Source organism: Oncorhynchus gorbuscha, linkage group LG25, assembly GCF_021184085.1.
Source record: "Oncorhynchus gorbuscha isolate QuinsamMale2020 ecotype Even-year linkage group LG25, OgorEven_v1.0, whole genome shotgun sequence".
In the NCBI taxonomy this organism is placed as follows: domain Eukaryota; kingdom Metazoa; phylum Chordata; class Actinopteri; order Salmoniformes; family Salmonidae; genus Oncorhynchus; species Oncorhynchus gorbuscha.
Window position 1 is genome coordinate 8,031,342 of NC_060197.1, and position 142,832 is coordinate 8,174,173.

The 142,832-nt window shown below is 43.9% G+C and overlaps 8 protein-coding genes, 2 non-coding genes and 1 pseudogene across 13 annotated transcripts; 9 read left to right on the forward strand and 2 right to left on the reverse strand.

Annotated features, from left to right (window-relative positions):
• The first annotated feature begins 759 nt into the window (after nt 1-759).
• LOC124014053 (protein ADM2-like) lies at nt 760-17,146 on the forward strand. The gene is made up of 3 exons (XM_046328734.1): nt 760-854; nt 1,233-1,490; nt 13,591-17,146. Exons 2-3 carry the CDS (start codon nt 1,393-1,395, stop codon nt 14,024-14,026), a joined length of 534 nt encoding a protein of 177 aa, XP_046184690.1. The 5' UTR covers nt 760-854; nt 1,233-1,392; the 3' UTR covers nt 14,027-17,146.
• Nucleotides 17,147-39,923: 22,777 nt separating this feature from the next.
• Nucleotides 39,924-45,645, forward strand: LOC124013908 (transcription termination factor 1-like). 3 transcript variants are annotated; one of them, XM_046328464.1, is made up of 11 exons: nt 39,924-40,084; nt 40,362-41,509; nt 42,119-42,246; nt 42,433-42,618; nt 42,778-42,856; nt 43,097-43,221; nt 43,614-43,809; nt 43,933-44,025; nt 44,238-44,303; nt 44,582-44,667; nt 45,169-45,645. In XM_046328464.1, the coding sequence occupies exons 1-11, from the start codon at nt 40,028-40,030 to the stop codon at nt 45,339-45,341; spliced, it is 2,337 nt and encodes a 778-aa protein (XP_046184420.1). In that variant the 5' UTR covers nt 39,924-40,027; the 3' UTR covers nt 45,342-45,645. The 3 variants fall into 3 exon arrangements, with proteins under 3 accessions (XP_046184420.1, XP_046184422.1, XP_046184421.1); XM_046328465.1 differs by having other exon boundaries at nt 40,067-40,200; XM_046328466.1 differs by lacking the exon at nt 44,582-44,667 and having other exon boundaries at nt 45,169-45,336.
• On the reverse strand, nt 45,553-54,194 carry LOC124013909 (gelsolin-like). Of its 2 annotated transcripts, none has more exons than XM_046328468.1 (16): nt 54,040-54,194; nt 51,512-51,705; nt 51,199-51,353; nt 50,623-50,784; nt 50,133-50,282; nt 49,877-49,966; nt 49,635-49,767; nt 49,160-49,464; nt 48,746-48,879; nt 48,415-48,505; nt 47,972-48,142; nt 47,456-47,630; nt 47,181-47,302; nt 46,882-46,959; nt 46,554-46,614; nt 45,553-46,415 (listed from the first exon to the last, which is right to left on the reverse strand). In XM_046328468.1, the coding sequence occupies exons 2-16, from the start codon at nt 51,702-51,704 to the stop codon at nt 46,246-46,248; spliced, it is 2,190 nt and encodes a 729-aa protein (XP_046184424.1). In that variant the 5' UTR covers nt 51,705; nt 54,040-54,194; the 3' UTR covers nt 45,553-46,245. The 2 variants fall into 2 exon arrangements, with proteins under 2 accessions (XP_046184424.1, XP_046184423.1); XM_046328467.1 differs by lacking the exon at nt 54,040-54,194 and adding an exon at nt 53,041-53,190 and having other exon boundaries at nt 45,554-46,415.
• A 12,439-nt stretch (nt 54,195-66,633) lies between these two features.
• On the forward strand, nt 66,634-74,772 carry LOC124013813 (endoplasmin-like). Its single transcript, XM_046328362.1, has 17 exons — nt 66,634-66,808; nt 68,126-68,228; nt 68,669-68,810; nt 69,314-69,430; nt 69,827-70,158; nt 70,662-70,884; nt 71,014-71,130; nt 71,388-71,525; nt 71,642-71,719; nt 72,251-72,316; nt 72,420-72,689; nt 73,062-73,307; nt 73,434-73,570; nt 73,724-73,802; nt 73,921-74,076; nt 74,332-74,409; nt 74,501-74,772. Exons 1-17 carry the CDS (start codon nt 66,754-66,756, stop codon nt 74,525-74,527), a joined length of 2,364 nt encoding a protein of 787 aa, XP_046184318.1. The 5' UTR covers nt 66,634-66,753; the 3' UTR covers nt 74,528-74,772.
• A 41-nt stretch (nt 74,773-74,813) lies between these two features.
• Nucleotides 74,814-81,162, reverse strand: glt8d2 (glycosyltransferase 8 domain containing 2). Its single transcript, XM_046328363.1, has 10 exons — nt 81,044-81,162; nt 78,566-78,608; nt 77,488-77,586; nt 76,817-77,018; nt 76,517-76,634; nt 76,337-76,421; nt 76,128-76,240; nt 75,720-75,886; nt 75,410-75,522; nt 74,814-75,247 (listed from the first exon to the last, which is right to left on the reverse strand). The coding sequence occupies exons 2-10, from the start codon at nt 78,582-78,584 to the stop codon at nt 75,069-75,071; spliced, it is 1,095 nt and encodes a 364-aa protein (XP_046184319.1). The 5' UTR covers nt 78,585-78,608; nt 81,044-81,162; the 3' UTR covers nt 74,814-75,068.
• A 354-nt stretch (nt 81,163-81,516) lies between these two features.
• Nucleotides 81,517-86,855, forward strand: LOC124013565 (ankyrin repeat domain-containing protein 16-like). The gene is made up of 7 exons (XM_046327888.1): nt 81,517-81,572; nt 82,635-82,855; nt 83,078-83,120; nt 83,443-83,551; nt 83,749-83,910; nt 84,012-84,057; nt 86,466-86,855. The coding sequence occupies exons 1-7, from the start codon at nt 81,517-81,519 to the stop codon at nt 86,630-86,632; spliced, it is 804 nt and encodes a 267-aa protein (XP_046183844.1). The 3' UTR covers nt 86,633-86,855.
• Nucleotides 81,767-81,854, forward strand: trnay-gua. The gene is given in 2 exon segments: nt 81,767-81,803; nt 81,819-81,854. It is a non-coding gene; the product is annotated as a tRNA-Tyr (tRNA).
• Nucleotides 82,352-82,440, forward strand: trnay-gua. Its single transcript is given in 2 exon segments — nt 82,352-82,388; nt 82,405-82,440. It is a non-coding gene; the product is annotated as a tRNA-Tyr (tRNA).
• A 1,766-nt stretch (nt 86,856-88,621) lies between the features above and the next one.
• On the forward strand, nt 88,622-100,349 carry LOC124014199 (rab GDP dissociation inhibitor beta-like). Its single transcript, XM_046328960.1, has 11 exons — nt 88,622-88,779; nt 95,635-95,742; nt 96,060-96,159; nt 96,540-96,674; nt 96,943-97,141; nt 97,471-97,602; nt 97,890-97,989; nt 98,090-98,261; nt 98,672-98,816; nt 98,903-98,957; nt 99,082-100,349. The coding sequence occupies exons 1-11, from the start codon at nt 88,735-88,737 to the stop codon at nt 99,235-99,237; spliced, it is 1,347 nt and encodes a 448-aa protein (XP_046184916.1). The 5' UTR covers nt 88,622-88,734; the 3' UTR covers nt 99,238-100,349.
• Nucleotides 100,350-100,487: 138 nt separating this feature from the next.
• LOC124014200 (ankyrin repeat and SOCS box protein 13-like) lies at nt 100,488-104,652 on the forward strand. Its single transcript, XM_046328961.1, has 6 exons — nt 100,488-100,967; nt 101,176-101,363; nt 103,100-103,256; nt 103,608-103,742; nt 103,963-104,154; nt 104,246-104,652. Exons 1-6 carry the CDS (start codon nt 100,907-100,909, stop codon nt 104,377-104,379), a joined length of 867 nt encoding a protein of 288 aa, XP_046184917.1. The 5' UTR covers nt 100,488-100,906; the 3' UTR covers nt 104,380-104,652.
• An 85-nt stretch (nt 104,653-104,737) lies between these two features.
• Nucleotides 104,738-107,672, forward strand: LOC124013566 (annotated as a pseudogene).
• The last annotated feature ends 35,160 nt before the right edge of the window (nt 107,673-142,832 follow it).

Here is a 142,832-nt window from a genome sequence, read left to right on the forward strand (position 1 = left end):
AAATTAGACAAATTAAACAAATTAGCTGCACGTGATCTTTATAGCCCTGGTGGCATCAATCTGTATGATAGCCACTGTAACCACTCATTATCATGGGTCACATGGTACTCTTTGTGAGGTCATATTTCCTTATAGTTCTGGAAAATGTAGAATAAATACATGTTTGTGGCATCATAAGGAAGCAATCTAACGTATCAATAGCACATTGGGCAGTACTTAGAATGTGTAGCCATGGGTGTGTCTGTCCAAAATTCAGAGGAATCTGAAAGAGAACTATCTATACCTATCCCTCAGGCTCACTTGGTGTTGAAGGCTAAGATAAGAGAGAAGGGAAAGGGAGGGGGTGAAAAATACATGATAGAAGTCTGAGAAAATAATTTTGAGAATATGCCACCATTTGTTTGCATGACATATAGTATGGGAAATTGTTAATAAAACAACATTTGGATCAATGGTTGATTAAGGATTAGTATGGATCTTTCTTAAAATCTATCTTAAATATTAATATCTGTAACTAAGTTCTTGGAAGGTCTTTGACCAGTCAAGAACCATCATCATTTTGGCATTTCAGTTGGCATTTGCCACCAAAACCAACAACATAGTTGTAAATGGCACACTTCAACATGCACACATCCATGTCATTTAGTGAATGAGGAATAAATTATCCGACCAAACCACGGAGCCTACCAGGTACACCGGTTCAGAATGAGTCCCGCCCACTCAGTATTTATACGCACAATCTCGTCTCGCTCAACTTCAAAGTTGAATCTGAGAATTTCATCTTGACCAACATTTGTTAGATCCGTGGGAAAGTACTTGGACCTACGAGAATATTTCTGAAAGTCCTCATATACGTAAGATATTACTAACATTCATAAAATGTACTATTTTATATGAGTTATTATAGCTATAATTTGAAATACAATATAAATATGAAAAATGGGTCTAGCTGGATATATTTTTAAAAACTTTTTCTAGAGTGCTTGAGGTTTCTTTATGCATAGCTTTGAATTGGCCACACATGGAGTGGTTCGTACACTTTGTACCATCATTAGGCTACTGGATAGTGAGTGAATAATGCACTTGCAGGTGTCCCACAGGCACTCTTGAATATTTGTTGCAAAATAACTGTATTTTGTGCATATTTCGATAATATAACCTAATCAATATCCTGATTAAATTAGACAATTGTGTTTACTTTTCTTTCCTTTTTTATTCTCTGTTTATCACAGGATAATTTGACTGTCTCGCGCATTGTGGCCTGGATATCAGTACTAGCCTAAATACCAAAACATTTTGGAATTTTTCTTCCCCGGGAGTTGAACATCGTCCAGGTGGTTTGGGAACACCCTCCTTCCCAAGGGGTGTGTGTGTGTGAGAACTCGTCCCGAGATGCGTTCACTTCTGCCGGTTACTGTGTATTGCATCAGCCTACTCTCCCTCCAGCAGCTCCTGGCTCTCCCGGTCGCAGACCGTCTGGAGAGAAACAGGTAAGAAGAAAGACATTACATTTACCTTCCTATATTGAACGTGCGTTCCCGTTCCTTCTCTTTCACTTTCTAAAAGGGATCTTTTCTGGAAGTGATGATTATTGAACAGAAACGTTCTTCTGGCGGGCTTATTGGATATATAAAAGCTGATGCTAGCTATTTCGATAGGAAATATAGGCTATATGTAGTCTTGTTTTATTCCACGATTCGGAAAATACAGTGATGGATGAGATGCATTATGATGAAATTGGTTGTTCTCGAATGTCCAATGACTTTGCCGGTGTTTGGTGAATTGACGTGCACCTTTTTTTAGCCTACTGTTTAATTTTTTTTTATCACACTGTCAAACCACAAACAGATGAACCACTTAATATATAATGTCGAGGTTAATGGCACAAAGTACGCTGAAGTGTTTGTTCAGTTGTGTCGGGGAGATAACGGATAGAGAGTAGTCCTGGCGGGCAAGGTCAGAGCAAGACAGACGTGATACAGGGAACATGCGCTCCCGCTCAGATAACCAGGGGACTCTGTAGTTATGATATGACAATGTGGTAAAGTTTGAGGGGAATCCCTGTTTTTAGAATGGATTGAGAGTTCATTCATGCGCGCCTTGCGCAGTCTCTGGTTTGCACTGCTCTCTCCACTGGGCTCGGTCTGTTATGGGATTTAAACACTTGTGTTGTTTTAAAGTTCATGATAGTGTAGGCTAACGAGTGCTATCTTATCCATGACCACTATGTTGAAAAATGGGCACCATGACGAAATTACGCATTTATTCCATCTGCATAATAAAGCGTACTCTTCAGAATCTGTGTTCTTATATGATGCAACTGAATTTAGTCCAAAAACTCAAAACTTAACTAATGCGACAGAGAACAATACGACCGTCATTGCATCATATTTTTCAACACTGCGCTACAAGCAAACTGAAGCGCAGGTTAGGCGCGTCATTACACACTGTTAAGTATTTGGTTGATATATTACCCATGTAGATACATGTTACATCAAATCTGGCCGTATTCACGAAATACTTCCGTACAGTTCTTTATAGGTCACTAAACGAAAGTGCTAGCTACTTGCGTCAGTGTTCAAAGTCAAGGTTTATTGCGCCAAACCATCTACTTGATCTTATTCACGTGTGACTATATTTTGGAATGCCACATATATATGGTTGTGTGTTTGTCTTACCAATTAGATTTGGTTTGAGTAGTTTGAGGTCACATGAGGTCATATTCCTAACACAGCAGTATATATGACCTCATGTGGGATATGATCTCATGTGGGACATATGATAGCAGAGGTGGAAAAAACAGTCCTCCTCCGTGTTGGCATTTAGCTGAACTCCTGCCACGTTTTAGCCATTGGCTACTGTACTGTAATACTGTAATGAGTGGCACTTGTATTTCCCCACTATGCTATTCTTCTATGTGTGACGTGGTAGTAAAATCCCAAGATCACAGGGAATTGGTCAATAATACCCATTTCCTATTTCATTGGGTGGGCAGACGTGCCTGTTCAAAGTGAAGGAGAAGTACACTAGTGAGTGCAGTGAGAGCTATAGCAGAGAGTAGAGTCAGTGTCTGCATGCCCTCTTCTGGTGGGAGACTGACAGGAACCTGGACTCTATCAATGAGAGAAACCAATTAAAACACATGATTACTTTCACCAAGAGCCATGCCTTTACATATAAATCTGGGATGTTCAAAGCTAAAAGAGGAACATTTTCACCTGTTAGTCATTTTTTGGGGCAAATGAAGTAAGGCACTTGGTTGTATCTAGAATGTTCCTCTAATGTGGGTTAGCACTGTAGGACACACTGACAGGTCCCCAAAAAATGTATGTGAGTTGTGTTGTTGGCCTGGTAACTCAGACATGATCATTTGTTGAGACTTATTCATATTATTACTAGGTCAGTGACACCACTGTTATCTTGCTTTATACAGTGCCTTCGGAAAGTATTCAGACCCCTTGACCTTTTCCACATTTTGTTAGGTTACCACCTTATTCTAAAATGTATTCAATTGTTGTTTTCCCCTCATCAATCTACACACAATACCCCCTTAATAAAGCAAAAACTGTTTTTTTTAGACATGTTTGCAAATGTATTTAAAAAGATGGAAATATCACATTTACATAAGTATTCAGACCCTTTCAACTTTGTTGAAGCACCTTTGGCAGCGATTACAGCCTCAAGTCATCTGGGGTATGACGCTACAAGCTTGGCACACCTGTATTTTGGGAGTTTCTCCCATTTTTCTTTGCAGATCCTCTCAAGCTCTGTCAGGTTGGACGGGAAGCATTGCTGCACAGCTATTTTCAGGTCCCTCCTGAGATGTTAGATCGGGTTCAAATCCGGGCTCTGCCTAGGCCACTCAAGGACATTCAGAGACTTTTCCCGAAGCCACTCCTGCATTGTCTTTTACATTTTTTAAAACCTTTATTTAACTAGGCAAGTCAGTTAAGAACAAATTCTTATTTTCAATGATGGCCTAAGAACAGTGGGTTAACTGCCCTGTTCAGGGGCAGGACGACAGATTTTTTACCTTGTCAGCTCGGGGATTTGATCTTTCAACCTTTCGGTTACTAGTCCAACGTTCTAACCACTAGGCTACCTGCTAACCCTTGGCTGTCTCCTTAGGGTCATTGTCCTGTTGGAAGGTGAATGTTTGTCCCAGTCTGAGATCCTGAGTGCTCTGGAGCAGGTTTTCATCAAGGATCTCTCTGTACTTTGCTCCGTTCATTTTTGCTTCAATCCTGACTTGTCTCCCAGTCCCTGCCGCTGAAAAACATCCCCACAGCATGATGCTGCCATCACCATGCTTCACCGTAGGGATGGTGCCAGGTTTCCTCCAGACGTGACGCTTGCCATTGAGGCCAAAGAGTTCAATCTTGGTTACATCAGACCAGAAAATATTGTTTCTCATGGTCTGTGAGTCTTTAATGTGCCTTTTGGCAAACTCCAAGCGAGCTGTCATGTGCCTTTTTACTGAGGAGTGGCTTCTGCCTGGCCACTCTACCATAAAGGCCTTATCGGTGGAGTGCTGCAGAGATGGTTGTCCTTCTGAAAGGTTCTCCCATCTCCATAGAAGAAGTCTAGAGCTGTGACAGAGTGACCATCAGGTTCTTGGTCACCTCCCTGACCAAGGCCCTTCTCCCCCAATTTCTCAGTTTGGCCAGGCAGCCAGCTCTAGAAAGAGCCTTCAATGCTGCAGACATTTTTTGGTACACTTCCCCAGATCTGTGCCTCGACACATCCTGTCTCAGAGCTCTATGGACAATTCCTTTGACCTCATGGCTTGGTTTTTGCTCTGACATGCACTGTCAACTGTGAGACCTTATAAAGACAGGTGTGTGCCATTCAAAATCATGTCCAATCAATTTAATTTATCACAGATGGACTTCAATCAAGAAACATCTCAAGGATGATCAATGGAAACCGTATGCACCTGAGCACAATTTCATGTCTCATAGCAAAGGGTCTGAATACTCCTGTAAATACGTTTTCTATATTTATATATATATTTGCAAAAATGTCTAAAACCCTTTTTTCACATTGTCATTATGGGGTGTTGTGTGTAGATTGCTGAGGATTATTATTTTTGAAGTCCATTTTAGAATAAGGCTGTAACGTAACAAAATGTGGAAGAAGTCAAGGCATCTAAATACTTTCCGAAGGCACTGTATCTGCACTCAGATATTTTAGGGGAATCAACATTCAACAGAAAAGTGAAAAATGTCACGTTTTGCTGACGTGCATTCATGAATGGACTGGCAAGTCTTTAAGGCCCATAATTGAGGTTATTGACTTATGAGGATGTGGAAAAAGAGGGTTGTTTTTACCCTGCATGGACTAGATTGGCAGGGCTGAGATGGATGTGCCAGACAACAGTCTCCTTATAAGGTGACCCTATTCTGACAGGAGGGCCCCAACGCTGGAGGTTCGGACTTAGCTCAACAACCTCTGTGTACAGGTGTGTGTGCGCGTGTGTGTCTGTGTGCCTGCGCATTGGACAAACACCTGCTGCTGAAATCAAATCGAAGCAAAGAGAAGCATGACTCAAACACCTCTCTGTTTATGTCAGTCTGAGCTCCCAGCAGGGTTGGGCTATTTCTGCTTCCCAATGGTTGTTAAGACATCAATCTCTAAGAACTAACATTCCATTTAAAACAGCAGGGACAGAATTTGTTGGTAATGGTGGATGTGGTTGTGGTTGCGTCAGTGCTCTCTATCAGTGTATTTGAGTGAACACAGCAGCTTTTCAAAAACAAACAGTTCAATAAGAGGGAGTCTGTTTGTCTTGTCCAAGCTGTGGCTGTGTGAGGGGTTATCGTTCCTAGAAATCCCCTCAGGATGTTCCCTTGGTGATGGAAAGGCGATTCATAATGTCCTCTCTCTTTTTCCTCACTCTCTCTCCAATTCTGTTTTCTCTCTTCTCTCTCCCTCTTTCATTCTGGTTTCTCCCTCTGCCTTCTTCCCTCCTTTTATCTATTTATTTACTCAGTAAATGTCCCACTTTTTCTTCCCTCCATACCAAACACTCTGTCCTTCCCATCACACATGATGATCCCATCACAGGCTGATAACAATAACACAGGCCTCATTGCTCCTCCTCTCTTTCCCCTTTTCAGACTGAGGTGTGATGGGTGTGTTTGGTCATTGTTTCTCTGTACCGATAAAGTGCTTTATGTCCTGATCATGGCCATTGACAATACAAAGTATACCCTTCATTGTACATATAGTAACAGCTTGAGAGAAAATAGTTGAAGGCCAGAGCCAAACCAATATGGCTTAATTATGGCTTTAGAGACGAAGCAGTTTTACGTTGTGGATTTCAGCTGTGGGGTGCAGGGCGCCCCAGAGAGAGGCATGTTACTGGAGCTGATGTGCTGTAATGTGCTTGTTGTCATGATGACCCACTACTTCCACACAGTCTGGGACAGAGGTCAATGATATGACATGTCAGACATCCCAGACAGGATGAACACAGTTTGTGTATTGAGCGTGTGTGTTAGTGTAAAGCATATTCTCTTTAGAAAGAGATGGCTGTGTATGTGTCGACTACTGGTCTGTCTGTGTGTATTTGAGCCTGTGTGTATTTGAGACTGTGTGTATTTGAGTCTGTGGATTTGAGTCTGTGTGTATTGTGGGTGGGAATTTGCCCAGGATCCCGACTGAACAGAAAAACAACGTTTTCCCGTCTGTCCATCCTCCTCCTAAATCATTAACTCCCTCTGTCACCCCATATGGGGCAAGTGTCAGAGCCAAGCCCCCTGCATGCAATTCAGACGTCAACACCCATCCATTGTCCCAACACAATATTTACCCCAGAATCAGGCACATTGCATCATCATCCACCACCCAGAGGACATACTGTTGTCTTCTGAGTAATATATCAGATGCTCTTTGCATCCATTAGATGGTGATAGATTGTATAACTCTATATACATTAACTTTATATAGATTTATAAATATGCTTATACAATATCAAATACATAACATGAACATTAACTTGACTAATATGGCTCATAAATACTTAAACTTTACTCCAGTTATCTTTTATGTACTAAAATACACTTTGCGTGCCTCACCGTCTGATATAACCCCAGCTGGCCCTGTAGATTGCTCTGTGAGAGGCAGTAAGTATGACTCTGAGGTTAGACCTCTGCTCTGAGGAAGCATGGCTGCTCTGATGTGGGCCACACTGTAATCAGAGGTCTGGACTGGCGATGTATGGAGATGTAATGTATCTACCACATAAACACTGCCATGACCCTCCCTCCCTCTCTCTCTCTCTCTCTCCGCTCCGTGGGGGTCATTATGACCAGGCCTAAAGAAGAAGGGGAACCAGTCTCCCACCAGGCAGCTCAGAATTCCACAGTGGATTAGTGGCTAAGACCTAAATTCCACCGTCCACATCTATAAAGAAAATGCTTCCACTCTGCACTGATATCCTGACCATGGCAAAATACTTGTGTGTGTATGTATGGATTAGGGTTGTCACGATACCAGTCTTGAGATACTACGATACCAGATTTTCCATGGCAATAAAGACAACAGGAATTAGACTAAACTCTATGGTACAATAAAAACCTACTTTACGTGAAATTTTGAGTGCTAAATTATCTAATGTGACTTGCCACGATACTTCTGACTATCGCAGTACTGGAATCGTGACAATCCTTGTACAGTATATCTGTCTGTCTGTGTGTATACTGTCAGTGTTAAAGAAATAACACAGGATAAAGGCTGAAGAATGATCACAGATGGAGCTCTGAGGTCTGAGGCGAGAAGGACTAAACTCTTGTTGGTGGTTGAGAAGAATGTAGGTGTTATTCTAGCTAAGTACAGTCATTTGTAGTGTGGATGGATGCCTACAGTACCGATGGAGATCAGGCCTCAATCAGAAGTCAGCACTGCAGCTGTGAGTGGCCGCCTCAGTAAAATTGGAACCACTGTTTGGTTCCCAATTCCCAAACCACTACACACTTAAGTCCACACTTAAGTGGATATGTGGCAGTCGTTCTTTCAAGCCATGGATTTTAGCAACTGTGTACACTTTCACCCAACGCAGTGCATGATGAGGAAAGTGCTAAATCACAACAAGCGTCAGCAATGGTTCATTCACAAATAAATCGCCTTTTGCTTATTTCTGTCTCCACAATCTGTCCTCTGTTAGCTGCATGGCGCCTGGCGAGGACTATGTATGAATGTGCCACATTTACTGTTGATTAAGGCACCCTATGGTAGGCTCCAGCCCCCTGGGTATAAGCATGTATGAAGGGTCTGGTGCTGGCCAAGGCTTACCCTTCTCTGAGGGGGCCTTACTGGGGCAGAGGAGGGCACCAGGCTGGGGCTGGTGGGACATTGGCGATTCCACGCCAGCGGCAGCAGAACATATTTTTGGTATCTCATATTGTTTTGGCAATTCTCACATTGAAACTTCATTGGGGAAAGGATGTTTGAAATGCTTTTTACATTTGTACCACAAGCAATGTTTGAGAAAATCATGATGAAAGTAGCCATTTCAGGCCCTTTTAGACCTAAACGTGCCTCCTGTAAGACCCTACGATCCGTGAACTGTACATGGAACAGATAACATCTTGGTGTCATTGTACTCCTTATAGTGTGCTCTAAAATATGGAGTACACTACCGGTCAAAAGTTTAGAACACCTACTAATTTTTCTTTATTTAAAAAAAAAACTATTTTCTACATTGTAGAATAATAGTGAAGACATCAAAATATGAAATAACACATATGAAATCATGTAGTAACCAAAATGGTTAGGGATGTGTCGGACCGCAGAGTGAAGGAAAAGCAGCCAACAAGTGCTCAGCATATGTGGGAACTCCTTCAAGACTATTGGAATAGCATTCCAGGTAAAGCTGGTTGGAGAATGCCAAGAGTGTGCAAAGCTGTCATCAAGGCAAAGGGTGGCTATTTGAAGAATCTCAAATCTCAAATATATTTTGATTTGTTTTACACTTTTTTGGTTACTCAATGATTTCACATGTGTGACTTCATAGTTTTGATGTCTTCACCATTATTCTACAATGTAGAAAATAGTAAAAAAATAAAGAAAAACCCTTGAATGAGTAGATGTTCTAAAACTTTTTCCCAGTAGTGTATGTCTAGATTCTGAAAAAAAAATATCACATTAATTTATTCAACATTCAAATATTAATATATCAAATGGACCTTTTTTGATTTAGTTTATTTTAAGACATTTTTTGGAACAATATATATAAGTATATAACATTTCCAGTGTGGGCTTTCTGCTAATTCTGAACTTATGATCAATTTTATGAGCACCACCAACACAGTGAATGGGAAGATGGATTCAAAGGGAACTCCCTCTGCTGGTGATTTGCTGAATGTGCAATCCTACATGAGGCTGTGATTGGTTAATGACCTATCATGTCCATTTATATGTATAAAATTGGTCATATCATTAAAGGTACCAGAGAGCCCACTCTGGAAATGTTACGTGTTTGAAGAGAATGTCTAAAAAGGATAGCTTTGAGATTAATATTAATATTTTTAATGTTGAATAAATTAATGTGAAAATGTGTATTTCAGAGAGAACACTATAAGGCATATAATGACAGATGTTGTCTGTATTATGTACAGTTCACAGATCATAGGGTCTTATAGGAGGCATGTATACTAAAAATGGTATAAAATGGCTAATTTCATCATGATTTTCAAAAAAATGGCTTGTGATAGAAAAAAAAAAAAAGGTGTTAAACATCTTTCCCCCCAATCAAGTTTCTATGTGAGAATTGTCAGAACAATCTGAGAAACCTAATTGCTCCTGTAAGTCGCTCTGGATATGACCAAATGACTCAAATGTAAATACCAAAAATATTTCCCACTCCGGCTGGTGTGGAATCACCCTATTGTGGTGGTTCCACTGGTGGGTCTCAGTTGTGATTCCAGACCTAAACCTCAGTCTAAACTGTGGGAGTAATACGAAAGAACAACACCACACTGCAGCACAAAGGAGTTGGGATCAGCTTACCCTTTTATCGAACCCTCAAAGCCCCCTCCCTCTGCCCATTCCAGGGTAGCCTAGTGGTTAGAGCATTGGACTAGTAACCCAGAAGGTTGCAAGTTCAAATCCCCAAGCTGACAAGGCACAAATCTGTTGTTCTGCCCCTGAACAGGAAGTTAACCCACTGTTCCTAGGCCATGATTGAAAATAAGAATTTGTTCTTAACTGACTTGCCTAGTTAAATAAAGGTAAAATAAAGTTCCCCAGGCTGAGTGACTTTTAGCTTAATGCCCTCCAATGAAAATTAGACTTTTACAGAACAAGTAGGTGGATTTGTTACAATATTTTTTTCTTCTATAATCGTCCACAGATCAGATGGTGATGAAAATGAGTGTTGAGTGAGTGAATGTTTCCAAGAATCTGAAGCTCTGATATCTTTGATCGTCTCCCAATCACAAAGACCTCCATTACTGTCAATTTGCAGGATTACTTTCTCAATAGCCAAATTAGACGGGCTGTCAGATCAGATGTGATCCAGTGAGAGAGTTCCCACGTTGGGCCGGCCTACAGTACATGGTGCTGCTGCCTTCTCCTGGCTGTGGGCTAGAACACGGTGGCCAAAAGGCTTATTGTGGGATCAGAACAACATCCCAACGAAACTGGAGAGGAGCATGTGCTCTGGGCACACTGACTCACAGTCACACCTCCGGTCCAAAGTCCCTTCAGATCCATCCGATCCCTCCAGCACAGATACATACAAATGGGTCCTGGCTGGCCCTAGCGACAAAACAGACAAGTTCACACTTGCTTGTGAAGCCATTATATAAAAGTCTAAGGGCATCAGTGTCAGGTGGAAGTAAGGCAGTCCGGTCAGATGGTGTAACAGAGAAGAGAGGAGGACAAAAGGACATGCCAAGAACTCCCTAGGTGGGAGGTGAACCCCACAGAAACTCAAACACGGTTAACCTCCTTTAAACAGCAGACTCATTCTCATTCTCCTTCTCCGCCTCTGTCCAGTTACTAATTCTCCAAGAAAATGTTTTTTTTTAACGACATCACAGGGTCTTTATGGCTGTCTGCCAGCCCAGAATAGCCTGACTAGCGAAGCAGCCATTGTCTCCTGCGTTGGGTCGGGCTCGGGGCGACATGGTGTGTTATGGGAGATTCCAGTGCTGAGTGAGCCACAAAGTCCACTGCGGCTCTAACAGGGGTGGAAATGGGCATTAGAAACACACACACAAACTACTTGGTCAATGGGGTGGATTGGGACTGACACAATGTCTTAGGGCAGCAGGAAGACTAGCGGTTAGAGTGTTGAGCCACTAACCGAAAGGTCGGTGTTTCAAATACCTGAGCTGACAAGGTGGAAAATCTGTTGATGTGCCCTTGTGCAAGGCACTTAATCACAATTTGCTCCAGGGGCACTGTACTACTATGGCTGACCCTGTAAAACAACACATTTGACTACACCTATCCGGTGTACAATAAAATCTATCCATTTTTTATGGATGTGAAGCTTGGTACAGCACACCCACTGCTCACAGACATCAATTCAACATCTATTCCATGTTGGTTGAACGTCATTTCAACAACATTGATTCAACCAGTGTGTGCTCATTGGGCATTGTTTGGTACTGGCAGTCTACACACCCCATCAGTCCTGTTTTTGTCCAGGGACTCCCAAAGGAAGCTGTTCTGGAGCTGTTTTACCTCTGTTTTGTTTATTCACCATCTCTTGTTTCCGAACGGATTAAGTTTCCTCCTTCCTCCTGTGTGAGAAACACATTTTCCACCATGGATTCCAAACACAAAGGAAGATTGAGCCTGTACAGAAGATTGCATTTCAGCCATTTTGTGTACAGAAAGGTCAAGTTTACTGTAATGAATATAGACTATCCAAATCTCTATAACAACCACATTGCAGTATTTATGCGGTATACTGTATGAATGTAGCTTCTTCCGCGCAGTCAAATACAATTTGTGCCTGTCTGTCAGCATGGTGTTTGACACAGAAGGCGTGTGTGACTGGGAAATGCCATGGCCACAGGACAGAGCTGAATGACTAGGTGCTCCTGGAAATAGTGCTCCCTCGACATTACCACAGTGGTTACCAGTGACACCCACCATCACCAGGCACCAGGGCCCTGCCCCGTATGGGCAAACAGGCTGGATGGCAGGGAGACACAGGTGATTCAGTGTTTTCTTTGTGTTGGAACTCTGTGTACACGTCAAATATAGCTACCTTGAAACTTTCACTGACTGACCAGTCATGGTGCTGTTGGTGGAATAGCACTATGTTTTTGTTTGTGAAGTAGCTAGATTGGGTAGTTATGTTGGGCTTCAAGCCCGCAACACACCGGAAAACTCAGTTTGAGGTTAAATTGGTTGAACAAACCCATAAATGCTCAAAGTCATGATTGTGGTCTGCAGAATTTTGACCACGAACAACATGTTTGGCAAGAGCCTGGCCAAGGCACTGAACACATTAACTAAGAGACCGCCTTGAGGAGGCAGAGAAGGGTTTGGAACCCTGTTCATTAATATAGCCACTTCTCGCTGGTTACCTCTGGCATAGTGGCATTCTACAGTAGGCCTACCCTGTTATTTCTCACAATCCAGTCAGCGTTTATAATTACGCTGTATGCCAACTATCATTACTGCTTCTCCTGAAGAGCAGTTGGAAGCCGGTCAGAACCTGATGCTGTGGAAATGTTTCTGTGTCTCTTTAAAATGGAAAAAGGATACAAAAGGGACGTTTTCTCTTCCTTGTTCTAACTTTATCATGGGAGGACATTTAGCACACAAAAGTCATACTTACTACTTAAAATAATTTAGGCTTGATATACCTACACCCACTGGCGCCATTTTGAGAATGAAATTCCCTGACTCACTGTGGCCAGAGCTTCGTCAATATGACATCCGCCAGGTGCACGAGCCTCAACCTATTTATGGCATCTGTAACAAACTAAGACACAGAGACACAAATTCGAGCCCTCTGAGCAAACACACCCACAACAGTTCAGAGAATAGCATCCCCAGTGCCAAGTTTGAGTTGAGCAGCTAGTGTCATCATCAAGAAGAGAACAGATGGCAAGGCCTCCTCCTCCTCAGCGCAAAAGCCAGAGTCAATCTGAGATGTGTTTGCTAAACAGGCTGTTCCTGAAACTTAGTGATGCCTCCGTCCTGTGGACCCTTGAGGGGATAGTCAGTAAATCTCCAGAGCCACTCTGTCTGTTTGCTTTAGCTAAGGTGAACATGAAGTCTCAATAGTTGTGACGTCCAGTATGTTGAAATTACCATAATAAATGGACAGCAGCCAAGTCCCCATGCTGTTTTGTTCCTGTGCTGAAAGGCCATTAGTCTTATAAAATACATTAAGGCAGGATGGTGACACATCAAACCTCACCATGCCCATTCCATGTGTGTAACATTTACTGTCAGTGTGTGTCGACATAAAATGCTGTTGGAAGTGTGCTTCATATCAGTCTGAGAATAACTACGCCAGTTCTAAAATGACTTCACTGATTCAATGGTCAGCATTGAACCAGAGTGGAAAGATACAGACATCATTCTTAACGACGTCTTATTTGTTTTCTGTGTTCCTAGGTTGGAGCTGCTTAAGAAGCTTCATGCGCTGAGAGAGGAGGAGATCTTCACTCCAGAAACTGGCACCGAACTCGCCAGACCAACAGACTCCAGCCCTTCATCAGACCTCCAGTCCTCCATCAGACCTCCAAAATGGCTGCCTGGCTACCTCCGCAGAGACACACCACCCACTGTCATGAACACAGCCCATCTTGAAGCTCTGGTACGGGCGAGGCGTGAGGAGGGCGTGGAGCCACAACGGACAGGGTCAAGAGGTCGTCGCCATGCCCACTCAGGGTCACGCGGGGGTCACCACCCCCAGCTGATGAGAGTGGGGTGCGCCCTGGGAACCTGCCAGGTTCAGAACCTCAGCCACCGGCTCTATCAGCTGATTGGCCAGAGCGGACGGGAAGACTCCTCCCCCATTAACCCCCGGAGTCCGCATAGTTACGGATGAGCGACTGACAGATACTTCTCCCTCTCTTCCCTGAAAACATAAAAACCCCAGCAAACTTCAATATATAGACATTTATCTCTATTTTACGAATCACAGATAGCCTTTGCATTAGTATTAGATGTAGTCCACACCTTTTTTAGATCCTGAAATGACAATTTATGTACTTTTTGAATGACATTTGCCTTACTCCTCTGTACACCTCAAAAACGCATCATGCTGTTTAAGAAGAAGGAATCTGACATGAATGAAAGCCTCATAGCTGACGCTTCCCACCACCAACCATCCCTGGGAACGAATACCTGTCACCCAGAAATCCTCTGAACATTTGGGTCTCGTCAAAGTCTTTGTGTTTCTCCCGGCCTCCTGACTAGTCAAAGAGCTGCAAGGGGCTCAGTTTGACTTCCTAATCCTGTTAATATAAGAATAAATGCTCCCGTCCACCTGCCTTTCTACTTAACACAAGCCAACGCAACTGGACGTGTCTGTATAAGGCCTGATGACCTCCACAGCAGCAGTTAGCTCTGGCCCCATTGATCAAACACTTAAGCCTCTCATGTGGATTTCTACCAGGGCTAGGATCAGATCCCTGTCAGAGGGAATATATTCCTGAAGACCCGTCAAAACGACCCGATGAACCCTTTTACCCCACCCCTAAACCCTGCCCCCTTAGATCTGCCAGGACAATTTGAGGGACCATGTTTGACATATCTAGGGTAATCCTCTATTTTACAGACCACCAGCAACCATTTGTGGGCAGACACTGACCTTATAGACACAGAAACTGACCTCACAGACACAGACCTTACAGACAAGAACCTACTGTCCTCTCTCTTCTGCAGCCAATGATGTTCCCGACAGAAGCAGTCTGTGGTTCTGTGAAGTATATGTTTCAACAGACCACAGCCTTGACAGCCGCATTCAGGCATAATAGTCAAGTTCAGCAGTGGCTGAATGCTTCTGGACTCGTCTAGTAGAGACTGTTTATAGAAAGAGAAAGAATGGGGTAAACATTTCAATGACTCAGTTCCTATACAAGATGGAGATTTTCAATGTTTTTATTATGAATCATTGCGGATCTATTTCAGCGGTGAGATCTATTGGTTGGCTCTTGAACACAGTGAACAGTCCTGCTGCCATTATCCCAGGGTCTGAGTGGGAAATATGATCCCCTTCACGTGATTCTTAAGTTCTCCCCACTAAGTCTCGACTTTATGTTTACGGCAATTTAACCAATCAGATCTTTTAGTTGTACCGCCACGGTACACATCGTCTGCTGTATTTATGAACAAAAGAAACATTGACCGTGCCTTGCCCAGGGGGCCGTATAACTAAAGCATCACAAGTTGCCAACCCAAACCCAAAATCTGCTATTAATAGTACTGACCAGGAATATTTTGAGGCTTACTTTGTCATTATCAATAATAATCCGGTCAGTTATGAATACTGAGATCCTAAAAACGCTAGTAGTTTAGTGTGTATACAACAATACATTACGTTGTATGTGTGTAGTATGTCGAATGAGTCTAAATTAGCACAGTCAACAGCAAAGTGCTCTACTGTTACATTGTGGCTTTGTAATGACAGACCACGGATAGCAAAAGTAGGGGAGGCAGAGTGCCACATTTTAAATCTGGATATGAAATACCATTAAAAAAAGATATGCTCTGAGATTCCCATTTTCCCGTGTTATAACTGTCTCTGAAATGGTGGGCCGGATGCCCTGACTAGAAATAACCAAAAACAATCTCAACTCAGCCTGCATGCAAAAAACTAGCCTAACCTTCAAAGGGTGCAGAATCTGTCGATCTGAAAAAACAAGCCACAACGTCTCTGTGACATCTTTAATACCCATAATAATCATGCAGCCTGGCTCTTTGAAACACATTCAAATGTTTCATATACTCAATGTCAGAGGATTAGAATAGTTGAAGTAATCCTCAACGTTCAGACTATTAGTTTTCCAATAACTTTGATCCGAACTTGCTGATGTTGCTATTATTGCTGTTAGAAACCAGGTCAGCCATTAGTCATACATTCATGTATTTATGACTATAACTATGTAACTATTAGGTTACCGTGTCATAATTATACATTAGCTTAGAGTCTTTTAGGGTCCAAGTTTTTACTGTTTTGATTTGACCACAGTGTTGCCTCAATGAAGTCATTCTATAATTATTTATGTTTGTTGGGCAAGTGGTTGAAATTCACCAAATATCTGACAATACTTGACAGTCATATTGTTTTTTTGTGATCTACATCATACTATAGTGTGGTCTTATATTCCTCCATCCATATCCCCCTTTCATTTTGTTTGACTTATTTTTGTCTTTTTGGACTGAATCGTCTTAATCAAAACTGGGGCTTTATTTTATTTTAGAGTTAGCTCATTTAATCGTGGAGTGATTCTCTGTCTCACTCGCTCTATCTCACCATCTCTCCCTCTACCACTCTCTCAACTTCTATCTCAGATTCTGACCTGCGCCAGGTCGCAGGTCATAATCAGTGGTTCATTGGTTCTTTAAGTCTAATCTGTTCAAAGGCGTTGTGAAACACACATGCCATTGTCTCTGCTGTAATGGAGCTAATAAATGTCTCGTGACAGACCATTAAAAGGCTTTTCAAATGCTAAAAACCTTGGTGAATCTCTCGACTTCTTAACCACCACAGTCACAGGTGTGTGTTTGTGTCTGAACGGCCACATATAGAATCAGGAACCGATCTTGTGTTTGTTGGATTATTGTTGGAGCCATGTTGTTTTTGCTATACTTTTCCTTTGTGTTGTAATTACATGTCAGTGTTGTGTCACTGGCGGGTCCGTAGCCTTTCCTAGAAGCAGAGCTGAGTGTTTTTGTCTGGGTAAACTGCGTACCACCAGATTATTTACGACCTTTGACCACTAATACCTCCCCTTGTGTGTTAAGAAAAACACTCTCCATCAGTCTTACATCAAAACTAACGCTGCCATCGCCTGCCATTGTTAACTTAACCTATGTTGTAAAGAGATGCAGGAGATTGTGTTGTGTGTTCACGTCTGTGTGTGAGTGTATGTGATGTGACTGTATGTGAGTGTGTATGTGAGTGTGTATGTGACTGTATGTGAGTGTGTATGTGACTGTATGTGAGTGTGTATGTGACTGTATGTGAGTGTGTATGTGAGTGTGTATGTGACTGTATGTGAGTGTGTATGTGAGTGTGCATGTGACTGTATGTGAGTGTGCATGTGACTGTATGTGAGTGTGTATGTGACTGTATGTGAGTGTGTATGTGAGTGTGTATGTGACTGTATGTGTAGGTACTTATAGTATAGTCGTCCTAGCCAGGGATCTGACACATCACAATCCCAGTCTGTTTTTCCTCATTCAATGTTTAATTATACTTAAGGTCAGAAGCCTCTTTTAGGGTCACAGCAAACTGAGCAAAGCACTTTAATGTTGTTAGTTCCTCACAACTTGAATTTCAAACATTGCAATTCTATTTTTAATGACAGATGAGAGTTATTGTATATGTTGCATTTGATAAAGATCTGTATGAGTATGAGTGGAGTGAAGATGATATCATGCACACTTGTGCATATTATATATTATTAGCGGTACTATGTAAGAAAAGTAATATATTTAAGTTATCTTTGTATGTTTATATATGTATGTCACCAAAGACACTATTTATCTCGTATTTTCCATGCCCCTAAAAGGTGACCTTTTGTTAGGAAAGAAAAATCAATCCTAAATGTTCATGTCAGACAATGTCTTTCATTCCCTGTAAAAATAAAGAACTACATTGTAGTGAGATAAAGTCTAGTGTGTGCCTCTAATTTGTGAAAGTGTGTGTGTGCGTGGATGTTTGTGTGCACGCGTGTGTATGCATGTTTACCTTCACGTGTGTGTGAGTACAGTATGAGAAACTCTTCACAACAGTTATTGTTAACAACATCGATGCCATTGTCAAAACTAAAAATAATGAAGTTATAATCAGAATTAAATCTCTCCACAGAATTATACAAACATCAGAAAACATGACAGTTGCCAGCAGTCTTCGATATGACTACATTTAAAAATAAACATAACTAGAGGTATCAAGATCATACATATTACTCAATATTTCCTTTAAGGAACAGAAATATGTGGGGGGAAAAACACCCCTTCCTCGAATCTGGTAAACCTGGGCAAAGGTGACATCCTAGTGGAAAAATAGATGGGTGAAAGTTCTCTTGACCATGATGCATCAGCATTGATCCAATGTCCTTCACTCCACTACTCCTAACAGCTAGTTAATCATTATTCGTCCCAACGAATGGAGCAAAATTCATACTCGACATCACATGATTTAGATTCATGTAATACCCGAAAGGTTGTGCCTAACAGGGAGTGTTAATGAGTAACTAGAAGGCACATGCAGTCAGCCACATTCCTGGGCTGTCTGCCCACCTAGAGGCAGCTGGTTGGTGGGCAAGGAGGGTGGGGGGGGGGAAAGGGGACTAGTCCTACCACTGAACTAGAGAAATCCAAACCTCTACAGAGAGCAGGACACCCGACCATGCCCACAGTCTATTCAGACATCCGAGGAGTAGTTTCAGTATGTTACAGTCGTCTTTCCTGATAAGAGTTCCCATGTCAGCTAAAACTGTGTCACACACATCAAGAGTCCCCGGACACGTGGAGATCCTAGTCACAGGACTTGTGGAATTTTAACTTGGGAGACGGTGTGTGTCTGTTAAAACCCCCAAGGGTGTTGCATCAAACACAAGTGCCTAAATGGTGACAGAGATCTATTAGCCCCGTATTTAGACGTATCAAGTCTGCAGCACCCCAGTTCAGTCCAGTACATTGTTCTGATAAATCCAATTTGTCTTTCTGGGTTTCTGGGTCTTGTGCGAACATTTCTGGGGGCCTCATTGTGTATTCAACTGACTGTTCAGTGTCATTGACTGATACAGTGCAGTACAGCAATCCATCCACTAAGACCATGTTTGTAAAACTTCTAGTGACAGAATGTAACTGCAAACATCTTTAACCTACACTGTAAAAATAGAAAATCTCAAAACACCATGATTATGTAATGAAACCATGAAAAGTAGTGCCCCTAACCTGAGATCTGGTGTTTGAATGTAAACCCAATGGAAGTGTTTCAATTTACAGAATGTGTTTAAAAACAAAAAATCAAGGACTCTGAAACACCCAAAGTGGTTCTTCAACCTGAATATTGGTGTTCTTAAGAGAGTGTTGTGAAAACACTTTTTGGGGTTTCAGTGCATTTAAAAGGCAGCATCAAAACACAAAAAAAATGTGTTTCTCAGATAATGAATGTCAGGTATGAAGGTAAGACCCAGATGCAGACAATGTCGAATTCACAATGGTATAATAATCCAACAGGGGCAGGTAATAGACAGGTCAAGGCAGGCAGGGGTAGGTAAACCAGAGGTGGGGCAACGGTACCGGGCGGCAGGTAATAGACAGTTCAAGGCAGGCAGGGGTAGGTAAACCAGAGGTGGGGCAACGGTACCGGATGGCAGGCAGATTCAGGGTAGGCAGAGATCAATAATCCAGAGGTGGGACAAAAGGTACAGGTCGGCAGGCAGGCTCAAGGTCAGGGGAAGGCAGAGTGGTCAGGCAGGCTCAGGGGCAGGCAGAGTGGTCAGACAGGCTCAGGGTCAGGGGAAGGCAGAGTGGTCAGGCAGGCGGGCTTAGAGTCAGGACAGGCAAGGATCAAAACCAAGAGGGCGAGAAAAAGAGAGATTGGGAAAAGCAGGAGCTGAGACAAAAACGCTGGTTGACTTGACAAACAAGACAAACTGGCAACAGACAAACAGAGAACACAGATATAAATACACATGGGATAATGGGGAAGAAGGTCGACACCTGGAGGGGGGTGGAGACAATCACAAAGACAGGTGAAACAGATCAGGGTGTGACAGAATGGCTTATAAATGCAAATTGTTTATAGCCTAAATATTGATTGTGATAAGAGACTTATTTTTTTGTGGAATTCCACCTTCATTTTTGCAGTACTTTATTTAGACAGATTGGAAACAGGAGGGTCAGTAAGATGATACATTTCTTTGGAATTGCAACCACAGATAAGGTTGTCTCCCTTAAGTTGGTGGCAGCTCAATTGCCACTAGTTTTGGTGTTACAAAGCACTTCATTTTAACAGCGTAGTGGAATCTGTGATGGGATCAGACAGTGTCAGTGTGTTGGTCTGGTTTTTGTTGTCAGTTTATACAGTATAACACATTAACATTTACACGCCGCAGGACAGGTCAGCGGGAGAGATGTAAAACTGTACTTAGTCCATAGAATTCATCTTCCTTTCACTACCATGGTATGCATCTCACAAATACAGCTTGCTTGGTGTAAATCAGCTATGGGTCGGTGTCAACCACTAACACGAGAGAGGTGGAACAAGCTAGATGGGGAGAGAGGGAGGGTTTGGAATATCAAAGAGAGGAGGGAGTAAGAGAGGGAGCTGGGAAGAGATAGGAGGATGTAGAAAGATGCACATATGGAGAGTATAGACCCCTTTCTGTGTTTGCAAACATTGCCACACGGGGGCGATGCGTGCAAGTACTCAATGCCAGCAAAAAAATCTCAATTCACATGTTGCTTATGAGTGTGTTTCACACTATTTTAGGATTGTAATTGGATTTTAAGGCTTGTGTGAATGTCCTGCTTAATTTAATGTTCACGTCATCATTGCAAATCAACTACATTACACTTAAAAAAACACTTCAACCAGTAAAATGGCTCTTTGGCAAGCGTTTGCTACAACGTATGTCAATGAGCTTCAACATTCTAGCTAGCAACTGTTATTTTGCAAAGATCACCACAAAATATAATCTTAGCGACTGTTCAAGCAATAACCAAAACATAATTGTAAGCGTATGAGAACCCCTAAAAATTATTTTGTTCGAAGTAATAAAAACGTAAATCTAGGCTATGTTGATTGGGCACAGATGGAGATGGCTTTCTTACTGCTGCCAAAAGTTGTGTGCATCTGTGCTTGATGTCAGTGTGTCTTGTAGTGAAAAGGGGTCCATTGGAGATTGTGGGAAAGAGACAAGAAAAAGAAGAGAGAGGTAGACAGAAATGGGGAGGAAAGTAGGGATTGAGTGAGACAGACAGAAATACAGCTACAAATCGGAGAGACCTATAGTATGTCAATCGCTGCTGGTCAGGTGATAAACTGACAGAACTCAGAACTCTTCTTTCCTCACACACTTGACCAGAACCCCAAGTGTCAGGGTTCACCCTCTTCCCCTGTCATAACATTTACATTCCATCACATAGGAGTTGTGTAGCAACACACACACACGCACACACTTTCAGGCTGAAAAGTAATGTGAAAGTGTATAGGTTTGCACATGAAAGATAATTCATGCATTATAATTATTTGCAGGACTCTGTCAGCCACTTTCATTGGGGTTTCTACATGTACATTTGTGTATGTGTTTTGTCTTCCAATAAAACGCTTGTTTTAAAGAAATGCTAAGTAAATCCTAAAATATGTGGAATCATGCAACCCAGATACAGTGCCTTCAGAAAGTATTTACAATTTAAAATGTGTTTAACTGAGATTTTGTTTCTCTGATCTTCACACAATACCTCATAATGTCAAAGTGAAAGAGTTTTGTTTGTAGAACATTTTAGAAATTAAAAACAAATCTAAAGCTGAAATGTCTTGTGTCAATAAGTATTCAACCCCTTTAGTATGGCAAGCCTAAATAAGTTCAGGAGTAAAAATGTGCTTAACAAATGCTGTAAAGAAACCCAGCATAAAACCCCAAACAGCAAGCAATTCAGGTGCAGAAGCACGGTGGCTTCCCTAGAAAGACCAGAACCTAGGAAGAAACCTAGAGAGGAACCAGGCTATGAGGGGTGGCCAGTCCTCTTCTGGCTGTGCCGGGTGGAGATTATAACAGAACATGGCCAAGATGTTCAAATGTTCATAAATGACCAGCATGGTCAAATAATAATAATCACAATAGTTGTCGAGGGTGCAACAAGTCAGCACCTCAGGAGTAAATGTCAGTTGGCTTTTCATAGCCGATTATTAAGAGTATCTCTACCACTCCTGCTGTCTCGAGAGAGTTGAAAACAGCAGGTCTGTTGGACTGGGGATAGCAAGGAGTCATCATGCCAGATAGTCCTGAGGCATGGTCCTAGGGCTCAGGTCCTCCAAGAGAAAGAGAGAATTAGAGAGAGCATACTGAAATTGCCACAGGACACCGGATAAGACAGGAGAAGTACTCCAGATATAACAAACTGAACCTAGCCCCCCGACACATAAACTACTGCAGCATAAATACTGGAGGCTGAGACAGGAGGGGTCAGGAGACACTGTGGCCTCATCCGATGAAACCCCCGGACAGGGCCAAACAGGAAGGACATAACCACACCCACTTTGCCAAAGCACAGCCCACACACCACTAGAGGGATATCTTCAACCACCAACCATCCTGAGACAAGGCCGAGTATAGCCTACAAAGATCTCCGCCACGGCACAACCCAAGGAGGGGGGGGGGGTGCCAACCCATACAGGAAGATCACGTTAGTGACTCAACCCACTCAAGTGACGCACCCTCCTAGGGACGACATGAAAGAGCACCAGTAAGCCAGTGACTCAGCCCCTGTAATAGGGTTAGAGGCAGAGAATCCCAGTGGAGAGAGGGGAAGCCAGGCAGAGACAGCAAGGGCGGTTCGTTGCTCCAGAGCCTTTCCTTTCACCTTCACACTCCTGGGCCAGACTGCACTCAGTCATAGGACCTACTGAAGAGATGAGTCTTCAATAAAGACTTAAAGGTTGAGACCGAGTCTGCATCTCTCACATGGGTAGGCAGACCATTCCATAAAAATTGAGCTCTATAGGAGAAAGCCCTGTCTCCAGCTGTTTACTTAGAAATTCTAGGGACAATTAGGAGGCCTGCGTCTTGTGACCGTAGCGTACGTGTAGGTATGTACGGCAGGATCAAATCAGAAAGATAGGTAGGAGCAAGCCCATGTAATGCTTTGTAGGTTAGCAGTAAAACCTTGAAATTAGCCCTTGCCTTAACAGGAAGCCAGTGTAGGGAGGCTAGCACTGGAGTAATATGATCAAATGTTTTGCTTCTAGTCAGGATTCTAGCAGCCGTATTTAGCACTAACTGAAGTTTATTTTGTGCTTTATCCGGGTAGCCGGAAAGTAGAGCATTGCAGTAGTCTAACCTAGAAGTAACAAAAGCATGGATACATTTTTCTGCATCATTTTTGGACAGAAAGTTTCTGATTTTTGCAATGTTACGTAGATGGAAAAAAGCTGTCCTTGAAACAGTCTTGATATGTTCGTCAAAAGAGATCAGGGTCCAGAGTAACGCAGAGGTCCTTCACAGTTTTATTTGAGACGACTGTACAACCATCAAGATTAATTGTCAGATTCAACAGAAGATCTCTTTGTTTCTTGGGACCTAGAACAAGCATCTCTGTTTTGTCCGAGCTTAAAAGTAGAAAGTTTGCAGCCATCCACTTCCTTATGTCTGAAACACAGGCTTCTAGCGAGGGCAATTTTGGGGCTTCACCATGTTTCATTGAAATGTTTTCAAATGACATCCCCAAGAGGTAAAATATATAGTGAAAACAATAGTGGTCCTATAACGGAACCTCGAGGAACACCGAAATTTACAGTTGATTTGTCAGAGGACAAACCATTCAATAATAATTGTTAACATTATTTTTGAATGACTAACCCATCTCTGTACCCCACACATACCATTATCTGTAAGGTCCCTCAATTGAGTAGTGACTTTCAAGCACAGATTTAACCACAAAGACCAGGCATGCCCTAATCTATGGATTTCACATGACTGGGCAGGGGCGCGGCCATGGGTGGGCATAGGCTCACCCACTTGGGAGCCAGGCCTACCCACTGAGGAGCCAGGTCCAGCCAATCAGAATGAGTTTTTCCTCACAAAAGGGCTTTATTACAGACAGAAATACTCCTCAGCTTTTTGATATGCCACGCCTGTCAGGTGGATGTATTTTCTTGGCAAAGGAAAAATGCTCACTAAGAGTGATGTAAACAAATTTGTGAACAAAATTTGAGAGAAATATGCTTTTTGTACGTATGGAAAATGTCTGGGATCTTTTATTTAAGCTCATAAAACATGGGACCATAACTTTACATGTTGCGTTTATATTTGTCTTCAGTGTATACACACAGGCAAAATCCTAGAGGAAAACCTGGATCAGTCTGCTTTCCAACAGACACTGGGAGATGAATTCACCATTCAGCAGGACCATAACCTAAAACAGGCCAAATCTACATTGGAGTTGCTTACCAAGATTACATTAGGAACAATTTTAAAAGGAATAATTGGCAAATATTGTATAATCCGGTGTGCAAAGCGGTTAGAGATTTACCCCGAAAGACTCACAGCTTTTATAAATGCCAAAGACGCTTCAACAAAGTAGTGACTCGGGTGAGAATATTCACTTTGTCATTATGGGGTATTGTGTGTATATTTAATCCATTTTGAATTCAGGCTGTAACACATCAGAATGTGGAATAAGTCAAGGGGTAGGAATACTTTCTGAAGACACTGAACTTTCTAAAGACGCTTGTTACCTTGTAAAAGACAAAGCTGCTTGTTTGGGGGGGGTAAAGGCCGGGGTAAAGGATGATTATCCACGGACACTGCAACTTTAGATATAGACTCAAGGTTAAATTAGAGCAACCACACGACTTCAGGGGATAAATAAATGATGAAATCCTATGAAGAGAGAGCTGGAACCTGCAAAGGCCCCAAACTCTTAACTCGAGCTGTTCTTTACACCCCAGAGCCCCAGCATCCGGTATCAAAATAAAAGTCCTCCGATTTACGGTCCCACACAATCACAGTACTGCTATGGTTTATTACAGCTTGTGTCTATGTCTATGTTTGTGTGTCTGTGCATGTGAGCACAGACTTCTTCTCACACTGATTTCATTGATATACAGTAGACGTTGTCAATTCTAATCGGTCAGCTGGCAGTAGAGTTCGGTTTCTAATCTTGGTCTCAAGCTCTATTTGAACTCGGCACTACAGGTAACCAAGGAACAGAGATTGGTCTCAAGGTTGAAAGTATTGCTTAATTGCCAACCCAATGCATCTTTGTAGTGTTTAAATGGGTTATTTTCTGGGCAGAATCTGTACCTTGCAAGGATCACTGTCGATCTCTGTGGTCAAGAATTCTTTCACAATGATGAGAGACAGGCCATCGTCTGAGAGGGCAGGGAGGTTCAGAATCTGTTAAAGAGAGAGAAAAGAGAGAGCGACGGAGAGGGAGAGGTTGGGTGAGATGGTAACTCTGGTCAACTGAGATTAAATGGTTACACTGACACACATGCACACACATACATTAGCTCAGTGTAACTCACTCTATCCGGCTTGAAGATTACTACAGGTTTTGATTTGAAGTGCCACTGACATGCATTCAGCAACTTTGTTTCAGTGGATAGTTGAAGAAAGTGTAACAAGTACAGCGCATGCACACACACGCACGCACACATCAAGACTCACCGTGTCCAATCTCGTTTGTCTGAATCTTACTGACAGGAAGCAGGCTATGACTATCATAATAAGCACTCATGGGTGGGAGATGGATATACGGCCTGCTTTAAGCCTTAAGTAAAACATCGTTTAACTCCTGTAATCACACATAATCCCTGGACTCTAGTGTGGAAACAAATGTGAGAGACCGAGAGGCTCAAAGGCCCTGGAAAATCAGCAGCAGCGCTTTTCTCACTTGTGGGAAAACTAAAGTATGGTTTAATGTATTGGGGAACTACAGAATCAATAGTGCTGTGAAGTCATTAGGTCTCATGTGATTGGGGAACACCCTTGCATTTCTCTCTGAATATCTGAAAGCTACAGTTCCATGATGCCACATATCTCATGTGTCTGGCCATCTTCACTAACTACTGTAACACCCTCTGGATACCATGCAGTACCACACCCTCTTACACACCAGCCAAGCTTCTGGGAGAGTGCCCTGGTTCTCTTTTTATTACCATGGAGGTAACTCACTAGATCATATTTGCCTCAGATTCCTGCAGGACAGAAAGACGATTGACTGTAATGTGCGGGGGGTGTCAATTTAGACGTCCTGTCTCGGCCACTTCATTACATGTAAAACGCATGGAGCCGGCCACATTGAAGTTTGCATTACATGGAAGTATGGGGTCATTCGAATCTGGTGTCATAATTGAACGTAAGAGTTGCCAACTTATGTCTATTACATAACACACAATAGGCCAGGTTGGGAGTAAATGGGTGAGAAGGCTCATGCTAGCAGACCTGAGGAATAATGTTATTGACATGTTCTGTGTGTGTACTGTAACCAATACACTTTTAAGCTAGACTAGGAGTGACATTCAAAGTAGTCGCCATTTCATTATTAATGGATAAACAGTAGTGTGTGTGTGTGTGTGTGTGTGTGTGTGTGTGTGTGTGTGTGTGTGTGTGTGTGTGTGTGTGTGTGTGTGTGTGTGTGTGTGTGTGTGTGTGTGTGTGTGTGTGTGTGTGTGTGTGTGTGTGTGTGTGTGTGTGTGTGTGTGTGTGTGTGTGAAAAAGCAGCTGTTAGGTATTAATAAGTGGGGTCATTTTAGCCTCAGTCATAGAGATGAAATAGAGAGGTATGGAGAAGAGCTCAGCTGGTCTGTGAGTTCATTCACTCCACAGGCATCAGCAGCCACAGAGGAACGTGACTCCGTACCATGCCTCACATTTTCAGCTCTCCCGGACTCTTGCTCTAACACACACACACACACACACACACACACACACACACACACACACACACACACACACACACACACACACACACACACACACACACACACACACACACACACACACACACACACACACACACACACACACACACACACACACACTCTATCTCTCTGTCTGTGACACAGCATTCACTATTCTAAAACCACACTGGCTACTCACACACACACACACAGTCAGTTCCTCTACACTCCCCTGAACTCGTGATCTCCAAACCTGGGTGTAGTAGTATACGTGCCGTCTCACACATAGTATTTCTCCTCAAGCAACCTCTTCACCCACTGAAAATGGAAAAGATGACCTGAATGATTATATGCAATGCTATTACTACCCTGCCACACGAGATTATAATTTAATACAGATCAATTATAATCATTATGTTATTATGCAATGTGTATTTGGATTAGCTAGGTTTGGCCTTGTAAATAGAGGTTATGCTAAATATCTATCCAGATTTTATTTCATGTCACATGAACCTCTGGCATGACCGATGAGAAATGATTTCCGTCCTTTTCCGTTTAAACACTTAACATGCTCTGAATGTACATGCTTCAACATCATATTTTTCTCAAATAATGGCAGGAAACTTTTGTCATGTTTTTGTTGGCATTATACCAAATTGATGTAACAGTTCAACAATCCAACTACAAAAACATACCCAAGGACATGCAATTCACCATTGACACGTTCAAAGCAGCAGAGGCTCCTCAGAGGAGTAAGGGGAGGACCATCCACCTCAGTGAATTTCTTAAAAGTGAAAATACTGAAACCTGAAGAAACATATCCTTTTAGATAAAACTATACTAAATGTGCTCACGTCACCAAATAATTGATTAAAACACACTGTTTCGCAATGAAGGTCTACAGTAGCCTTAGCAGCACTCTGCAGGTTATCACCATGGTGTAGCCGGAGGACAGCTAGCCTCTGTCCTCCTCTGGGTACATTGACTTCAATACAAAACCTATGAGGCTAATGGTTATCACCCCCTTCCATAATAATAGACTTACACAGTATTTATGACAACCTCTGGACCTATCAGACATGTTGTCCACCCAATCAAAATATACGAGAATTAATCTAATACTGAAAGCATAAGCTACAGCTAGAAAGACAATAGTTGAACAGTTTTTAACAAATACATTTCTTCCAAAATTAAGGAGAAGCAAGAAAGAGAGGGAGAGAGAGCGTTAGAGAGAAAGAGAGTTATATTTGGTTGTACAGTTTTGAAGGAGTTCCCACATAGCCGTTCTACAATCTAAACTTGATGCCCTCAATCTCACACAAACTATCAATGAACCTACCAGGTACCACCCCAAAGCCGTAAACACGGGCATCTTCATAGATATCATCCTAACCAACTTGCCCTCTAAATACACCTCTCTTGTTTTCAACCAAGATCTCAGCGATCACTGCCTCATTGCCTGCATCCGTAATGGGTCAGCGGTCAAACGACCTCCACTCATCACTGTCAAACGCTCCCTGAAACACTTCAGCGAGCAGGCCTTTCTCATTGACCTGGCCGGGGTATCCAGTAGAGGATGCCTGTTTTTTTAAAATGCCTTCCTCACCATCTTAAATAAGCATTCAAGAAATTTAGAACCAGGAACAGATATAGCCCTTGGTTCTCTCCAGACCTGACTGCCCTTAACCAACACCAGCATCGAACAGCCCCCGTGATATGTAACTTTTTAGGGAAGCTAGAAACCAATATACACAGGCAATTAGGAAAGCCAAGGCTAGCTTTTCCAAGCAGAAATTTTCATTCTGCAACACAAACTCAAATAAGTTCTGGGACACTGTAAAGTCCATGGAGCATAAGAGCACCTCCTCCCAGCTGCCCACTGCACTGATAATAGGAAACACTGTCACCACCGATAAATCCACTATAATTGAGAATTTCAATAAGCATTGTTCTACGGCTGGCCATGCATTCCACCTGGCTACCCCTACCCGGTCAACAGCACTGCACCCCCCACAGCAACTCGCCCAAGCCTTCCCCATTTCTCCTTCTCCCAAATCCAGTCAGCTGATGTTCTGAAAGAGCTGCAAAATCTGGACCCCAACAAATCAGCCGGGCTAGACAATCTGGACCCTTTCTTTCTAAAATTATCTTCCGAAATTGTTGACACCCCTATTACTAGCCTGTTCAACCTCTCTTTCGTGTCGTCTGAGATTCCCAAAGATTGGAAAGCAGCTGCGGTCATCCCCCTCTTCAAATGGGGGGACACTCTTGACCCAAACTGCTGTAGACCTATTTCTATCCTACCCTGCATTTCTAAGGTCTTCGAACGCCAAGTCAACAGACAGATTACTGACCATTTCTAATCCCACCATACCTTCTCCGCTATGCAATCTGGTGTCAGAGCTGGTCATGGGTGCACCTCAGCCATGCTCAATGTCCTAAACGATATTTTAACCGCCATCGATAAGAAACAATACTGTGCAGCCGTATACATTGACCCGGCCAAGGCTTTCGACTCTGTCAATCACCGCATCCTCATCGGCAGACTCGACAGCCATGGTTTCTCAAATGATTGCCTCGCCTGGTTCGCCAACTACTTCTCTGATAGAGTTCAGTGTGTCAAATCGGAGGGTCTGTTGTCCGGGCCTCTGGCAGTCTCTATGAGGGTGCCACAGAGTTAAATTCTTGGACCCACTCTTTTCTCTGCATACATCGATGATGTCGCGCTTGCTGCTGGTGAGTCTCTGATCCACCGCTATGCAGACGACACCATTCTGTATACTTCTGGCCCTTCTTTGGACACTGTGTTAACAACCCTCCAGGCGAGCTTCAATGCCATACAACTCTCCATCGGTGGCCTCCAACTAAATGCATGCTCTTCAACCGATCGCTGCCTGCACCTGCCCGCCTGTCCAACATCACTACTCTGGACGGCTCTGACTTAGAATATGTGGACAACTACAAATACCTAAGTGTCTGGTTAGACTGTAAACTCTCCTTCCAGACTCACATCAAACATCTCCAATCCAAAGTTAACTCTAGAATTGGCGTCCTATTTCGCAACAAAGCATCCTTCACTCATGCTGCCAAACATCCCCTTGTAAAACTGACCATCCTACCAATCCTTGACTTCGGCGATGTCATTTACAAAATAGCCTCCAATACCCTACTCAATAAATAAATAAAGCTGTCATCAAGGCAAACTACTTTGAAGAATCGCAAAAATATAAAATATATTTAGATTTGTTTACCACTTTTTTGGTTACTACATAATTACATATGTGTTATTTCATAGTTCTCATCGACGGGGCTGTAGTGGAGCAGGTTGAGAGCTTCAAGTTCCTCGGTGTCCACATCACCAACAAACTAACATGGTCCAAGCAAACCAAGACAGTTGTGAAGAGGGCACAACAAAACCTATTCCCCCTCAGGAGACTGAAAAGATTTGTCATGGGTCCTCAGATCCTCAAAAGGTTCTACAGCTGCACCATCGAGAGCATCCTGACTGGTTGCATCACTGCCTGGTATAGCAACTACAGAGGGTAGTTCGTACGGCCCGGTACATCACTGGTGCCAAGCTCCCTGCTATCCAGGACATCTATACCAGGCGGTGTCAGAAGAAGGCCCTAAAAATTGTCAAAGACTCCAGCCACCCTAGTCATAGACTGTTCTCACTGCGCCAAGTCTAGGTCCAAGAGGCTTCTAAAAAGCTTCTACCCCCAAGCTATACTCCTGAACATCTATTCAATTGGCTACCCAGACTATTTGCATTGCCCCCCCCCCTCATCTTTACACTGCTGCTACTTTCTGTTTATTATCCATGCATAGTCACTCTAATAACTCTACCTACATATACATATTACCTCGACTAACCGGTGCCCCAGGATATTGACTAGTACCCCCTGTACTGTATATTGTTATTTTACTGCTGCTCTTGAATTATTTGTTACTTTAATTTTTTATTTATTTCATATAGGTATTTTTAAACCGGCATTGTTGGTTAAAGGCTTGTAAGTAAGCATTTCCCTGTAAGGTCTACACCTGTTGTATTTGTGACAAATAAAATGTGAATTGATTTGATTCGATATCTTGAAATAATCAATTGTCCATATAGGGATATTTATCAGAGGAATGTATTTAAACAATAGCAGTTCAAATAAATTGGGGCGGCAGGTAGCCTAGTGGTTAGCGTGTTGGGCTGTAACCGAAAGGTTGCTGACAAGGTAAAAATCTGTTGTTCTGCTCCCGAACAAGGAAGTTAACTCACTGTTCCTTGGTAGGCAGTCATTGTAAATAAAAATGTGTTCTTAACTGACTTGCCTAGTTAAATATACATGAAAAACAGTGGTCATGATGAAAGTGTGGTCTTCTTCGCTCGGACTCTTTCCCTTGTCTCTAGTGCCACCTGGTGGAATAAGACTGTCTCTCCTCCCTGTCTCTGGCCTGTCTGTCTCACCAGCGGTGTGCTTCTCTGTGTAGAGGGGATCCAATCTCTCTTCTCAATGTTATGACTGTCCGTTCCTCTAGATCGTACCTGCCTGGTTGGTGGCACCAGCCTGCCCTATACAGCACCTGAGTCCTGTCTATAGTACGAAGGCCCGGTGCTGAAGCAGGCCTGAGTTTGAGTTCTAAGATCAAGTTTCTGAGTCTGTGGCCTGAACACTTTGGTCTGGAAGGCAGGCCAGGGTCTTGGAGAAGACAGGTGGTTCTGTCAGTGGTTCTTGACTGGTTCCTGTTCTGGATCTGTTCCTGGCTGTGTGTGGAGGGTCTTGTTGGATGGGGCGGACAGGGATCTGTTTACGGCGGGGTCCAGAGGGGTGTGTGTTGTACCCCTGTACCAGGCCAGGTGTGAGTGGATGGATGTGGCTGTGTTGGGTCTGGTCCCCCTGCTTAGTCTCCTAGTGGAGAGGTGGGAGAGGGGTCTGGACCTGAAGACACAAGGGGTCCTAAGTTCTCCTTGGTTAGGGAATGTTTTTATTGTTGCTATGCGAAGATGTCATTCCCATAGCAACGATAAAAACATTCCCTAACCAGAAACCGTGGATTGATGGCAGCATTCGCGTGAAACTGAAAGCGCGAACCACTGCTTTTAATCAGGGCAAGGTGTCTGGCAACATGACTGAATACAAACAGTGCAGCTATTCCCTCCGCAAGGCTATTAAACAAGCTAAGCGTCAGTACAGAGACAAAGTGGAATCTCAATTCAACGGCTCAGACACAAGAGGCATGTGGCAGGGTCTACAGTCAATCACGGACTACAAGAAGAAACCCAGCCCAGTCACGGACCAGGATGTCTTGCTCCCAGGCAGACTAAATAACTTTTTTGCCCGCTTTGAGGACAATACAGTGCCACTGACACGGCCTGCAACGAAAACATGCGGTCTCTCCTTCACTGCAGCCGAGGTGAGTAAGACATTTAAACGTGTTAACCCTCGCAAGGCTGCAGGCCCAGACGGCATCCCCAGCCGCGCCCTCAGAGCATGCGCAGACCAGCTGGCCGGTGTGTTTACGGACATATTCAATCAATCCCTATACCAGTCTGCTGTTCCCACATGCTTCAAGAGGGCCACCATTGTTCCTGTTCCCAAGAAAGCTAAGGTAACTGAGCTAAACGACTACCGCCCCGTAGCACTCACTTCCGTCATCATGAAGTGCTTTGAGAGACTAGTCAAGGACCATATCACCTCCACCCTACCTGACACCCTAGAACCACTCCAATTTGCTTACCGCCCAAATAGGTCCACAGACGATGCAATCTCAACCACACTGCACACTGCCCTAACCCACCTGGACAAGAGGAATACCTATGTGAGAATGCTGTTCATCGACTACAGCTCGGCATTCAACACCATAGTACCCTCCAAGCTCGTCATCAAGCTCGAGACCCTGGGTCTCGACCCCGCCCTGTGCAACTGGGTACTGGACTTCCTGACGGGCCGCCCCCAGGTGGTGAGGGTAGGCAACAACATCTCCTTCCCGCTGATCCTCAACACGGGGGGCCCACAAGGGTGCATTCTGAGCCCTCTCCTGTACTCCCTGTTCAACCACGACTGCGTGGCCATGCACGCCTCCAACTCAATCATCAAGTTTGCGGACGACACAACAGTGGTAGGCTTGATTACCAACAACGACGAGACGGCCTACAGGGAGGAGGTGAGGGCCCTCGGAGTGTGGTGTCAGGAAAATAACCTCACACTCAACGTCAACAAAACTAAGGAGATGATTGTGGACTTCAGGAAACAGCAGAGGGAACACCCCCCTATCCACATCGATGGAACAGTAGTGGAGAGGGTAGCAAGTTTTATGTTCCTCGGCATACACATCACAGACAAACTGAATTGGTCCACTCACACTGACAGCGTCGTGAAGAAGGCGCAGCAGCGCCTCTTCAACCTCAGGAGGCTGAAGAAATTCAGCTTGTCACCAAAAGCACTCACAAACTTCTACAGATGCACAACCGAGAGCATCCTGGCGGGCTGTATCACCGCCTGGTACGGCAACTGATCCGCCCTCAACCGTAAGGCTCTCCATAGGGTAGTGAGGTCTGCACAACGCATCACCGGGGGCAAACTACCTGCCCTCCAGGACACCTACACCACCCGATGTTACAGGAAGGCCATAAAGATCATCAAGGACATCAACCACCCGAACCACTGCCTGTTCAACCCGCTATCATCCAGAAGGCGAGGTCAGTACAGGTGCATCAAAGCTGGGACCGAGAGACTGAAAAACAGCTTCTATCTCAAGGCCATCAGACTGTTAAACAGCCACCACTAACATTGAGTGGCTGCTGCCAACACACTGTCATTGACACTGACCCAACTCCAGCCACTTTAATAATGGGAATTGATGGGAAATTATGTAAATATATCACTAGCTCCTTTAAACAATGCTACCTTATATAATGTTACTTACCCTACATTATTCATCTCATATGCATACGTATATACTGTACTCTACATCATCGACTGCATCCTTATGTAATACATGTATCACTAGCCACTTTAACTATGCCACTTTGTTTACTTTGTCTACATACTCATCTCATATGTATATACTGTACTCGATACCATCTACTGTATGCTGCTCTGTACCATCACTCATTCATATATCCTTATGTACATATTCTTTATCCCCTTACACTGTGTATAAGACAGTAGTTTTGGAATTGTTAGTTAGATTACTTGTTGGTTATCACTGCATTGTCGGAACTAGAAGCACAAGCATTTCGCTACACTCGCATTAACATCTGCTAACCATGTGTATGTGACAAATAACATTTGATTTGATTTGATTCTGTGTTTAAAACCCTAAATGGACTAGGTTCAACTCTGTTAGTTTAAGATTCTTTACTTGAGGTCCTGGGACACAACAATCAACTCCAATCTAGACCCCATGTTATGCAGTTTGCTATAGTTTATGTTCAATATGCAGTGTTGATCATTTGGCAAGCGATTGCGTCGGTCAGATATTCTCTTACCAACCCAGTTGCTGTTTGAGGTGTGGCTAAACTTTCAATCCTGCACTGGGTCTTACTGTTGTAAGTCTCTGGTCAGTGTGTGATCAGACCCCAGGAAGCAGATGTACAAGTCCAGAGCTCTCTGCAGCAGTTCAACAGCCTCTCTGCTCTCTGTATTACTGGGGACCTGACACAGAAGCCTGACTCCCATGGGAAATTTAAAAAGACACAATCGCAATTCCACAGCACAGACCAAAAAACACACATTCACATGGATCCAAAAACACACAGCAAAGGCAGACACAGATAGACAAACAACCTCATACTGTAACGGCCGTTGATGGTGGAAGAAGGTGAGGACCAAGGTGCAGCGTGGTACGTGTCCATATTTATTCAATGAGCACGGAAATAACAAAACTAACAAAGAAAACACCCGAAAACAGTTCTGGCTGGTGCAGACACACAACAGAAAACAGAAAATAATCACCCACGAAACACAATAGAAAACAGGCTCCCTAAATATGGTTCTCAATCAGGGACAACGATTGACAGCTGCCTCTGATTGAGAACCATACCAGGCCAAACACACAAATAGCAAAACATAGAAAAAATAACATAGACAACCCACCCAACTCACACCCTGACCATACTAAAACAAAGACATAACAAAAGAACTAAGGTCAGAACGTGACACATACTGATTTTATCCTGTGGACTAATGCTGAGGGACAAATAACATTTAGAATTAAAGTGTGAAGGGGGTTGGAAACACTCCTAATTAGAAGCTGAGATAATTACCACGTTTTTCTGTTTCGTTTTCTAGTACTTTTTCCTTTGAAACACCGAACACATGGCGACTGTGTCAGCGTGCATGCGCCCGGCCCGCCACAGGAGTCGCTAGAGCACGATGGGACAAGGACATCTGTAGTGATGCCTCAAGCACCTCAGTGCCTTGGACCGCTGCGCCACTCGGGAGGCCAGTATTTTGGAAGTTACCTGTATATCACAGGAGGCTGCTGAGGGGAGAATGGCTCAAAGCAATGGCTGGAATGGACAGTCACTCGAATGGTATCAAACACCTGTAAACCATGTGTTTGCTGTGTTCGATACCATTCAATTGGTTTCTGTTCCAGCCATTACTATGTTGCATGGACTCACTCCGTGTGAAATAACAGTGTTTAACATGATTTTTGAATGATTACCTCATCTCTGTAACCCACACATGCAATTATCTGTACGGTCCCTCAGTCGAGAAGTGAATTTCTAACACACATTCAACCACAAAGACCAGGAGGGTTTACCAATGCCTTCGCAAAGAAAGGCACCTATTGGTAGATGGGAAGGGAAAAAGCAGACATTGAATATCCCATTGAGCATGGTGAAGTTATTAATTACACTTTGGATGGTGTATCAATGCACCCAGTAACACCACAACAAGCCTGCCAAGAAAGGGCCGCCCACCATAACTCACCGACCAGGCAAAGAGAGCATTAATCAGAGAGGCAACAAAGAGACCAAAAATAACCCTGAAGGAGCTGCAAAGCTCTACAGTGGAGATTGGAGTATCTGTCCATAGGACCACTTTAAGTCGTACACTCCACAGAGCTGGGCTTTACAGAAGAGTGGGCAGAAAAAAATAAGCAAACATGTTTGGTGTTTGCCAAAAGGCGGGGACTGGGAAACTGGTCAGAATTGATGTAATGATGGATGGTGCTAAATACAGGGATATTCTTGAGGGAAACCTGTTTTAGTCTTCCAGAGATTTCAGACTGGGACGGAGGTCCACCTTCCAGCAGGACAATGACCCTAAGCATACTGCTAAAGCAACACTCGAGTGGTTTAAGGGAGACATTTAACTGTCTTGGAAAGCACAGACCTCAATCCATTTGAGAACCTGTGGTATGACTTAAAGATTGTTGGACACAAGTGGAACCCATCCAACTTGAAGGAGCTGGACCAGTTTTTCCTTGAAGAATGGGCAAAAATCCCAGTGGCTAGATGTGCTAAACTTATAGAGACATACCCTAAGAGATTTGCAGCTGTAATTGCTGCAAAAGGTGGCTCTGCAAAGTATTGACTTTGGGGGGTGAATAGTTATGCACGATCAAGTTCTGTTTTTTTTTTGTCTTGTTTCACAATAAAAAATATTTAACATCTTCAAAGTGGTAGGTATGTTGTGTAAATCAAATGATACAAACCCCTCAAAAATCAATTTTAATTCCAGGTTGTAAGGCAACAAAATAGGAAAAATGCCAAGGGGGGTGAATACTTTCGGCAAAGCCACACTACTTAAAAATCTGTGGCAAGACCTGAAAATGGTTGTCTAGCAATGATCAACAACCAATTGGACAGAGCTTGTGCTAGCTGTTACACCCTCTGGGCCATGTTCACTAACTACTGTAACATCCTCTGGGCCATGTTCACTAACTACTGTAACACCATCTGGGCCATGTTCACTAACTACTGTAACATCCTCTGGGCCATGTTCACTAACTACTGTAACACCCTCTGGGCCATGTTCACTAACTACTGTAACATCCTCTGGGCCATGTTCACTAACTACTGTAACATCCTCTGGGCCATGTTCACTAACTACTGTAACATCCTCTGGGCCATGTTCACTAACTACTGTAACATCCTCTGGGTAGCAGGGAGGTAACTTACTAGACTAGATCATAGTTGCCTCAGATTCCTGCAGGACAGAAAGATGATTGACTGTAATGTGTGGGTGGTGTCAAATGTACACTGTCGACCGCACTGAAGTTTTCAGTCATTTAAAACACATAGGCTCGTCCATATTGAAGCTGTCATTGCATGTACAGTACCAGTTAAAAGTTTGGACACACCTAGTCATTCAAGGGTTTTTCTTTATTTGTACTATTTTCTACATTGTAGAATAATAGTGAAGACATCAAAATGATGAAATAACACATATGGAATCATGTAGTAACCAATAAAGTGGTAAACAAATCAAAATATATTTTATATCTGCGATTCTTCAAAGTAGCCTATGTACAGTAGTAAACATGCAGCGGAAGGAGTGGTAGTAGGCTTTGTAACATGAGGTTCTGAAACCAAGAGTGTGCAAAGCTATCATCAAGGCAAAGGGTGGCTACTTTGAAGAATTTCAAATATAAAATATATTTTGATTTGTTTAATACTTCTTTGGTTACTACATGACTCCACACCTGTCTACCGGTCGTCCCCGCCTCCCGCTAACACAGCAGGCGGGAGGCTGGGGTGACAGAGTGCACTAGCTAGCTTGATAGTTAGCAACACCACGTGCTAGCTTGATAGTTAGCTAGCTGGCACACAGTGTCACAGCAGGCCGGAGGCTAGGGCGACACTGGGTACTGTCTAGCTTGATAGTTAATGACATTGTGTGCTTGCTAATTAGCTAGCTATCACCCAGTTTTGCCTCCCATCTGCTGTGTAATGGAGTCTTTAAGGCTAGCTGGCTCCCTGTCAAAAAGTATTGAAACTGCAGTAAAAATGCAATAAGTGCAATCGACTGTGGTATTTTGGACACAGTAATTGCAGTTACACTGCATAATTACTGCAGTACAAAAAAAGATTTTTATTTTGGATGCAGTATTTGCAGCATTCTGCAGTTATACTGCAGTGTACTGCAGTTACACTGCACTATGACTGCAATCTTTTTTTGTATGAGCAAAGTTAGCACAGTGTCCTTTGCTCCCGTCTACCGAACACCTGCCTTCAGCATTGTTAACAGAACTGCGGGAAAACAGTGCCTGGCAGACTGGTGCGAAGGACACTGTCTACCGGTGCTAGCTACCATTTTTGCCCCCGCCCCTTCATCTGTGGGGTTTATAGGCTGTTGGCATCCAACATTATTGTGCATTAACAGCACCTTCTGTACTGGAGCACCCCTGCCTCCCGCCTGTCCTAACTTAAAAATTGACCAATAGAAGTATAAAGAGGGGTTCCTGCAGATGCCGGAATGCCCACATGCGAGTTGCAATTGCACCCTTCTCACTTGTTGTGGGATAGGAGGAGGATGCAGGGGAAAGGATTGATAGTAGGCTTTGTAACGTTTCTGAAACATGGAGTCATTCTTTGCCTATGTGAAGAATAAACTGAATGAAAGAAAGTACAGGGAGAAAAAACGGACAAGCAAATCGTATATATGAGTCTCACCTGTGAGCAAAATGACCAAATCATTTGACGTTCATTGGTGTCAGGCGGTGCTCACAGGGTCATTTATACACATTGGATACTGAGGGGAAAAAGGTTGGTGCTGCTTTTGGCTCATATTTTCAAGACCTGAGCTATTAATGACTTGAGTCAAGTGTGATTTTTTTTCAGCATAAAGCTGAGTGACTCAGTCATACACTAGTTTTGTGGCTTTTGTCCAAAATAAATACGCTATGCTATAATGCAGAGTTAACAACACATTCTTTGTGATCATCTTTAATAAATACCATTGTTGACCAATTTAATAAACTGCCCAAGTTGTGTGTGAGAGAGGTAGATTGATAGCCTATTTAGGCTAGAGAAAATATTGTATCCTAATGTTGAAAGGCTGCCAATGTATTGACTGTGTAAGTCATGGTGGATAGGTATATGAAATGTCAGGACAACTTCTCTCTTCAATTACAAATCTTTAAGTAACTCTCCAGACGGTAGGCTACATGTTCTCTAGTATTCAGATCTGACATCAGACCGAGCACTGTGCGCTGTGGCATGGATTACTTTTATCAAACCAATCCAAACCAATTTCAGGCTGTGCAGACTAATACTGTAAAGTATATCTACATTTACTTTAGAACAAAAATATAGGCTATTATAATGACATACCTGAGTTAAGCCTATAAAAATAGCATACCAAAATCTATTTATATCCGTCTATAACACACACCACTCATCGCTGGCCATTGCTGACTGTATTTAGCTCTTAAAATCACCACAAAAAGGTTCTCCAATCTCAAAGATTTTATCAACAGAAGCACAATTAACAGATCTCTGAAATCTTCTAAATATGATCTGCCTAACTATAGTGTTGTCATAGCAGCAGTGGTGTAAAGTACTTAAGTCAATATACTTTAATGTACTACTATTTTTTTAAAGGAAATTGTGCCATCTGCTTTGCTTAAATCGTTTTTTTTCTCCATTGTTTCCTAAATGTGACAGCATGGATAAGCATGAATTTATGCAGTTGTGGGAAAAGTACCCAATTGTCACACTTGTGTAAAAGTATAGATACATTAATAATAACTTTTGGTTGTCAGAGAAAATGTATAGAGTACAATATTTTCTTTAGGAATGTAGTGAAGTAATAGTTAAAATTATAATGAATTTGAATTGATTTAAAATGTTACTTTTATTTTTGATACTTAAGTATATTTTAGCAATTACATTTACTTTTGATACTTAAGTATATCTAAAACCAAATAATTTTAGACTTCTACTCAAGTAGTATTTTACTGGCTGACTTTCACTTTTACTTGAGTAACTTAATATTAAGGTATCTATACTTTTACTCAAGTGTAACATTTGGGTACTTTTTCCACAACTGCATAGCGGAATATTAATCTAGACCTACACATCCTAATTGTTGGGAATTACACGGGAATGCAGATGGGAGACTCGTGATCAGAATACCAGGCAGGCAGCCATTGCGAGTGTAGTTTACCAGTCAAATTGCCAGGTTGAGATGTTCCAAATTCGATCAATGATACATCCACCACAGAGTGGCAGTAGCTAGCTTTGGTCAGTCAAACACATTGCCAACGCCAAAGAAGATATTTACATTTCCGGTTATGTCGCTTTTGTCAACAAAGAAGTTACGGTGTTACTTTCCCCACTTGTTCAACCTGGTGAATTAATTTTTCTTTACTAGTTTTATCATGTTTGATTTACACAGCTAGCTAGTCTATTTTGATGGAATATCACTAGCTAGCTCGTTATCCCAACATTGATCACACTTTTGCGCGTATGTACGAAAAAAGTGAACTTGTGTTTTAATATGAACGTATTTTGCTAATCGAATTATGGTAGCTAGTTAACGTTACATAGCTGCTAAAGTTCATGCCTATCCATGCTGTCACATTTAGGAAACAATGGAAAAACATTAATATTGTCTTTCTGTTACAGATAGAGAAAACAGGTTATGCTGTAGCCACCATGCTGGGGACTTCAACATCCACTGAACAGGGGGCTATGGAGAATCCCATAGTGCTTGAGATGTGTCGAATGTCCCCTCTTACATTTGTAGACACTCCTGAATTAATCTCATCAGTGGCACCTGATACAGTCGAGGGATTAATAAAAGCCAAAAAGAAAAAGAATAAAGCACTATCTGAACAGGGACCAGAAGAACCGGCAATTGAGCATAATCAAAAGGATGGTCACCGGTTGACAGTCGAGAAAAGAGGTAAAGACCCTAAACATAAAGAGCAAACAGTGACTGAGCTGGAAGTGGTGGAGAAAGAGAGGAAGAAAGTAATAAAAGGAAACGAAGAGAAGCAGCCAAATTTTATTCAAGATGAAATGGAGGTACCAGATCCCGAGGAACAAACTGGAGGGAAAACAAAGAAAAAGTCTAAGAATCTTCAAACACAACAGGTGGGAGCGGATTTAGTGATTGCTGATGAGAATAATATGAATAGCCGGAAGAAGAAGAGAAAACATAATGACATTGAGCCAGAACGGGTGATAGACAGTGTCCTCTCAAAGGCTGAGGTAGACGTTTCAGCTGTAACTGCGCCAGATGAGGTCAGAAAGAGTAAGAAGAAGCACAAGAACAGACAAACAGAACTTGAGGAGGGAGGGGAAAGCTGTCTGACAGTTTCAAGAACAGCAGAGGATCCAGAAATCATAGAACTGCACCCTGAAACGGTCAAGAGAGGTAAAAATGTGGTAACTGAGGCAGAGGAGAATGTAAAAAAAAGGAAACGAAATAAGAAAAAACACACAGAGAGTGAACTGAATGATTGTCCAGATAAAGCGGACCTTCCAGGTATAAAAGAACAGACTGAAAGAAAATTGAAGTCAAAGAGGCCAAAAACGGATGGAGAGTCTGCAGCTGTGGAGGTCAGCGGGAGAAAGAAAAAACACCGCAGAGTGTCAGACAAGGGAATGGACAGTGTCCACTCTGCAGCAGATGTTTTGGATTTAGCTGTTCCAAATGACAACAGGACTCATGATGCTGGAACAAACGGTGAGACAGAGGGTGCCCATTCAACCATGGTTAAGACAGGGACCCAACACAACAAATCCTGCCTAAAGAAAGAAACTCTCGTGTGAGTAGGAGACCTGGTTCACTTGTATTGAAGTGTGAATCTAGCGTGTTTTGAAAGAGTGATTTCCCAAATTAACACAACCATTGACAGTGTGGCAAATCCACAATAATTAATGTATGCCCAACAAAAACCAATGGTTGCAAAGTTAAACAATCCATACAACTCTCGGCACAACAATGACTTTTAACCATTTCCACTGAATATTTTACAAACACACATTTAAGCTACTTGTTGAACATTGCAGATGCAAAGATTGGTTACAGAATGAGTGCACCAGCTTCACAAACCCTCAATTCTGTTACCAATCTTTGCATCTGCAATGTTTTTCAAATAAATGTATGTTTGTAATATTTTCTGTGGAACTTGCTAAAACTTGTTTGACATACATTTTAAAGTGAAATTTGAGTCCCTGCATCACTCTGTTACTGTGGAGTCGCCCAGTTGCATTTGCTGGTGAAAACCATACATTTTGTGAATGCTGTGTACCAGAATTTCATCTGGAGCATCTTCCTGTGGAGAGAGGAAGGCATGTCTCTCTTGCTCTGTCGACTCAGAAGTGTGTTTAGTTAGACATCACATTTATGATTCTCTCCCCTCACTATGCTACAGTGTGGACGACTGGCAGGCTCTGAATGATCTCAAAGACTTCATTCCCAATGTTGAGTCAAAGTCTGTTGACGAGATCCATAAGTGGACAAAGTATGATCTTGATCGATTCAAGGAATTCCGAAGACAAGGTAAGCTTGTTCTTCAGTCACTCATGGTTCAATATTTTTAAGTGTTTATCGCAGCATTATGTAACATTGTAGCAATGATATGTAAGATGTTACTGTGTTTAGAGATGTGACTGATTGTATTATCATATATTTTATCATTTTAGACCCAGTAAATTAAGCCCATGTGGAATCTTCTGTTGTTCCCAGGCCTTTCCCTGCGAAGTGGAAGATTCAATGCGCAGGAGAACGAACGACTCAAGAGTAACGTCTCCGACTTCCTGTCTCTCACTGGGATTCAGAGTGGCTCTGAGCTCTTCCATCCACAGCGCTTCAAAGAGGAAGAAGCAAATATCAAGAAATTGAAGAGGCAGCACAGATTTCATGAAAGAATAGGTGTGTCGTCTTGTAGCCAGGTTCATTCGATTAGAAAACTTTGACACAAGTTTTTATCCACATTTACATCCCTGTTCTTCAGCATTGTCTACAGTGGCCAAAAAATATGCTAAGCAATTTCCCAGAAAACTGATCTCACCTCTTCCTAACCTGTTCCAGGTGAAGGAATACCCAGGCCTTGGCATCAAATCTACATACGTGGGAGGAAAATGTTTGATGGCAGCAACTACAAGGGCAGGTAAGACGGGGCTAGTTACTATAAGGAAATGACCTTCACGGTCATAAACGGCTATCCCGGCTTACGTTATGTTGCCTCTAAATACAGTGTACGAAAGTATAGTAATGTTGAATTGACATTTTCTTGAAATTACTCTTCACAACTGTGCTATTGTTCTGATATGAACCACTTTATGGTTTGCTAATATTTGCAGACATCGAGGCACTTTGAATGCTTATTTCCTTGATTTCCTTACCGAAGGTTCACCGAAGAAGAGCTTCACACTTTGAAAAAACTACATGCGTTGCACGGCAACAAGTGGGCGAAGATCTCGGCGTTGACTGGCCGAAGCGAATCGGCCCTAGAGAAACGTTTTGCTCAAATGTGTAAGTCGTTGGGAACTGGAATCGGCATAAGGTGACTCAGACACTGTTCGCCCCCCCCCCCCAACGCCTTAGTTATTGTTTTTGTCTTGTTGATTAAACGGAAGAGAGGAATGTCCAGCATTGTGGTACAAAATATAGTCACAGTACATATTCTGCAGTTCTATCACGTGTGCAAGGATGGCCGAAGGAAAATAACTGATGTTGGAAGTAACTTCTTTGTTGTAATATCCCAAACAAATGTGGCAGTTCCACCAAGTACAGATTACAGCTTTAATATATTGACTCTGACATCCTTGCCGGACATTCTGCTCCACTTATCTTTTGGGGAAATGGTTGTTCGTGTTGTTTGACGTGGGGCAATGCTCCCGCTTTGTTTGGCGTGTATTTCTCAGCCGCAAACAGAGGCGCGTGGACCGAGGAAGAACTGAAAAGACTAATGGAAGCTGTGCGGAAGCACCTGGTGGGACAGGCAGAGCCTGGCAGTGGACCGGCCACCGTCAGGAAAGACCAGCTGTACAACAACATCCCCTGGACAGATGTGTGCCAGACGGTTGAAACGCGCCACTGGTCCCAGTGTCGAATAAAATGGTGGGCGGGGAGTTTCAGGGGTAGCTGTTACAAAATAAAACCATTGTCATTGAATTGTTTACACAAACATTGATTCAGAACTTTCGTCTGACTTTTGAGGCTGTATCTTTGATACTTTTCCAGGTTGGGTGTTTTGAAGCACAAAATGGCATATGGACAACCAGTATTCAGTAGACACACTAAATCATTACAGGGCAAAGTGGATTTGATCAAAGCGTAAGTGTGTTGATTTCCATTCAATCTATGCGATGGTGAATCTGTTTTTTGATTCTTTGTTTAAGATTTTTTTAGCCCGGTCTAGTGATGTTACTCGGACCTTTCTGCACTGTCCTGATACACAGGACAAGAGGTAGACTTTTGGTCCTGAGATCAGCATGTGAAACTGTTGCATTGTGAATCTTGATTCATGTCACTTTTGACCTTTTCAGCTTGAATGCAATGCAGGTGGAAGATGTTGCAGATATCAACTGGGAAGAAATTGCTCGCACAATTGGGTAAGAGGTTGTTATTGAACACAGATGTTTTAGACAATGTGTCATGGATTGCCTTGTTGCGTTTGTGACATTTTCACTGAGGGAGGTTTGTAATGTGTCAGTATTAACTTTTAGCATTGGCAAGTCTCTCAATAGAATGCTGAGATGTCATTGAATTAGATCAATGCACGACAAAGCCTTTACAAATGTTTTCCATCTTCTAGGAGTGTGGAATGCAATTGTGCATGTCAGTGTGATGTAATGCATTATTATGTGTTAACATTTCTATCATTTTTAAGGGATGTTACGCCGCGCTACGTACAGACAAACTACTATAGGCTAAAGGTAGCCAACGTTCCGTTGTGGCAGAGCATGTCCTTCTGTGGTAGGTGTAAGCTGCTGTCATACAAACACTATCCTCTTATTTTGACCAGGGCCCATGGTCAAAAGGAGTGCACTTTATAGGGAATAGGTGTGATTTGGGACTAGACCAAAGCACCATTATATTTAAATAGTACAGTCAAGGAGGACCAAGCAACATTTCTTCTCCCTTTGTCGTCACTGTTCCTATTGGTTCACAACTATTCTAACGAAATGCTAAAAACCTAGCGATAGAGCATTTTGGGTGGTCGCCTGGGGTTGTACAGTGGTCTAAGCTGCTGCCTCAGGCTCACAGGTACTGTGTACTACCACTGTGAGCATGGGTTTGAATCTGACCCAGTCCTCTAGCACTCGCTCTATCCTGTCCAATAAACAAGAAATACAAAAGGAGTGGGACTGCCCTACTCTTCAAAAATAGCACACTATATAGGGACTAGGGTGCCGTTTGGCATGCACATTGTTTGCTGGAACCGTTTACAGATTTATTTCTGTATTTTCTTTTCAGAGATCATCGACTTCCTCAACAGTAGAGTTCTCCCCAATTGTGAAGAGCGCCTCAACGTTCTGATAAAGTCAGGAGAGGTGGTGTCCAGAAATGATCCTCAAGAGCTCTTTCTACTCTCTGAGATATTTGATAACGAGGATGGCGACTACTACAGCGACGTTCAGAACAGCTGAAGAAAACAGCACATGGACCTGGCTTAAGGTCCCACTGTGGGGGTAGCTGTGTGCCCCTCTGTCTCACAATTAAGGATTCAGATCGTTCATGGAGTTGGTTAATGATGATCAACTTATTTGTAACTAAATGTTTATTTGGATTTCTGTAAGACGTTACAATGTCATCACCCCATAATGATTCACTTTGATTTAATGCATCTGGTGAATACTCAGATGAGAGTTGTATTATGTTTGCAAAATCTGACGGGTGACATTTTTATAGAATCCCATTTTATTTTTGAGAATAAATGTCTCTTGGCTTCAAGTTTGGCTTCAAGTTGCTCTGCCTTGATTGGCCGGTCTACATCCATGTTTTCATGATAATCACTAAACCAAAGCCTCTTAGCTATTGACTACAATTAACATAGCTGACAACGTATCGGGCATCATACATTTTATTTAGTTATGTGAATGTATTTGATTGCTTCCAGTTGTGCTTTGTTGAAGCTTTTCCGTCCACTGTCAGACATGACATATCCTTTGGGTCGTTATGGAAACTCAGTCTGCACAAGATTCTCAAACAGGAATATCTGAACTCTGCCCAACACGGCATGGTACAGAAGCGAAAAAAACTCCTGTTGCATTTATTGCAAATGTAGTAAGATACTGCTAAAAAAACACGGGCTAACAGTATTAGTGTGTAAGAAAAGGAAATTACTAAACTGTAGTGTGGATTACATGACTATTCTCTCTTCAAGAAAACCATAAGATCAAAACAGCAATAGTGTGAAGAGAGTATATTATCCATCACAAATTGGTATCCATGGGCAGTCTAACAGTTGAAAGGAAAGGGGATACCCAGTTAGTTGCACAAATGAGGCTTTGGGTGAAGTTGCCCCTAGGGGAAACGTCACCCTGGAGTGGTTCAGACACGGAGTCCAACCATGGCCCGTTCCATGGGATTACTGCTCCAGTACCCATGATCCCAGCCCAAGAACCAGCCAGTGAACGTGGGAGGCTCATGACCTTGCTTTAACTTCACTATGGGCGTACTGCTGTCCCGCTTGGTAGGGTCTGTCTCTATGTAACGAATGGCTGACCACCGAACAGGAAATAGGCAGGAGCAGTGAGGAAAGAAAGAACAGTTCATTTAATGAATTGGCACATTTAAATTCCCGTCTGCACTTTTATCAGGTAATTATGTGATCTTGTTTTAAAACCACCATTGCTTACCTGAGGCAATACCCTCTGTCTTCTCCTCCTCATGAGCTTCACCTCCGATCCAAACAAAGATCTGAAGGGTACATGGAAAGTGTTAAGCGAATCAATAAGTGTGCATTAATAGCAAAAAACCTGAGGCACGTTCAGCAGGGTGCAACGTTTCAGAACGTTCAGCAGGGTGCAACGTTTCAGAACGTTCAGATCGAAATATGCTATGTAGAACATACATAACCCTCTGACATGTGGAATAAGGAATTGGGTTTGTTCTATTGGCATTTCTACAACGTTCGGCTGCTGAACGTGGCCCTGGTTGCACCTTGACAATCCCTCTACTAGTCACCTGTTCCCAGGTGTCCAAGAGCATGACATCATCTGGGGCCAGGTCTTCTTGTGTCATCTCCCCAGGCACCTCTTCAATCTGTGGAAATAGTATTGTGGCATTTTGACAACAGGCCAGGTCACTGCACATTCAGGAGGACATGGAAATGGTTTCCCACACTTATGTATAACATGTGGATCAAAGGCTATTTCATTAGCAGAGGAAACTGAATTTGTCCAAATGGATATTCAAATCATGTCAAACATGAAAACAGGAATGCAGCAGAGTGCTATACTACAGTTATAACAGGGCAGACTCACAACGAACTGTCCAGTTTTGTTGGAGCAGGCAAACAGGCGTGGTGGATGAACATCCATTTTGTTTCTCAGTCTGGCTGAGGTACGGTAGTCCGCTTTACCTCCCAGAGCATCCCAAAAGTCATCTTGACACACAAACACATACATACAATTGTGGATCTGGAAGAAGATGGAGCGGTTGGAAAAGCTTTGCCTTGTATCCTCATAATAAGTAACATTCTGTAGCTATTGGCTAAACACAATTTCCTAGTGAATTAGACTGCTGGCAGGGAACATACCTGCTTCTTCACCCTCGGCCAGCTCTGAGGCTGAGACCCCTAGAAGGTCACTTAGTTTTTGAGCTCCATGCTTCTCACTGTCACTTGTCCCCTTTCCCACCCATATGAAGGAGGATGCCGGGGTCACCAGCACAAACACATCGTTGGAGTTCAGATTTGAGGCAGCAGCATCAACCTTGAGTGGAGAGAGGAAGAAAGGAGCCTGTTAAAAATACTGTACACTGGAGGTACTAACTACAGTTCAGCAGTAGCAAACGGACTGTAGTCAGCGTCACCAACCATACATCACAATGGCTGGCTACTCCATCTACTGGGGTGTATTAGTGTACACTGTAGCAAAGACATTTTGTGATGCCTTTCTTATTAGACAAGTTCAGATTAGTCCTTCCCCGTTTCGGCTTGTTTGCGTCCGTTTGGATTCTAGTGAATACAGCCAGAAAGTAACCAAATAGATGTACCTACAAAACATATTTTATTGAGATTTTCCCACCTCACCTTCCATCTCCTGTTACTCACCTCTATGGCACGTGTGCAGCCAGCAGGGTTGGACCGCACCTGGAACAGCTGTGTGTCTGCAGCCTGGGCCTGGCCACCCTCTCTTGAGGTACCACCTTGGTGCACTACCATCGGCTGCCCCCCGAAAAGACTCATGAGGTGGGCAGGCTCCTTACCCTGGATCACCCGCACCTTCATCACGGTAGAAACAGACAGAAAATCAGAGCGAGTCAGATACCTGGCTTTAAACCTAACCTTCCCTCATTTCCATTTCATTTTACAGACCAACGCTCTGACCCTGTTGATATCCATGACCATGGAAACGTATTCATATAGATTCAGCGTCAGCATACAAAACAACTGACTAATATTGTTCAATTCTGTAATCCAGTGCGTCTTGATTAAAAATGATCTGGACCGTATTACGCGAGGCAGACAGCGATAAATCAAAACTATCCAGTCACCTGTACTGCTCCTCCTCCCAACTCGTCATCCAGCTGAGCAGCCAAGATGGCCGAGGCACCAATTTCATCCTGGCTAGAATCCACTCCTTGCCTGTGAAGGAGGAATACTTTTCAAGTGCTATTCACATACATTTATGCTTAGATTATATCATATAGTATATAGTTGGTTTAGATGTGTCTAATACAGTATGTAACAAAAGCCCTGGTGCTCATAAATGATGAAGCCTACTGTAACGATAGAAGGACGCTAGCAGTTTTTTCTGTAAGACTATGCAATAACACACAAAGCTTCCTGCTGTTGCTTCCAGAAGGATAATCTCCATTGTTTTACCATATGTAGATGACCTGTCCGTTACGCCCTCCATGCTGGTAGTTGTAGAGGATGATGTAGCTGTCTCCCCCATAGAATCGTCCATAAGTGGAGGGCTCCACGGGCACCTTGTCAGCGCCCTCAATACGCCAGATCTACAGAGGTTAACAGGTAAACACAGCTCTTGCTAGTAGTAGTCCATGAATGGGAAAAAGGTAACACCCCTTGCAGCTCTTTTCTCAAAGGCTTGTTTGTGAGATTGTGACACCTTTTTGGTGGGTGTGCAGGCCCACAGTGGTAACCCTTAGGTGCTGTATCTATCCCTTTACTGAGGACACATGACTACCCTAAACCTTGAAATACAATATTTAAGGGTAACTACCATCATACTATATGGTGTTTACTGAGAAAACCCCAGAATCCCCGCCAAAAAACCTGTTTCTCTCCATTCCCCTCGTCCACCATCCCATGCTGAGCCGCCATGGCATCCGAGTGATGGAGAGTGGAGGCATCGAAGGGAACCTTCTTGATCTTGGCGATTTTGTTGGACACGTAGGCGGTTCCCAACCCCACTGTATGGTCCGCGTCACGCCAGATTTTGAAGAACTGCTTGAACAGAGGGGTCTCCCCATTCTCAGGTAGGATCTGGACCTGGGTGTGTTTCGGGTAGCCCATCTTTGTGATAAACTGTTCGGCAGCACTCATCACCGCACTTCTCTCCTCTTTGTTAGCGTCCTTACCTGTTTTTATTCCAAATAAACTCATGATTAAACTGCAAAGGCAGAAGAACTAAGTGACTTCCAGGCACAACAGTATTCAAAAGTAGTTTCTAATCTAAGGGAAGATTAAAGCTTGGGGTTTTACAGTCAAAATAATTCATAGAGACCAGCTGCTGAGAAGAAACCAATACCTTTCCAGACAAAGATCATGCCATTGGGGCCATTGTCCAAGATAAAGCAGTCACTTGACTCCAGGGCATTCTGTGAAAACGGGTTCTCTGTTGCTACCATATCCACACCCATATCCCCACTGGCATTAGACACCTTTTGGAAAAACATTTCAATTTAATATTAGTATTTGAAGGTATGCTCAAAAACAGCTTATTACATCATATTTAACGATTCAATTGTTTAATTAGAAAATGGATCTAACCTTGTATAACTTTGCCAGCTTCCTATTGGACACGTCTGTATTTGTGTCATCTGCATTTGCCTCAGGCAACTCGGGTTTGGGTCCAAGAATCTGGAACGAGACTACGAGTCAGGCATCTCAAAGAAAATTATCATAATTTATGTTAAAAAGGTAACTAACTATAGATGTTTACTGGGAGCATATAAACAATGGCATGATTTGAAGTGTATAGGAATGAACTATTTTTTCATCCCTTCCTCCTCATTGAAAGACCCACCTTCAACATCTTCCCACATTCTGCCCCCTCGTCACATATGTACAACTCAGCCCGCCCACATCGTTCATTGTCACGGATATCCTTTGACACCTGAGTGGCCTTCAGCTTCTCAAAGTTATTGGCCTTGGAACCACACCATTGATAAATCTCCTGTAATTCAGACAAGTGAAGACTATCAGTACAGTGGACCAAGTGTAAGTGTATCTCTAACTGCTCTGCCTGTTGACTATGTTAAAGCATACCGCAACGTATATAAATGATCTTTTACATTATTCATGACCAAAACAGTATTGGTTTCAAAGTGGATTACTTACAATAACAGCTTACTAACATGAGCAATGACTATACACTCTTACCCTACATTGTACAAAGACAAATTCACTCAAATCTGCAAATAATGTCACTAAATTAAACCAGTATATGTTTCCTTGATTTGTACATACTGTAGATAGTTTGCTGTAGAAACTCTTATAGATTTCAGTGAACTCACGTTGCCCAGGTCGAGGATAAAGATGTCTCCCAGGTTGAAGCTGTCCCAACTGACTGCAACCTCTGTGGCTCGAACCACACGCCGACCCCTGACCTGGAGCACACGCTGCACCTTAACCTCATTGGACACCACGTGCTTGAACCCTGAAGCCACACCCCCTTTCTAAGGTAAAGATTGGGAAGATAATCAACAAGATAAGTGGAAGAGATCTTAAGGTAAGTAAATACATTTAACAAACTCATTGAATGTCTTTCAACATTCCAGTAAAAAGTGTGAGCTGACGCACACCCCAAAATTATGGTGGAGGTGCTGGCTAAAGGAATAGTAAACTGTAAAAATAAATACATTATCACATACTCTATACATACAGTATGCTCCCAACAATTTAACAGGTAAACCAACGTTTTGGTTCACAGTACCTTCTACCCAGTACACAGTTCCTTTTTGCGTAGAAGGTACTGTGAACACTGAAGAAGAGACTGTGTGCCAAAATGTTGATTTACCCATTAAATTGTTGGGAGCATACGCAGACTGTGTGACTTCCTTTGTTTCTTTTTACTCATTTTAAAACATTACCATGTACTTCAGTCCAGTTTTGAAGTAGCCTGAAAATGTTCTTGACTCGTAACCCTGCACCTCACGGTACTGAATAGGTTTGCCACCCAGGTAGTCATCTAATTGGATGGTAAAAATGGCTGCTGCTCCACTCTCATCTTGTGTACAGTCATCTCCTGCAGGACCAGAGAAATAATGATTTCCAACATTATTTTCACAAATAATGGAATGGATTTCAATTGTAAAAGTGCATAAGCACACATCAGTGGCCTGAAATGTACAAACACTGTACAGCATTTCAAGAAATAGTCATTCCGACCAGATCAAGTTTTACCTTGCCAGAAGTGAAGGTCATACTGTAGATGCCCAGAACGTTGCTTGATGGTATTAAGAACGAGGTATGCGTCCCCTGAGTAGAACCCGCCGTACAGACTCTCTGGCACGGCCACCAGGTCCAGACTCTCAACTCTCCACACCTGGAGGCCAGGCTTCTTCCCAGCCCTCTTAAACTCAGGGTGGTGCGCCATGCTAGAAAGATATGGGGCAGGAAAAACTTGCCATTCAACTTACGATACGTGTCCCTAGGATAGCCTGGAATCCAGCCCTGTTTGTGATAATGTTCCACTCCGAACTGAGAGAGTTAGGGATTGTGTGTCAATTAATTGTGTGTCAGTTAATAGTTCAAATAAGGTCTGTGGAGAGACATAGCAGTTAAACCAGAGATGTTCTCTAATGTTGATACAGGTTTTGATTTCACCACTCGCTCGCAAATATTTATTCTATTTATTTAACCTTTATTTGCAAATAACTTGTCTGAGCAGAGAAAGAGATGAGGGAGTGCTCTCATATATCCAGCCAATCAGTAGCTTTAGTCTCATCTTGCCCAAGGGCTTTCTCCATTATCCTCCCCCACGTGATACACTAGGCTAGTTGCCTCCCAAAAAACAAAGAGGGGTGAGGGAGTTCGTTTTGTATGGGCCGGTGCCCCGGCTGGGCAGAGTTTAAACATTTTAGACCATTCCATTGGTCCTTAAGTGAAATTTCCACCCAACCAGGGCACCCTGCCATGCAAAACACTGGCCCATTGTTTCAGCTGGTAAACATTTGTTTCTTGCCTGGCTACCAATCCACCTCACTCTGGCCAAATGCCTCACCCACTAACATTTCTTCTCCATGATGACCAATAGAGCAGTCAAATTACATTCAGTATGAGTCATCAGGCAATATTTTCCCCCTCCTACAATAAAACAACCTTCTGCATGGATGATGTTCTCATGTCAGCTGATAAAACATTATTTTGCCCTGGTTTAATGAACAGATACTAGTTATATCCTTGTGGGTTAACCTACTTTCCCTTTACACTTTTCAGAAAACTAATGGACACAGATTAAACCTGGTCCTGGACAGAAAAACACTTTCAAATGGAATATCTCCATTGAAAACCCTTCTTAGTCCAGGACTAAACATAATCTTTGTCCAGGAAACTGGCCCTATATCATGACTAAGGCTCATCTTCCAGTTTATAAACGGCCCAGGAAACCTCTCATGAGATAAAGTAATACCTGAGGGAGTGACTCATGACTACCCAACATCGCGTAAATTAACATTTGAGAAGATAAGGAATGCAATTAAGAAATATTTTCTAATGTAGAGAACAACTGTATACAATTTAAATTGTCACATTTATTCAACATCCTATTAGAACATCTTAACATTGTTTTAACAAAAACCCACAACGATATCATTGTTGTTTTTTTACTTTCAATGAGGAAGGCAACCAAGAGAATTGGAGAACATAAGCGATTCTAAAGTTGTAAAGGTTTAATGTCAACGCAAATCTGAATTAAAAACAAAGTAACCTACCTGGTGTGTAATAATAAATAAACGTTTATTCTTGTCGTTAGCGGCTGGTATCAAGAGGTTGCTCAGCGATAAAGTGACAACGCGCTTCCGTAGATTGCGGTGGATAAAATGACTGTATGGGCGACTCCCTTCTGCACCTGGTACAGGTAACTGCCCAAATAAAGGAAACGTGAACATGAACCGTCTTAATAGATCGTTGGTGCGTTTAGACAGCCCAGTTCTGATAAACATTTTTTTTTATACCACTAATCGGTTTTTAAAACCAATCACAAAATATGTTTTTCAGAGCTGATCTGATTGGTTGCAGATTGGGGTTTCAGGTGGAAATGCAGCCAATGACCCACCAGCTTCAATGCACTTGGCATAGATTCTACACTTGTCTAAAACTCTATTGGAGGGATGCTACACCATTCTTCCACAATTTGGTGTTTTGTTGATGGTGGAGGAAAACGCTGTATCAGGCGCAGCTCCAGAATCTCCCATAAGTGTTTAATTGGGTTGAGATCGGGTGACTGAGATCGCTATCCCTAGTATTAAACAAAATCCTATAGTATTACAATAAAACAATTATATTAGAATCCAAAAGAATGATCTATCATATTGTATCCTTTTGGGAGTCCAATAGGACTGGTTCCAAAATCTGATAGGATTTTCTTTTGGATTCAGGATTTTTAAAATTGAAATCCTATAGTGGAGCGCCCCGTATTATCGGCTATTCAACAGCGTTTCAGAAATATATTACCTTCAACAGTGTTATCTTGTGATCAAGCCATCAATGTTTTGAGATTATTGGGATCGTAAAAATGTTTGCTAACGGGTTAGCAATTAGCATGATTGACATTTCAGTGGAAATACTACTAGGCCTACAATCAACTTTTTGATAAACGGTTCAGCAAAACAATAGGTCCCGTATTATCGGCATACCAGTTATTTGCCACCTCACTATTCTATTCAATTACAAGATATCAGTTGAATTTTGATCAAAAAAGAGACACCAACCTCGTATTCGAAGTGTGTACGAGATAGTTTGCTAGCCTTCCAGTAAAACGAAATACTAATTGAAGGTCAACGTTTCATTGCGTAGGCAGGTGTTGTGCCGAAAATCTCCCCCTGCCAACAATCTGCAAACCTTCGCGTGAACGCGCACACACTCAGTTCTTCATTGCTGAGGCTTGCTTGCTAGTTGAGATTTCACTAGTAATTTCTGCTGTTTTCTGTTAGGCTATTTGTTTCAAGTGTATTAGTCTAGAAATAAATCTCTTTGCCAAAATTCGCAATAACTCCCATGTCTTATTCGACTAGTAGTTGTTCTGAAATGTTTATTGCTTACCTACATTTTACTTGCCTACATGTACAGAAGTCAGAAGTTTGCGTACACTTAGGTTGGAGCCATTAAAACTCCTTTTTCAACCACTCCACCCACACATTTCTTGTTAGCAATCTACAGTTTTGTCAAGTCGGTTAGGACATCTACTTTGTGCATGACACAAGTACATTTTCCAACAATTGTTTACAGACATTATTTCACTTATAACTCACTGTATCACAATTCCAGTTGGTCAGAAGTTTACATACACTAAGTTGACTGCCTATAAACAGCTTGGACAATTCCAGAAAATGATGTCATGGCTTTAGAAGCTTCTGATAGGCTAATTTAAATAATTTGAGTCAATTGGAGGTGTACCTGTGGATGTATTTCAAGGCCTACCTTCAAAGTCAGTGCCTCTATGCTTGACATTATGGGGAAATCAAAATAAATCAGCCAAGACCTCAGATTTTTTTTAAAGACACCACAAGTCTGGTTCATCCTTGGGAGCAATTTCCAAATGCCTGAAGGTACCACTTCATCTGTACAAACAATAGTACGCAAGTATAAACACCATGGGACCAATCAGCCGTCATACCGCTCAGGAAGGAGACGCATTCTGTCTCCTAGAGATGAACGTACTTTATTGTGAAAATTGCAAATCAATCTCAGAACAACAGCAAAGGACCCTGTGAAGATGCTGGAGGAAACAGGTACAAAAGTATCTATATCCACAGTAAAACGAGTCCTATATCAACATAACCCAAAAGGCCGCTCAGGAAGGAAGAAGCCACTGCTCCAAAACCATCATAAAAAAGCCAGACTACGGTTTGCAACTGCACATGGTGACAAAAATCATACTTTTTGGAGAAATATCCTCTGGTCTGATGAAACAAAAATAGAACTGTTTGGCCATAATGACCATCGTTATGTTTGGAGGAAAAAGGGGGAGGCTTGCAAGCCAAAGAACACCATCCCAACCGTGAAGCACAGGGGTGGCAGCATCATGTTGTGGGGTGCTTTGCTGCAGGAGGGACTGGTGCACTTAACAAAATAGATGGCGTCATGAGGGAGGAAAATTATGTGGATATATTGAAGCAACATCTCAAGACATCGGTCAGGAAGTTAAATCTTTGTCGCAAATGGGTCTTCCAAATGGACAATGACCCCAAGAATACTTCCAAAGTTGTGGCAAAATGGCTTAAGGACAACAAAGTCAAGGTATTGGAGTGGCCATCACAAATCCCTGACCTCAATCCTATAGAAAATTGGTGGGCAGAACTGAAAAACCGTGTGCGAGCAAGGAGGCCTACATCCTGATTCCGTTACACCAGCTCTGTCAGGAGGAATGTGCCAGAATTCACCCAACTTATTGTGGGAAGCATGTGGAAGGCTACCCGAAACGTTTAACCCAAGTTAAACAATGTATAGGCAATGCTACCAAATACTAATTGAGTGTATGTAAACTTTTGGCCCACTGGGAATGTGATGAAAGAAATAAAAGCTGAAATCAATCATTCTCTCTACTATTATTCTGACATTTCACATTTTTTTAAATGTTGTGGTGATCCTAACTGACCTAACACAGGGAATTCTTACTAAGATTAAAACACCAGATACTGACTGTTACTTTTGATTTTGACCCCCCCTTTGTTCAGGGACACATTATTAAATTTCTGTTAGTCAGATGTCTGTTAGAACTTGTTCAGTTTATATCTCAGTTGTTGAATCTTATGTTCATACAAATATTTACACATTAAGTTTGCTGAAAATAAATGCAGTTGACAGTGAGGACATTTCTACTTTTGCTGAAGTCAACATCAGTGCATATCCATAATCAGTGAACTGTTAATTTTTCTCTATTGTTATAAGAAAAAATGTATAAATATATAATAATATAATAAACAAAACTGACTGAATGTGCCTCCATGAAGAATCCCCTCCCCAATAGGTCCCTTCACCCTCAATAGGACACCCCCAGCACCTCCACCATCCCCATTAACCCTCAATAGGACACCCCCAGCACCTCCACCATCCCCATCAACCCTCAATAGGACACCCCAGCACCTCCATCATCCCCATCAACCCTCAATAGGACACCCCAGCACCTCCACCATCGCCATCAACCCTCAATAGGACACCCCCAGCACCTCCACCATCCCCATCAACCCTCAATAGGACACCCCAGCACCTCCACCATCCCCATCAATCCATCAATAGGACACCTCCACCATCCCCATCAATCCTCAATAGGACACCCCCAGCACCTCCACCATCCCCATCAACCCTCAATAGGACACCCTCAGCACCTCCACCATTCCCATCAACCTCCCCCCACCCCCCCACCCCTCAACCACAAAACACAATAATGATAATAGAAATTAAAATAAAATATATACCAAGAGATATATACACATCCATACACACACACGTACAGTACATATACATCAACTTATTCACAGGACACTCAACTTGTCTATTTTCCTACATCAGATATGGATGATTTCCACCTGGATGACAGCACATAATCAGCAAGATGGCGATGCTCTTCATCCGAGGGAATGCCTGCCCATTCTCAGGTGTTAGATAATCCGAGATGATCACGTCATTTACATTCCAGCCCTAACCGGAATGTTCTGCTTCATCTGCCACACCATCCAGCGATGCCCCCAAGATGCTAAATCAGAACGTTGTCAGCTCCAGATTTGACAACTTCAACTCACACCCTGCTGGACTGCCTGCATTCTCGGATTCCCCTCCACTGATTTGCACCCTGGACGGGCTCCCAATTGCAGCTCACATTATGTTCAGGATTCTAATTCTAGTCTACAGGGCCAGAAAATGACCAGCTCCTTAATACCCCTCGGCCTGGATAAAGTGCTGTACTGTTGTTCATTCTCTGTGATCTACAATTGTGTCATTCTTGAAGTTGTCTTCTCTTTAAGGATTCAGTGGACAATCACCAAGACTTGGCTGTGTACTGTTGCCTAATTGGTTGAATGAGTTGAGCTGCAGGCATCATAACTGCAAAGTCCCTTGCTGTTTGTAAATGCTGATTCAATAGCCACTTCATCCAAAAGTACTTTGATACGGATTTACTTTTGTACTAGGAATACACTTCTACCTGTTGCTCTGTTTATAATAAAAACAGAGCAAAACAGTGCTTTGACTCTAGCAGTGAACAGGTTAGGTAGCCGTTTTCTACTTGTCATATGGCATATAATATACTGCATATGTTACATTTTAGAATATGGTAGATTCCATCATGAAATACATTTACCATAACATGTATCATTTCAGCATATATTGTACAAATTGATAACTTAAAAATACATTTGATTTGCTTAAGTTACATTGATTCTCCCCTGATCCTCTTTATTCTCCTCTGTCCTGATTTCTAAATGTATTTAACCTCAAATGATGCAACAGGTGTTACGTCCATCGTTAAATAAAGACCAAGGTGCAGCATACATTTTCTTTTAATTATAAATGTTCCACCAAAAACAAGAAACACCGACCGTAAAGCTAGGAGTGCAAACACATGCAACTACCAAAGACAAGATCCCACAACTGAAGGTGGGAAAAGGGCTGCCTAAGTATGATCCCCAATCAGAGACAACGATAGACGGCTGTCTCTGATTGGGAACCATACTCAGCCAACAAAGAAATATAAACATAGACTTCCCACCCTAGTCACACCCTGACCTACCAAATAGAGAATTTATAGGATCTCTAAGGTCAGGGCGTGACAACAGGTTTGGTTTGTCTTTTTAATCATAAAATATGGTATTGTCTTGCCTCACAGATATCAGGATATACAATAAAGACAGAATGAACTGATTTATTTTCCATCATTTTGGCTTGTCCAAAATCCAATGTATTCCACATACACTCATTCTTCTTAAGGTGATATGGCTACACTGCTATGAAAAACATACTGTATATTATCAGTCACAGTTGTGGATTATAAAGATTGTATTTACATGTTTTTGTGTTATTGTGTGCTAGTATTATCTTTATTTTCTTAAACATTACAAAATGCTTCTAAAATAAATGTTTATTTATACTCTAATTTGGCTTTCTGTGTCACACACTACTGGTCAACATGAGCTACCAAAATGATTATGAAGTGTGACAGGCTTCGCAGTCCCAAGATAGAAAGGGGGTGAGGGATTTTGGCCAAAATCCCCCCTCTAATTTCCTTAATTTTGTCACTACAGTCAAATACTTTCTGTGGCACACATCAGAGTCATAATATACTTTCTATGGAACAAACTTCACGTCAGGATAGGCAACCGAAATGAATAATGAATGTATGTGTGTTACATTAAACAGAGGGAGTAAAATGTAGGAAAGCAATAAACATTTCAGAACAACTACTAGTCAAATAAGACATGGGAGAGATGACGGATTTTGGCAAAGAGATTTATTTTTAGATTAATACACTTGAAACAAATAGCCAAACCCGAAAACTGCAGACATTACTAGTGAAATCTCAACTAGCAAGGAAGTCTCAGCCATGAAGAACTGAGTACGTGCGTGGAGGAGAATTCTGACAGGAGGGAGATTTTCAGCCAAACACTCAATACTGCCAGAACATTGTCATAGCCTTTCTGCAATTTTAGCCATCGCAGACTTTCTCGACAGAACTGAAGCAAATCGTACAATCTGGCCAAATTGATATTATGATTTGAATTTGGTAACATCACACAGTGTGACATGTAGTAATCGTAATAAACTGAATCTGACGAACAGTGTGGGAAGGCCTTTAACCCGGAGCGCAATCTCCATATATTTACCTACTCACACCTCTCAACCTATTCAACACACCACCACAATATGGGACGGATTCAAGGTTGCAAGTTCATTTGCAGTATGACCAATAGAAAAATTCTCTCAGATTTTGGAACTAGTCCTATTGGACTCCTATGGGATTATATCCTATAGGATGTAATCTAAAAGAAACCAACAGAACAATCCTATCAGATTTTGGTACCAGTCCTATTGGCCTCTTTACCATTCTATCCTATAGGATTCCAATACAAGATACTAATATACAAATCCTATCAGATTTTGGAACCAGTCCCATTGGCCTCTTTACCATTCTATCCTATAGGATTCCAATAAAAGATACTAATATACAAATCCTATCAGATTTTGGTACCAGTCCTATTGGCCTCTTTACCATTCTATCCTATAGGATTCCAATAAAAGATACTAATATACAAATCCTATCAGATTTTGGTACCAGTCCTATTGGCCTCTTTACCATTCTATCCTATAGGATTCCAATAAAAGATACTAATATACAAATCCTATCAGATTTTGGTACCAGTCCTATTGGCCTCTTTACCATTCTATCCTATAGGATTCCAATACAAGATACTAATATACAAATCCTATCCGAGTTTGGAACCAGTCTTATTGGACTCCTATAGGATTTGATCATTTTATCATTCATCACATAAATGGCCACAAACTCAATCACATCGGATCATTGTTTTTACCACCTCTGTTAGAAGCAGGTGTGCAAGCCGGCTGTGTAACATGGGCCTCTGCTGGCTGGACTAAAACAACATTTTCATCCTGATGTCGTCTGACCACCCACTGCCCGCCCGCAGCATGAACCATTCCGGCCCTATTGATGCATTTGATACCATTCCACTAATTCCGCTTCAGCCACCACCACGATCCCGTCCTCCCCTATTATGGTGACACCAACCTCCTGTGACACACACACACACTCAATTCTACACAAACATAGACACACACACACATATATATATATATACAAACATACAGACCTTTGAACTTATGACCCAAACTCTACATTACATGGTAAGGTCCAAACTGGCTTAGTCCTACTTCACAGCATCTGTAGCATGTTGCTCAATTAATGCTTTCGCTCACATCGTTTACTAGTGCTTACAATGGTTGATTACATCACTCACTTGACTAGAAATACTATAAGTATTGCCTTCTGAGATAAAAGGTCAATGTTGTTGCACACCAGGATGAGGACCATCTTACGAAACATTTAAACAATATTTAGATGCAACCCTACAGAAAACTAAAAAGGGTCGATTCATTTGACAACATGAAGTCAAATCATTTAGTTTCTGTACAAAATATGGTCCATTTCACTCCATGTAAACATGCAACAATTCTATTTGAAATTATATGGAAAAAAATAAAAACAGCTGATTGGTATCAAAAGTGGTAAAAAAATAAACACAGTTCAGTGGTCACCATGAGAGCAGTCTTCTCTAGATCTTTCTCTTCTCTCTAGTGCCTCCTGGAAGAATAAGACACTGTCTCTCCAGCTCTGTCCTCCTCCCTGTCCCTAGCCTGTCTGTCTCTCCAGCTCTGTTCTCCTCCCTGTCCCTGGCCTGTCAGTCTCTCCAGCTCTGTTCTCCTCCCTGTCCCTGGCCTGTCAGTCTCTCCAGCTCTGTTCTCCTCCCTGTCCCTGGCCTGTCTGTCTCTCCAGCTCTGTTCTCCTCCCTGTCCCTGGCCTGTCTGTCTCTCCAGCTCTGTTCTCCTCCCTGTCTCTGGCCTGTCTGTCTGTCCAGCTCTGTTCTCCTCCCTGTCCCTGGCCTGTCTGTCTCTCCAGCTCTGTTCTCCTCCCTGTCCCTGGCCTGTCTGTCTCTCCAGCTCTGTTCTCCTCCCTGTCCTGTCAGTCTCTCCAGCTCTGTTCTCCTCCCTGTCCCTGGCCTGTCAGTCTCTCCAGCTCTGTTCTCCTCCCTGTCCCTGGCCTGTCAGTCTCTCCAGCTCTGTTCTCCTCCCTGTCCCTGGCCTGTCTGTCTGTCCAGCTCTGTTCTCCTCCCTGTCCCTGGCCTGTCTGTCTGTCCAGCTCTGTTCTCCTCCCTGTCCCTGGCCTGTCTGTCTGTCCAGCTCTGTTCTCCTCCCTGTCCCTGGCCTGTCTGTCTGTCCAGCTCTGTTCTCCTCCCTGTCCCTGGCCTGTCTGTCTGTCCAGCTCTGTTCTCCTCCCTGTCCCTGGCCTGTCTGTCTGTCCAGCTCTGTTCTCCTCCCTGTCCCTGGCCTGTCTGTCTCTCCAGCTCTGTTCTCCTCCCTGTCCCTGGCCTGTCTGTCTCTCCAGCTCTGTTCTCCTCCCTGTCCCTGGCCTGTCTGTCTCTCCAGCTCTGTTCTCCTCCCTGTCCCCAGCCTGTCTGTCTCTCCAGCTCTGTTCTCCTCCCTGTCCCTGGCCTGTCTGTCTCTCCAGCTCTGTTCTCCTCCCTGTCCCTGGCCTGTCTGTCTCTCCAGCTCTGTTCTCCTCCCTGTCCCTGGCCTGTCTGTCTCTCCAGCTCTGTTCTCCTCCCTTCCCTGGCCTGTCTGTCTCTCCAGCTCTGTTCTCCTCCCTGTCCCTGGCCTGTCTGTCTCTCCAGCTCTGTTCTCCTCCCTGTCCCTGGCCTGTCTGTCTGACCAGCGGTGTGCATCTCTGTGTGTGCAAAGGGGATCCAATCTCTCTGTTCAAAGCTGTTACTGTCCGTTCCTCCAGCACGTACCTGCCTGGTAGGTGGCACCAGCCTGCTCTATGCAGCATTTGGGTCCTGTCTATGGAACGAAAGCCCGGTGCTGAAGAAGGACTGGGTTTGAGTTCTGAGATCAGGTTCCTGATGTCACTCTGTGGCCCAAACACTGTGGTCTGGAAGGCAGACCAGGGCCTGGGAGAAGAAGACAGTTGGTTTGTCTGTTGATGTAGTTCAGGTACTCCACTAGTTCTGGTTTCAGTTCTGGCTGTGTATTGCGGAACTTGTTGGACGAGGCTGACAGGAATCTCTTTCCGGAGAGGTCCAGAGGGGTGTGTGTGGTGCCCCTGTACCAGGCCAGGTGGGAGTGGAGGGGTGCGGCTGTGTTGGGTCTGGTCCCACTGCTTAGTCTCCTAGTGGAGAGGTGGGAGAGGGTTCTGGAACTGAAGACCCAGGTGGTCAGAGGTCTCCAGGATTCTGTGTTTAAAACCCTAAAAGCACAAAGGTCAACTCCGTTAGATCCAATGACAATGCAAGAAGGAAATGTTAGCATTTTAAATTGTGTAGGAGATAAAGAAAGCTTACTGTTGTAAGTCTCTGGTCAGTGTGTGATCAGACTCCAGGAAGCAGATGTACAAGTCCAGAGCTCTCCGCAGCAGTTCAACAGCCTCTCTAATCTCTGTATTACCAGAGCCATGAAATATCTGCCTGCCTGCCATGACACACACAAGCTAAACATAATACATTCTGCGTAGTTGCTAACAGTCTAAAAAAAAGTGTAAGAATGATTGAGAGTTGTGGTGCATCTGTTTGAAAAAAGGAACTAATTACCAAGTTTGACCAAGGTGCCTGCGAGGCTGCATCCCTTCGCCTGAAGACGTGGCGACGCGGCGGGACAAAGCTTCATGTCCTGGTCTTTGACGTGCACCGTGTGTCGATACAGCTCCACTGCTAGCCTCTGCCTCAACACGTCACATCTTCACCACACTGTGACATTCATATACTGTGACTGACTGAGTAAACTACCAAGGAGGGGATGGGAGGAGGGAGAGAAGAGGGAGAAGAGAAGAAGAGAACTACTGAGGAGACGATTAATGATGAAGAAGAGGAGAACAAGAACCAGAAGAACACTAGAAGAGAGGTAATCTCACCCTGCTGTGTCAGCGCAGGTGTCAGCCAAGATGTCTGCCAGGCACTCCTCCACCTCCACCACTAGAGGGTGCTCTCTACCATACCAGCGCCTCCTGGTCTTCCAAGGCACCCATGTGGGTCTTGCAGGCTGAGTCTGTCACATACACATTTTTTAAAATCATCCCATTAATCTTAGCTTGCCTAAATTGAGACATAGAGTATCAAAAGTCATACATGTGGGTTTAGGTCTAACAACAGAAAAATACATAGAAACACCTGTAGCTGAACCTATGAAGTACATAAACGTCACACATGAGACTATCCCTATTTATGCTATTCAATACACACCTGTGTATCCCACAGAGCAGTGATACAGTGGCGTCAGTACACAGGTGGAGTTTGTGGTGTCCCATATTGATGATGCCATTGAGTATCTGAGAGGCCTCGATGGTTCGGACGTCTGCAAACAGCAACTGGCAGAGTACACAAAGCAACTGATAGGGGCGAAACATGAAATACATATCATTTCAGCACACTAAAAGCATTTACTTACGTTGTGAATTTAAAAAATACATCATCAGGTTGCTTATTTAAAAACCTGAGACCCATATTGCCCCAACTCTCTGGAGAGATACCCTTTCCAACAGTGATTCTCTCATGTCTCTCAAGGCAGGTAGCGGTGTGAGTCTCGGGGCGGTCGCCAGAGCTGATCTACAGTATGTCTCTGCCTCTCTGTGCTGGTCCGTCTCCATAGAGCTCAGCCAAAATCTGCCGCACTGTCAGCAGTAACATCACACTCTCCCTGTTTCTGTCCTGCTCACCAGCCTGAAATGACAGGAAATTGGGAAGCAGAGTGATCATTTCAGCAGGCTGTATGAAAGCCTTTCATAACTGAGTGAAAGACTATACACTAAGTACATAAAATGGTATTACTTGAGCAATTACAGTGTTAAAGTAAAGTCTTAGCATCGTGGCTAGGATTTAAAGGGACAATCCACTCCAACTATCTTTTGTTATTTTTTAAAATTAGTCCACTGTTGATATAGTCCCAAAATATTTTGCAAGTCAGCAGTTAAGTTTTATTTTTTATATGATGCTGGTCACTAAAGCACTGCTTTAGGGCTTGGAAGATCAGGCAGACCACTGAAAAACACAATAAATATGAACTGGACTGAGCTACGTTAGTCATCTTCGCTGTCTTTTCAAAGCTGGTTCACTTACCTGAACAGGTTGGCTGCTGGTCCAGGGACCCATAGAGCTGTTCCATGAGGCCCCTCCAGTCCCTCTTCACTAGGTCCCCCAGATCCTGCAGCGTTCTGAAGAACCTTACAGGTTGCAGGTTGTCCACTACCCTGTTCTTCACTTCCCTGGCTCTGTGTCTCTCCTCCTCTGTCAGTTTGGAGAACATGCTCAGCAACGACCTCTGACCTTCATCTGTGTACCTGTCTTCATCCTCCTCTTCCCCATGGAAAGAGTAGTCCCTGAAGTAGAAGAAGCCGTGTCTGGTGTCACCCATCAGGGCTGCCTGGGTGATCTGCAGCTCTGTCAGGGAGCACTTCTGGTTCCTCCCTGTGAGGACTCAGGGGTAGCCTCCCTCCACTGCAACATGCAGGTTCCTCTCCACCCCAGAGAGGGCTTCTCGTTCTGGACCGGCAGCAGGGAGAGGTGAGGGGTCCTGCTCCGGCCTGGAGAGGCCGTACCGGTGGCCCAGGAGGCAGAGGAAGGAGGAGGAGCGGGTGATAAGGTCTAGGCTGATCTTCAACTGCTGGGAGGAGAGGGGGGTATTATTGTCAGGGAGGTCGGAGGGACGATGGCTCCCCCGGTCAACCCACTGGGTGTCCAATGGTCTGAAGCAGGTGCCTCTGGCCTGGCAGAGGGCATCCAGGTGGGTGAACACCTGTGTTCTCAGGTAGTACGGAACACAGCACGGGCTGGAGAGGAGCAGTGGCAGGAGGGGCGATGGACCGGCCTCCCTCCTGTGGGTCCATCTCAGGCCATCATAGCTGGGACCTGCTGTGCCTGTCTGAACAAAATAATGAAAAACAAGCATATCAGGAATAATCATCAACGAGATATCTAGCTACAGTGTTTTGCAAGTACATGGTATTATTGGTGTAAATATGAATAGCAAATTCATGACATGCAGGGAACAGTGCATATTTCCCCACAATTGAGTGTGTTACATGCTTGGTGGACTGTTGACAGGACCCATTTGAAGCTGCATCAAGGTGTCTTCTGACTGGCCATTCTTCCGGCAGAAGTTACCGGAAGCGAAGGCATAGAGAAATGGATGCAGGCAACTGTTGGCATAGGTCAGTAATACAACAAAAGACAACTTGGTAGAGAAGGTTTTCAGGTTTTCAGACTTGGCCAAATGTCCTGACATGTTTAGGATGATAACAACTTGGAATGGCATTGAACCGATGACAAAAGTCATGATGATGCTGGTCACAAGTCTAGTCATCCTGGACTTTCAAAAGAAAGCTGAATGTTTCACTGTTTTATAGCGGCGGATGTAGGATGTTAGTAGGAGGGAGACAGGTAATACTAATCCAAGTATCGCCATCACCAACAGCTGATGCCAACAGCTGATCACAGCTATGCTATGCCCAGAAGATAGCAGAGAGCCAGGACCACTCCACTGATCAAGGTGCCAGTCAGTGGAATCAGGGATTCCAGAGGTGCAGTTGAAGTTGGAAGAGTCACAGGTGCAGGAGTTGAAACTGTCAATCATTGTGAGACTGAACATGAGAGAGAAGGAGTTGAAATGAATGTAGAAGAGCAGCTGAATGTTGTTAGCAGTTGAGAGGTGGGTTGGTAGTGTCTGCAACTGAGTCAATGTGAGGATTGGGGAAAATCTCTGATCACATGAAGAAGAAAGGGGAGGGTCTATTCCACACCAAATATGTTGTGTTGAGGTCTACAACCTGTGACAATTGCACAAGCAAGTGAATGCTGGCATTTGAAATAGATGATTACAGTAGCTATTCCAAATAGACTAATTTCATAAATCATAGCAGAGATGCACACGCACACACACAAACAGTATGCCACAACGTGCGAATGGACAATAGTTGACAAACAAAATTCTATACATTTTTTATACCTGTACTAGTGGCCATGAGTTTGTCCCAGAGATGGTTGCCAAATCCCGATTAAAATGCCTCACGTTACAAATACAATCTGAATGGCTCTGTATCGTTGACATTTTTCCTTGCAAAATATATGCATTTGGCAAACTAAAAGCATATTTTTAGGTAGTCTTGGGGGCAAGATCGTTTAAGTACAGCCTCGACGTCAATGCAAGCCTGATACTTCGCTGAGAAGTTGTGAATGACAAGCCATAGCAACAGTGGTAGTCAAGGTGACCGTATGGGCTTCCGGATCAGCCTATCATAAATTGTTACACTGTAAATGTACAAAACAATGTTTCAACACTGCTGACGAATGTATCTATTTTCAATGACGTGTTGCAATGTATCCGACATGAGTTTATCGCTTTTTATGATAACAAAATCATTGTTTAACGTGTAAATCGGCCAATGGAAACTAGCCACGCTTTGAACATGTACAATCGGACATGTAATACTATGATTGGAAGATTGAAGCGGCGAAATCTTCTGCCATTGGTTATTGTTGCGCGTGGGGAGCAGGTATAGGTCCACTTCATCAACCCACCGCCTCTAAAAGGTGGATCAGATAAAAGAGTCTACAACCACGGACGCACACCGTTTCAAACATATGCCGGGTTGTAGGTATAAAGTACAATATAGTGAAATACGGGACTAGGACTATAGTGATTTTTTTTCTATGAAAATGAACCGAATTTGGACAATAGGCCTCTTTTGTGCTCTTCTAGCTTTCAGTAAGTATGAGTTATAAATTGCATAATGTAATTTCAACTTCTTTTCTGTTACTTGACATTTCATGACGTTTTCTCATGATTTTGTTTGCTGTGCATTGTTTTGTTGACCGATGAGTGTGTCAAATCGGGTAACATTGTAGAAGACGGCACTGATTTGCAGCTTCTGGTACTTTCCCTCATCTGAATCCTTAGGAGCCAGACTGTAACATTATGTCTAATGCTTCTCTTTTTTTTTCATTCATCATTATCTGGATGTTGTGGTTGTTTTGCTTTATGAGCACGTTATTCAGATTTTTACTTTACATTTTTGTCCATCTTGACACTGTCATACCTAACACCTCTGCTTCCACAACCACACTGACCAAACAGAAGCAGGATTCTAAACACCCTGATCCCACACAGTTATACTGCAGTTGTACCAGTTATCAACAATTAACTATCAGTGGTGGAAAAAGTACAAAATTGTCAACTTGAGTTTAAGTAAAAATTCCTTAAAAGTGAACGTCACCCAGTAAAATCCTACTTGAGGAAAAGTATTTGGGTTTTAAATAAACTTAAGTGTCAATTTCAAATTCCTTATATTAAGCAAACCAGACGGCACCATTTTTACATTTTTTATTTTATTTACTGTTATCCAGGTGAACAATCCGAACCCCTAATTTACAAACGAAGCATGTGTTTATTAGTCAGTCCGCCAGATCAGAGGCAGTAGGGATGATCGGGGATGTTTTTCAAGTGTGTGAATTAGACCATTTTCCTCTCATGCTAAAATGTAACGAGTACTTTTGGGTGAAGTGGATAAATGTATGGAGTAAAAAGTACAATTTCTCTAGGAAAGCAGTGAAGTAAAAGTATGAAGTTACCTCAAACTACTTAAGTAGTATTTTTACTTAAGTACTTTACATCACTGCCAACTACCCATACAATAGTCTGTTTGCTTTGGACAGTGCAATCAGTTTGCTATGTGGGTATAGAGATGGAAACGGAAAAGGTATCAAATCTTAATCAGCTGTGAAGGTGAACTTTTTCTGGGAGCTTATCAGTGTTATTACAGTACCGGTCTGTTCTGAGACTGGGAAGGGTCATGACCTCTATGGAAGGAGTCAATGAGATGTAGTAGTGTGACTGTTATGCTTCCAGATAGAGGGGAAGACTAGCTACCAGATGAACTTAGACCCTCTGTAGTGAATTTATGGGCCCAGTGGTTGCTCTGTCACATGACATGGGTCAATTTAAGTTAATATTAAGGAGTTGTATTTTTTACTGGGTACAAGTTATTGTTTAAACCCTCAGCTCTATGTTTAATTTTATCTACAGGTTCTGTCAGAGCAGAGGATGAGGTTGACATTGATGGGACAGTGGAGGAGGATTTGGGCAAAAGTAGAGACGGCTCCCGGACAGATGACGAGGTCGTCCAGAGGTAAGTGTTTAAATATTTCAGTAAAGAAAAGTGTTCTGTCATGCAGTAAGTCTTGAGACTAACTAGTGACAAGAGAATCCCATTATAGACTTCTACTTCCCTCTTTTCCAAAACACAACCCTTTATACTGACCTGACATGTACCATTGAAACCACTTTTACCCCCTCTCCTTTCGGCCTGTTTTTTTCAGTCAAAGATAAAAACCCCTATTAAGATGTATTGATATACTATTTCATTTTTGTCTTGACACCCGTTCCTATTAAGCCTGTAGAAGTGCACCTGATCATTCTTCAGTTCATTAGAGAGCAACACACAACATTTATAAGGGGTTTTCCCTATTACCAGTCACACCGATGAGGCCTCTATAAATATTCCCTTTGGGGAAATCTTGTGTTGATCTACCTTGTTTGTGCTGATCTCTGACTATTCTGTTTTTCAAGGGAAGAGGAGGCTATCCAGCTTGATGGCCTGAACGCAGCGCAGATAAAGGAAATTCGGGAAAAATCAGAAAAGCATGTCTTCAAGGCTGAGGTGAACAGAATGATGAAGCTCATCATCAACTCCCTGTACAAGAACAAAGAGGTTAGTGTCTGCTCTAGTGCTCTGTGTAGACAATGGAGCTTTGAACTTTTATACTTACAGAAATAATAGGACAATACATTTTGTTTTTTACACTCATTAAGCAATATTTAGTCATTTGTTTAATTAGAAATTAGTTCACAATGAGTCCTTCTGGCTATCTATCATTATATAAACCTGATAGAGGTTCAGTGAGGTAACTTAAAATAATTTAATAAGGGTCGAGACAGTTAGGAATGTAATTTGGGGATGGGGCTTCGCCCTGCCTGCATCTCGGGGTGGGTGGGGGGCGAGCACACCCGCTGACTGGAGCACCCGCTGACTGGAGCACCCGCTGACTGGAGCACCCGCTGACTGGAGCACCCGCTGACTGGAGCACCCGCTGACTGGAGCACCCGCTGACTGGAGCACCCGCTGACTGGAGCACCCGCTGATGGGAGCGGCCATTCGTGGTATTGTTGTTTTAATAAAATCTTATCATTTGTTTTCTTTTTGTCTGTTTCCAGATCTTCCTGAGGGAACTGATCTCCAACGCTTCCGATGCTCTGGATAAGATCCGTTTGCTGTCCCTGACCAATGACGAGGCACTTACTGGTAACGAGGAGCTGACAGTGAAAATCAAGGTAGGTTACCTTTAAAAAAAAAAGCGTTAGCTTTCTGTGTGACCCACCCTTTCATGTCCTCCGACTGTAGGCTAATTAGCAACCCTTCACTGGGCTATCTAGAGTGAAACCAGAGACCGAGAGAGTTGTTAGGATAACATCTCTAAATTTACATCTCAGTTTTTGCATGGTAAAAAGGGACTTCAAGACTTTCAACACCTGCTGCAGGACATTGTGTGCTTTCTCTTTGACTACATGCAAATGAATAAACACTGTACACACTTGGTTTGCTTTTCTTTTATTCTAAATGTGCATAGAGTTTGAGACTTTAATAGTAATAAAACAAAGTCTGTCAAGTTCAATGGAAAGTAATCCAAAACCCAATATAACATTTCACGGTTTGTTTCTCACCTCCAGTCTGACAAGGAGAAGAACATGCTTCACATTACCGACACCGGCATCGGCATGACCAAAGAAGACCTGGTCAGGAACCTCGGCACCATCGCCAAATCCGGCACCAGCGAGTTCCTCAACAAGATGACAGAGATGCAGACCGAGGGCCAGTCAACCTCTGAGCTGATTGGTCAGTTTGGTGTGGGCTTCTACTCTGCGTTCTTGGTGGCTGACAAGGTGATCGTAACCACGAAGCACAACAACGGCACGCAGCACATATGGGAGTCTGACTCCAACGAGTTCTCCATCATCGAGGACCCCCGCGGGGACACCCTCGGCAGGGGCACCACCATCACGTGAGTCAGCAAGGCAACTGTCAGCAAGTAGCAACCATTCAGTCACTCTAGCATTAGTGTAGGTGGATGATTTGTACTTACTATGGCAATTTTAGGCTGAATATGGACAGCTCTGTTAGTCTATGATGAAGTAGAATATGGTTGTATAGTTGTTTAGCAACGTAAACCCTCGTGACAATAATACATATTATGATGTAGTTATTGCCTCATTTGTTCAGACCTTTTTGGCATTACTGGCTGTGGAAAATTCAGTCAAAAGACAGTCTAAATTAAGCAGAGACAAATGTCAAACCAAAGCTGAACTAATAAGTGCTCCAACTTGGATTTCACTGTAATGAAAATGTGTTTCATTACTGTGCCTGTTTTAAGGCCAAGAAGCCCGTAGTCTTGCACAGGCGGTGCAGCCAGAGGAATCTAGTTATGTTTGAAAGGTTCACAACTGTAATGACTAACATTAAGCTCTGACTGGCTCTTCACTGCAGTGCATTCTTTTTCTCCCCTAGTTTGGTGATGAAGGAGGAGGCAACAGACTACTTGGAGCTGGAGACCATCAAGAACCTTGTGAGGAAATACTCCCAGTTCATCAACTTCCCCATCTACGTATGGAGTAGCAAGACTGAGACTGTAGAGGAGCCTATTGATGAGATGGACACCGATAAGAAGGATGAAGACCACAATGAGGTTGAGGTGGAGGAAGAGGAGGAGGACAAGCCAAAGACTAAGAAGGTAAAACATTGTTTCAAAGACTAACTACTGTCTGTAGCAGCAAATGATCCCATTCGAGCAAATCTCAATGGAAGTGCATCTTTCAGTTTTAAAGACTGTCCTTTCTCCTTTCATTTCCCCCCACCTCAGGTGGAGAAGACTGTGTGGGACTGGGAGCTGATGAATGACATCAAGCCCATCTGGCAGAGGCCTGCCAAGGAGGTGGAGGAGGACGAGTACAAGGCCTTCTACAAGACCTTCTCCAGGGTGGGTGTCTGTCTACAGTTTATTCAGACTCGCTCTCCTAGCAGACACAAATCCATTTAGTGGTTACACGGTCTATATTTCCACTTAGATTTAGCAGACACCGGTTCTCAATGGGTGATCTTAGGTCAGATATGACTCATCTGACTGGACATGAACTGCAGTTGTCTTGTCAGGCAAAGGTTCCGTTGCGCAACTGGTTTAATGACAGATGGAGGTTGTCTATGTAAATAACCTCCCACTCTATTCTGTTCTTGCAGGACACAGACGAGCCCATCTCCCACATCCACTTCACAGCAGAGGGGGAGGTCACCTTCAAGTCCATCCTCTTTGTGCCTGCCGCAGCTCCCCGGGGACTCTTTGACGAGTACGGTTCTAAGAAGAACGACTTCATTAAGGTACCACAGCAATGATTTGGTTACAAAGCAACTATGGATTGGCATACAAGCAGTTCTCAGTGCAGTGTTGATGTGTCGTAAGTTTTCTGTCAGTAACAATCTTCCATCTCTCTCAGCTCTTTGTGCGTAGAGTTTACATCACTGATGACTTCCATGACATGATGCCTAAGTACTTGAACTTTGTGAAAGGAATGGTAAGTATTATTCCTTAGGGTTAATTCTGGATACCAGTATGTTTAGCCATCATTCCACTCCTGTCATGCTAAACATTGGCATATGACTGGGGTTACAAGGAGTAAAATGTTAGCTATCAGACTGGTACCCAGGCTATTTAAGTGCACCCACTGAGGATTGATTGAATGTTAAAGCTGCAATTTGTACAAATTCACATAGAAAAGTGAGTTATAGATCTATAATTCTCATTGAAAGCAAGTGTAAGAAGCAGTAGATTGCTCTGGATAAGAGCGTCTGCTAAATGACTTAAATGTAAATGTAGATCTGGTTTGTGTGCTATTTCTATGCTTCCCGTTTTGTTTTTACGTCTTTCGGTTTTGTAAACCAGCTTCAAACAGCTGAAATTACAATATTTTTGGTTATTGGAAATGTATTTCTCAGAAGTTTACATAGTACTTAAATTCTAAATATTGTGTAGAGAATTATAGCAACCAGGAAAAGGCAAAGTGATTTTTGCATATTGCATCTTTAAATTTCTTCTGTTCCATCAGGTTGACTCCGATGACCTTCCTCTGAACGTCTCAAGAGAAACTCTCCAGCAACACAAACTTCTCAAGGTGAGGCTTGCTTTCAATTCACTCAAACAAGGAAACCCACCTGGGTCAACACTTCACTCAACCACTCTGCTAACAGCATACTTAAACATACCTCTTCGGCCAGGTCATTCGCAAGAAGCTGGTACGCAAGACCCTGGACATGATCAAGAAGATTGCAGAGGAGCAGTACAACGAGAAGTTCTGGAAGGCGTTTGGCACCAACATCAAGCTGGGTGTGATCGAGGACCACTCCAACCGGACCCGTCTGGCCAAGCTGCTGCGTTTCCAGACCTCCAACAGCGACACGGTGCTGGCCAGCCTGGAACAGTACGTAGAGAGGATGAAGGATAAGCAGGACAAGATCTACTTCATGGCCGGGACCAGCAGACAAGAGGTGAGGGCCTGGATGAGAGCACTGCTTTGTGATCAAAAATGGTGACCTTTGAGTAGAATGAGTACGTTTGTAAATGTAGAGCATAATAGCAGAGTTTTTATTTTTAATTTAACCTTTTATTTAACTAGGCAAGTCAGTTAAGAACAAGTTCTTATTTACAATGACGGCCTACCTCGTCAGCTTGGATTCGATCCAGGAACCTTTCAGTTACTGGCCCAACGCTCTAACCACTAGGGTATCTGCCGCCCCAAAAGTTATAAATCTTGTAATGAAGAGTCAGGATCTGTAAAATATTATAATAGCCTCCTTCCTACATCAAATGTTTGTTGTATTGTGCCCTGAGCTTAATTTCCCCTCCATCTTTTCCGTCAGGCCGAGTCATCTCCCTTCGTGGAGAAGCTGTTGAAAAGGGGTTATGAGGTCATCTACCTGACCGAGCCCGTGGATGAGTACTGTATCCAGGCCCTGCCGGAGTTTGACGGCAAGCGCTTCCAGAACGTGGCCAAGGAGGGCGTCAAGTTTGACGAGAGTGACAAGACCAAGGAGAAGAGGGAGGGCCTGGAGAAGGAGTACGAACCTCTCACCACCTGGATGAAGGACAGCGCCCTGAAGGACAAGGTCGGGGGTCTCAATGGGAATGCGCATTATTAGATAGACAATAGTCAGATGGCATCTCCTCTGTTTGAAAATGATTGCTCATGTGTCAAAAAGCTTTGAAAAGCTGAATCTTTGATCTGTCTGTAGATCGAGAAGGCTGTGCTGTCCCAGAGGCTGACCAACTCTCCCTGTGCCCTGGTAGCCAGCCAGTACGGCTGGTCCGGTAACATGGAGAGGATCATGAAGGCACAGGCCTACCAGACAGGAAAAGACATATCCACAAAGTGAGCCATGTGAAACCATTTTGACCTAATGTACAGTATATGTTCTGTGGGATAAGACACTCCCAAGAACTCGTAGTGGCTCAAGTCCTAGAGGGTGTTGACGTAGTTTCTGCTTATTACCATGGTTTGACCCCTTTTATTTCTGTTGTCCAGTTATTATGCAAGCCAGAAGAAAACACTGGAGATCAACCCCAAACACCCTCTGATTAAAGAAATGTTGAAGAGAATAAATGTGAGCACCATTTAGAATTAAACACAAATGACTTTACCCGGCATACGCCCTTCCATTTCAAATTTATGCAAATGAATCATAGGTTCCGAACTGTATCAAATTCTCCTCCTGACCTCAGGATAATGCAGAGGACCAGACTGCCTCGGACCTGGCTGTAGTGCTGTTTGAGACGGCCACACTACGGTCAGGCTACCAGCTGGCTGACACCAAGGCCTATGGAGACAGAATAGAACGCATGCTCCGACTCAGCATGAACGTGGACCTCGATGAAGAGGTACGCTCAATATAACTATCACCCACGTGCAAAAATGATCTGAATACTTACTGCTACTTTACCAGTATAATAAACACTGACAACGCAAAGTGTGTTATAATGCAGTACATTATGGCTGGATTCTGTATATAAGAATTTACTAGTTAACATAGCAGAGCAGATTTTGGAATGAGGCGAATGGGCACAGAGATGCTAAGGTATATCTGTCTTTTTCCGGTATATCTTCGCTTATCTTTACTTCCTTACCTGTCACAGCCAGAGGAGGAGCCAGAGGAGGAGCCAGAGGAGGAGCCAGAGGAGGAAGTTAAAGCAGATGAGGAAGATGAAGATTCGGTAAGATGGGAGTAAAGCACAGAACTGGGGAAGATAGTGATGATCCTTTTTGCTTCATGTACGGATGTGTTTTTCACTCTGCTCTTTCCAGGGAGCCACAGGAAGAGATGAGCTGTGAGACGGCCTGAGCGAGGGGGTTGGAGGGAAGGGTGAGGGAGTGAACTGGGGGGCAGAGCTTTGACAGGAACTAGGTCCATCTTCTCTGCTGAAAAGGAGCGGGTGGGTGTTTGGATTTTAGAATCTTCTGACTGTTTTTGTTTATTTTCTACATTCCTACATGATTGTACATTTTGTTAATATTTAACCGAGCTGCTGTCTTCCTGTCACGAGAACATTAAATGTTGCCGGAAAGGTCATATCTCACCTGTGGTGTCTTGTTTAAACCTGTCATTTCTGTTCATTATTAGCCAGTAGTCAGCCAATTCAGACTTTCCACAGTCAAATATCCATCTTTTTATTTTACAACAACCACATTTTTGATACAGCTTGTTTCTGTACATGTCTGGCTTGGAGTTCTTGATGTTTTGATAGGAACCTTCAAAGAAACAGCAATAGGACTTATTATCAGAAAGTGGCCTCAACAATATTTACTGTTCACAGCCTCCATTCACAGTCTGAAATGCCAGACATCCCCCTACATAACATCTGTTAAACACCCCTCAGTTTTTGCCCTCGGGCCGTACCAACAAGAATTTCCCGGTGGGATCTGGGATGAACCACTTCTCCCAGAGGTCCAGGTGGACACAGGGGTAGTCCCAGGGCTTGAAGCGCCCGTTCCAGTGCAGCAGGTGTGCCCCCTGAAGGAAAGTCTCAGGGTAGCGGGCGTCTGGGCTCCAGCCTGTGGGAAAGGAAAACGAAATACGCAGTAAATCAGCCTCCAGAAGTGGCTCTATCCTACATTGACACCTAGGCCTGTGTACCAGAGCCATACAGCTCAATACATGGTTCTGCTGTGCTATATACGAGGTGTGGTGATGTCATCAAGATGAGGTGATCTCACCCAGGTGTCGGACGTGCCACAGAGGATCGATGATTGTGTATTTGTCATGGAACACGATCAGCATAGGAGGAGTCGCCACGCCCCCTGCCATGGCACTGCTGTATATGTTTTTCCTAGTGGAAGAGAGGAGAGAATCACAAAGTAGAACATTTTTATTGAATTTCTCTAATCATGATATTCAAATGAAATAGTAATAGTAAGCTTTCATAGGCATATATATTATTATAATAGACAGCAGGGTTAATTTCTTCTGGGTTTAGGGGTTATGTGGAAAGATCTGATCACAGATCAAACATTATTCTCTACTCACTTTAAGTTCTCCTGCATCCAGTTCTCCAGCTGTTTGGTGATCTTCTGTTTCTTCCACTCTCCAATGTCGGCCACAAACACCCCAGGGTTGAAGGAGCAGTCGCTGGGGTTGATCCCCAGGTCTCTCACTTCCTGTTTCCTGTAGTCCAGGAAGCCCATGTACGTTGTCTGGGAGATGGGGTCAATGGGGAAGGATTTGGATTCAGAATCGGAGACAAACTGAAAGTTTACTCCGCATTGAGATCTATGAGACTGCTTGTCAAGTTGCTATTTCACAAGCGCATGAGAGCGTATCTTCTCGGTGTAGGGTAAAATATATTGTCCTTTACCAGGATTGATTGTAACAGAGGTGCCTCTGCTCTTATTTTGGCAAACCATACCCTCTCATGGCAAAAAAAATGACACAAACCTGCATGCCCACGCTGCGCACCATCTCGTGGGTGGAGGGCAGGTCACAGTCTGTGGCGAAGGCGGCAGCATGGCCTTTCTCCAGCCTGGTATGGTACAGGTCCTTGATGTCACCTGTCATTAGTGAATGTAAATACTGAAGGCAGGCACCCATTTTATCTCAACTCCAGCTCAAAACTGGACTGAATGGCAAAGGACACATTTCTGTACCTTGCACAATGACATCGTCGTCTAAGTAGATCACCCTCTGGTGGCTGATATCAAGGAGCGGCAAGTAAAAGCGTACAAAGTTCAGCTGCAAAACAATCAAAACCGGGACTTTAGGGACAGTGACTGTGGTTAGGTTCTAATTAGTTCCTACGTGGGTGCTTGTGTGAGTATGTTACTCACTGGATGCAGCAGGTCTGGTCGGGAGGAGTCTGGTTTCACCTTCCCTTTCAGGACCATGGGGTTGAACTCTAGAATCTTATACTTGATTCCCTTCAGCTTGGTCTTCTCTATGTACTGTCTATGAAGACCGGAATATAATGACCGTTCAACTCACTCAAAGTTATTTCTCTATCCTTTTCTAAGCCTTTTATTGAAACAATTCAGATAATCAATTAAAACATTCTGGGTTGGAACAAGGAACTGAAATTGCTACATATCAAGCAGTGACACAGTGGAAGGGGAGGGATTAGTGTGAAACACCTTGTCAGCTTGATGGCATCACGAAGAGTGACAATATAGAAGAACACGCTGGCATCTGTGTTGCTATAGATGCTGTTGATGGTTGCCATGGCACCGCCCATTCGTTCCTCCGCAGCACAGATAACCACTGGGATGTCATCCCCTCCCTCCGCTGCCTTCTCTACAGGAACTTTGGGTGCACGCTCTGGGTCCTTCCTGGTTTCTGTGAGGGAAGTTCAACCAGTTTGAGCTTGGTCAAGTTTGACCTAGATAGTTTGTGTATGCATTGATATGTAGGCTATGTGTGCCTTTAAAAAAAATGTATGTAGTTCTGTTCTTGTCTAATGATGTTCTGTATTGTGTTTCTTGTTTTGTGTGGACCCAAGGAAGAATAGCTGCTGCTTTTGTAACAGCTAATGGGTACCTAATAAAATACCAAAATTGGTAATCTATTTTTTAAAAATCTATTCAACTATTTCAATTTCAAAGTAATTTGCCCCCTAAAAGCTATACCGTAAGCGGCAAAGGAAATGCTTATTTTTCAATCAACAGGCCTTCATAGCCTCGTGTCAACTGTTATTCTTGGCAGTGCTGCCAAGTCCTAGTTTCCTTCTCTTGCCGTGGCATGCACCTGGCTCTCAGGTCAGCGTGTCTTTAGAGTGGGACCTGTTAAAGAAGCTGGGGGGAATTACCTGTGCGTTTGAGTTTGGGCCGAGGCGGGCCTCTGAACAGCTTACTGTGCAGGAGTAGACACACTATGAGAACCAGCATCATGAGCAGGATATGGTTTACTGTGACACAGCAGAGAGAGAGAAAGGGACCATTCAATAAAGTCCGATGCAAGAGAACTGAAGCAGAAGTCCTTCCAAACTGGATCAGTTCAACTTAAGCACAGTTTCCACTGTAATGCTGTCACCTCTTATCCAATCACGGCAGATCACATAGTACTGAGATACTCAAACATGGCTCTCATCTGTACCCTATCAAAACCTCTACTTTATTACCACTTATCCTATAGGTGGTACAACTAATTCTAACTAATAAAATAGTTATACCTGCCCTTCTCTTCCTATCCACACACCTCAACCATGTGTCAGCTGTAGTCAACCCGAGTGGCATCAATCTTGTGCCGACACGTTCACCCCTGGATGACCTAAACTGTCTGCCTCAACAATAACAACTAAATGGTCATTAAAATATTGCTTCACTTCTGGAAAATGTAAAGAACCAGGCTGCCAGCTGAACTCTGTGCCAAATATCAACTGTTTGTGTTGTTTGAGTAAAGGCATCTGTTAACTTTTATAAGTAAAGTATAGACTGTAGAAAATAAGGGTGTAGAACAAGGCACAACTGTTGTGCACACTAATTAAACATCCTTTAATGGTTGCATCATGTATTGAATGTGAACAACAGAGGACTGAGATGATGAAATGGGACTCTTTTACGGGCTCGCTTTCCTGGTTACCTCATCAGTGTTGAGGAACGTTTGGGGATTGGCAACACACACACACAGAGAGAGAGAGACTCAAACATAATTTATGGAGGTGTTGGAAGTGTTCCATCTCAGCTGAAGCAAAGTATTCTCCAGAGGAATCTGGGGGGGGTTGTGCTTTACCATGACTACACTGATCCCTGCTTACAGCCACCACGATTACAAGTGTGGAGCAAAACCCATTATTTACATGCAACAATGTTTTATTACTCATTTAATATATATGAAAAAAAGTAATGATGTAAATACTTGTGTTACAACATCCTGTGGTCACTCACTTTTCCTCAAAAGAGCCATTGTTCATGTTTCTTCCAGCCACATCTGAAAAGACAGAGAGAAGCAGAAAGCAGTGAGATTCAAAGGCAGACAGACACGAAGACAAATAGACTAAGAGTAAGCGAGGGGGAGGGACTGCCGTATTCCTTGGCATTGGTGCACAGTTGAGGATCCAGAAGGGTGTCTTCGCAGACATAAATCCTTCCCAGAGGTGCTCCCGAACAAGATCTGGCAGTCCTCTCAGATAGACACAGTCCTCAATACAGCTGTTAAAAACAGGAAAACCCCTCTGACAAACATACCTCCAAATCAAGATTAATAGTTTAATATTGGGCTTCAAATGAGCCTGAATTGTTTACCATTACCCCTCAGGGTACCTCGCCTATCCACAGGTGGTACTTAGGAAGAGTCATAAGAACTTAGGCCTAATGATTGGTTGCAGAAGCAAAAGACGGAGTACTTCGGGCAGAGTGAAATGTGATTGGTTAAGAAAAATAAGTGTTGAGACCAACTGGTTTATAATATCAAATGTCTTATTTCACACATGTAAAAGTGTGTTTTATACACGTGTGAATTGGAGAAGTGTTTTTTGGCATATCCCAACTCCCCCTGAGCCACCCTTGAAGAGTGGGGTCACAGCCAGGGTCACCATTGTTCAGCGCCCCTGGAGCAATTAGGGTTAAGTGCCTTGCTCAACAGCACATGGGCCAATTTTTCACCTTGTCGGCTCAGGGATTTGAACTAGCAACCTTTCGTTTACTGGCTCAGGCTCAATGCTCTAATCACTAGCCTACCTACCTTGCACTCTAGCCTGTTTCCACTGAAACATTTGTTGATGCAAATAAAGGGCCTGCAACGTTGTCATGTTTATGTCATGATGATCACATGCGCTACACGGTATGATAGTCCACACACTGCAACTGCAGAACAGTACAGACATGATAATTGTATGTCGTGACTTTTGTAACTGGTCACTCTCTACATCACTTTATCAGTATGGTAAATAAATACCATACTGTAGCCCAAGGTGTTGGCTAATACAGTTATATATAATGTAGTATACAGTTCATACTGTACTGTTTCTCTCTGTGACATACATGGCTCAGCACACATGTGGATCTGGTTTTAAAAAGACTCTTGGTGCTTCCTTCCTAGTGGCATTTTTCAGTAAGCTTTTGTCTGTCTCTCCCTAGAGGCTATCTTTCAATCCCTCTATTTCTTTTGCTTAAATTCTAACTCTCTCGACACTGATGTATCTCCATCTCCCTCACCGTCTGTCTCTTTTAGATGTAATGTGTAAGTAAACAGTAGAGAGTTGAGATGTAAACTACTCTATAAACAATCAATAAAAGGGACATCACAAGCTGTGTTCTGTTTGGCGCTGGATAATCAACCAAAACCTAGTTCAGCTAGTTTCGTACTGTACTCTTCTGCCCATTTTCAGAGAAAATACTGCCACTCCATTGATGTCAGATGGCAATACTAGTATCTGTATTAGTTCAGACTTTCACATATGGTGCAGACATATTTTCTGGGCAAGTTATCCTCTGTAGAAAGCATCACTATCCAAGACTGAGTCAGTATAAATGACTTGGGAATGTTTTTTAGTGTTTGTAAAATACCCATTAGGTGAAGTGTTTTGTGTCCTTGTCCAATTTCGTCTCTTATACAACATTAACATAAAAATGGTGACAAGAGTTTGGATTGTGTTCATTTGTTTTAGGGGTTCAAGACTCTTTTCAGTGTTATACACACACACATTTTAATGCTCTTTGAGACAACGTTCTCTAAATGAATCCAAACTAATCTAAAAAAGAATGAAATGTACACAGATGGATAGTCAGATATGGCTTAATCAGGAGTTTACCAGATTACTTTGTTCTTAGTAGCCTACTGTATGTGAGATTGAAAACATATAGAAGAACTAGGGAGTCCTCATTAGACAAAAGTTCTTCACAAAAGTGAACCGTCAATCAAGGTGTGAAAGAAGTCCGTGCCAACTGTTATTTTTACCCTCAGCCTCTGCTACCGCCACATAAAGAAAACCATACAACCATAGCCTGGCTTCATAACCACACAGGCTACCTGAACTATGATAATGGAACACCAAGCAGGCTCCTAAGTAGTCTAGTTGCTGCCATGTGGCACACCTTTTACATGGAAATCACATGTTTGTTTTTTCATTATGGGCAACTACATTTGGGATATCCAACCTAGGAAATACAGTAGTCTTACATTGGTTTATGTAACAATTGCACAAATTAAATAAATAAACATTTCAGATGAACCTATAGGAAACTACTCAATGCATCACACATAGATTATGATAATGATTTTAAAAACATTTAGGAATATTACATTCTTTAAAAGGTGTGTGTCTCCTATTCTGGCTTTAGAGCAATGCAAGCTATGCACAACAACGCACACTGTCAAAGCAAAACTCTTCATTCAACAATGTGTCATAAAATAAATGAACTTACCAGGAAAAAGTGCCACAATTATTCTCACCGGTTCAGTATCCACCGGTCTCTGCACATGGTCTTGAATAACTGCTACAAAGAGAAGCTCCTTCACCCACTCAATTTTACACAAAAAAAAAATATTCAGGAAGTTCTTTCCAGATGTGCCTCATCTTGTTCACCCATGGAAAGCTCCGCGGGGTCCACATGCCTTCTTGTAGATAATTACAGAGATTGCATTACACTCCACTATAACAACTGTGTTTCCTAAATTATTTCTCATAGGATGCATGTTTTAAAAATATATATTTTACCTTTACATGTTTTAGCCTATTGTAAAAAGAAAAGTAGATCTATAAGCCTACAACTGAATAACTTTACTATATAGGCCTATATAATTTGAAGAAGAAGTTATTATTTACAAAGTCTAAATCAATTAAATGTAATAAACCCAACCTATGCATTATCATTCAATATAAGTTATTTTGGGAGTAATGACTATCAAAAACTACAAGCCCCAGTGCACAATTCTGCCTACTGGACGATCAGAGTATTACCTAATTTCTTGCTGAACATGCTACAAGCTGTTTTAGCCCACAGCCTATGGTAGAACAGTGTTGTGCATTTCTTTTACGTATTAATACGTATTAATATTTTAATCAAATAGCAAAGAAGTTGTAGATTTTCGAGTCTATTAGGATAACATGTATTGAAAAACACGTTTTTTCCAAAGTGATTTAACCCCCTTCGATAGCTCAGTTGGTAGAGCGGAGGACTGTAGAGGCTAAATGCTGAAATCCTTAGGTCGCTGGTTCAAATCCGGCTCGAAGGAAATCTTTTTCGTCGGCCCATGTCATATGCATAAAACGCTGAATCGCAAACTCTCCTTAACAATGCAGTACAGTATCAATTAAGAATCCAATGCCATGTCCAAAAATAACAAAAAGTAGGAGACGAAAGTTATACAACTCGTGAGATGTACACAATATAATAAACAAAGTGAGAAGTAACTTGGTTTAGCAGCTTAAGTATATAGTAATAATAAATAGTAACAGCAGTGGTGACCTTGTGTGTGTGTGTGTGTTTGTCATAAATAACAAATAAGTTGTTCTAAGATTCAATTAAAGTTCTGGTTTCAATTTATCATATTTATGAATTGAATGACCAGAGTCATATTCATTAGAGAGCAAATGGAAGCAAACGGCCGAAACGGGGAAGGACCATCAGAATTTGTCAAATAAGAGAGGCTTATTGTCTTTGTTACTAAACGTTTTGCTACCTTGTTTCCGAACAAATTATCAGCCTACTTTTTCTTTCAGCTTTCGTATCCCTTCGATAGCTCAGTTGGTAGAGCGGAGGACTGTAGAGGCAAACTTGCTGAGATCCTTAGGTCGCTGGTTCAAATCCGGCTCGAAGGAATTATTTTAATAGTTCCTGCATTGTTATACCATTATCAACACACTACTATGAACATAACTAATCATTAAATACTGCACAAAATTCGCGTGGGAGGGTGAGTCAAAAAAAACCCACATATATATTTGTATTGTATTGCACAATAAAAACAATTATGTGCAACTGATCAACCATTGTGGCCCACCTCTACTTTCAGGACCCCTCTGATGATGGCCTGCACCAGGAGGAACCTGGTTATGATCCAGGAACTACTGTCCCACGAGGCTGACCCCATGCTGAAGAACAAGGACGGCTGGAACTCCTTCCACATCGCCTGCAGGAAGGGAGACCCAGCGGTCATACAGCACCTCCTACTGGCCAACCCGGAAGTCTGGAGGACAGAGAGCAAGACGCTGAGGACTCCTCTGCACACTGCAGGTAATCTCTGTGCTAACAAACCAGACATGTAATCTCTGTGCTAACAAATCAGACATGTCACAGGTCTAAACATATTCCCAGGTATTTTGAACAATATGGATAAAATATCACTTTTTTCTGGTTCATTGTAAGTCGCTCTGGATAAGAGCGTCTGCTAAATGACTTAAATGTAATGTAAATGATGTTCATTACCCCCTCTCTGTCTATTCTCTGTTCCTACAGCAATGCACGGCTGTGAAGAAGTGGTCAGCATCTTGGTACAGAGGTGTGTTTGTGTGTGTGTGTGTGTGTGTGTGTGTGTGTGTGTGTGTGTGTGTGTGTGTGTGTGTGTGTGTGTGTGTGTGTGTGTGTGTGTGTGTGTGTGTGTGTGTGTGTGTGTGTGTGTGTGTGTGTGTGTGTGTGTGTGTGTGTGTGTGTGTGTGTGTGTGTGTGAGAGAGGAGGTATGAATTAGGATATGTCTCAGAGGATTTGCATACTTGTCAGAAGTCATGTTCGAGTGTCAGTGTTGAGGCTCTGTGTGTTAATGTGATCATGTGTAAGTGTGTGTGGGTATAGTGCTAACTGACCCTCACTTCTCTGTTTGCAGGTGTGGTTATGTTCCGGATGGCAGGGACAGCTGTGGGGTCACTCCCTTTATGGACGCAGTGAGGAACGGACACATATCTGTGGCCAAACTACTGCTGGAGAAGCATCAGGTATACTGGAGACTCTAGGGGAAAATAGAAATGTCCATCTTATCAAAACATTTCTGAGATAAATCAACTAGTCTGTATCTCACTTAATTCCACCATAGTCCCCTTGGGAAAATTAATCCACCTCAACCACTCCAGTACCCCTGGACATTGAATAAGATACTGACTGGTATATACTTGCATTCTCGTGTGTCACACAGGCCTCTCCGACTGCAGCAGACATCCCGGGGACCCAGTCAGTGCACCATGTTGCTGTCACAGCCCAGGAGGAGGCGCTAGAGTTCCTAGTGAGGGACCTCGGAGTGGACATGAACCAGACAGCCACTGACATGCAGCTCACTTCCCTGCACTACGCTGCCAAGGTTAGAAAAATTCTGTAAACATCTGTTATCAGGCCTATGCTGTACATAAAGGCAAATTGTGTGCATAATATTATATCATGCCTGATATTTTATATTTTCAGGAGGGCCACACAGGCACAATCAAAGCACTCCTCACATTAGGAGCAGGTACTGAACAGGTACTGTAGAGAAGTGGTTCCCAAACTGTGGGGCGAGGGGTCGGCAGGGGGGGCATTTTTAAAGGAGCTCAATCTGGCTTTAAACTGAAAGTTGTAATAGTAGAATGAACAAGATGTAATTTCGAAATTGGGTAGTGCATCATCAGTTCCTCTTGTCATGTTAGTCTTCGCATACCTTAGAGAGCTATTTATAACTTGTCAGAAATGTTCAGATCAACAAGCCCATGTCAGCTCACATTTTTTTATTTAGGTTTTTTAGCCCATAGATATATTTTTTTTTTTATTCACTGAAATGTCACATAAATACACATTAGACATGGGAAAATGTATAGAATTGCAAGAAAATTAGCTTTAAGACTGCTAAGTTTTCTTTGCGCCCCTTGACAACATGTGTAGAATTGCACGAAATAAGCTTTAAACCTGCCAAATTCTCTATACCAACAAGAGGGGTGTGAACAGTTTGTATCATAAACAGTGCTCGTGTCCACAGAAATAGACATGGCGTGTGCACACAGGGGAGGCGCGGGATGTTTCCCAATGCTGGAAGAGTGAAAAAGTTAGGGAACCCCAGCTGTAGAGGCTACATGCTATATAATCATACATTATGATAATTGCACTTTGCTTGTAGCAATACACTTTAATCAAAACAACTGCTTGGAGGCCAAATCTGAATTTGTGCAACAAGAAAAACAGGAAATGTAAGTTGACATAATACATAGAACAGGATGTGTTCTAATTACATAACTTCTGTCTAGCGTATGCAAGTAGTTCTGGCACTAGATCCAATTCTCAAACCACAAACCAATCAAAACACTCTGTAGTCACAGGTACAGTTGATCTTGAATGCAGGTCATTGAATCCTGTCCTCGGGCACCCTGTGTTAGGGGTAATTACAGGTCCAGAAAGTTGGCCCCGTTCCAAAATGCATCTGGGGCTTTCCCACCCGATCCGATATGCATGAAGTAGTTTTCAAAAAACCTGTTCAGATCAGAGAGTAGAAAGAGAGAGAGAGAAAGAAACTTCAGACTGGGCGCTGCCAGCTCCATCAATAAAAGAGTGATATTGGCGAAATGATCCACAGTTAGGCCCTACGTGTCCTTAAAAAGTGCCTATAACAAAATGTGTTTCGATGGGTAGCATATTCAAAACTTAATAGCTTATTTTTTTTAAACGTTTTTTACCGTCCTCAAATATTAACTGTCCACCTCACCGTTTAGCTGTTGGAGATTTGAGCGCTAAATGTGTCAGGGCATTGCATGCATACAGGCCTAGATGTCCACTGTATGATATTATGACAATCTATATAAAGGAAGAAAATCTTGGGCCTAGCCCAAGAGAGAAAGATAGAGGTATGCTGTCGCCATGTTCCCAACACTGACATGCATTTCTTTATACTCATCAGATGGAACTTCATTTGGCAAAAAACCCACTTGTGTCATATTTAAAGAACTGGTTTAAACCTTTACAAACGTTTTGAACAGACTAGGCCTATATTGTAGCAACTACCCATCAAATGACAGCAATAGGCTAAAGCTATTTATTTTACAACAGGCCTACTTTTAACCTATATTAAACTAAATACGGAGTACAAAGTTTAAAAAGACAGTTAACTTAATTTAGCCAACAAAAATGTCTCAACATAATGAAACAAAACACTTTTTGCATATTTAAAGAACTGGTTTAGATTATTTTACAGGCCTACAAAAATAATGATATACAATAATATTAATAATTCTAAAACAAATGATAATTAATACAAAATAAATAAATACAAGTTCAAAAATTGCATCAAACCTGAATAGCGAATTGCACTCTGTCCATTTAGCCAAGCCAACTTTCTTCTCATCTTTGTCCACTACAATATTAAAACTTGTCCTTGAGGACATTCCTGTTGTCGCCTTCTTTTCACTATACTATTTCTCCTCTAACTTTCATTTTACTTTAATGAAAAAGGCCTCCATCTTAGCAATCAACAGTAGCCTAGTCCAAGGCTCCTTTCACTCCTTTCGCGCATGTGAGGGGAGCAGCCGCAATCAGTTTCAGCTGGACCTAAGCTACAAGCTTGTTCAGTTTTCATCACCTCACACACATTAAATTAACAGAGGACGGATCTAGTCAGTAAATCAATTTAAATTGCACATATCTGAGACCTGTGGAAATGATATCAGATCCGACCCAGATCTGAGACAAAAATGTGGGTCCTGACAGACCCAAAATTCCGAGATCCAACCCAGGACCCATATTTTTGTCTCAGATCTTGGTCGGGTCTCTGAATTTTGGGTCTGTTGGACCCGTGAAGACCTCTACCCTGTGTGTGCACTGTGCAGATCTCTGCGCCAGCAAGTATCTGACATTGATTAATGAATCTACTGCCTGTGTCTCTCTGTGCGTCCCCAGCCCTTCAAATGGCGTGTACAGGGCAGCATGCAGAAGCGGTGAGGACAATCCTACAGCTGGGGCTAGTAGACGTGGTGTATGCCTCGGGCACTACTGCTCAACAGCTTGCCAAAAAACCAGACGTGCTCAGAGTGTTTGAATGTGATTTGACATCAACTACTGTCTGAATGGAGAATCAATACATGATAGGCATTAATGGTATTCTGGATGGCAGAATAATAACTTCATATAATTTCTTTCTGTGTGGATTTTGTTGATGGGGATGAAACCAATACAGTGCCTTCAGAAAGTATTCACACTCTTTTACTTTTTCCACATTTTGTAGTGTTAAAACGTGAGATTCAAATGATTGATCATTGCTAGACAGCCATTTTCAAGTCTTGACATAGATTTCCATGCTGATTTCTGTCAAAACTGTAACAAGGCCACTCAGGAACATTAAATGTTGTCTTGGTAAGCAACTCCAGTGTATATTTGGCCTTGTGTTTTAGGTTATTGTCCAGCTGAAAGGTGAATTTGTCTCCTAGTGTCTGTTGGAAAGCAGACTGAACCAGTTTTTTTCCTGTGCTTGGCTCTATTCCGTTTATTTTAACATGATGCAACCACCACCATGCTTGAAAATATGAAGAGTGGTAGTAAGTGATATGTTGTGTTGGATTTGCCCCAAACATAACACTTTGTTATTCAGGACAAAAAGTGAATTACTTTTGTTGTGGAAATTCTTTACAGGGACACTCAAAGTCAAGTTAAATTTGCATGATTTAGCTTATTCATCATTCATAATGAATTTATCATTAACATTTGCTTCATTCATATGACCGACCAATACTGGGTCATGTATGTGACAGACCAGTACCTCGTGAGCATCTTTTCTCAAAGCTGAGACCTTGAAACTGAGATATCCCTTTCTCAAAACAAGGTTCAGGCCGTGCTGCCAAATTACAGATACTGATAGTGAGGATTCGTTCAATCAGTCACTTGCATGAACACAGAAATTGGTTATTAGAAAAGCACAAACATAAAATGTTCCATCACAAACTTTCACTTTAGTGCCTCCTGCCTACAACCTCCAACACCACTTCTACAGCATCTGGTCTCCCATCCAGGAACTGACCAGGTCTAAGCCTGGTTAACTTCAGAGGCAAGCCAGCAGTGGGATGCAGGGTGGTATGATGCTGGCTCTTTGTAATGACGGGGTGTACTGATACACCATCCACAGTTTAATGAATAACTTTACCATGCTCAAAGGGAAATTCTATGTCTATTTTATTTTATTGTTCTCCTACCAATAGGTAGGTGTCCTTTGCGAGACATTGGAAAACATCCCTGGTCTTTGTGGTTGAATCTGTGTTTGAAATTCACTGCTTGACTGAGGGACAGAGATGAAGTAGTCATTCAAAAATCTTGTTAAACACTATTATTGCACACAGAGTGAGTCCTTGCAACTCATTATGTGACTTGTTCAGGGCATTTTTACTCCTGAAATCATTTAGACTTGCCATAACAAAGGGGTTGAATACTTATTGACTCAAGACATTTAATTGTTTTATTTTGATTAATTAGTGAAATGTTCGGTAGTGTGTAAATTTAGTATACATTTAATCCACTTTAAATTCAGGCTGCAACACAACAAAATGTGGGAAAAGTTAAGGAGTGTGAATATTTTCTGAAGGCACTGCATATGTTGTCATACATAATACCACGTGGCAGCATGGAATATGAAGGATTAAATAAAGGATTAGGGGAGTATATGTTGTTATGATTGTGTGGGTTTGTCACCTGACCTACTGACTCACCAAAGCAAACTGAGGATGCAACGTGGACTGGATCCAGCGATCCAGGAAAGACTAACTTAGTGAACTAAGGTGATCTATGCATAGCACACACACACACGGGAGAGAACATACATACTCCGTATAATGTGGCTAAGGACAATGTCACAAAGAGGACACTTCCGACAAAATAAATGCTCAGGTTGTGGAGTACGGTAGCTACAGTAGACTTTTACAAATGACAAGATTAATAAAATCACGATTCTTATGAAAAATATATTAAGGGAAATGTCCATTGATAAATACATAATCGATTCATTATCAATACTCAGCAATTGGAGAAATGTTCCCGTTTCTGACAGAAGACTATAGGCTCCTCCCCTAAAGTGAAGCAGAATCACTTGACGTTGAACCGCAGCCCCTTTCGTCTCCAGTTTTGCAGATCTCCATTTTCTTCGGGCCACTATTCAGGAAAAGAGGAGAAAATTACTGGGAAAATGAATGAAGAATACGACGTTATCGTGCTGGGTACCGGACTGACGGTGAGAATAATTGTACCATGCCAGTTCGTTCCTTGACTAATCTTAGCGATGCTCAGAGGGAATATGTTCCTTCAATTCCACTTAGTCGAGTTTTGCTACCCCGCTAGCTAGCGTAGTTCAACTATCGGCTGGGCCTAATAAGCTAGCTAGCTAACTACTGTCAGTGGTCACGTCTGTCAATGTTTGCATCCACAAATACTTTTGTCAATGAATTTAACGTTCGGTAGTTAGCTAGGTAACTACTAATACGTTTGTCATTTTAAGGTGGTGCCTCAGTCTCATATTCATGCATGCTGTTTATTATCAATCAAATTGAAAATCTAGCTGGCATTGGTAGCTAATGGCTAGCATGATAACTGGCTCGCTACTGTAGCTGATGACAGCTTTGTTTCAGCTAACGTGTCCCAGTTTGTTAGTGTATTGTCATTTTTAGTTTGAAAAAGTGTGCCTGTGCTCATGTTGAGTGTGATACAAAGCTAGTGTAATTTTTGAGTTGGATACCAATTTATGTAACGTTACCATCACCATGGGATGAAGCTTTATTCATGAGTGCTTGGATTTCTCTTTAACAGGCAATGGGTTTGTTTTGGGGAGGAGATTCTCCCCGCGAGTATCAGTTTAGCTAGCTAACGTGTAACTAGTTAGCTAATCTAACTGGTGTACCTATGATGGGTTGGTTAGTACACTGAACAGAAATATAAACGCAATATTTTCAAAGATTTTACTGAGTTATAGTTTATATAGGAAATCAGTCAATTGAAATAAATAAATTAGGCCCTAATCTATTGATTTCACATGACCGGGAGCACAGATATGCATCTGTTAGTTTGACCACCATTTGCCTCATGCAGCGTGACACATGTTAATTGTGGCCTGTGGAAAGCTGTCCCACTCTTCAATGGCTGCGCAAAATTTTTGAATCTTGGCGGCAACTGGAACATGTCCTACACATCGACCCAGAGCATCCCCAACATGCTCAATGGGAGAGATGTCTGGCGAGTATGCAGGCCATGGAAAAACTGGGACATTTTCAGCTTCCAGGAATTGTGTACAGATCCTTGCAAATGCGACTGTGCATTGTGCTGAAACATGAGGTGATGGCGGGGGATGAAGGACACAAAAATGCGCCTCAGGATCTCGTCACAGTATCGTTGTGCACTCAAATTGCCATTGATAAAATTAAATAGTGTTCATAGGCTGTAGCTTATGCCTGCCTACCATAACCCCACCGCCATCATGGGACACTCTGTTCACAATGTTGACATCAGCAAACCGCGCACCCACACGACGTCATACACGCTGTCTGACGTCTGCCCGGTACAGTTGACACCGGGATTCATCCGTGAAGAGCACACTTCTCCAGCGTGCCAGTAGCAATTCGAAGGTGAGCATTTGCCCGCCGAAGCCAAACTGCAGTCAGGTCAAGACAACGAGCACGCAGATGAGCTTCCCTGAGATGGATTCTGACAGTTAGTGCTGAAATTCTTTGGTTGAGCAAACCCCTAGTTTTATCAGTTGTACGGGTGGCTGGTCTTGGACAACCCCGCAGGTGAAGAAGCCGGATGTGGAAGATCTGTGGTGGCCGTGGCTTAGGGTAGAAAAATGATCTTGCAACAGTTCTGGTGGACATTCCTGCAGTCAGCATGCCAATAGTACGCTCCCTCAACACAATGCCACAATGTCTCAAGGTTTATGTGACAACTGCACATTTTTATGGCCTTTTATTGTCCCCAACACAAGGTGCACCTGTGTAATGATCATGCTGTTTAATCAGCTTCTTGATATGCCACACCTGTCAGGTGAATGGATTATCTTGGGAAAGGAGAAATGCTCACTAAAAGGGATGTGCTCAAAATATGACAAGCTTTTTATGGAACATTTCTGGGATCTTTTATTTCAGCTCATGAAATATGGGACTAACACTCATGTTGCATTTTATATTTTTGTTCAGTATAAATAGCTAGCTAATTCAGTGTTTGTAAAATGAATGGGTAGTGAACAACAGCCACATCTGCAATTTCTGAACCATAATCCACCAGACCCGAATGAGCTAGCTAATGTTACTTAGCTCAGCGTTTCCCAAACTCTGGCCTGCCCTTGCACTACACAGCTGACTCAAGTAATCATAGCAAAAACCAAATGTGCACCAAGGGGGAGCCCAAGGACCGAGTTTGGGAAACCCTGATTTGTGTTAGCTATTTTCTCAAGTTGATTCAGCAGTACTAGCTAATTACTTTGTGTCCACTAGCCAGCTAAGTAGCCAACATTGAGAGAACCAAAAATGACCAATATGTTGTTGCCACTGCTTTACTCAGTCGTAAAACACTTGGTTGATGCATGACAGGAAAGACTTGTGATAGTATTTTCTGTACTCTGAGGCCTCACTCAGATTATCTATTGACAGTTTCCTGTCTGTCTTGCATGTCTGACTCACGTGGGGGAGTGTTTTGTTAAAAATAACAGTTCAGCAGTAGAACACACACAAGAAGACAAAATCATACTGTTTCATATGAAACAATCCATTGCCAAGGTTTGAAAGCAATACTTTCACTGATAAAGGTCCAGCTAGTTCCTTTGCTGTCAGTCACACTGACTTTCACATTCCATGTTTACAAAACTAATTACATAACATATTCCATCCAGGAATCTTGTGAAAGCGTTCAGAATCCTGTGTAGTCCACTCCAACAGGATATGGCAGTCGAATGCATTTGGTTTGTTAGTGGTATGGGGTAGGCAGTCTGGCTAAGAGTGTTGGCTTTTGGGTTGGTGACTCCTGTGTTGTTTTAGACTGCAGATGCTTGTGGTTCAGTCACCAAGGAACTGAGAGTACAGGGTAAGTTTAAGTTCTGCAAAATCCAGAAAGACCGTTGTACGAGAGCTCTGAGGCATCACGTAGACCTAACTGGCGCCATATAATATGACAGAATGGTATGATATGAGCATTGGTCCAGCTGAGGCTGGTCAAACCTAGCAAGTGTTAGGTTCTAATTATCAGAGTAAGAACTTCACTGACACTATGAAGGCTTAAACCAAGTTTATTCTTCCCAAAATATCGAACCGCTAAACAGACAAAAACATGTTCACACAAGCACTGATATTTAACCCTTTCTCCTATGTTAAGTCTCCCCCTATACATCTGAACAGCCAATGTATCTGTTGCTAGCCAGAACCTTAGTGATATCTGTTCTTCCTCCATCTGATCTAACCTCTGGCCCAAAGTGCTCACTCCTCCCCAACTCACAGCTTTCATGGTGACTGGTACCAGACTGTCTCTTCTCCTCCCAGAGGATCCCTCCCATAGGATCCCTGATGGCTAACAATAACATATTCTAACATAATGTAAACATTATACATTACCCTCTCTCCCTCAGTGACCTGAATAAGTATGTTTCATATTCTCATAACCCAACACAAGTATCCAGTTCTGTTTGTCATTTATTTAAGCATCTCACATTGATTGTGGTCTATGTGGTTCCTCTTTGTAGTGGAGAAAGACATGGTGGGGAAAGGAGAACCGACTGTTCTGGGATATGCTTTTATTGTATGTATTCTTCCTCTGCAGCTTGCAGTCCATCTGTCCCCTTACTAAAAGGCTGAGGGTCAGGAGGGCATGGTCATCAATATTGTAGCCCCTGTTTTACACCACCACTTGATACTTTTGGTTGTCATGTGATGTAATTCATGTGATGTAATTTGAGTCCAGGCCAAGCTAACCCTTTTCCTGATAAAAGGATAGAGGGCCGCAGTAGTAGATGAAACATGGGGGCATTAGATTTAGTTAACAACCTTGAGCGTCATTCAATTAGAGCTAGGGAAGATGATGTGATGGTTCTAGTAATGTGTGTGGATCCTGAGAGTGTGCAATGACATTACAGATGCACTCTACTTGCAGTCCAGATATTGGATCCCAACCTTTTGGAGCCACACATGAAGGAGTTGTGGGGAAATGTCAGCCAGGGTGGCACTGGCACACAGTCACTCTTGTTCCCAGCGTGACACACACAGTGGCCTTTTGAACTTCAGAGAGCCGCCCAACACTTTACCGTCTTCAGAGTGGGCCTCAGTCAGTCCCATCATAAAAATCCACCTGCTTTTTATAGGGCCGCTGTGTTAAAGATTAACTGTGACGTTTCCCCCCTCACTTCAAAGTGTTTTGTTGCTTGTTTGACTCTTCCTTCCTGAATTGAGGGTTGGTCTCTTCGATCTCTCTTTCAGCCTGAGGTTGTGATGACTAGGCTTCCCTCAGCAGAATGTCAGAGCCTACAGACAGCAGGGCTGCCTGAGTCCCATGCCACTCAAAATTGTGTCTGGGAGGCATCCATTTACTGCCATATATTATTCAGGAAGTTACAGCACCGTAAAAATGTTTTGTCACACCCCGGATAGTGAAATGTGTCGTTTAACAGTGTCAACCATAGTAGAACGGCGCCCCTGGAGCAAATTGGGCTTAACTGCCTTGACACATCGACAGGTTTTTCACCTTGGGGGGCTCGGGTAATCCAAACAGCAACTTTTCCCCTTACTGGCCCAACACTCTAACCACTTGGCTACCTGCCACCCTCCATGTGTATTTAATGGATTTACAGAACTGTGATGAGAAACAAGGACAATTTACACCACACAACCAAATTGATTGTCTTCCTAAATGAATAGGGAAATATGAACTGCTTAGACATTTGCTGAGGTATTTTCCTCTCATCAGAAATCCTCAAGGCATGTTTTATGGTTCCCTTTTCCCACAAAATAAATACATCTGTAAATACTTGGTAATAATTGGTACTAAAATGCTAATTTGGTCATTATGGATGGAACATCAAAGGCATTACCTGAACCTTTTTCTAAGATTCCTTTTATGAAACAGACATTCCTCATGTGCTTGTGGTAGACAGTGAGATGAGCACATGCTTCCGCTGCGGATGTTTAGCACAGGCAGTCCTGCGTCACTTTATTCTCACGTTGAGTGACATCAAGGCTTCTCTCTGAGAGTGGACATTGATTTTTCATTCCCTGAGAGACCTGACTGGTCAGTGCTTTAAAAAAAAAAAATGTAGCTCAGTAAAAGTCCCTATTTGTCTAACGTTAAGGCCCGTGGTCTGAAAATGCAGTGGTGAGGAAATGTTACTGTCCTTACTTTAAACTTGCCCAGCCCCAGATGAGGGGTTGGTTAGGGCTAGCTTGGGGCAGGGGCACTGTATCCCCGCGATGATGGTAACAGCAGGGCAGGGTGCTTTTTTTGTACACCGGAGGAGCCCTGTCCTAAGTTTTCCTGATCTGAATGGGGATGACTCTAGGGAGATGGAAACTAAAGCAATAGCAACACCAGTGCAGTGTCACTTCCTGTGACATAAGGCATTCTGTAGGACCTGGCAGCAGTGTACACCAGGAGTGTGGAATCATTACACTGTGCTGTGGTGTCCTGTGTTTGTCATTAGTCATTGTCAACACAATGTAGCCTATAAAATATGCCTCTCAAACACAACCTGTCACCTTTTTTTCCCCCCCATTATATTCAATCTGAGTCATTCAAAGGTCTTATCAAGGGTGATTTGTTACAGTAAGATCAAATATTGCGGATTCAATATGTAGGCAGAAGCTATCCCTCTATCAGCAGTGTTCTGAATCGGGAGGCATTTCGGTTGAACTTTTTTTTGGAATAAAGTCCACGGAACCACATGATGCAGAGTGGTTTGCTGCTTCTACAAACCAGCTGCCGTAATCTTAAAGCCTTTGAAAAACTGTGGGAATTCCAGAGTCAGTCACCCACGTACGTTTTCCTCTGGCCGGCCGGGAATGCCGTACCAGGCAGCCCGTGATTCTTGACTCAATTTGGGAAACTATTGCCTTGACAGAGGAACTCGAATTGCAGCCTAGTACTGCAAAGGGAGAAACAGAAAGCTGCTGATCGGCAGCTTGGTTGTCTGATCTAGCCTAAATTCCATCTTTTAAACGGAGCGTGAGTTGAATCGCTCTGGATAAGAGCGTCTGCTAAATGACTTAAATGTAAATGTAAATGTTGAATTGGACACTCAAACATACTCCCCCCTCTGCATAGCTCCCTGCTTTAGCGGTCATTGCTGAAACCCTTTATTTTGTGGTCACACTGCCACTACAGACTGCCTCTACTCCAGAATGACAGAGAATGTTAAATAGAGTTCTGCGTTCTAGATTCTGGAATCCTTCCCTACTGTTAACCAGGCTGGAGATCTTACTGAATTGGTCCCACCCACGCCCCTCTCTCTCCTCCACTGCCCTCTTATCAAAAGTGGCAAACGCGCACACACACCAGAGGCCATCTTCAGTCACAGCCTTAAGTCTACTCTCCCAGAAGATTCATGAGTGGATTTAATGTTTGTCTGTTGTGTCATATCAATCTTTTTATGGAATTCCTGCTTATTAGGCTAAATGATTGCTTACACTATATAATCAGTGTTAATCAATTTTAAGTACACACACAGCTAGCAGAGGGGAAGCATGGGTCAGTCAGTTATCAGATCAGAGCTTGAAAAGACGAGGCCAAACCAGACAGGGACCACATTCATTACTTTGACTACATTCTGCGACAAAGCCTCAAGTGTTTCCTTGTCTAGTTGAACCTTGGCTGTTTGAAATCTGAGGCTTTTAGTGCATTTTCTGCCGTAATGAGACCGTGACTGCATCTGCCATTATGAAACTATCGTATCTGGAAATACTGATACGAGCAATATTCATACAACAATATAATCTCAAACATGAAAATCAATATTAAGGATTCAATTAACATTCCAAATGTTTGTCCTGTGCGATTTTGGCCACTATCCAGGTGTAAGTGATTTCTGATGCTCAAACCCCTCTCCTTCCTGTTTCTCGTCCAATAGGAATGCATCCTGTCAGGGATCATGTCGGTGAAGGGGAAGAAGGTCCTGCACATGGACCGGAACTCCTACTACGGAGCAGAGAGTGCCTCCATCACTCCCCTGGAGGATGTAAGTCAACCGCTGACCTCTACTGCTTGACCTCTGAGGCGCTGACCCCTAAGACCAACCTTAACAGGCCACACATGACGTAAAAAAGACTGCACCATTCTCTTACACAAGATAACAGGCAGGATGCCTACTCACCCATTTCCTAGCAATGTTTGTAACCGTATGAATCCGAATAATGAGACATGAGGAAGAGAACAAGGAACTAGTCATACTAATCTTAATATCCTTAAAAATGGGTGACACATATGCACTCTGTTGTATTCCTCTAGGCTTAATTGCTGCTTCAACAAAATGGCAAAATATTTTCTCTCTTTTAGCTGTATAAACGCTTCAGTCTCCCAGGCGCCCCACCGGAGTCCATGGGAAAAGGCAGGGACTGGAATGTGGACCTCATCCCGAAGTTCCTCATGGCCAACGGTATACACTAATCACCACTTTTTATTATGTATTGCATTAACTAGGGCCAGGAGTTTTCCTGACCATGTCACAAGACCAGGAAAAACTCAGGACCTTAGATATAACAATTCATCCTTGGTCTCAGCGGCAAAGAAGGGATGAATACCTAAAATGTGATTCTGGAATATTCAGTAGTTGTGTCGTGGCCGTATTTGACTGTGCGACTGATCCTGTTGCCTAGCAATGATTGGATGTGATTGACAGGATGAGGCAACAGAGAGCACTTTCAGTTTGAAGATGAATGAAGCTGTATATGTAAAAGTGATTTGAATTGGATTGAACTGTATTCTCCTAACCTGCCTGGGAAAGGTAACACTGATTTGTCTGTCTCACCTGTGCAGGTCAGTTGGTCCGCATGCTGCTGATCACACAGGTGACGCGCTACCTGGACTTCAAGGTGATTGAAGGCAGCTTTGTCTACAAGAAGGGCAGCATCTACAAAGTGCCCTCCACCGAGACCGAGGCCCTGGCATCGAGTGAGTGGTACAGGGGGACTATGGGAAATAGAGGAGGTTGGGTTTCGTAGTTTTGATGTCCGATAAGCTCAGGTTTACTGTATGCAGAGTTAACTTTTAATCAAGTCTAGTACCCATCCGGCTTACAGCAGTCATACGTCAAAATGTCTTACTGTCATCCCAGCTCCTCACAAATGACCTCTTCCTGGTTCTACATTGTCTTGCTTTTCAGCTCTCAATCATGTAGATAATTAGCTACCCCTGAATAGCACAACTCTCTCCCTTACAGGTCTGATGGGGCTGTTTGAAAAACGGCGCTTCAGAAAGTTCCTGGTTTTCGTGGCCAACTTTGACGAAAACGACCCCAAGACCATGGAGGGCGTGGACCCCAACAAGACGACGATGAGGGACGTGTTCAAGAAGTTTGACCTGGGTCAGGACGTCATCGACTTCACAGGACACTCCCTCGCCCTCTACCGGACAGACGAGTGAGTCACCTGCATCTTCTTATTGGCCGAGCCAGAGATGGAAGGTGTTCGGCCATTTTTGGGTCAACTAAAAAGCATGAAGAGTTCCAGGTCATCCTATTTGCAGTTGCACTACGTTGATTATCAGATTTCAGGATATAGCATTATTCTGAGACTGTGTAAAAGCTGACCTGGAATGTCACCGTTATTATATACCGTTTAGATGACATGGTAGCCTCACAAGCACAGGGTGTCAAGGATGGTCATTCTATTTTCCAGTCTTTCAAGAAACTTTGTTATATATTCAAAGAAAGCACTGTATTCATACTTGTCTCTCCCACCTCTCTCAGGTACCTGGACCTGCCTTGCATGGACTCGCTAAACAGGATCAAGCTGTACAGTGAGTCTCTCGCCAGATATGGCAAGAGTCCGTACCTCTACCCCCTCTACGGCCTGGGGGAGCTGCCCCAAGGGTTCGCCAGGTAAGGCTCACCTCAACTCTGACCTCTATCATTTTCAGGCTTGCTGCCTTTGTTTTATGTGTTTTGGCTTGTTGAATTTCACTATGCAAATTAAGATTAGACTCATTTGAATCCAAATACAATTTTCAGCAGAATGCCCAATGGTTATTCTTGTTTTTCTGTCGGACTGTTTCAATTTAGATGGGTCTTTTCAAAGTGTGCTATTTCTTGAAAGTATACAATAGATTTCTGAACCGTGTGCTTCTAGTTAAAATCTCTCCCTCTCGTTCCCTATCTCCTTCCTGTAGACTAAGTGCTATCTATGGAGGAACCTACATGCTGAACAAGCCCATTGAGGAGATCGTCATGGAGGATGGAAAAGTAGTGGGAGTCAAGTCTGAGGGAGAGGTAAGAATCATGTTATTTCTCCCCGGCTTATATAGAGGCCGTACTCTGAGGACTAGAGGAAGGCATGTGTAATCTTAAGGCTAATATTTAACCCCCCCAGATCGCCCGCTGTAAGCAGCTGATCTGCGATCCCAGCTATCTAATGGACCGCAGCACCAAGGTCGGTCAGGTGATCCGGGTCATCTGCATCATGAGCCACCCCATCAAGAACACCAGCGACGCAAACTCCTGTCAGATCATCATCCCCCAGAACCAGGTCAACAGGAAGCACGGTGAGCCCTGCTGCAGGAAGTGGTCACCACGCAAGGCCCCTATGGAAACAATGCATGAGATGTATATATTGAACATGAGACCATCTTCACACTCCACTACCCAAAAGTCTTGAAGTACTCTACTTAAGACTAAGATGATTCTAACATCATGTAGAAGAAATGCCTGAGGGGGGATCCCCACATCTGATTTTAAGGGGAAAAGGAAGCTAGGTTAACGATACTGTATCCCTGAAAACTGTTTTCCCTGACCCCGCTGAGGGTGAGATGGTGAATCAAATTCATATTTGAAGGGTGGTATGGACGTAACCATATCACTGCCCCAAATCGCACCCAACTCTGACAAGGAGTGAAATATTGAATTTGCTGATCTCTTTTTAAATGTTTTTTTTTTTAATTATTTTTTTTTGCAGATATCTACGTGTGCATGATCTCCTATACTCATAATGTGGCAGCACAGGGGAAGTATGTGGCCATCGTCAGCACCACAGTGGAGACGGACAACCCTGAGATGGAGGTCAAACCAGCCATGGACCTGCTGGAGCCTGTCGAGCAGAAGTACGAGCCTCATCACTAAACTGTTGTTGGATGTCTCCCACTAGTCTTTGCTACGGTCATGTTGACTTTGTCATTTCTCTCTGCAGGTTTGTGAGCATCAGTGACCAGTACGCACCAACTGACATGGGTGCTGAAAGCCAGGTGGGTCCATTACTTCTGTTTGTTTCTTCTTAACCCAGTCAAATCCAGTGACCTTGTGTTAACAAAAATACAATTATTGTTTGCCTGTGTTTAACCATCAATTGTTTTCTTATTGTTGGCGTAGATCTTCATGTCCCGTACCTACGATGCTACCACCCACTTCGAGACCACCTGCGACGACATCAAGGACATCTACAAGAGGATGACGGGTATAGAATTTGACTTTGCAGAGATGGAGCGCAAGAAGAACGACATCTTCGGTGACGCAGCTGACCAGTAGAGAAACAAGAGAGTCTGCAACACTCGTGAATATCAGATGTTTGCTGCCGACCACTGAAATCTTTCAAAAATAAGGAAAACCATACAAATATAGATAAATGGGCTGGCTGATGATCCAAGTGTATGTTTTGCCCGTTATGGAAGTTCACACTATATATGAAGTCACAATATAGCATCGCTGGAAAAGGGGGCCAGGTGGGAGTTAAGCATTTTATAATCACTTTCAGAGAGCTGTTGCACTGAACATTGGTATACATACGCCCTACATTCTTTTTCATAATGTAACTGATGATTTTCTCTCCTGGATGAGGGCGTTTAGTCCACATATGCCAAATCACTTGATCAATCAAAAGAAAACAGTACCACAGTGTGGGAGGGTCAAATTTATTTTGTCCAAAAACTAAAAAATAAATAATGCAAACATGTAAACGCATAAGTGTATTGGGGAAATGAATCATGAAATGTGATCAGATCAGTTGTATTTTTCTTGTCAGGTGTTTTTGTTGTGAGGGAGGTAAGTGAGTGGCTTGGCTTGTTCCAGTTATAATGAAGCACTATTCCTATAGGCCATAACCAAAAAAGGGTTTGGCCAGCAAAGCTTCATTTGACCACCGATAACCATGTGTGAGAGAGGAAGCTTTTAATTGTTTCCGTGACCAGCTAATATAAATACTCCATCGATTGTGATTGGGGGGCGTTGTTGTTTTTTTGTTTTCATTTATCAGCCTCCTTGTCCTAGTGGCTCATCTCCAGCCTCTAGTCGCCATCCCCGGGCAAGGCATCTTACTGTACCTAGGCCAAGCCACTGAACGAGCAAGTATAGTCCAGCAAGAAGGCCAACTACCTGGACCTGTTTGCAGCTTGAGAAACCATAATGTCTTAGGAAAGGAAAGAAAAGTATTCTATTAAAAATGAACAGACTGAAGCAGGTTGGGCATTTGTGGTGAAGTTGACTAATTGCTTTAAAATGACCAAATGTCTACTATGGCAGTATTGATATGACAAGGGCCCTGTTTAAATGTCATCAATGTAAAATATATATAATAATACAAAAAGATGGTGCTCAAATGATTTCTGTACTGCAAAGTAAAAATTTACTTGTGGGAAAAAAAAGTATTTGTTCTTATTCAGTAGTGAATCGGAGTATTGCTGTCTGATGGGCTTTTGTGGTCATTTCAGTATTGGGAGCTTTTGCCTTTGAAACTAACTCTTTCATACTATTTTAAGATATCATCAACCTAAACTGTCTGCTGGAGCATTTATGAACTCTGCACTGAAGAGGACCGTTTGTTATTCGTTGATGCAGGACTAAAAACAGACCATTACAGTCTGATTCGTTTGACAAAGACCATCCTTTAATGAAGTGCAAAAATTACTCTGGATTTGCTGAATGTCTGTGTTGGCTGATTGATATTAATATGGCAACCTATGTGTAACCGTTAGTGTAATGGTAAAATGCACTGTTAACACGGCATGTCTACAAAATCAAAAAGCTCTTATAACATGGTGAGCAAATACGTACTTAAGTCATCATCACACTTAGAACTCCAACTCCCAGAAGTCTCTGCTGCTTCCCTGTCATAAATATAGTCACATGGACGCTGTTTCAACAAAAATAAACACAGTGCACTCATGTTGATTTTGTTTATCTGTCACGCGAATATTTCCCAATGGAAAATCCTGCAATAATGGAAATGACAGCGGCACGGCGTTCGAACTTTGGAGATATTGGTGAGTGTTTGATTTGGGCAAACTGGCTATCAACTTTTCAATCTGAACTACATACATTCCAATTATGGACGGAAAGGTGGTGAATGTAAATATGTTCGCTTTTATCCACTGCCCAAAAATGTTTTTTGGATTAACGCATAATTACGCGACCAATGCGTAAATACGCAGCAGGTCGTGTTTGAGCCAGAGCCTCTCCCTTTCCTACTAGGGTTTTGGGCAGACCGAACCGCGTTGCATGAGGCCGCGTCCTTAGGCAGGGCCCTTCAAGTGAAACAGCTGATTGAGGGTGGAGCATCTGTAAACATGGTGACAGTAGACAACATCACCCCGCTCCATGATGCCTGCATCCAGGGACATCCAAACTGTGTTCGACTGCTACTAGATGCAGGGGCTCAGGTGAGGCAGCTACAGTAGGGCTAAATACACTGCTCAAAAAAATAAAGGGAACACTAAAATAACACATCCTAGATCTGAATGAATGAAATGTTCTTATTAAATAATTTTTTCTTTACATAGTTGAATGTGCTGACAACAAAATCACACAAAAATGATCAATGGAAATCAAATTTATCAACACATGGAGGTCTGGATTTGGAGTCACACTCTAAATTAAAGTGGAAAACCACACTACAGGCTGATCAAACTTTGATGTAATGTCCTTAAAACAAGTCAAAATGAGGCTCAGTAGTGTGTGTGGCCTCCACGTGCCTGTATGACCTCCCTACAACGCCTGGGCATGCTCCTGATGAGGTGGTGGATGGTCTCCTGAGGGATCTCCCAGACCTGGACTAAAGCATCCGCCAACTCCTGGACAGTCTATGGTGCAACGTGGCGTTGGTGGATGGAGCGAGACATGTCCCAGATGTGCTCAATTGGATTCAGGTCTGGGGAACGGGCGGGCCAGTCCATAGCATCAATGCCTTCCTCTTGCAGGAACTGCTGACACACTCCAGCCACATGAGGTCTAGCATTGTCTTGCATTAGGAACCCAGGGCGAACCGCACCAGCATATGGTCTCACAAGGGGTCTGAGAATCTAATCTCGGTACCTACTGGCAGTCAGGCTACCTCTGGCGAGCATATGGAGGGCTGTGCGGCCCCCCAAAGAAATGCCACCCCACACCATGACTGACCCACCGCCAAACCGGTCATGCTGGAGGATGTTGCAGGCAGCAGAACGTTCTCCACGGCGTCTCCAGACTCTGTCACGTCTGTCACATGTGCTCAGTGTGAACCTGCTTTCATCTGTGAAGAGCACAGGGCGCCAGTGGCGAATTTTCCAATCTTGGTGTTCTCTGGCAAATGACAAACGTCCTGCACGGTGTTGGGCTGTAAGCACAACCCCCACCTGTGGACGTCGGGCCCTCATACCACCCTCATGGAGTCTGTTTCTGACCGTTTGAGCAAACAAATGCACATTTGTGGCCTGCTGGAGGTCATTTAGCAGGGCTCTGGCAGTGCTCCTCCTGCTCCTCCTTGCACAAAGGCGGAGGTAGCGGTCCTGCTGCTGGGTTGTTGCCCTCCTACGGCTCCTCCACGTCTCCTGATGTACTGGCCTGTCTCCTGGTAGAGCCTCCATGCTCTGGACACTACGCTGACAGACACAGCAAACCTTCTTGCCACAGCTCGCATTGATGTGCCATCCTGGATGAGCTGCACTACCTGAGCCACTTGTGTGGGTTGTAGACTCCGTCTCATGCTACCACTAGATTGAAAGCACCGCCAGCATTCAAAAGTGACCAAAACATCAGCCAGGAAGCATAGGAACTGAGAAGTGGTCTGTGGTCACCACCTGCAGAACCACTCCTTTATTGGGGGTGTCTTGCTAATTGCCTATAATTTCCACCTGTTGTCTATTCCATTTGCACAACAGCATGTGAAATTTATTGTCAATCAGTGTTGCTTCCGAAGTGGACAGTTTGATTTCACAGAAGTGTGATTGACTTGGAGTTACATTGTGTTGTTTAAGTCTTCCCTTTATTTTTTTCAGCAGTGTATATAGAGCTGTAGACAGATAATGACACATTTCATATTAGGTAGAAGGATGCACCAATACACATACAGCATGTGTAGCAGTAGTGGTCCCTCTCACTCTATCTCTCCATCCCTTCCTCTTTACCCCCTCTCCCCCAGGTGGACGTGAGGACCATCCATGGCAGCACTCCTCTCTGTAACGCCTGTGCTGCGGGGAGCCTGGAGTGTGCAAAGATGCTGCTGGAACATGGAGCCAAAGTCAACCCCTCCCTCACAGCACTCACTGCCTCTCCTCTGCATGAGGCCTGCATAAAGGGTAAGATTGGGGAATGATGAGGGGGTATATGACTGGGGAAATGGTGGTAAGGCAGGGTCAGGTGGACTGGAGGAGGGAAAGAACAGGACAAGTGAGGAAAGACTGACCAGGATAGGAGGGAAGAGACTGGTACAATGGGTGTTAAGCAGGACAAGGAGAGATAAGAGACTGGTGGAATAGGTTTTAAGCAGAAGGAGAGGGAAGAGGTAAGGAGATAAGGGGCAGCACTAGGGCGAGTGAGGTAGGAGTGCAAGAGAAGGGATGGGTGTGAGGAGGATGCACCGTAAGTGTATAGACATGTGTGAGTACTTCATATCTAATGAAACCGTTTCGTATCTGTCTATACTGTAGGTAATGCAGATATAGTGAGGCTAGTGATAGCGCATGGAGCCTTGCTAGAGGCCTTTGATCTCCAGTTCGGTACCCCGCTACATGCTGCCTGTGCCAAGGAACATGTGGACTGTGCCAGGGTGCTGCTCAAAGCAGGTGAGGATGGGGACAAAGAGGAAAACATTGTCTCAGGCGACTGCTGTATTCATATCAATGGCTCTGTATGACTATACAGTGTTTTTGAATATGTTTTACATACAAATATTTGCTATGCTGGACGGACACTGTGGAATTTCATTCACAAATCTGCCACAAAGCCACATTTTCCTGAGGAAATGTAAGCATCGACTGTAAACAGAATGTGTTTTCTGTTCAGGTGCCAAGGTGAATGCAGCTAAGTTCCATGAGACAGCTCTCCACCATGCTGCCAGAGTAGAGATGGTGGACATGATTGAGTTACTGGTGGACTTTGGAGGCAACGTGTATGTCACAGACAACGACAACAAAAAGCCTATAGACTACACCAAGCCTGGCTCTCCCACTGAACAATGCTTACAGTATTATGAAAGTAAGTCTAGAGGCAATAATATTTTCCATTTGTGATTCTCCCTCCCTTATGTGACTTTTGTTAGTCATTGTGGCTGTCTGATTATCTCTAGGTACTCCTCTGAGTCTGCAGCAACTTAGCAGAGTGACTCTGAGGACGTTGCTGGGTACCAGAGCTCTGGAGGTCGTAGGTCAACTGGACATATCTCAACGTACCATCAGCTACATTCTCTGTGAGGGGTGTTGATGCTGCCTTATGAACTGACTCGTGGATGGATTCCCAAAGGAATATCAGAAAAAGGAGAATGCTTGAATACTAAGCTGGGACACATCTCATCATCTTCATATGTTTTGTTTACTGTGGGACACACATACAAATTGATGTGATTTATTACAGTGTTATAAGCAGTAACACATTGTAAAATACATTTCAAGAAGACCTGCTGCAATTGTTCTAATATTCTATAGAGATGAAAGCTTGTTTTAGCATGGTTAGGGAAAATAAAGCCAAACAATGTCAGTCCTCTACTTTTGCATTAATATCAACATTTTGACAAAACATTTCTACTACAACTCCCAGCATGCTCTCAAATTCATCAAAGGTCATGTCAAACCAGTCACGTGATGTGTCAGTGCCGCATGTAAACACAGCACACATGTGGATGATGGAGGTTGAAACTGCCAGACCGTATTTCTTTGGAGACATAGGTGCGTATGAAAGTATTTCGGTTTTGTATGCTAGCATCCATTTGGTTACTGCATGTCATAGCTAGCAAGCATGTGTTCATGATATAACAGCAACGTAAGTGTGTCAGGCTGCTACTGGATGCTGGAGCACAGGTGAGACTGTCACTAAGTTGAGGGAGAGAGATAAGAGAAATATCGGCAATAAATGAGGGAGGTTCGCCATAGAATAATTAAAATAATAAAGGATATATATAGTCATAGATATAGAAGGGTGGGACCCAGATTCAACGCAGGTTAAAGATCAAGAGAAAGTCATGTGTTCTTTATAGTTAATTAGGACATATGATGGCTGTGTTGTCTTGTAGGTGGATGCCCGTAACACGGACGGTAGCACCCCTCTGTGTGAGGCCTGCTCGGTTGGGAGCTTTGACTGTGTGAGGATGCTGCTGGAGCATGGGGCCAATGTGAACCCCACTCTCTCTTCCTGGACCACCTCACCCCTACACAAAGCTTGCATGGGGGGGTAAGTGTGTAGGATGAGCGTGCATCAAGATGGTTTGAGAACTTGTGACAGTCTGTTCTTGTGTCCCAGGTAATGCTGACGTTGTGAAGATCATGATCGCTAAAGGTGCCAGTCTGGAGGCATATGACCTGTACCATGGGACCCCACTGCACGTGGCGTGTGCCAACGACCACACGGCCTGTGTCAAGGCGCTACTCAACGCAGGTGAGCATTTTGAGAATAACACTCTCTAACAACTAATTATCTGATTGTGAAGAAGAACAACACAATGAATAAAGACCTGAATAGAGAATAAAACCCTGGGTTTGAGTTCTCAACTCTGGAGTGCACCTTTAGTAATAACCTATTTTGTGTGTCATTTGCTTCCTCAGGTGCCAAAGTGAATTATGCTCGGCTGCACAAGACGGCCCTGCACCATGCTGCTAAAGTGAAGAGTGTTGACATGATCGACATGCTGGTGGAGTTTGGGGCGAACATCTACGCCAAAGGCAAAAACGATAAGAAGCCCATTGAATCCATCGAACCCGGTTCTCCCGCTGCACTCTGCTTAAAGTTTTATGAAACTAAGTCACAGTGTGAGAGAGGTTTTTATACCACAGTTACCAGTTTTAAGCAATAGATGTGCTGTACCAGTATGTTTTTGTGGATTTCTAAGCAATGTCACAGTGTCACCAGTAGGTGGTGCCCATTGCTAATTTTTCAGGATCAGAAAGTTACAGGTAGTGGAAAAGTAAAAGAAATGTATAAAAAAATAAGAACTTGATGTGGTTGAACCCATCAAAAACAGCTGTTTGAACACTTCTTAATTGGTACACAATACTCAGGTCAAGGTAGATTTAATTTCTTCCTGTTTTTTTAAGGGCCTAATTATAGAATGACATATAAAGTAGAATCCATATTAATTGAATAGGATCTCTGTGGTTCTAGTAATAATGATTTGTCATTTAACTTAATGTGGCATGAACACAACCAGTCATGATGTTTTCAACATGTAGGCTACACGTGCATGTTTGTCCACTCACAAATGAATTCCAACAGCCAAACAGTGCTCTGCCCCAACCATTTGATTAATGGAAAGAAACACCTGTTAAAACACCAGAAAGTCTAATGACGTTCTGCGATTGTCATTCTGCCTACACTTGTAGCCTGAATTGATGTGTCTACTTGTAGCCTGAATTGATGTGTCTACTTGTAGCCTGAATTGATGTGTCTACTTGTAGCCTGAATTGATGTGTCTACCTGTAGCCTGAATTGATGTGTCTACCTGTAGCCTGAATTGATGTGTCTACTTGTAGCCTGAATTGATGTGTCTACTTGTAGCCTGAATTGATGTCTACTTGTAGCCTGAATTGATGTGTCTACTTGTAGCCTGAATTGATGTGTCTACTTGTAGCCTGAATTGATGTGTCTACTTGTATCCTGAATTGATGTGTCTACTTGTAGCCTGAATTGATGTGTCTACTTGTAGCCTGAATTGATGTGTCTACTTGTAGCCTGAATTGATGTGTCTACTTGTAGCCTGAATTGATGTGTCTACTTGTAGCCTGAATTGATGTGTCTACTTGTAGCCTGAATTGATGTGTCTACTTGTAGCCTGAATTGACGTGTCTACTTGTAGCCTGAATTGACGTGTCTACCTGTAGCCTGAATTGACGTGTCTACCTGTAGCCTGAATTGACGTGTCTACCTGTAGCCTGAATTGATGTGTCTACTTGTAGCCTGAATTGACGTGTCTACCTGTAGCCTGAATTGATGTGTCTACTTGTAGCCTGAATTGATGTGTCTACTTGTAGCCTGAATTGATGTCCGTGCGCGCCAGTCTTTGCCAGCCATCCTTGCCTTGGAAAAATATCAGCGTTCTCCTCGAACTACGCCACATTTTGGAGCGTCTATAATATGCCACCCAATTTCAAGTCCATTTTTCATGTGGCTGACATGTGGTTATGATAAATATCTATTTACAGAAGCATGTTTATCTTTTTAGGATGCAATACCAGACCACACCAGCTTACTTTAACCCCTGACAATACCCAGTCTTACGTCAGAAAGATATTTCTCCAGTATTTTGAACATAGACTAAGTCCATCTGTCCTGTCCCTCAAGTTAATGTCTATCCTACTCATGTTCCCTGAAGCTGATCAATTAGTACTATAACATTCAGTTTAGTTACGGGTCAGTAACTGACGATGAGACCCAGACAGATTCCTCTGCCACAGAGCCACTCGTGGAATGTGAGACCAGGTCTGTGCGAGAAGCCACACAGCAACAGTATCCTAGGCATCAGACATAGACACCTCTTGTAAGGAAAAATAAAAACTTTATTTCATGAAGTGCAAGGACATTGTGACATACAATTTAAAAAATTTGCTCAACTCATGTTTTATTGAGTCCTATTGTTGGGTTATGCAAGCAAACATCAACATAATATCCCTGCTCAAAAGCTCCAGTCTTTAAATATACTAAATGGGACATATATCTCTGACTGTGTATTGACTCTTGAATACTATCCCAGTGTTGTGGATAGACTAAATCTCCCATAAACCTTTGTGGTTGTCTGCCTGTAGGTACTCCATTGAGTCTGCAGCAGCTGAGCAGAGTGACCCTGAGGGCGATGCTGGGTAGCAGAGCTCTGGAGGTCGTAGTTCAACTGGACATACCAAAGCAAATCATTCACTTCCTATGTTACCGCTGACCCTGATACCATTATCTTACTAAGGTGAAGGAAGGAAGCTCAGAGACTGAAACCTTTAAAAAATACAAATAAACATCACATATCATCAAAATGCTACAGTCTGAACCTTAGATGCCACTAGATTAGATGCATAAAAATAATATGCATACAGCAAAGCACAGGTTTCCAAACAAACAGTATTTTTAAGCGGAGCACTTTTCGCTTTGATGTCTTCAGAATGTGTGCCATATCATCACATTAGATACATATTTAAAGAACAGGAGCATAAGGAGGTTTTAATGGGGACTTTTTACATACAGTTTCTTCCTTGAACTCCCATATCTTGTAAACCTACATAAAAGACAAAATGGAGGCCCTCATAGAAAACAAGGGAGAGAGGAGAGAATAAATGGAGGAGAGGAAGTGATTTTGGCAGCTGATCCTGTCCACTCTGCAACACCGTCTGTGGACACTACACCAGCATCTTAGACGCCATGACAACGCGGCAACAACACAACCGTTAGCAACACATCCCAGATCTCCGGTACATCCTCAGGGATGAGAAACGGTGTTGCAGCAGGAGGATGAGCGGCGTTCCCGTTGACACTCTCCAGATGTCAATGTGTTTCCCAGATTCCTCCCTGACATCGGAACGGAAACCACACCTGACAACTGGATGTGTTTGAGGCGGACGTGGAATCCAGGCAGCTGAGAAACACCATGGGAAACGATCCTGTTTTTTTTACTGTTGGTACCTCTGATCTGTTGCATCCGCTATAGCTGAGACGGCCCAGGCCTGAATACGGTGTCTGTTTTTGGGGTGTGTGATGAGTGTGTGTGGATTCCTCAGAGTTGCACGATGTCTCTGGTCACTGTATTGATACTGTTATTATTTGACATAACCTGTCTTAATAATGGGAACAGAGGAATATGTCTTATCAACATGATGTCTATGTAAGGCAACGTGCATTAATCACAAAGTGTGTTTCTAAAATATTATATATTTAATCTTTCCCCACTGGCCACACGAACTCATTTCAGTGTGTGTAATATTTGGTTGAGATGTTAGTCAATGAGATTACAACCTATATTAACCCACTCAAATTAAATTCCAATAGAAAAAAGTTGTCACCCAAATGTTTATCGCTGCGCTTTCAACATTTTTAAAGCACAACAAAGCTCAAATGGGAATACAATGTCAGCTATTGATAAATCACTGTGCTTAATCTAATAGCAGGACCATATAACCTGGATGGCAGTTGAGATTACATCAAAACTACATGGGTGCAAGAGATCAATGCCATTTGAGATTCTGTGCAGATTATTACAGAAGTTGTGAAGATCTCCACAGACCTGTGATCTATGTACGCTTTTTTTGCACATACACGCTTTATATGATTACAGTAACCTCAAAATGTGGTCATGGATGTGTTACTCACTTTTCAAGTTTGAATGTTACATTAGTTTTTTTTAAAGATAGTCTAAAGTTAAGGCGTTTTACTGTGTTACAAAAGTAATATTGAATTGTGTTTTGTTGACAACGCAACCAAATATCAACATTTTAAAGGAGATTTATCTTCATTTCGGATAGTTCCATCTGAGCCACTGACTTAGTCTGGCTTTAATTCCAGTTTGTCTACAAATTAATTATTGCTATGTTGGATTCACATCTCCATCTCAACCAAAAATGAACGTGTTTTCCATATAGATTCCACGTCACAATATGTTGACAAATTATGTTGGAAAAAACCGCTTAAAGTCCAGCGGAAGTGACTATCCTCTCAGATAATGCATCTGTTTAACCCGTTTTGTGAACTGTCAAGTTTTTGAATGCACTCGAAAAGCAACTTCTTAGGGATAGCCCCCTTTTTTTCAATTTTTGCCTAAATGACATACCCAAATCTAACTGCCTATAGCTCAGGCCCTGAAGCAAGGATATGCATATTCTTGGTACCATATGAAAGGAAACACTTTGAAGTTTGTGGAAATGTGAATTGAATGTAGGAGAATATAACACAATAGATCTGGTAGAAGGAAATATAAAGAAAAAAGCAACCTCTCTTTTTCTACCACCATCTTTGAAATGCAAGAGAAAGATCGTAGTTATAGCCATCACTCTGGTTGTAATTCCGGTGGTGTCCACAAGATGGCAGCAGTGTATGTGCAAAGTTTCAGATGGATTACTTGAAAAATTTGTGAACAACAAGACTTTTAGTGTGAAGTCCCTAGGTACATTTGGGCAAATCGTGAAGGAGACATTCGCATTCATATTCCATTTTTCAGCAAGAATATCGTCAAATCTGTATACTTGGACTTTGATTTAGCTTTCCAAGTATTAGTAGCCATATTATAAGTTCTGCATTTGCAAAACAACCAGTTTTCATAACTTGATAACTCTGAATATCCTTATAATTGTTGTCCAAAATGAAAAGGCATGCTGTCGTATTAGTTTAGTAGCTACATTTGACAACATATACATGGCTTCCATAAAGCCCAGCTCATTGGCTATCTAACTAGCTTTGTTTGACCCCGATTGGTGCTGATTTGACAAATATACAGTCGTTCAAGCGATGGCCGCCCGCGTCTTCGGCGTGCCATGAAGGCGTTGCTCTCTGTGAACTAACAATCTGAAATCTTGCACTGATTTAGTTAAGTTCTAACAGCCCCCCTCATTTAGCCTCCCTTCCAGATCTGTGCTGAGACAGCATGTCTGCTGGTCTATTGAGTAAACAACATGTGTGTCAAGTGTTAAGGTTGCTAGATCATCGCTTGCGGCATTCGAGAGCTTTTATTTTCTTCTACCACAACAGGAACCTATTTGGAACTGTTTTCTGTGGAAACAACCATCCAGAACACATCCATAAATAAGCTCAGGAGCAAAATAGCTGGAGCCCTCCCTGTTCACATGAAGGAACGAATATAAATACCCTCTTTAAAAAAAATAGCTTGTTAAAATAACTGGACCCGGTCCAGAAGGGATCTGCTTCTGCTAAGTCTTAAAATAGGCTGACCATGTAGATGATGGTTTGAAAGCATTTTTCTCCGTCTTAACATTAAGATGAAGCAGACGGAGGAGACGACAACAGGCATGAGAAGAATGTCCAGTTATAAAACATATTTGAACAAATAAAAAGTGCAATTTGGGGATTTTGGATCAGCCTTTATTAAAGGAATGATACACCTGTTTCAAATGCACTTTCTCTGCACAGGGATTTCAAACATCGGTTATTTGGTGCTGTGCAGCCAACAGAGGTTATTTTATCCATCAAGCAATGTAACATCAAAGTTGAATGGATCTAGCATGCTGCCCACACTTGATAAAGTATATTCGTGAATCCGTATTGGGTATTAAGAATGCTACAAATATCTATTTATTATGATACATGTTTGTGTTACTGTTTAAATCTGTCAGAGTCAAATACTATTGTAATTAATATATCCTCCCCGGAAATGTATGTATAAATGACTGTGTTGCTCTGTATACTGTAAGACTGACATTGTGTGTTAATGAACGACATTGTTGACATGCTCGCTCCCTTTTGGATTTTATTATGATAAGCTTGATTCATTCATCTATATTGGGTCAACTGTTAGAATAGGCCAATATCATGATGAACAGAAATTGAAATGAGCAACAAGATGGATCTCCAGCCATAATTTTGTCTAGTGTCCACTAGGATGTGCCATAGGTTAGGAATTTGTTTAACAACAATCAATCTTCTCGCTCATTTGTCAAGTTACAAAGCATCTGCACTGCCAGAGCATCAGGCCATGTTGCGTCTCTGAGAAAAGGAAAACATTTGCTCCAACACTAGTAGACAAGAGGCTGTGAGTACATCTGTTTTCCTGAATTGTCTGAGCTGATATGGAGATATAGTGAACCTTGAACTATCCATTTGAAGAAATGGATCAATAGACTAGCATTTGAGACAACTAAATAAAAGGCTTAAAACGTGCTCATTCGCGAGTGAGGTAAGAATACACTCATTCACCCACCCTCTTTAGATTACAGAACAAAAGGCTAAAGATTGAGATGGATGGGACTACTGTATTTCCCTGTACTTCCTCTGTTGCTCACCTAACACAAAAACCACGTTGATGTGCTTTCCTAGATGACATCTGTCTGTACTATCGCAAGGTTTATCAGTGGAATAGAGTTAGTCTAGTTAGCTTTCAACCTTTGAACTCCAACCTCCCAGTAGATATGCCAATGTGTATTACCCTCACATATTTGTTAGCAATGAGAGACTTCACCTCTTTGTAGACAAGTTTGTAAACTTCCTTGGGGGGGGGATTAAGGATGGATGTAGATAGATCAGGCGGGAATCTGAGAGGCCCAGTGTGTTTTAGAGGAGAGATATACTTGATGCTGTGATGGTCTGCTAGGCTTCACTGGGCGAGCTCTTCACTTCCAGTTAGGAATCCTTCCTCCACTCAACGAGGAGCAGATGTGAGACCGTGTTTGTGTCAAGCTGGGACTCTGATAGTTACTTTCAGCTATGAGCAACTAATTTAGGACCAGCCTGTCCTGTACTTAGTCTTCACCTTAACCATAATGGGACTAACAACAAAACTGGCCCCGGACCAGTTATTAAATGCTTGGTGTAATTATTGCTTCTCCACTCCCATATAATTATAGCTATGGGTTAAAAGTTCATATTAAGGAAAATCACTACCACACCATAACTCAGAACTGGTCAGGCACTACAACACACAGCAAACACAGCCCAGAATGTCTACTCTGTCTGCTTGTTAGAGTAAGAGGCTGTGAGGCACCATTTTGGGTGTGTGTGTCTCCTAAATCTGCTTTAAGGGTGACTGGTGGAATTGAGTTATTCCGCTGCACTGGTAAATAAAGCATGGCGAATGGGAGGAGAATACTGGCTTGAAAACAGCTCTTCTTTGAAGTGATTCTGCTCTGTATGACTGAATGGACGTGTATTTGACTGAAAAGATCATCAAACACCGAGGCACACCTGTTTATGGCCTTGTCTGAAACCACAGCTCAGAAGTCACGTGGGACCTCTTCAGCAGTTCACTGCAGTATAGCTACAACAGATTGGTACTCAACATGGTTAGAAGGATCAACTCTTTAGCTTTAATACCTTTTTAGCCTGAAGTACAAGCACCATCTAGCAAGTCCACCTAACACGTCAGAAATTAAAAGTCAACAAGTCAGTATTCCAGAGAATTTCTCGAAAAGGCCTACGGCTGGGCGTCTTCATCCAGACTTACTGTAAAACAGTCTCGTCTCCTCCAGCCGGAGAAAATATGCACATCTGTCTAGTCAGCCACACCGACGGACACACACACACACACACACACACGCACGCACGCACGCACGCACGCACGCACGCACGCACGCACGCACGCACGCACGCACGCACGCACGCACGCACGCACGCACGCACGCACGCACACACACACACACACACACACACACACACACACACACACACACACACACACACACACACACACACACGTCCCAGAAGCACAGTGAGCGGCCAGATGACCCAACCATCTGGTTATATTTTCTATAGGGAGTCCCCAGGCCAGTTCTACCCCACCCTGCTTCCTAACCATACACAGTACTACTCCAGTTCAGTCAGTGGGGGTGAAGTCAGCAGTTTCTTCTTCCCAGACAAAGTCATTCTCCTTTTCTCTCCAATGACACATATACCAGGGAGCACAGAAAGGCCCAGACGGACAGACTGTCCTGGGCGAGCACAGGGGGGCCCAGACGGACAGACTGTCCTGGGCGAGCACAGGAGGGCCAAGACAGACAGACTGTCCTGGGCGAGCACAGGAGGGCCCAGACGGACAGACTGTCCTGGGCGAGCATAGGAGGGCCCAGACAGACAGACTGTCCTGGGCGAGCACAGGAGGGCCCAGACGGACAGACTGTCCTGGGCGAGCACAGAAGGGCCCAGACGGACAGACTGTCCTGGGCTAGCCCAGGGAGCACAGAAAGGCCAAGACGGACAGACTGTCCTGGGCGAGCACAGGGAGCACAGGAGGGTCCAGACGGACAGACTGTCCTGGGCGAGCACAGGGAGTACAGGAGGGCCCAGACGGACAGACTGTCCTGGGCGAGCACAGGTGGGCCCAGACGGACAGACTGTCCTGGGCTAGCCCAGGGAGCACAGAAAGGCCCAGACGGACAGACTGTCCTGGGCTAGCCCAGGGAGCACAGAAAGGCCCAGACGGACGGATTGTCCTGGGCTAGCCCAGGGAGCACAGAAAGGCCCAGATGGACAGACTGTCCTGGGCTAGCCCAGGGAGCACAGAAAGGCCCAGACGGACGGAATGTCCTGGGCTAGCCCAGGGAGCACAGAAATGCCCAGATGGACACACTGTTCTGGGCGAGCACAGGAGGGCCCAGACGGACAGACTGTCCTGGGCTAGCCCAGGGAGCACAGGAAGGCCCAGACGGACAGACTGTCCTGGGCTAGCCCAGGGACAACAGGAGGGCCCAGACGGACAGACTGTCCTGGGCTAGCACAGGGAGCACATGAGGGCCCAGACGCACAGACTGTCCTGGGCTAGCCCAGGGAGCACAGAAAGGCCCAGACGGACAGACTGTCCTGGGCTAGCCCAGGGAGCACAGGAGGGCCCAGATGGACAGACTGTCCTGGGCTAGCCCAGGGAGCACAGAAAGGCCCAGACGGACAGACTGTCCTGGGCTAGCCCAGGGACAACAGGAGGGCCCAGACAGACAGACTGTCCTGGGCTAGCACAGGAGGGCCCAGACAGACAGACTGTCCTGGGCTAGCCCAGGGAGCACAGGAGGGCCCAGACAGACAGACTGTCCTGGGCTAGCCCAGGGATCACATGAGGGCCCAGACAGACAGACTGTCCTGGGCTAGCCTAGCACAGGAGGGCCCAGACAGACAGACTGTCCTGGGCTAGCCCAGGGAGCACAGGAGGGCCCAGACAGACAGACTGTCCTGGGCTAGCCCAGGGATCACATGAGGGCCCAGACAGACAGACTGTCCTGGGCTAGCCCAGGGATCACATGAGGGCCCAGACGGACAGACTGTCCTGGGCGAGCACAGGAGGGCCCAGACGGACAGACTGTCCTGGGCTAGCCCAGGGAGCACAGGAGGGCCCAGATGGAAAGACTGTCCTGGGCTATCCCAGGGAGCACAGGAGGGCCCAGACGGACAGACTGTCCTGGGCTGTCCTGGGCCCAGGAGCAGCACAGAAAGGCCCAGATGGACAGACTGTTCTGGGCTAGCCCAGGGAGCACAGAAAGGCCCAGACGGACAGACTGTCCTGGGCTAGCCCAGGGAGCACAGAAAGGCCCAGACGGACGGAATGTCCTGGGCTAGCCCAGGGAGCACAGAAAGGCCCAGATGGACAGACTGTTCTGGGCGAGCACAGGAGGGCCCAGATGGACAGACAGTCCTGGGCTAGCCCAGGGAGCACAGGAAGGCCCAGACGGACAGACTGTCCTGGGCTAGCCCAGGGACAACAGGAGGGCCCAGACGGACAGACTGTCCTGGGCTAGCACAGGGAGCACATGAGGGCCCAGACGGACAGACTGTCCTGGGCTAGTCCAGGGAGCACAGAAAGGCCCAGACGGACAGACTGTCCTGGGCTAGCCCAGGGAGCACAGGAGGGCCCAGATGGACAGACTGTCCTGGGCTAGCCCAGGGAGCACAGAAAGGCCCAGACGGACAGACTGTCCTGGGCTAGCCCAGGGACAACAGGAGGGCCCAGACGGACAGACTGTCCTGGGCTAGCACAGGAGGGCCCAGACAGACAGACTGTCCTGGGCTAGCCCAGGGAGCACAGGAGGGCCCAGACAGACAGACTGTCCTGGGCTAGCCCAGGGATCACATGAGGGCCCAGACAGACAGACTGTCCTGGGCTAGCCCAGGGATCACATGAGGGCCCAGATGGACAGACTGTCCTGGGCGGGAGCACAGGAGGGCCCAGCACAGGAGGGCCCAGACGGACAGACTGTCCTGGGCTAGCCCAGGGAGCACAGGAGGGCCCAGATGGACAGACTGTCCTGGGCTATCCCAGGGAGCACAGGAGGGCCCAGACGGACAGACTGTCCTGGGCTAGCCCAGGGAGCACAGAAAGGCCCAGATGGACAGACTGTTCTGGGCTAGCCCAGGGAGCACAGAAAGGCCCAGACGGACAGACTGTCCTGGGCTAGCCCAGGGAGCACAGAAAGGCCCAGACGGACGGAATGTCCTGGGCTAGCCCAGGGAGCACAGAAATGCCCAGATGGACAGACTGTTCTGGGCGAGCACAGGAGGGCCCAGACGGACAGACTGTCCAGAGCTAGCCAAGGGAGCACTGGAGGACCCAGGCAGACAGACTATCCTGGGCGAGCCCAGGGAGCACAGAAAGGCCCAGACGGACAGACTGTCCTGGGCTAGCCCAGGGAGCACTGGAAGGCCCAGACGGACAGACTGTCCTGGGCTAGCCCAGGGACCACAGAAAGGCCCAGACGGACGGAATGTCCTGGGCTAGCCCAGGGAGCACAGAAATGCCCAGATGGACAGACTGTTCTGGGCGAGCACAGGAGGGTCCAGACGGACAGACTGTCCTGGGCTAGCCCAGGGAGCACAGGAAGGCCCAGACGGGCAGACTGTCCTGGGCTATCCCAGGGACAACAGGAGGGCCCAGACGGACAGACTGTCCTGTGCTAGCACAGGGAGCACATGAGGGCCCAGACGGACAGACTGTCCTGGGCTAGCCCAGGGAGCACAGAAAGGCCCAGACGGACAGACTGTCCTGGGCTAGCCCAGGGAGCACAGGAGGGCCCAGATGGACAGACTGTCCTGGGCTAGCCCAGGGAGCACAGAAAGGCCCAGACGGACAGACTGTCCTGGGCTAGCCCAGGGACAACAGGAGGGCCCAGACGGACAGACTGTCCTGGGCTAGCACAGGAGGGCCCAGACAGACAGACTGTCCTGGGCTAGCCCAGGGAGCACAGGAGGGCCCAGACAGACAGACTGTCCTGGGCTAGCCCAGGGATCACATGAGGGCCCAGACAGACAGACTGTCCTGGGCTAGCCCAGGGATCACATGAGGGCCCAGACGGACAGACTGTCCTGGGCGAGCACAGGAGGGCCCAGACGGACAGACTGTCCTGGGCTAGCCCAGGGAGCACAGGAGGGCCCAGATGGACAGACTGTCCTGGGCTATCCCAGGGAGCACAGGAGGGCCCAGACGGACAGACTGTCCTGGGCTAGCCCAGGGAGCACAGAAAGGCCCAGATGGACAGACTGTTCTGGGCTAGCCCAGGGAGCACAGAAAGGCCCAGACGGACAGACTGTCCTGGGCTAGCCCAGGGAGCACAGAAAAGCCCAGACGGACGGAATGTCCTGGGCTAGCCCAGGGAGCACAGAAATGCCCAGATGGACAGACTGTTCTGGGCGAGCACAGGAGGGCCCAGACGGACAGACTGTCCAGAGCTAGCCAAGGGAGCACTGGAGGACCCAGGCAGACAGACTATCCTGGGCGAGCCCAGGGAGCACAGAAAGGCCCAGACGGACAGACTGTCCTGGGCTAGCCCAGGGAGCACAGGAGGGCCCAGACGGACAGACTGTCCTGGGCTAGCCCAGGGAGCACAGGAGGGCCCAGACGGACAGACTGTCCTGGGCTAGCACCGGAGGGCCCAGATAGACAGACTGTCCTAGACTAGCCCATGGAGCACATGAGGGCCCAGACGAACAGTCTGTCCTGGGCTAGCCCAGGGAGCACATGAGGGCCCAGACGGACAGACTGTCCTGGGCTAGCACAGGAGGGCCCAGACAGACAGACTGTCCTAGACTAGCCCATGGAGCACGTGAGGGCCCAGACAGACAGACTGTCCTGTGCTAGCCCAGGGAGCACATGAGGGCCCAGACAGACAGACTGTCCTGGGCTAGCCCAGGGAGCACATGAGGGCCCAGACAGACAGACTGTCCTGGACTAGCCCATGGAGCACATGAGGGCCCAGATGAACAGTCTGTCCTGGGCTAGCCCAGGGAGCACATGAGGGCCCAGACGGACAGACTGTCCTGGGCTAGCACAGGAGGGCCCAGACAGACAGACTGTCCTAGACTAGCCCATGGAGCACATGAGGGCCCAGATGAGACAGTCTGTCCTGTGCTAGCCCAGGGAGCACATGAGGGCCCAGACGGACAGACTGTCCTGGGCTAGCACAGGAGGGCCCAGACAGACAGACTGTCCTAGACTAGCCCATGGAGCACGTGAGGGCCCAGACAGACAGACTGTCCTGTGCTAGCCCAGGGAGCACATGAGGGCCCAGACAGACAGACTGTCCTGGGCTAGCCCAGGGAGCACATGAGGGCCCAGACAGACAGACTGTCCTGGGCTAGCCCAGGGAGCACAGGAGGGCCCAGACTGGCACTATTGACTAGAAATGCAGGGGGAAAAAGCACACATACATGAACACACCTTATTTTTCTCACAAACACTCATACACAGTTAGTCTTTCACAGACTGATTGTGTATGAGTCTGTCCCGTCTCTCCAATATCCAATTATTCTTTGTAAGCAAGTCTCAGCGTCTCGTGCTTCAAGCCTGCACTCGATTGAAAGATAAAGAAGAAAAGCTAAATGCTGATTGGATTGAGACCTTGGGGTCCTTTGGCAACCACAGTACAACAGACATTTAAGAAAGAGCTGTGGGCTTTTTCAAGAAGACAAAGTGGCAAATGTGGAACCAGTTATTTCCCTCCTTAGAGGCCTTCATCTACATCTGCAGTTGCGTTCACATGGTGCTTTTTGTCAAAGCTATTGGTTATGGGTATTTGACACCTTAGTGGCAAAATTCACGTGCACACCCGACATATATGCGAACACACACACACATACCCCACAACTACCCCTAACACACACACATACCCCACAACTACCCCTAACACACACACATACCCCACAACTACCCCTAACACACACACATACCCCACAACTACCCCTAACACACACACATACCCCACAACTACCCCTAACACACACACATACCCCACAACTACCCCTTTCTCACAAAAGCACATTAAATATCCACACATTCTCAGAAGACAAGTATTTAAACTGGCCTGATTTCCTTTGTTCCTTTTCTTGTGGTGCACAATGTTGTTTTTTTTGTGAGCGGTCGAACACATATTTGGGTGAAGGACAAAAATGCTGGCTCACATTGTTGTATGTAACCCAAATATCCCTGTATCAATCAATCAATCAATCAGTCAATCTATCAAATGTATTTCTAAAGCCCTTTTTCCATCAGCCTTTAGAAGGGAAACGATGGGTCTGGTTGTATGGCTGTAGAATAAGGTCCTGAAGCTACCATCTCCACCGATGGTTGGTGGAACTGGCCAGAGAAACAATGTGATCCAGAACAGAATGTACTCCAGATTGTTTCCCTGTTGCTAATAGGCCTCTTCTCTTTCTCACAACCATCAATTTGACATTTTATCGCCCACCATAATGACAATGTGTGACAGGCTGCCCAACCTGGATTTACTGTTTTAGCTTTTTAAGTTATGTGAACACTTTTACTGCATACTCCTCTCTGGCGGTTTGACCTCATTTCGACTAGGAAAGCAGTGTCAACTAGACAGGTTGTTCTCGGTACAGGTGTAATAAGTATGTTAGTGGGGGGAACGGGAGGAGGAGAAGGAGGGAGATGTGTCTTTTTTGGCTATAGAAGAGACTGCACAGTCAGACATTGTGTAGACCGTTATGTTATCTTGTAAGGTCTTGTTTATTACCTGCCGATTCATGCAGATGATAAAAAAATAGTTTTCGGGGGAAAATGTCTTGCTCACAATGTATGTGCATCAGGACAGGTACTATATTACCCTGCTCTTCTTCACTGACCTAACTAAAGACCTTAGTGACCAAGGACAAGCATAAGAAAGTTGAGTTGAGTAAGTGATTACACGTCTGGTTTGTTTTCATGTGAGTGTTTTTGTCCATTGCGTCAAAAACAACAGCCTGAAAGGTGCTGAGGGGGAATATTTACACCTGTGACTGAGTTTGTGTCTCAGTATAGTGGTATCACATAGTTCTTCTATTTGGGGCAGTGCCGTGACTGGTGCTGCCACTTCATTCAGGGTCTGGCCTGTTTATTTTGAGGTGATTGTGTTGGTTAGTGCTCAGGGATTGGAATTCCTGACGTTCTTCAGGCACATATCTCTCCTCTCAGCTCTCTTTCCCTAGCTGGTTCAGTGGCATGTGGCTTACATCAAGGGTGATAGAAGGAAAATGGCATATGTGCGTGTGTCCTTGTTAACTGTCTGATTTAACAGGATGCCTCCCACAGGCTAACTGCACCATACATCCTTCTAACTATGAGTTTTATGGCGGGGGTCTTGTGTTGTGTCCTCAGAGCCCTGACCTTTGACCTGGAGACCACAGAGACCAGCTCAGATCCTCTACCCTGGCACTGCTCAACCATGACCTCCAAGACAGGACAACCTTTACCTCATCTCTACTCCATCTGTGTGTGTGTGTGTGTCCTTTCTCTTTGACTCACACTTGTTACCCGTACTAGAGACAGTTGAAAAAAATCAGTTGGAGATGCCCCGTTTTCCCATTTTCCATTTGGAAAGTTTACCTCATAACCTCTCTTACAACTGGAAAAGTGGTGCTGATGAGAATAGGTGAGGGGCTGATTCCTGGAACTGACTCTGCCCCCCCCCCCCAGACCCTAACCCCATTTATGCCACAGGACCACCCTTATGACCCCCAGAAGAGCTGTGAGGGGTCAGTAGGCGGTGCCTGCCGTGTGAGGCGGACTGTGTGAGAGGGTCACCCAGCTGCTGTACTCATCAGTTGGGTCCAGGACGGCCCAATGGGACATCTGTCGCATGCCTCACATTCCGACACACACACACACACACACACACACACACACACACACACACACACACACACACACACACACACACACACACACACACACACACACACACACACACACACACACACACACACACACACACACACACACACACACACACACACACACACACACACACACAGTGGTGTAAAGTACTTAGGTAAAAAATACTAGCTAAGTAGTTTTTTGGGGTATCTTTACTTAACTATTGATATTTCTTACTTTTACTTCACTACATTCCTGAAGAAAATAATGTACTTTTTACTCCTTACATTTCCCTGACACCCAAAAGTACTTGTTACATTTTGAATGCTATAGCAGGACAGCAACATTGTAAAATTCACGCACTTCAAGAGAACCTCCCTGGTCACGCCTACTGCCTCTGATCTAGTGGACTCACTAAACACACATGCTTCGTTTGTAAATGATGTCTTGAGTGTTAGAGTATGCCTGTGGCTATAAATACAAGAAAATGGTGCCATCTGGTTTGCTTAAAATAAGGAATTTAAAATGATTTATACTTTTACTCTTGATGTATAAGTATATTTAAAACCAAATACTTTTAGACTTTCACTTTTCTATTAAGGCATCTTTACTTTTACTCAAGTATGCCAATTGGGTACTTTTTCCACTACTGTGTGTGTACACACACACACACACACACACACACACACACACACACACACACACACACACACACACACACACACACACACACACACACACACACACACACACACACACACACACACACACACACACACACACACACACACACACACACACACACACACACACACACGTATTGCAATACATTGTGAGAATCTCAATAAATATCGTATCATCGCCTAAGTATTGTGATCATATCGTATTGTAATGTCTCTAGCAATTCCCAGCTCTAGTTTATTGTGCTTCTTCATTCCTACACACTCCAGGCAACCTTGGACCATGAGAAGCTGACATCACGTTTATACCACAACCCCACACACACACACACACACACACACACACACACACACACACACACACACACACACACACACGCACGCACGCACACACGCACACACACACACACACACACACACACACACACACACACACACACACACACACACACACACACACACACACGTATCAGAGCGAAACTATACCTTCCTCACACAAGTATTGACAAAAGTCTGTCTGCTACATCACACGTGTAGGATCGATAAGAACTCCCCCTACAACCTACGCTCTAATAGAAAAAAGGTTTATCTAGAACCTAAAAGGGTTCTCCTATGGAGACAGCTGAATAACCCTTTTGGAACCCTTTTGTCTAAGAGTGTAGACCTGTCGGACTCACACAGAGTATCGACATGTCTGCTAGTCTACAACATGTAGTCCCCAGGAACCATACAGGGTATTGGGTAATGTCTGGATTCCTTACATGGTGGTTGACTAGAAAGAAATGCAACCACAGGTTGTCTCAGTCTGGTAAGGCAATAGTCTTGGCTATGAGAGATATTGGCATCCCAGCCACCAAAAACATTAAATAATAACTTAACCGTCCACAGTTTTCCGTTAAAGGCAACTTGCCTAATGTCTACTGTGGGTGTCTGAAAGCTCCAACACCAGGCAAGTGAAATAAGAGATTCTGCTGTAAGTGTGTTTGTGTGTGTGATCATTTTAACGTTTCAGCACGGCCAGCTGGCAGTCCTAAATGTTATTGTGATTTTATTGCTCAGTCTCAGTTTTCAGGAGGAAAACCCACTAGGAATATTTTAAAAGACAAGTTAATTAAAATACTTCAGACATATCACAATGGTCATAGCAGATTGAGTTTGACGCCGGACACATGCACACACACACACACGACCACGCACACATTCACCAATTCACACAGACAGACACACACACAAACCCAAACTGTTGAGAGATGTTCTGGAGTGTGTATGTGTGTGCCATGTTGAGGTGTAGGGGCCAGGGCTCTTAGAAGGGCAGGTGTGGGTTTTCAGACTTTGAACCCAACTAACGAAAGGTCAAAGGTTAAATTCTTAAAAAGGGGGTCAGTGGCAGTTAGTTTCAACAGTTTTTCCAAGAACTACAAACATGGTACTTTTTCATTGATCATGCAAGTCGAGTGGTTTGTGCCAAAGGACTTAGAACAAGACTATCAATAACATGGATTGTTCAACACTACCTGCTTAAAACTCCCTCAGAAGGTAATGTGTCTGAAAATATAGTGCTGATTGAAAGTGCTTTTTGGTTCTCAACAACATTTCTTGAGTTTTTCAACTATCTTTAGGTAACATATCACTTTATGAGACTATGAATTTGACATACATGATGGAAAAACATCTGGTTGTTATTGGACTGTTTTACATATGACGACAACCACAAAATGAAATGACCACAGATAAGATCCACAGTAAGAGGTCCCCTTCCCTGTAGTGAGTCCATCATGTTTTCTTAGAAGTGCTGCTATCAGTTTATGCCAGATCTTGGAATGACACACGTTGCTTTTTCCCTCCAACATCTCTTTTGTTGCTGTGGTTATATAACCCTTTTCCAGGCAATCAGATGAAGCAACTCTCCAATGGTTTCAGAAAGACAAGACCTTGGAGAGAGAGAGAGTTTGTGGTGGGAGGAGCTAGGAGATCTGGCTCGTTGTAATGGATGGAAAGGAATAAATGGAACAGTATCAAACCCATATCTCTGACTCCATGCAATATATTCCATTCCAGCCATTACAATGAGCCAGTCCTCCAAGCTCCTCCCATCAGCCTCCTCTGACACACATACTCTCCAAGGTCTTCTCTTGTCTGGAACAGGGTTATACAAAAGAGATGTAGGGGACTAGTCTACCCCTATGTCTCTCTCTCTCTCTCTCTCTCTCTCTCTCTCTCTCTCTCTCTCTCTCTCTCTCTCTCTCTCTCTCTCTCTCATCACCCTTTCCTTAGAATTCAAATGGAAAACATCTGCCCAACCCATGGGTCTTTCCAATCCAGGCCTCCTTTGGAAGACTCCCTTGTCTGTGGCTACACCTGCTGCTAGTTTATGGACCGTACTGTCTTGATGGAAACAGTGACACCAACACACACATATCCACTACTGTTCTCCTGGAGCCTTTGATCTGACGCCTGGACCAACGCTTTCCCAGGGCTCCCAGCACCCACCATACATTGACATTGCACGTTCCCAGTCCTTTACTTCTTCCAGGCAGACGTTCACCTCCATCCTCTCCCTGCCCCTCCAACCTCTGTCTCACATCTGCTTTGCTGGCTAGACGTGTAATTTCCCCTGTTACATCATACTCTTACACTCAGGCACTCCAGACACACATACAGACAAAGGCATTAGAACTGTATGCTCAACAGGGTCCAGCACTACCAGACAAAGAGCCTTTTCATACAAAACATCAGCCTCTCCTTCCCAATACCAGCCAGGTTATCTCTACTTCATTGCTGGTTAACGTGTAGGGTATATGGGGAGAGTATTGAAAACAGGGGAAAACGCACACATACAAATGAAGCACGAGATCTGGACAAAAGATGAAACACACGATCAAAATGTATTTTGTTTTTTTACATGAGACATTTCTTATTATATTGGGACTAGTCCTCATTCACTCAAACAGCTGCACTGTTGCTTCCCTCTAAGAGTTGAGTCACCTACTTTAGACTACATTGGCTTTGAAAGGGGACCTGACACCTGCTTGGGAAGTAAATGAACACCAGAGCAGGATGACAGTAAACCCTCTCAGAGGAACTAATGAGAGCTCTTCCTTAGTTCCTGCTGGTTCAGGTTGCTGCTGAAGGAATGGATCTGGAGAAGTTGTGACCATCCGTGACTCACCAGTGACAAGACCATCCGTGACTCACCAGTGACAAGACCATCTATTCATCACCTGTGCTGAACACAAGTACTACTGACTGCTACTGTTCTGTTGTACTTCTACAATGGCCATAAAGGCAAACATTCACTCTTATAAGGTCTTTTGGATGCAAAACAATGACTTCTCTTATTAGATATTCTTATGAGAAATAGATTGGGTAAGTACAACGTCAAACAAATCAAGTGCGAAATGAGCGTTCCAGTTGAGTAAAACACATTTTCATTACAGATTGGCATCGCGTGAGGAAAATGCCCTGCACGGTTTAACTGATTTCATGGAGTGGACACACCTTGTTGCTGGGGCACGTGAGACCCAGCGGGCCAGAACATCTGTGGGGCTCAAAGGGACAGACAGGCTGGGGTCAGACGTCCTGGGCTAAACGCTTCTGGGAAAGGGCGAGAGATTTAGGGATTCTTCAAAGGGTTCTCCTATGGGGCAGCTGAAGAACCCTTTAAGGTTCGAGATAGCACCTTTTTTTCTAAGAGTACCACCAAACCAAAGAGAGAGAAATGTAATAGGTGAGAGAAAAGGATGGAATATATATGAAGAAAGGGAGGAGGGGAGAGAAAGAGGGCAGAACTGACAGGGGGAGGAAGAATGGAGGATGGGAGAGAAAGAGGGCAGAACTGACAGGGGGAGGAAGAATGGAGGATGGGAGAGAAAGAGGGCAGAATTGACAGGGGGAGGAAGAAGGGAGGATGGGAGAGAAAGAGGGCAGAAAGGACAGGGGGAGGAAGAAATGGAGGAGGGGAGAGTAAGAGGGCAGAAAGGACAGGGGGAGGAAGAAATGGAGGAGGGGAGAGTAAGAGGGCAGAAAGGATAGGAGAGGAGGAAATGGAGGGGAGAGTAAGAGGGCAGAAAGGACAGGGGAGGAGGAAATGGAGGGGAGAGTAAGAGGGCAGAAAGGACAAGGGAGGAGGAAATGGAGGGGAGAGTAAGAGGGCAGAAAGGACAGGGTGAGGAAGAAATGGAGGAGGGGAGAGTAAGAGGGCAGAAAGGACAGGGGGAGGAAGAAATGGAGGAGGGGAGAGTAAGAGGGCAGAAAGGACAGGGGGAGGAAGAAATGGAGGAGGGGAGAGTAAGAGGGCAGAAAGGACAGGGGGAGGAAGAAATGGAGGAGGGGAGAGTAAGAGGGCAGAAAGGACAGGGGGAGGAAGAAATGGAGGAGGGGAGAGTAAGAGGGCAGAAAGGACAGGGGGGGAAGAAATGGAGGAGGGGAGAGTAAGAGGGCAGAAAGGACAGGGGGAGGAAGAAATGGAGGAGGGGAGAGTAAGAGGGCAGAAAGGACATGGGGTGGAAAGAAAGGGAAAGGAAAGTCATCACCAACTAGGACGGCATGGAGTGAGCTGGTCGGTGTGTTTGAACTGCCAGAGCCCTGGGCCCATTAGCTGTACTAATGCAGCGTTTGGAGGGAGGGAAACCGAGCACCCAGAAAACCTTTTAATGTCTGCCATAACTCCTTTACCATGTGGAACAGCCAGAGCTTTTTAACATGTCTGTTGTATGCATTTGTAACTGGTCCAGGTAACCCCTCTGCCATCCCACCCCTCTCCTGCTAGACCCACTATTAGAGGGTGTGTGTGTGTGCACACTTTAGGAAATGAGGCCCAATTAAACTGGGCAGTGTCTGCCTTATTAGAAAAACTATGTTTGTATAGGGAGCACTGGAGAGAAAGAAAAATAGTCAGGTCTGTGAAAAAAGTGCACTGATCAGCAGCACACACACACACACACACACACACACACACACACACACACACACACACACACACACACACACACACACACACACACACACACACACACACACACACACACACACACACACACACACACACACACACACACACACACACACACACACACACACACACACACACACACACACACACACACACACACACACACACACAGAGTCAATCGTTTAGGTAAACTCCAAGCCTCCCACACCTACAGATATAGGAATCAGTTGTGTTGTGAGAAGGTAGGGGTGGTATACAGAAGCCCTATTTTGTAAAAGACCAAGTCCATATTATGGCAAGAACAGCTCAAATAAGCAAAGAGAAACGACAGTCCATCATTACTTTAAGACATGAATGTCAGTCAATGAAGGTCAGAACTTTGACATTTTCTTAAAGTGCAGTCGCAAACCCCATCAAGCGCTATGATGAAACTGGCTCTCGTGAGGACCACCACAGGAAAGGAAGACCCAGAGTTATCTCTGCTGCAGAGGACAAGTTCATTAGCACCTCAGATTGCAGCCCAAATAAATGCTTCACAGAAGTAACAGACACGTCACAACAACTGTTCAGAGGAGACGTGAATCAGGACTTCATGGTCGAATTGCTGCAAAGAAACCACTACTAAAGGACACCAATAATAAGAAGAGACTTGCTTGGGCCAAAAAACGGTGGAAATCTGTCCTTTGGTCTGATGAGTCCACATTTGAGATTTTTGGTTCCAACTGCCGTGTCTTTGTGAGAGTAGGTGAATGGATGATCTCCGCGTGTGTGGCCTCCACAATTACCCGACCTCAACCCAATTGAGATGGTTTTGGATGAGTTGGAATGACCACAAAGTGAAGGAAAAGCAGCCAACAAGTGCTCAGCATATGTTGAAACTCCTTCAAGACTGTTAGAAAAGCCTTCCTCCTGAAGCTGGTTGAGAGAATGCCAAGAGTGCAAATCTGTCATCAAGGCAAAGGGCGGTTACTATGAAGAATCTCAAATATAAAACATATTTTGATTTGTTTAACACTTTTTTGGTTACTACATGATTCCATATGTGTTATTTCATCAATTTGATGTCTTCACTATTTTTCTACAATGTAGAAAATAGTCAAAATAAAGAAAAACACTTGAATGAGTAGGTGTGTCCAAACTTTTGACTGGTACTGTATATTGTCACAGAAAAATAATCCTGCAGCAACAGGATTTTAACGGTTAGTCCATAATGTTGCTGGATCGGTGGTTAGGCTATGAGCTGGCCACAAGTAGGCTACATGGAAAGTGCAACACTGTTAAAGGGATACTTTAGGATTTTGGCAGTGAAGCCCTTTATCAACTTCCCCAGAGTTAGATGAACTCCTGGGATACCATTTTTATGTCTCTGTATCATCCAGTATGATGGAAGAAAGTGGTTGTTTTGTGAGCTAGCTAGCGTTAGCACAATTCCTGGAAATCTATGGTATCTACTAGCATGCTAGTATGACAAGGCAGATACCTGGACATACCAAATATGGACATAGCAGATACCATAGACTTCCAGTCTTTGCTCTAACTCAAGTTAGCAATAACGCTAACGCTAGTTGGCTCATTCCTACTCTGCGGTACCTTTTCTGTCCCCAGCAAATATAATTTATTATTTAGTACAACAAAAAGGTTCAAATGTGGACTCCAAAAGGCTATAAACATAAGGTCATGTGTTATTTACCTTAAAAACACTAAATTATTGGTCTTGAAAGGGAATTGTATGTATTTTGACCACTTTTTTTCAGTGGATGTAGGCATTTTGCCATGTCCCCGGTTTGTCACGTCTTAACCTTAGTTCCTTTTTTATGTCTCTGTTTTAGTTTGGTCAGGGCGTGAGTTGGTGTGGACATTCTATGTTGTGGATTCTAGGTTTTGTTTTCTGTGTCTGTGTTTTACCATACAGAACTACCCACCAAAAAAGGACCAAGCAGCGTGGTAACCTGGAGCAGAGGGTTCTGGACTCCTGGATTTGGGAGGAGATACTGGAAGGCAAGGGACCCTGGGCACAGGCTGGGGAATATCGCCGCTCCAAGGAAGAACTGGAGGCAACTAAAGCTGAGCGGCGGCGATATGAGGTAAGGCAGCGCAACAGGTACGAGAGACAGCCCCCCAAAATGTTTTTTTTTTGGGGAGGCCCACGGGGAGATTGGCGAGTCAAGCGATAGACCTGAGCCCACACCTCGTGCTTCCTGGAAGAAGCGCAGTACTGGTCAGGCACCATGTTATGTGGTCAAGCGCACGGTGTCGCCAGTCCGCGCTCATAGCCAGGTGCGCTATAGGCCAGCCCCCCCGCAAGTGCCGTGCGAGATTGGGCATCCAGCCAGGCCGTATTGTGCCGGCTCAGCGTGTTTGGTCTCCGGTATGCCGTTTCGGCCCAGGGTATGTCTCCAGGGCGCTAGGAGGGTGCAGTGCGCCCTATGCCTGCGCTCCACCCGTGCCGGGCTAATGTGGGAATTGAGCCTAAGGGAGAGGTGCGAATGGTATGCACCAGATCTCCAGTGCTCACCCACAGCTCGGTTCAACCTGTGCCATTGCCCGGTCCATCCGGTGCCTCCTCCACATACCAGGCCTCCTGTAGGTCTCCCAATGTCCTGTGGCAGCCCCACGCACCAGGCTGTCTCTCTGTCTCCTCCCTCCAGGTTCTCCCGTCTGTCCTGCCGGAGTCTCCCGTCTATTCGGAGCCCGCTGCAAGGGTCCCCAGTCCGAGGTCGGGGATGAGGGTCGCTGCTCCAAAGGCGCCACTGAAGTGGGCCAAGACGATGGTGGAGTGGGGTCCACATCCCGCGGACAGGTGCCCACCCAGACCCTCCCCTTTGGATTGATGTCTTGCGGCTGGAGTCCGCACCTTTGGGGGGGGGTACTGTCGCGTCCTGACCTTAGTTCCTTTTTTATGTCTCTGTTTTAGTTTGGTCAGGGCGTGAGTTGGGGTGGGCATTCTATTTTGTGTATTCTAGGTTTTGTTTTCTGTGTCTGAGTTTTACCATATAGAACTGTTTCGGTTTTCATTTATTTCTCTTGTTCTTTTGTATTCTGTGTTCGGTTATATTTAATTAAAATATGGACACTTACCACGCTACTCCTCCTCAGGAGAGGAGGAAAACCGTTACATGGGTGTTATTCATCAACTTCTCTGAGAAATGTATGCCATAAAATAATAACATATTTAAAATGTTTCTTTATTATTTTATAGTCCTAGTTAAAATCTCTCATCAAAACGTTTTGTTCATGATTATTGTATTATTAATGTGTTTATAATTTTCTGTGGTCCCTAATTTCGATTTCCACCCTGTAATTCTCCTTTAAAAAAAAAAGCCTCTTCCCACAATTACATCACATTCAGCAAGTGTCATAATGTTTTGGTTGGGAAAACAGTGCAAGTCTGAATAAATATAAACACCCGGTTGTATCTATTTTTCCATGTTTCATGCTGTTGGTCTGTTTGTAACCAACCTGTTAGGCTAAATTATAGAGAAAATGAATCACATTTCAAAATACGTTTGATATAGAAGTTAAAATCCTCTTCAAGTGTCAATCATTATGCTAGCTCAATCTCAATCACCCACAGAGCTATGGATAATTAGGTTCCACCCTGTTAGGATTATGCACCTAACAGTGGTGAATTGTAGAGTTTTTTTTAGCTGCCTGAGCTTGACCAATATGTTGTTCTGAAAGTCAACGATGTCCGTTTTGTTGTTGTTGTTTTGTTATGAGGTCCAGAAGGCACCGGACCGTAGGAATGACCCATTTAGGAACTTCCTTCAAACTGCACACAGAGAGAAACAAATGGGATCCACAAGTTCATCAGACTCTGGGGAAGTAGATAAAGGGCTTCATTTGGGGCGGCAGGTAGCCTAGTGGTTAGAGCGTTGGGCCAGTAACCAAAAGGTTGCTAGATCAAATCCCCGAGCTGATAAGGTAAAAATCTGTCCTTCTGCCCCTGAACAAGGCAGTTAACCCACTGTTCCCCGGTAGGCTGTCATAAGGTATCTATTTAATATATAAGTTTGTGTATGTTTTCAGTGAATTTACGTAAATCACGAAGGTCATCTGCAGGAAAATTCTCAGCAACAAAAGAATGTGTGGGATTTTTTTGTGAGTGTCTGTATGTGTATGTGAGAGAGAGAGAGAGAGAGAGAGAGAGAGAGAGAGAGAGAGAGAGAGAGAGAGAGAGAGAGAGAGAGAGAGAGAGAGAGAGAGAGAGAGAGAGAGTAAGAGAGGCAACCAAAAAGATGAAGTAATGAGAGAGAGGGTGACGCAGAAGGAAAAGACGGAGAGATAAAAATTGGCTATCCAACAGGTACAAATTATTAATGTAATGAGGGTCGGCGTCTTCTTGTTTGAATGGCATGTTCAGCACGCTCAGCATCCACTCGTATAATAACCAAACCCTGGGTTTTCTGTTTCCACTCTAACACTCTAGAGTGCACTTAAACAAACACCCAGACTCCAATCTCTTCTGCTGTTATTAACGAATACTCTTAGACGAGCTCGTGGACAGGGGAGACCATAAATTCCAGGCCAGCCAGATCATTTGTGCGGTTGTTCGCATTCACGACACACGTTGACCTCAAGCTGCCAGAGCAGCAGCAGTCAAACGCAACAGAGGGGATACAGTAATGATCTCAAACACCCAAGCATTTTAACATGCCAACGCACACATAGCACACAACCATACACATGCATACACACGTGTATTGTGAGTACACACACACAGACACACACACTCTGCGTAACCCTCTCTGGGGATCACTCCATCCAGTGATTACGGCTGATCAACGCGAGGCAGCAGCCAGGGAGTGGCGGACGGACGCCAGCCATTGTTCTTTCTTCCATGAGGTCTGTCTGTCTGTCTGAGTGCCAGGCCTCACTAAGAGCGCAGCCCAGTGCAGTGTGGCAAGGACTGCAGGACTACTAAAGGCTTTGTAATGGATCAGGGAGGTTGGAGTGGACTACCTGCATTAAGTTGGATCGAAAAGATGTGGGACAGGGTTTAGATGAGGGGTTCGGGTGGGACACATGGCCAAGAAGAGGGATTTATAGGCTACCTCTGCCTACACTCCTCAGGTGGGCTGGGGGGTTTGGAATGAAACGGGAGGAAGGAGGGAAGATGGGGAGTTGGAGCTGCAGTAGGAACTAGGAACTCTGGTGTACTGTAGGGCAGGTACATGGGGTTTCTTTCTCCAATCCACCTGGCCTGCACCCCTCATACAGTACATACCCCTGTAACTGAGACACCATGTCTAATCTAGACTTTTCCCTCCAGTTCAGTCCCAGTCTGAAGGCCATTTTTACAGAGAGGCACAGAGGTACTTTTGGCAGGTTCCGATCTCTCCAACCGAGGACAGACAAATTGGCTGCCCTGGTTCATATACACAAAGAGAGGATTTAAAGTTCAGTTGATTGCTTGGTTTACTGCCCACGATGAGAAGGAGAGAGAGAGAATAGGAGAGACTATGGGGAAATGAAGCTCTGTCTTATCTGGTAAGTCATCTAGCCTACACCTTGAGCAGGCCAAGCTATTATACAACAAGCAGGCAGACACACACGCATGCAGGCACGCACGTCTTACAGAACTTTTGCATCCTTTCGGTGAGAACAGAAGAGAGAACATATCTGTAGTAATTAGCCATATTTAAACATCCAAAATGCCCTCCGTCAACTAAAGGTCGGCCATAGAACTGGAATTACTAATTATAGTTCAATGAGGTCAACATTCTTGCTACGCTGTGACTTTTTCACCTCAGCCACACCTTGTTTACTAACTCTAATCCACCAGAGCAGACAGACAGAGGTAGACAGAGTGATCCCCCGGCATCACAAGACAGATAATAATTACACTATTACACAACACAGAGTAGCCCAGCCAGGGTGCTACATTATTTCTACCTCAACTCTGCCCAGCTATTGCCTGCTCTGCAGTTCCTGCTAAGCAGGTATAACTAGGGCATGGTGAAGGGGCAGCTCAGCAGCGGGGTTACGTGCTAAGGGTAAATCAAACCTAATTGGCCGTCTTTCGACTATATCACACTTCATCACGCAGTCACCCGAGAGGTGAATCAGGGTGCCAGGATGCCTGAATCTGGGCCAATGCCCTGTCACTCATACACCCCTGGAAGCTCATTGGATGACACGGGAGCCTGAAATACACACAATGAGAGGTCATGACCCCTGACGAGGGAACAAAGGACACACATGAGAGGTTGTGACCCTGTTGGGTAGAGTAAAGAAAAAACACGCATGGGGGTTTGTGTGACGCATAGGTAGCACAGACCTACTAGGCTACTGTAGTGATCGAGAGTGGAGGGAGGATACAAACATAGGCACCCCACTACCAACCCTCCATAGATTTAAAAGGGGAGTGAAAACACACTCTCTCCTCTCTCTCTCTCTCTCTCTCTCGTTGGGAATGGAAATCTCAGAATTTTTTGTGGCCTTCCTAAGCCAGGATTCAGACACGGCAAGGACATCAGGGTTGGCAGAGTGTGCTAAAGCAGTGAGTAAAACAAATTGAACCCTAAATCTGTAAACAAGGGCACCCTCACAGACGTTATCCTGACCAACTGGCCCTCCAAATACACCTCTGCCTCTCTCTCTCTCTCTCTCTCTCTCTCTCTCTCTCTCTCTCTCTCTCTCTCTCTCTCTCTCTCTCTCTCTCTCTCTCTCTCTCTCTCTCTCTCTCTCTCTCTCTCTCTCTCTCTCTCTCTCTCTCTCTCTAGGTGACTATGAGGTGTCCATTAAGTTTAATGATGAGCACATCCCAGACAGTCCCTTCATCGTCCCCATCGCCACTCTGTCTGATAACGCACACGCCGCCTTACAGTCACCAGCCTACAGGTTAGAACACACACACATCAAACATAGAGCGAGGCAGATCTGGAGAACAAAACAAAGTGAGAATATATGAGCGTGAGATGAATAAAGACACAAAAAAACAGCGATCAAAGTGGGAGAGGAGAAGGGAGAGAGGAAGAGTGAGAGGATCTGGAGAACATCAATGTAGTGGACAGGGTACAACTCAGTAAGCACCGCAGAGCACTGCCAGAAGAACCCAGGAGCGCTGTGAGGGTGTCTGCGTATCTCAAAGTGTGTGTGTGTGTGTGTGTGTGTGTGTGTGTGTGTGTGTGTGTGTGTGTGTGTGTGTGTGTGTGTGTGTGTGTGTGTGTGTGTGTGTGTGTGTGTGTGTGTGTGTGTGTGTGTGTGTGTGTGTGTGTGTGTGTTCGTGTGTGTGTGTGTGTGTGTGTGTGTGTGTGTGTGTGTGTGTGTGTGTGTGTGTGTGTGTGTGTGTGTGTGTGTGTGTGTGTGTGTGTGTGTGTGTGTGTGTGTGTGTGTGTGTGTGTGTGTGTGTGTGTGTGTGTGTGTGTGTGTGTGTGTGTGTGTGTCTGTTGAGCGTGTCTGTCAGCAACTTGTTCCTACAATGTGTTAAAGTTAGACATTCTGGCGCCTGGAGAAACATCAGACGTGGAGAAACAGAGCAATAACAAAAGCAATAACCACACAGAGAGATATATAGATAGAGGGGAGAGAGACGGATACAGAGAGGAAGAGAGATAGAGAAGGGAAGTTAGAGAGAGGGCGAGAAAGATGTGAGTGGTGGGGTCATTTGTGCCACGTGCATACTGTACAGTCTGTAGCCTCAGACTCAGATAAACACATGAGCTCTTTGGCTGCAGGGAGAGACAAAGGCTGAACTCCTGAGTCAGCCAAATACAGTCTTAGGAGGAGAGGAGAGCCAGAGCAATTAGAAAAAAGGAGAGCAAAATGCAACAGAAGAGGGGAGAGTCAAAACGGAAAGAGAGAGAGAGAGAGAGAGAGAGAGAGAGAGAGAGAGAGAGAGAGAGAGAGAGAGAGAGAGAGAGAGAGAGAGAGAGAGAGAGAGAGAGAGAGAGAGAGAGAGAAAATGAGAGAAGTACAGCAGGTTGGCCAGTAGCAGTAGCCCCGTCTGGAGCTAGGGAACCTGAGAAGGTTCTCTCAAGCTCTGCTGGCCAGATCTGGGTCGACAGTGTGCCAGACAGGAAAGGAGAAGAAAGACCCAAACCACTAGTCTGCACACTCTTCTCACTTCAGCATTTCCTCAGGAAACATCAGAGGGGAGGGGAGGGGAAGGGAACTGGGAACTGGGACCTGGTCAACCAGCCAAGATGAGGTGCTAATTGAGTTCATGGTAGATGAGTTTCAAAAGTAGAGGTCCCTCGCTTTTGTTAAAAAGCGTATTTTCAAAGGCTTCCTGGTCCCATGTGTCAGCAGAGCGTGCGCGTTGTCAACGCAGTGGCCGGTGGTACTGAGTTGAAAGGTTGTACAGCAGCTTTCGAGGTTCGGGGTGGGGACGGAGCCAGGGAGGTTTTACAAGGGCTAAGCGATGGAAACATGCTGAGGGAGAGCTTTTCCTAAAGCCATTGGGTTGAACTAAATCCAAATTCAGCAAGATAATTATTTATTTCACTTGTGTAAGCTGTTTTACCACCGAGCCAGCAATATCCGAGGTCTCTAATTACTGCATAAGGATAAGGTGAGGTACAAGACAAGCCATTGGATTTTAACGATACACTGCAATGTTTTTATAACGTTGCAATAGACTGCAAAAGCAACACAAATTTCCCTTAAGTTGGTGTTATTTTAGTGAACGATACAGCATACATTTTGTCAAGACAGGATCTGTGAAATCAATTCATAGCCCTCCTATTGGAAAAACTACTGCCCCACATCATCGCGCCGGTCATTTTCAAAAGTGTAGCACGTGCAGCACTCTTTCTGCCAACAGAGGTACACCAGAGGTATACAACTGAAAAATATAACCCCTTGTATTTCCCATGCCAACTAATTGAGGATATTTGTTAACCTGAAAATGTGTGTTTAAAATCCGCCGTGTTGCTGTGGGCCTTTTAGAAGACACCGTATTAAAAGCTTTAAAGAGCCCATCTCTCTTCTCCCCTCTGTTTATATCTCTGTGATGTGTGTTTGCAGGCGGATAAAGAACGACCCCTGGAGCAAGTCTAAAAGCAGGGCTTACAGATCTGATTGCTCCCTGCCTGGGTGGCTCTATCTATGTTTGACTGGCTCACACGGGTGTTTGAACGGCCTTCACAACAACCCGGGTTTGATGAGGTTCAGAAGGGAACTCCTGGCCCGGGTTAAGAGCGCTGTGGCACGCAGGTCTGTTTGGTGAGGATTAGATTTCAGCATCAAGATTTTAGCTAGCTACTCCTCTCCTCTCGTCCCTTCTCTCCATCACCCCCACCTTCTTTACCCTACATCACACACTTGTAAAAAATGTGCTTTATGGAACCCTAAAGAATTCTAGCTGGAACCCTAAAGAATTATAGCTGGAACCCTAAAGAATTCTAGCTGGGACCAAAAAGGATTCTACCTGGGACCAAAAAGTGTACTCAGTATTCCCCGCAGTTTGTTTTCTACCAAAATTGTGCAACCCCTGCTAACCCTCCCGCTCTCCCTTCATCTTGCCTTTTGACCCGTTTTGACTGGGGAATCAAAGGCAGGCTTTGCTGGGTAAACAACAGGAGCAGGGGAGGCTGGAGGATCATTTAAGAGGAGAGTGGACATGGAGAGACTGAGTGAGTGCGATAAAAGAAGGGATCCTGTATCACGGCCATCAGTTTAAAGAGAGACAGTCAGTCTGGTGATTAGAGCATCATGGATCACAGACCTTACTGGAGCTCCTCATTACAGACAACTGCGTGGCCAGGAGTTGTTATACAAAGCCTGACTTACAGCTCATCACAGAAAATTGGCAAAGGAGTTTTTTTCATGAATCTTGATTTGAAATGGGTTTGCATAGGACCGATTATGCGTCAGTAATGGTTCACATAGCTAACTGGTCGGGCTTATCACATTGCACCCCCATTAATTTCTCAATTTCTCAACTTTGCACATTCTTCCACTGCAAATCTACCATTCAAGTGTTTTTTCAATTTTATTTAAAAAATTTACTTGCTATATTGCATTTACTTCGCCACCATGGCCTTTTTTTGTCTTTGCCTCCCTTATTTAACCTCATTTGCTCACATTGTATATAGACTCATTTTTATACTGTATTATTGACTGTATGTTTGTTTTACTCCATGTGTAACTCTGTGTTGTTGTTCGTGTCGAACTGCTTTGCTTTATCTTGGCCAGGTCGCAGTTGTAAATGAGAACTTGTTCTCAACTTTCCTACCTGGTTAAATAAAGGTGATAAAAAATAAATAAATAAAATAAATAGAGAAATGGCATAGAAGTTGACCCTTGATTTTAAAGGTGTTTGCATGTGAGCATGTGACTATGCTTTAATGCTTTTGACCTACTCACAAATTACAATGCATGCATTGTATGATATTATATACACTGACTGCACCTCAAACTGCTGTACTGTCATGTGTTGTACAGAATAATAATGTTAATTCATAATAATTCATACATTTCTGCTACTGTACTGCAGAGGAAAACAAGGTTAATGAATGACTCTTTCACTCATGCCTTTCATTCTACCCTTCTCTGCCTCCCACTCTAGCTTTCTCTCTCCCTCCCTCTCTCTATCCCACTCTCCGTCGCTTTCTCTCTCTCACAGTTCTCTCTCTCTCTCTCTCTCCCACTCTCCATCTCTTTCTCTCTCTCCCAGTCCTCTCTCTCTCTCTCTCTCTCTCTCTCCCTCTCTCTCTATCCCACTCTCCGTCGCTTTTTCTCTCAACCCAGTCCTCTCTCTCTCCCAGTCCTCTCCCTCTCCCAGTCCTCTCCCTCTCCCAGTCCTCTCTCTCTCTGTCCTTTCTCCCCTTCACGCTGAGGTAATGGGGCTCCTAGCTGTGTCAATCTCCTCTGGATTAGGCAGGAATGCAGCTTCACATGGAGGCTTCAACTGGGCTGTTCTTTTCTAAAGTGTCTCCATCTCTATCAATAGGTGACTGCGACGGACCTCATGCCTGAGACCAAACTGACTGACTTAGTCTAGGCTTATCACTGCAGTGGCTGGCTACTGTATTTAGAAACCTCCCCTACAACCCAGTTGGCCCCAAAAAATCCACACGTACATATACACACAGAACCACAAAGGCAGATAGTTCTGTGGTGCCAGACTTAGAATACGATCTATCACCCTATTTATCACACATATCACATGACTAATGCAGTTATGACATCATTTGGCCTCCTTTTAAAATCCAGGTTCCCAAACTAAGCAGTGCAGCTTTACTTATTTACAGTACTGTGAAGCCTAAGGCCTAAGTGCAGCACTACACTGACATTCAATGGGGTGGTTGAAACTGTGGGTTGAACTAAGTGAACTAAGTGAAGTAAGAAAAGGTTGTTCGTCTATCAATTATCGTCACTCAAACATTTTATCATTCCACTCTCCATCTCACTTCACAGCAGGAGGACCCCCTTCATTAGCCAATCAATTCTGTCAATCTCAGCTGTAATCTTTAACTGTCTGCTAGAGAGTTGGTTATCGCTTCTGACAATTCCAGCTCCGCCATGAGGGTCGAAACCACAATGTTACATCTCTACATCGGAGGGCCAAGGTGTTGTCCTGAAGCACACATCCATCAAACCTCCATTGGCAGCCCATGTGTTCTCTTCCTCAGGGAGAATTAGAATCTCCTCTCTCTGTTGACTCTCCTGCTCTGTGAGACCAATTACCCTTTAACCCAATGAGATAAGACTAGAACTGAGTTTCTCAAGGACACAGTCAGTTTACCTAAGATAATTAACCACTTCCTCATTCTGCACCAGGGCGACTTCATGTCTCAAAAAAGGCTTTGGTCTCTATCAGAGTCTCAAGAAGAGAGCATTGTTCACACAACCACTTGTAATCCACTTTCAGGTAGAAATGGCTGTTGACTCTGTCCTTCTTGACCTCACCTTCCCCACTCCGGTTTAACCCATAAAAGTTAAGCCCTGTCTAAGCAGGGGTGGGGGGGGGGGTTCTACTAAGCTATATAGAGTTGTTTTAAGGTCATACCAAGGAGAATTTTGCTCTTTGATTTGGAATTTTTTAGAGTATTAAAAAAAAGTCTAAAAATGAAAACAAATGATAGATGACAAATTTTATTTGGCCTTCGTGCTATTAGCCCATACAAACGAATTGAGTAACATATTTACCACATCGAACAACAGATAGTCCCGAAAATGTAACATGTACTTAACCCCTTATTTTTGTCACTTAACAGTCTCCATATACACTGTACTTCCATAAATGTTTTCAACTGGTACCAGAGGGACCTTCAGACAAGTCTTGTGAGGCCTGTGGGCGTCCTAGACATGTACATGTTTGTGAGAGTCATATTAGTGTGTAACCCAAACTGTTAGGATGATACAGACAGAAGTTGGCAGATTGGCTATACCGTCTTCAGAAGAGTCCCAAGACGCTTGTGGGGGTCGTATAGCAAAATGGTGAACTACATTATGTGTTAGTGGGAGTCTCATCTTTCCATAGAACGGTCATAGGTGAATGCGGTGGATTGAGAAGCATCCAATGCAAAGAAACATATCTCGAGCTTTTATACGGACAGATTTTGTTTTTACTATGCTAATTTGATTTCCTCGGAGTCCCAGACATCGACCTTCGTTTTTTTTTAAAGAGTAAAAAAGATATCAGCCTCCCGAGTGGCACAGTGGTCTAAGGCACTGCATTGCAGTGCTAGCTGTGCCACTCGAGATCCTGGTTCGAGTCCAGGCTCTGTTGCAGTTGTCCGGGCTTAGCGGGCGTTGTGTCAAGAAGCAGTGTAGTTCTCGACATTCGCCTCTCCCGAGCCCCCTATCCACATCGACGGGACAGTAGTGGGGAAAGTTTTAAGTTCCTCGACAAACTGAAATGGTCCACCCACACAGACAGCGTGGTGAAGAAGGCGTAGCAGCGGCTTTTCAACCTCAGGAGGCTGAAGAAATTTGGCTTGTCACCAAAAACACTCACAAACTTTTACAGATGCACAATCGAGAGCATCCTGTCGGGCTGTATCACTGCCTGGTACGGCAACTGTTCTGCCCACAACCGTAAGGTTCTCCAGAGGGTAGTGAGGTCTGCACAACGCATCACCAGGGGAAACTACCTGCCCTCCATGACACCTACACCACCCGATGTCACAGGAAGGCCAAAAAGATCATCAAGGACAACAACCACCCGAGCCACTGCCTGTTCACCCCGCTATCACCCAGAAGGCGAGGTCAGTACAGGTGCATCAAAGCTGGGACCGAGAGACTGAAAAACAGCTTCTATCTCAAGGCCATCAGACTGTTAAACAGCCACCACGAACATTGAGTGGCTGCTGCCAACATACTGACTCAAATCTCTAGCCACTTTAATAATAAAAAATTGGATGTAATAAATGTATCACTATCCACTTTAAACAATGCCACTTTATATAATGTTTACATACCCTACATTACTCATCTCATATGTATACACTGTACTCTTTACCATCTACTGCATCTTGTCTATGCCGTTCGGCCATCGCTCATCCATATATTTTCATGTACATATTCTTATTCATTCCTTTACACTTGTGTGTATAAGGTAGTTGTGAAATTGTTAGATTACTTGTTAGATATTACTGCATGGTCGGAACTAGAAGCACAAGTATTTTGCTAGACTCACATTAACATATGCTAACATGCATCTGTGTATGTGACAAATAAAATTAGATTTGATTAAATTTGCAATGATGGGACAGGACTGTAACTACCAATCGGATACTAAGAAAATGTTCCGTTTTTTCTTTTCTTTAGAAAGAGTAAGAAAGATATCTTAAACATAAAGACCTAATCTCTGGAATCTTAACCTCTAAAAATCAGCCACCTTGAAAAGTCTAGAAACTAGAGTGGGTAGCCAATAACTGTCAAAGAATGTTTTAATGAGGGCATTGAGAAGATTTTAAAGAGGGATCTGTCAAGAGTTGTGCACAGCGCAACAAAAAAGACAAAACAACCAATGAATGAGCTCATATCCAAGGATAGTGTAGTGACATCAGCAGGGTATCATCAAGGTGCAAAAAAGGGCCATTAAACCTTCTGTGACAGACAGACCGTACTTTGGTCAAAACACTACTGTCCACACTATGAAACCCTAGCCTTCTCCTTCATGGGAAAGCTTCACTTCACAGAGATTATAACTCTCTGAAAAAGATCAGATGAGCTCTGGGTCGATCCGTGTTTGCGCTAGCCCACTAGCCCATTATTCTGCCTCTCCTGTTTCCAGTCCCCCACCATGTGTAATGTACAGCATGTGGCGGATTTGGAGTTTACACAAGTGCATTTCTTTCAGCTGGGCTAAACCTCTGAGCTGAGCTCTGGGACGCTTGGCTTGTGAGGAGGCACTGTAGGCAGTACCATCAGGCAGTACAGTCTCCTCATACACCCACCCTGCTTCAACTCTGAACCTCAGCTCTCAACGGTCCATTGCAGGGCCCCAATGCTAAAAGCAAACAGGCAGGCCTGACGTCAACCCTCCAGATGAAAGGTTATGACCGCTGACACACTATGGGAATGTAATATGTTACTTTGGATGCTCAGCATTGTTTTTGTGTTATCTTCATTGTGTTGTAAAGATATAATTCAATAACACTGTAAAAAAAAATGACTTAATAGAACAACTTCTGGCTTTGGTCCATGAGTTCATTGTAGGTTCAAGAAACTGGTGACTAGTCCAATATTCAATATGGCAAAGAAATTATGCTGAAAAATAAAGTCAGAAAATAGCATTCCAAAGGCCTCATTCTTCTTCCAGTTAGCTACCCGTACTAAGTGAGAGGTGACATCTTGACATACAGCACTGGTCTTCATTCATCAGCCATTCACATTAGCTCACATGGGATCAATGGTTGATGACGAATGGGACAGATAAGGAATGATAAATGCCCCGGTTTTCTCTGCCAAGGGAAACCACGTGTGCTCTCTCTCTCTCTCTGGCCTGATCTGAGTCCCTCGCTTGAGCCAGAGAAAGAGAGAATAAAAAAAGTGTACGTGTTTTCAGAAGCACAAAAGGGTTCTTTGTTGTCACCCTAGCAACCACAGGTGAATGACATCCTCCCCCCTCTCTGTGACTGCGGCAAATTGGAATTAAGCGGTCTGGTATGTGTGACTATGTGTGTGTGTGTGTGACCTTAGCGATTGACGCCATGTCTCTCTGTGTGCTTTCGTGCGTGCGTGTGTGCGTTTGTGTGTGTGTGTGTGTGACCTTGCTGATTGAAGCCATATCTCAGTGTGTGTGTGTGTGACCTTGGTGATTGAAGCCATATCTCAGTGTGTGTGTGTGTGTGTGTGAGATTGTGTGTCTCAGTATCAGTTTTCCCATGAGAGAGAAACAGTGAAAACCCACACGTTACGAAGTAGCTCATGAATCCCTAACCCCAACCATTGGCTCAGCTACATTCAAATATTTTCCCAGAGCTAAAACAGGACAATGATGTTAAAACACAGACACAGACCTCCAATGGAGACGAGAAGACATGAGTGTACCACATACATTCATGACATCATGCATACAGCTACCACCATGAGGTTGGGTTACACACTGCAACCATAGCCAACACACTGTTCTCACAATGTCACCAGGACTGTTTAACACACAAGCTACACACACGATAAACACACTACACAGAAGCACGAGGTTTAAGTTAGCATGTTAGCTACACTCAGTGGTGTAAAGTACTTAAGTAAAAATACTTTAAAGTGCTACTAAGTATTTTTGGGGGGTATCTGTACTTTACTTTACTATTTATATTTCTGGCAACTTTTACTTTTACTTTACTACATCCCAAAATAAAATAATGTACTTTTTACATTTTCCCTGACCTCTAAAAGTGCACATTACATTTTGACAGGAAAATCGTCCAATTCACACACTTATCAAGAGAACATCCCTGGTCATCCCTACTGCATCTGATCTGGCGGACTCACTAAACACAGAACATCCCTGGTCATCCCTACTGCATCTGATCTGGCAGACTCACTAAACACAGAACATCCCTGGTCATCCCTACTGCATCTGATCTAAACACAAATGCTTCGTTTGTAAATTGTCTGAGTGTTAGAGTGTTCCCCTGGCTATCCGTCAATAAAAGTACAAATAAACTTTGTGCCGCCTGGTTTGCTTAATATAATGAACTTGAAATGATTTATACTTTTACTTTTGATACTTAAGTATTTTTAAAACCAAATACTTTTAGACTTTTACTCAGGTAATATTTTACTGGGTGACTTTTACTTTTACCTGAGTCCATTTTTATTAATGTATGTTTATTTTTACTCAAGTATGACAATTGAGTACTTTTACACCACTGGCTACACTCACAGACTGACAGAGGAGTGTGAGAGCGGCCGCTGGCAGCGGTGGAGGGAT

Excerpts from the sequence above, each read along its gene's own strand:
- LOC124014200 (XM_046328961.1), top strand. The coding sequence starts at position 100,907 with ATGGAAAATCCTGCAATAATGGAAATGACAGCGGCACGGCGTTCGAAC. Across the intron at positions 103,257-103,607 it reads GCATGAGGCCTGCATAAAGG|GTAATGCAGATATAGTGAGG; the intron begins GTAAGATTGGGG and ends TCTATACTGTAG. Across the intron at positions 103,743-103,962 it reads CAGGGTGCTGCTCAAAGCAG|GTGCCAAGGTGAATGCAGCT; the intron begins GTGAGGATGGGG and ends TTTTCTGTTCAG.
- LOC124014053 (XM_046328734.1), top strand. The coding sequence starts at position 1,393 with ATGCGTTCACTTCTGCCGGTTACTGTGTATTGCATCAGCCTACTCTCC. Across the intron at positions 1,491-13,590 it reads GACCGTCTGGAGAGAAACAG|GTTGGAGCTGCTTAAGAAGC; the intron begins GTAAGAAGAAAG and ends CTGTGTTCCTAG.
- LOC124013565 (XM_046327888.1), top strand. The coding sequence starts at position 81,517 with ATGACTATCAAAAACTACAAGCCCCAGTGCACAATTCTGCCTACTGGA. Across the intron at positions 83,121-83,442 it reads GTCAGCATCTTGGTACAGAG|GTGTGGTTATGTTCCGGATG; the intron begins GTGTGTTTGTGT and ends CTCTGTTTGCAG. Across the intron at positions 83,552-83,748 it reads TACTGCTGGAGAAGCATCAG|GCCTCTCCGACTGCAGCAGA; the intron begins GTATACTGGAGA and ends TGTGTCACACAG.
- LOC124013909 (XM_046328468.1), bottom strand. The coding sequence starts at position 51,704 with ATGGCGCACCACCCTGAGTTTAAGAGGGCTGGGAAGAAGCCTGGCCTC. Across the intron at positions 49,967-50,132 it reads AATGTGGGAAGATGTTGAAG|ATTCTTGGACCCAAACCCGA; the intron begins GTGGGTCTTTCA and ends GTCTCGTTCCAG. Across the intron at positions 47,631-47,971 it reads GCTGCACACGTGCCATAGAG|GTTGATGCTGCTGCCTCAAA; the intron begins GTGAGTAACAGG and ends TCTCCACTCAAG.
- LOC124014199 (XM_046328960.1), top strand. The coding sequence starts at position 88,735 with ATGAATGAAGAATACGACGTTATCGTGCTGGGTACCGGACTGACG. Across the intron at positions 97,603-97,889 it reads CTGCCCCAAGGGTTCGCCAG|ACTAAGTGCTATCTATGGAG; the intron begins GTAAGGCTCACC and ends TCCTTCCTGTAG. Across the intron at positions 98,262-98,671 it reads CCAGGTCAACAGGAAGCACG|ATATCTACGTGTGCATGATC; the intron begins GTGAGCCCTGCT and ends TTTTTTTTGCAG.
- glt8d2 (XM_046328363.1), bottom strand. Across the intron at positions 77,019-77,487 it reads GCCCAAACTCAAACGCACAG|AAACCAGGAAGGACCCAGAG; the intron begins GTAATTCCCCCC and ends CTTCCCTCACAG. Across the intron at positions 75,523-75,719 it reads TGGATGCAGGAGAACTTAAA|GAAAAACATATACAGCAGTG; the intron begins GTGAGTAGAGAA and ends CTCTTCCACTAG.
- LOC124013813 (XM_046328362.1), top strand. The coding sequence starts at position 66,754 with ATGAAAATGAACCGAATTTGGACAATAGGCCTCTTTTGTGCTCTTCTA. Across the intron at positions 71,720-72,250 it reads TGAACTTTGTGAAAGGAATG|GTTGACTCCGATGACCTTCC; the intron begins GTAAGTATTATT and ends CTGTTCCATCAG. Across the intron at positions 74,410-74,500 it reads ATGAGGAAGATGAAGATTCG|GGAGCCACAGGAAGAGATGA; the intron begins GTAAGATGGGAG and ends TGCTCTTTCCAG.
- LOC124013908 (XM_046328464.1), top strand. The coding sequence starts at position 40,028 with ATGTCGCTTTTGTCAACAAAGAAGTTACGGTGTTACTTTCCCCACTTG. Across the intron at positions 42,247-42,432 it reads CAAGGAATTCCGAAGACAAG|GCCTTTCCCTGCGAAGTGGA; the intron begins GTAAGCTTGTTC and ends TGTTGTTCCCAG. Across the intron at positions 44,668-45,168 it reads GCAGAGCATGTCCTTCTGTG|AGATCATCGACTTCCTCAAC; the intron begins GTAGGTGTAAGC and ends TTTTCTTTTCAG.